At 40.9% G+C, this 144,179-nt stretch overlaps 7 protein-coding genes across 10 annotated transcripts in view; 1 reads left to right on the plus strand and 6 right to left on the minus strand.

The window, feature by feature from the left end:
• The window catches only part of slc8a2a (solute carrier family 8 member 2a), a 29,472-nt gene extending 25,664 nt beyond the window's left edge, over positions 1-3,808 (minus strand). Inside the window, exon 1 of the mRNA XM_051937152.1 lies at positions 3,661-3,808. The gene's annotated coding sequence lies outside the window, so the exon portion shown is untranslated. The remainder of the gene's footprint in view (positions 1-3,660) is intronic.
• Positions 3,809-5,182: 1,374 nt separating this feature from the next.
• On the minus strand, positions 5,183-9,794 carry nccrp1 (P1, F-box associated domain containing). The gene is made up of 6 exons (XM_022204566.2): positions 9,534-9,794; positions 8,025-8,105; positions 7,623-7,719; positions 7,312-7,407; positions 5,651-5,789; positions 5,183-5,562 (listed from the first exon to the last, which is right to left on the minus strand). The coding sequence occupies exons 1-6, from the start codon at positions 9,673-9,675 to the stop codon at positions 5,416-5,418; spliced, it is 702 nt and encodes a 233-aa protein (XP_022060258.2). The 5' UTR covers positions 9,676-9,794; the 3' UTR covers positions 5,183-5,415.
• An 11,909-nt stretch (positions 9,795-21,703) lies between these two features.
• On the plus strand, positions 21,704-25,330 carry ckma (creatine kinase, muscle a). The gene is made up of 8 exons (XM_022204553.2): positions 21,704-21,778; positions 23,035-23,242; positions 23,362-23,516; positions 23,723-23,855; positions 23,997-24,168; positions 24,300-24,423; positions 24,528-24,717; positions 24,829-25,330. The coding sequence occupies exons 2-8, from the start codon at positions 23,050-23,052 to the stop codon at positions 25,005-25,007; spliced, it is 1,146 nt and encodes a 381-aa protein (XP_022060245.1). The 5' UTR covers positions 21,704-21,778; positions 23,035-23,049; the 3' UTR covers positions 25,008-25,330.
• Positions 25,331-25,463: 133 nt separating this feature from the next.
• On the minus strand, positions 25,464-66,065 carry mark4a (MAP/microtubule affinity-regulating kinase 4a). Of its 4 annotated transcripts, none has more exons than XM_051937156.1 (18): positions 65,387-66,065; positions 62,393-62,590; positions 60,206-60,259; positions 51,725-51,773; positions 51,308-51,373; positions 44,640-44,710; positions 44,493-44,549; positions 43,727-43,963; positions 39,369-39,488; positions 39,174-39,273; positions 38,941-39,050; positions 37,260-37,446; positions 36,408-36,619; positions 34,599-34,702; positions 33,942-34,226; positions 30,661-30,738; positions 29,547-29,591; positions 25,464-29,434 (listed from the first exon to the last, which is right to left on the minus strand). In XM_051937156.1, the coding sequence occupies exons 1-18, from the start codon at positions 65,438-65,440 to the stop codon at positions 29,098-29,100; spliced, it is 2,364 nt and encodes a 787-aa protein (XP_051793116.1). In that variant the 5' UTR covers positions 65,441-66,065; the 3' UTR covers positions 25,464-29,097. The 4 variants fall into 4 exon arrangements, with proteins under 4 accessions (XP_051793116.1, XP_051793115.1, XP_022060242.2 ...); XM_051937155.1 differs by having other exon boundaries at positions 25,464-29,471; positions 30,653-30,738; XM_022204550.2 differs by having other exon boundaries at positions 29,309-29,434; positions 30,657-30,738; positions 65,387-66,064.
• Positions 66,066-86,075: 20,010 nt separating this feature from the next.
• exoc3l2a (exocyst complex component 3-like 2a) lies at positions 86,076-100,387 on the minus strand. The gene is made up of 13 exons (XM_022204554.2): positions 100,184-100,387; positions 95,628-96,169; positions 94,430-94,647; positions 93,002-93,764; positions 92,789-92,903; positions 92,603-92,713; positions 92,404-92,504; positions 92,069-92,179; positions 91,830-91,965; positions 90,440-90,562; positions 90,176-90,331; positions 88,767-88,888; positions 86,076-87,400 (listed from the first exon to the last, which is right to left on the minus strand). Exons 2-13 carry the CDS (start codon positions 96,143-96,145, stop codon positions 87,085-87,087), a joined length of 2,790 nt encoding a protein of 929 aa, XP_022060246.2. The 5' UTR covers positions 96,146-96,169; positions 100,184-100,387; the 3' UTR covers positions 86,076-87,084.
• A 5,880-nt stretch (positions 100,388-106,267) lies between these two features.
• Positions 106,268-115,540, minus strand: ppp1r14aa (protein phosphatase 1, regulatory (inhibitor) subunit 14Aa). The gene is made up of 4 exons (XM_022204555.2): positions 115,280-115,540; positions 112,849-112,929; positions 112,695-112,727; positions 106,268-107,378 (listed from the first exon to the last, which is right to left on the minus strand). Exons 1-4 carry the CDS (start codon positions 115,481-115,483, stop codon positions 107,199-107,201), a joined length of 498 nt encoding a protein of 165 aa, XP_022060247.1. The 5' UTR covers positions 115,484-115,540; the 3' UTR covers positions 106,268-107,198.
• Positions 115,541-118,050: 2,510 nt separating this feature from the next.
• Positions 118,051-123,542, minus strand: dlb (deltaB). Its single transcript, XM_022204556.2, has 7 exons — positions 123,274-123,542; positions 122,947-123,186; positions 122,732-122,789; positions 122,381-122,638; positions 120,787-121,148; positions 119,835-120,051; positions 118,051-119,649 (listed from the first exon to the last, which is right to left on the minus strand). Exons 1-7 carry the CDS (start codon positions 123,322-123,324, stop codon positions 118,934-118,936), a joined length of 1,902 nt encoding a protein of 633 aa, XP_022060248.1. The 5' UTR covers positions 123,325-123,542; the 3' UTR covers positions 118,051-118,933.
• Positions 123,543-144,179: the final 20,637 nt, after the last annotated feature.

The raw sequence follows: 144,179 nt of genomic DNA on the forward strand, positions 1-144,179 counted from the left end.
TATCCCTTAAAATCTCAGCAGTGGTTAGAGAGCTCAGTGTCTCTTTTTCTCTAATCAGTATGACTCAGAGGTAAACAGTCCATTTGACATCTGTAAGCCACTCTCATTTCTCCTCCTCAAGTCATTCTGCCTCTCTTAAAAACCTTCCACACTTCCGTTTCCTGAGACTTCTCCACGTGTACCTCACTGTAAAAGGAACAGGAGGGTGGACAGAGAGAGGCCGCATGGGGCCGGAGGTGAGGTGGACAGAAAGGGTTCGGTAGACAAGCGGCTGACAGCCAGCAGACAGCAGCTCCTGAGGTTTCCATTACCTGAGACACCCTGTCCAACCACTGGCGGCCCTGTCACCTTAGAAGGAACAGCATTCTCAACTTCAGTATAAACCCAGACAGAGACACCTGTTATGCAATATTTAGGATAGTGTCAGAAACATTAACAGCAGATACAATATACAATATACAATATACAAATACATATACTGACTCTGCAGAGCTGTATGACAACATCATATGTACAATAATTACTATTAATAACATGTTGACCCCTGGGAGCAATCTCTACTGTTTGAAATGGCATTTTTGCTCGGTGGAAAAAAATCTCTACTTCTGCTACTTATTGCCCAGTCAAAGTCAACATATTGCTTCTTATTTTTATTAACTGGTTTATATCAGTGGTGGAGCTGCCTAAAGAATGACACAAATGACAGAAATGGAAAGTCAATCAACCACAAATGTTTGCCTGTTATCCTTCACTGTGACCGCTCGAATTGAGGGCAACAATCTAGTTTAGACCTACAAAATGCTAACAAAACATGCACAGGCTGCCAGCAGGCTAGAAGACACAATAGAGCAGGGAGACAGTACAACAAAACAAACCCCCACAGGCGCTAACACTCTTCTCTCAATCGCTCACATGCGCACACACATGCACTCACACAAAGACTGGTAAATACTATACATTACAGCACATACACTGCTTTAGCCTAAAGATTTAAAAGGATTAATAAACAGGACAAAACTACCAAAACTGATAAATGTCTGTGCATGACAGCTGTCATACAAAACAGAATTGTTTCTCTGAGCCTAATGTATGTGACAGGGGGCATTTGACGCTCATTATTATTGCAGCAATATGAATCAATCACAAAATGAGGAAGGGCAATCTAATTGACTAAGGGTAAAATATATCCATCCATAAGTGCCGACTTCCCAAAATCAAAGAGATGAAAACATTTCAGTAAGAGTCTGATCATCTATACGGTTAAACTGATTGATCGTAAGGGGAATGTGATAGAAACGTGCGGTGTAGTGTGGCACTTTGTCTCGTGGCACTTACGAATGGCACGCATGTTGGTGCCTGCATACAAAGCTGCAGCGTTGGTTAACCTGAGCTGCCACATACGTGTGGGGGGGTTGCATTTCAGGATAAGTGTCAACGAGCTTTAGTGGTGGACTGCTTGGATTTAGCTCCTGAACCTCAACGCATTTTGTCTTCCTTGTGCTTAGATGTAAACAACAAAGAAACAAACAAAAAAAACAGGATGACACAATAACTGTCTTCTTTCAAAAACGATAGATAGAAAAAAAAATACTCATATTCAAGACACTAGCAGGAGGAATTAAAAAAAAATTAATTATACATAGTATTGACTCAGTAATTACAGTCTAATCAAATAACCAGCATAGAAAACTCCATAGCATAATAATAACTAGTTGGAATATCAACAAACTATCCTTTGTTGACACATATCAATATGTCTTTTGCTGTATTTTTGTGTTTAATGATCTGAAATTAGTCTAAAAGCACCTCACAAAATGAATCAATAATCAACAATCATTTTTTGCTGCTTGATTACAGTTTAATAAACAATAAAATAAGCATTTAATTAGCATAACAAAGGCTCTTTTAATTTGCTATAAAATTTAGTCTACTGCTTAGATGTTGCTGCTGTTTGTTGGTGTAATTCTCTCAAACACAGCATGCATCTATTCAGTTCCTAAAATGACCCAAAGTTCAATTCAGTTCAATTTTATTTATATAGCACCAATTACAGTCAAATTGTCTCGAGACACTTTACAGAACCCATATGGCTGAGGTAAAAGTTCATTGTAATCCACTATTCTTAAACAGCACAGATATTAAGTCAATGTAATTGATATATGACAGGGAAACAGGTGTGTACGCCACACAGGTATGCACAAGTAAAAAAAAATGGATAAAAAAAATGATCATATTGCTTTTTTGGATGCCTATCTGAAAAGTGATATAAGCGATATCATCTGCGTAATCAAATATAATGGAGCAGCACTGGGGGTGTATCTGCAGTCAACGCCTCCTGTCTCACACATCAGCAACTCTTAACAGTCCTGTGGGTAGCCAGTAATGTCCTGTGGACACAAAAGATGGGCGAGTGGAGACACTGGATGTGGTGTTACCAATCTGCTAAATGAATGACGGTTTTTCTGCCAGTTAAATGTCAGCTCCGAAGTTCAAGTCTTATTAGAAAGTGTCAGGCAGAAAGCAGGGTAATCTTTTAGAATACAATTAATTGGACTTTGAAGGTGTCCAGTAGGAACACATGGACACATCCTACACCTTCAGCTGCACAACTTTGTTTGTTTTATGGCTAGATCCCTGCTCGTGTTGTGTCTATGCTCAGTTGTGTCATCGATTTGGATAAAAGCGTCTGCTAAGTGAAATTGTAGAACTGTAGAATTGTACAACAACCAGGTAGAGCATTGTTAAGTCATCAAAAGAGTCTATGAAGTACATACACTACTGATCAAAAGATTGGTGTCACTTAGAAATGTCCTTATTTTAGAAAGAAACGCAATGAAGATAACATTAAATTAATCAGAAATACAGTCTAGACATTGCTAATGTGGTAAATGACTATTCCAGCTGGACACGGCTGATTTTTAATGGAATATCTACATAGGAGTACAGAGGAACATTTCCAGCAACCATCACTCCTGTGTTCTAATGCTGCATTGTGTTAGCTAATGGTGTTTAAGGGCTAATTCATTATTAGAAAACTCTTGTGCAATTATGTTAGCACATAGATAAAAGTGTGAGTTTTCATGGAAAACATGATATCGTCTGGGTGACCCCAAATTTTTGTACATAGTTGTGTTTTTTAAAGTGCCAACCAAATATGTGCCAGTGTTGTTTTTTTACCCTCCAAAAAAATACTCCCATGTCATTAAAACATAGTATATATTGGGCAAATTTGGAGAAGAAGTCTCTGTTTTCTCTTACTCAACAATGTAGAAGCATTTGCCATTATAACACATCTATTTTTCCTTACTTTGGCTGACCTGACACCTGTTAGGCTGCTGTATGCATTTTCTGGCAGAACCATAACTAACTAACTATTCAGGTCCGCCAAGAAGGACTTCACAGAGATTACAGCTTTAAACTAGAAGGTCCGAGTCAAGTTTAACAATATTTCTTGACAGAACAGTTGGAAATAACCCTCTTCTCTGACTGACAGCCTATCTGCTTAAACCACCATCACCATTAGTCTCCAACAGTATGGTGTTTGATGTTAGTATCAGAATTACCGGTGGGTCACGGTCATGGTTAGCCTTTAGCATTCCCACACCGGAGTTTGTCCGCCGCACCTGTCCCTCTGTCCCTCCACGTCCCTCTGGCTCTTACCTTCCGCTTTATGGCACGGCTCCACCACAGGCTGGCATCGCTTCTGGAAGTTCTGGAAGCACACGCCCGGTAAAACTATCCCGGTCTCGACACTGAGCTGAACTCACAGAGGGAACTTTTCCGTTAACTCACATTGTCGTCAACTAACGGTGGCGGGGATGCTGCGAGCTCACGCGGCGGCTGGGGTGCTGCCTTCAGGGTCCGTTCCAGAGCTCCTGTTCGGAACTCTGTGAAGTTAAATAGGGAAGCGAAAAGCGAAGTGTTTGCGGCTGGAAATAATGCCAGTTAATTAAATTGTGGTGGCCATTTATTACTGTTTTAAATCCAATATCTAACAAGCTTGTTTTCGCTCAGGCAGCAAATACAAATGGTATGTGTAGAAGTTGTTTTTGAGAGCACATGAAGGCAGCACAGGCAGGGGAAGGGAAAGTGCGCAACTGCAAAGCGGACTTGTTTTTCTGTTTTTTTCTGATGAGCGTACTGCCTCGTCTGGTCACTGCACTGGGTCAGTGGTCAGCTCAGTAGGTTCTCCCTTTGGAAGGCTGTTTTAATATATACACGTATAAATAGATGCGTAAAAATATGTAATTATTGTGAATAAATATATGTTGCAATACAAGAGAAAAGTCATCAGATTTTAATGCTGTCCTTTGGAAAAAGTGCCTTTTACTGCTTTATTTATTTATTAAAAAATAAAATTATAAAACGGCATTCATATCTCCCAGTGGGTAAATCGGTTTTGTGCCCCTCAATTTTGAAGATCCAAGTTGCTATTACAGTAAAAACTGTACTGATATTTTTTTTCTTTTAAACCTTCCAGGAGAGATGATCTCGATCACGATTAATCCTCAAACTATTTTAGACAGTACATACTGAGTTCTTAGTAAAAATGAATATACATCTGTCGTCATCAGGATCATCATCATGTCTCAGAGTGTACCAGCTGACTATTGCTGAAAGGGAACTGAAACAACTATTGCTCTTAAATTGGCACCATTTTCCCCCCTCCATATCTATTAGTTTCAACACTCTATAAATAGATTGTAACTTCCAACCATACTGGCTTAATTAATGCCAAAGAAATTGTTTATTTCTGTAGAGCATCTTAAGTTATTAATAAGAACATATTTTGGGTTGCCAAGTTATGAAAAATCCCATTGGCTTGTGTTTATCTTTGTCATTCATGCATTTGGAATGTTGTTAACCTAATCATAAATGCTGTATCTGTTAATTAGACATCAAACCTGGAGTTTATCAGTGCTTTCATTAAGTTAATGAATGTGATAATATATTTTTGTTCAAATGCAGCCATTTCCCCATATTTAATAAACAAATGATCTAACCAACCAAAGGAAGTTTTTGCAACCTGGAAACAGTAAAGTTATTCTTACTTATCTGATATGCTGATATGCTGAAATAGTTATTGTGTATCTACTGCATGTCTGCTTCATCCAGATATTGCATGTTTCCATTATTTTTCAGACAGAGGTGATACTGCTTGAAAGGAACAATCAATTCTCAATTATGTGAACTGTATTTTTTATTATTGCACCACACAGCAACCCCCAGAAGACAAGGAAGATTGGCCTTATTTGGAAAATATCTCAAAAGCTATTGCAAAAATCAACCCCAAAAAACATAGCAAAACTGGTCACTAAAAAAGATTGCACATTTGTTATGTTCTTTTCAGTTGCCAGCCTAAAGACCAAACTGGTTGGATATATTAGCAACTACACATGCACGGCAGGATTTGTCCTATGGGCTGGTTTTGAGTGGTTTCACAATCACTGAGCTGCCAGAGAACAGTGTGGGAAAGAAATTATTCAGGAAACTGTTCTTCAGTCGGTGAACGAAGTGGACATATCTAACCCCAGGTCCATAGCCAGAGAACACATGCGACACCTGCAGGCCAAAACAGACATACACAGTGAAAAGCATGGATAGGAATGGGAATGGATCACCGTACCTGTCAGGGTGCTCAGTGACTCACCTCCTTCCAGTTGTGTGAGTAAACGCTGAGGTCCTCAGTGGGGCTGACAGAGTGCTCTGAGATCACTGTGCTTTTGTCCGCACCCAGTAACTTCACATGCAGCTGGTAGATGGATTTATGCAGCTGACTTTCCTCATACCTGACAAAATAACACCAAATTTGCCATCTATTTTCTAATAACTTATATGACATTTCCTGTACAAAACATCAGGGAAATAGAACAGTGTTTAGTTACTACACTATAAATTGATTCATTCTTGTAAACCGTTAGCATAATCTGGAGATTCCTTTATTCAGATCAACTGAACATGCAGCCCAGTGCACAGTTCACTCTAATATACATGAGGAAATACGTTTATAATAACAGATCATGACATCTAGATTTTAAAAAAATAGCTAAAAAGAAATTTGTACTTTGCTTATGATTAATACCAAATAACAAGGATTTTTCTCCAGACATGGTACAGTCAAGGAAAGGCCTTTACTATCCCAGGCTGTGTCACCAGTCTGTCTATACTGATCAGCAACAACATTAAAACCACTGACAGGTGAAGTGAAAAACATTTATCATGTTCTGTTTTGCTGGGTCATGACATGAATGTGAATACTTTGACACGTAGCGCCCACCTAAACATTGTTGCAGGCCAAGCACTCTGCAGTTGGTTCAGCCTCCCCAAGCACTCTGGTTCCTCAGCAATGGCTTGAGGAACAGGACTAACAGCCCAAAGCATTGACCCTCCAAACTCTCCAAAGACTAATTTGATCAAGCATCCATGGAATGCAGTTCAATAAGCCTCATCCACAAAGAAACCCACCTCACAACCCACAAAGGACTGACCCCATGCCTGACACCACAAAACACTGTCAGAGATCCATCCATGTTCTGATGGGTCAGAGCTGGTTTGACAGCACTAAGTGGACCTATACAACACTGGTTTTAAAGTTGTGGCTGATAAGGATATCATGTCTCTGCTGTGTGACTCAGTACTACTGATATGTATGTAACCCTTGTGTTGTCCTTACCAAAAAATGTTGTTGCCTTGTCTGAAAAAGTCCAAAAATTCAGAAAAATTTCCCCAAATTTACAAAAATTTGCAAAATCTTCAGGAAGAAAATTCCTGAAAAGTTTCCCTCAAAAGTTTTATTTTTTTAAAATAAAAAATCCCCAAATTTGACAGCGAAATTCACTGGATTTTGGTAGATTTTTTTTCTGAATGTTCTTAAAAAAAATTTTATTTGTGTTTTTTTCACCAAAAAATGTTCAAAAATTTCCTAAAAATTTTTTGAAAATGTGGAAGTTTTCACTGTGAAAATATATATTTTTTCCCACATTTTTAAAACTTTAAAATGGGTCAATTTGACCGCAGGACGACAGGAGGGTTACATTTAAATCTATTTAATTATCCTAATGGTAATGGTCAATAATAGCAAACTTTTGTCTTTTCTGCAAATTAGACACAGGTTTGTCACAAATCTGTTGCAAACATGGTATTTTCTAAGGGAAATCAGAAAGCAGTCAGTACAAAGTTGTATGTTGTGAAACATGTTCTGTACATTATGTCACCTGTGTGCGTAGCAACCAAGCTGATAAGGACACAGTGACAAGAAATCACACATTGTCTGTTACAGGGGCTGAAGGGCGGGAAAGCTCGTAAACCCACCAGTCTTGGATGACTATTTCAGGCTGAAAAGCATCCAGCAGCTCGTCCCACAGTCCCTCTGCCTTCAGGTCCACAACCTGCTCCATAGTGAACCAGCTGAGGAGGAAAGAGGAGGCAAGAGTTGCATTAAGCTTACCTTTAACCTGACTATGCTGTACAAACCACCATAGCAAAGAGCCCAGAGTTCAAATCATGCTGGTTTAAACAACTGTGCAGGCCACTATGTAAATGTAATTTTAACATGTAAGTTTACTGCTAACCAATGGTGTAACCAGCTGTGTGTTTAAAGTCTGATCCTCAGTCACACCTACCTATATGTAGGCAAAGCACAGACCACAACACCTTCTGGGATGTCACTGTCATCATAGGGCAGGACTTCTATGCTCGTGGTCCAGCCGGTGAAGTCACCTAGGAATTAGGAGATTAGTTACCCTACCAGTCAAAAGTTTGGACACACTTTCTCAATCATCGGTTTTTATTTAATTATTTTACACATTTTTGAATAATACTGAGGACAGCAAAGCTATAAAAGAATAAATATGGAATTATGATGTAAATAAAAGAGTGATAATCTTCAGTATTAATCTACAATGCAGAAAATAATATAAATAAATAAAAAATATTGAGTGAGAAGGTGTGTCCAGACTTTTCACTTTTCACAAAACTTCATTCATTTTCGTAGTTTTTATTGGCTGATCTCTCTTGTCTCTCACCATCAGGCTGAAAACGTGGAGGTCCACGTGTGGGCTCTTCAGGCAGCTCGGGTTCAGGTGGAGGAACATCTTTATTCAACCCTGTGGTGAAAGAAGACAAATTACTGTTGTGTACCCTGTCATCCTAGTGTAAACATGTGGAAGCAAAGAATATATCTTCTTGACAAGAGTCACTGGGTGTGCCTCGTTTTTTTGTAAAAACACAGTAAGTATTAGTCATTTCTGCACACTGAGACAGACATAAGCCTCTAGGGAACTTGTCACTGGTGTTACAATAGCTTCCACACTTGCAATACTTAGTTGGAAAAACGACATCTTAAGTCATTAGTGACCACACCTAGCTGCTTTGCTTTAACGTCAGTGCACTTCAAATGCAGGTGTTTAAGCCTAAAATTCAGTAAAATCAATCCAGGGCCCAGATAACGAAATTTTAAACTATTCTTTTTGTGACAGATCTAATCAAATAAATGTCACCACATCTGGGGTCATTGTCTTTTTATTTCAGTCACCCATGCCAACAGTTTGGTACCTTGGAACAACTTGCCACTGAGTGTTAAAAAAAAGGAGAAACTAAGTGTGGGTTGTACCAGGATTTGTTTTTTTTTTCCCTGGTGAGACATGCTATGGTTGTGTTTTTCAAATGCAATTTTTTTAGAAACCTGACACAACAAACTAAACTTCATTTGCTTCCAATTGATCATTTGTAATCCTGAATGTTGCCTGTAACAACATTTAACAATACCAGGGTGTATTTGGGTCTTGTTTTTTTGCCTCACATTTCTCCATTAGTTATATTGCAAAAAGGTTGGTGTTTTTTTGAGGAAGTGAGTGCCTTGTTGGTAGTTGATCAAAAGAAGTTCGGACCAAGAACAGCTATCAGGATAACACACTGATTAAAAGTTAGTTATGGACTGAAATACCTTTCAATCACTAGTGAATATACACTACCGTTGAAAAGTTTGTGGTTATCCAGACAATTTCATGTTTTCCATGAAAACTCACAATTTTATTCATGTGCTAACATTATTGCACACGGGTTTTTTAATCAATTAGCCTTTCAACACCATTAGCTAACACAATGTAGCATTAGAACACAGGAGTGATGGTTGCTGGAAATGTTCCTCTGTACCCCTATGGAGATATTCCATTAAAAATCAGCTGTTTCCGATTAGAATAGTCATTTACCACATAAACAAGTTGTCAACTGTATTTATGATTCATTTAATGTTATTTTCATTGAAATAACTGCTTTTCTTTCAAATATAAGGACTTTTCCAAGACACAACTGTGAAACTATGGAAACAACTGAAACATTACTTAAAGCCAACATCTGTATTAGCACTGAACTCCAAGCCAGCTGTGGATCAATATCTCTGAACTCTGAACCTTCCTCTGGATTCAAACTGTCTCAGGATCAGAAAAACTGCCTCTAGCTCAGTAAACTGTCTCTGGATCAGTCTTGTGAGTTGTGTGGATCAGCGCTGATCGTGTTTAACAGTGATGTGCTACCGTGAGGTGCGGGGTTCTTCAGTAAGTTTCTTCCCAGCGGCCTGGCTTCGTACACGGACTTCCAATCCAGGCTGTCGGGCATCGGTGCTCCCTGCAGACTCCACTCAGCCTCACATCTCTGCTTCCACTCAGCGGCAGACATGCTGCTCAGAAATCCTGTATGAATGTCACACTGATTCAACCAGGAAGAGATTACACATTTTTATTGCAGTGTGCAGTCTGCGCCACGCCTCGACGTTGCGAAGTAAGCAAAGCAATGCTGCTCCCTCTTAAAGCCACAGTAGTTCAACAGAGTGTGCAATTCAAGCACTACTAATAGTACTAAAAATAACAACAGTATTAACCCATAGAAGTGTAAGTGGATCAAAAATGACCCCGTGTGCTCGTTTTCTTGCGATATCTTTGTGATGATTTTTTTTATCATTTCATATTCTAGCTATTCCTCAAAAAACATGTTAATGTCATTTCAATGGTATATTTAAGTTAACTTTTATACTTTTAAAGAAATTGCATTATTTGCATTAGCTCTTTATCACTGATAACATCATACAAGAGGTGATGGAGGGATGGAGAGCTGGATGAAAAGAAAATGGATGCTGACATTCTTCTATTGCTGTTCTGTGTAATATTCTTCTTTTTCAGTTTTCAAAATCTGTTACAAAGTAAAAAATAAACATATTTTATACATAAAATCATTCTTGGGTGGACAAAAATATTATACAAACAATAATGCCAATGATTACTCTCAACCAAAATGACATCAAAACATATCGATTCTTGTACAGGTTCATTGATCCACTTATGGAAAAGTGTAGGGTCCAGTCACTACTAGTGCATCTAAAGGTTCATAAAATATTATGACATAATACTTTATTTTTATTAGCAGTAATACATGTTAAGTGGAAACAATAATATAATTCGATATCAGTAAATGATAATGCAGGTTAAACGTGTGTGTGTGTGTGTGTGTGTGTGTGTGTGTGTGTGTGTGTGTGTGTGTGTGTGTGTGTGTGTGTGTGTGTGTGTGTGTGTGTGTGTGTCAAAGCGATAAATAAAACATCATGTTTTATAGTTTGAAATTCTATTTTTTAGAGTCCATTAAAACATATTCTGGTGTTTTATCTTTGTCATTTAACACCAAATATTGAAACAAATGTGTCACCTGGTGCATTATTCTTTATATTATTTATGTATCTATGCATTATTCATTCCTTTGTACACTTGAATCACATTGTTTAGTTATAATTAATCAGGGAAAAAGTCTAGAATCATATCAGCTGCAGGCTCCAGACTTCTCAGAACACACATTTGTCCCATTATCCACAGTTTTATCAGTGACCAGAGGCAGTCTATGTGCAGCACCTGTTGTTTCCTACTTAAGACCTTATATAGGCCCCTATGATCATGGTATGGTTACCTGCCTACTTACTAGAGACTCTGACCTTTGCACTGTGTCAGTACATTGACAATCCTGTATTTCAGCGCATGGTGCACAGACATGGATGAAATTTTTATGTCTTTAATGTAAAATGTGGATGTTTCTAAATGAAATATTCAGCATTTACTTAGTCAGCCTTCACTTGCTTCTATATAAGTGAGATGAATGTGTCCCTTAAAGTAGCTGAGTATTCGATGTTTGGCCTTAAAAACAGGCTTAGAGTGGGGACTATTCATATGTGTAAGGCGTATATGTGTGAAGTCTGAAGTTGACTGTGGACTGCACAGTTAAGGTCAAGTTCAAGGTTCTTGCCCTCCATGTGAGAAATTCATCTTAAACAAAGGCAAAAGCAAGCTGCACAGCAACACATAAAACAGAGCACATGCTACTAAAACGCATAAATTGCGTACGTGGCATAAAATAAATTAAAACGAAAAGCACTCAGAGAGCGCTGTATTCCGCCAAGGCTGTTCATTCCCCCATACAGCATTGTCAGAAATGCAGCATTTTCAAAATAAATGCAGCATTTTCTTTAATTAGCTTTTGGTGATCAGAAATCACGGGAACATAAAATGTGGCCATTTAATATAGATGTACCCACAAACAAAATGACTTTGCGCTGACGTAGTGTTCATTTGTTGTCATAGTTACAGTGATGCTGTGCTGCTATCTCTCAATGATACAGAAAATCCATGGATCCAGACTATAAGCTGCATCACTGCCAAAATCTAATCACTTGGTCCTTGTTGCATCGCGAGATGAACCAAATATCCACAACATCTCAGTTTAAACTCAACTTTTACTGAGGGCTTGAGCATGGCATGTTACACTCACACACATGACTGGACCACGACATGAGCATAAGGCAGACTCCCAGATAACTTCTTCTGTTTTCCTTGCATGCACTCTTGACAGCGTGGCATGATCGCCACCTAGTGGACCCTTGAGACTAACTTATCACATTAATCTATAACAAGGTAACTTAGCAGGTAAATAATGATAAATAGCAATTACCAATAAATGTCAGGATACCACAGTCCTTGTGCCATTTCTGACCTTCCCTGAAAATTTCATCCAAATCCATTATTCTGTTTTTGTGTAATGTTGTGCAAGGAGAAACAGACAGACAAACACACGCTGATTGTCACATAACTCTGCCGCATTCCATGGCGGAGTAATAATATAAAGAAAAAACCTAAAGTACATATGTATCTCTATACATACATACATACATACATACATACATCCCTATGCACATAACATTTGGCTACCTCCTTTTGGTAGCTGCATCTAACTGCTCATTAATGAGCTTGATTTAGAGACGAATAAAAGAATGTTTAAAGCTGCTGAGCCTTCTGCCTGAATTTAACAGTTCATACTCTGTGAGCAGGACATGTGATGAGTCTGAAAGAATACTGTTTTCCTGCCTGATGGTGGCCGGTGTAAAGTCTTGCGGTATGAGTGGAGCAGACCATGATCTTACTCGCCATCTTCAACAGGTTATGAATCTGAGTTTTTGATTTGACTGTCAGAGCCCCAAACCAGCAAATGATCTTGCACCTAAATATGGACTCAGTGTTTGCACAGAAAAAAATCACCACAATTTCTCTACAGACACCAAACATGCTGTTAGAATCCACAAGATGGAGACATTTGTAAAGTATCTGGTGTGGTGACACTGCATTTCACTGCCATGTGCTGTGAGAGAAGTTTCCCAAGAATGTACAACTGAGCTACAAGATACCTATAGTGGAAAGCTACTCAAATAAAGGCAGTTCATAACACAGGACTGTTGAAAAGTTCTACTCTTTGAATTGTCTTTAGGGTGGAGTTTTCAACAGTACGGTGCATCAGACAAATGGAATAATGTAATATATCAAATGAAAGGTGAGAAACAATGAAACCTAAAAAGAAACAACAACATCTGACATGAATCTATCCTGTGTTGAAATATACCTAGATCAGTCCTCAAATGTTTTGTTATTTTGCTTACAGCTGCATGAGCTTTATTATTACATTCTTACTACATTATAGTATCATTTTAAACATGTTACACTATCCTGTAGAGTCATGTTGTCTATTTAAAATAGCTAAATGACCTTTTTTCTTAACATTTTGTGAATTTAAAAGAATGACTTGGAAATCTCATTTTGCATATGCGCAAACAATGGTGGCCATGTATGTTCCTTTTTTTGAACAAAGCAAAGTATCTGTTAAATTATAAGAGTATTCACAATGCAAAACGCAGCAGTATAAATTTTGTACAAGGCTGTCAAATCATCACCAATGAAACTAAAGCATCTGGTTGAGGTACAGACATCATCAGTTATGTGAGTAAGTGGAACTGGCAGCTATCCCCTTCTAGTTGATGTTTTTTGAGTAAGCAGCTGGAAATTTACACTCTTTTTCAGTCGTGGAGTGAGTATGAGGAACTGGAATTGTATTTTATCTGTGAATTAGGCTTAGAACTGTATGCTTAGACAAGAGGGGGACAAAGAAATTATATTAAAGATTCCAGTGCTCGAGCAAGACTAAATAGTGTCACTGATGATAATGATGCTTCTGACTATATTATATTCATCCATCCATCCATTATCTATACACCGTTTAATCTTTATTAGGGTCGCTGGTAGTCTATCCCAGCTGACTTAGGGTGAAGGCAGGAGACACCCTGGACAGGCCACCACTCTATCATAGGGCTACAAAATAGAGACAAACAATCATATTCACACCTGGGGTCAATTTAGAATCATCAATAAACCTCAGCATATTTTTGGACAGTAGGAGGAAGCCGGAGATGCACAGGGAGAACAAGCAAAGTCCATGCAGAACCGGGGATCTTCTGGCTACAAGGCGAAAGTGCTAACCACCAAGACATAGTACAGCCCTATATAGTATCTGACAAAATAAATGTATTGATGTTGCTAACAGCGTATGTTTGTATGGCACAGTGTAGAGTGGAATTGAAAATCTGAGAGCACATTGAAAGAGTCTTATTTTCATGTAAGCTTGGAAATGATCAGAAAATATAAGGATTAAGAAACAAAAAAAAATGCCTTGACATGTAATGCAAAGAACAAAGCATTCAGATTCTGTGCAAATTGTATATACTGCAGTTTAAGCATACTCACAATGTGATAAAATATTTTTATGATGCACATTTGAGGGCTTGTGTAAAGACTATCCTCGCTAAGATGGTGTATTAGCTGCAAATACCAAAAAGGCAGAAGAATGTTGGACATCAGTTGAATACAGCATACTATAGCTTCAGCTTATGTTGTCTTCTGTCAGGGAGGTTAATTTGTAGTTCGGCTGCTGATGACATAAGAAGGACCCAGAGCCAGCAAGGTTTATGGTTGGCAGGGACCCAGGAAAGCTAGGTCAGCAGAGTGAGCTGCCGCAGGGCAACACACTGTATGGTAAAATGGCTCCAAAACGGATATTTATTCTTGGAGTACAAAACATCGGGGGATGTAACATATTTGAATGAAATGCCAAAGCTTTGTCATAAAAATGCAGTTGTTGGACTGAGGCCACAGGCTCTTTCAAAAGTAACACATAGAAGATAATATAACATACAAGGAGTGGTGTGTTCACAGCTGCTAAATGAAAAATGTTACTGTATGGACAGGCATGTAGGAGGTCATTTTCAATCGTCTACAGAGAGAACACTTCTCTAAGTTAACAAGTATGCACCGAGAAAAATCTGAATTATTTAGAAAAACATAGCAAACAGTTGGGCACATGCAGACTGTGACACTTCCACAACTAGTCATGTCCATATGAAGCTCACACATGTCATCTGTCCTTGTGCCCAAGTGCAGTGTGGGTATTCTGATCACTGTGTGTTAAAGGTGAACTCTGGCCTCCTGATAATTCACGAGTTAAACCACTGATACGGTGAAGTATTTAAACAAACAGTTTAACAAGGCAAGAAGGATGATGTAAACATTAGCTCTGCTCCTGGTGGGTAAAGAAGAATCCCTTCTGATAATATGACCTTTATCCCTGGTTAAAGGGGCACACCAATGATTTTACACATAAATGTCACTCTCCTCATAATCAGCTCGTGAAAACAGCTTCATCCTCTGTGGCTCTGAAGGAATTTTGTGAAGTGTGGTGGCACTATAACTCTGATGGTTGATTTCTAAGCCTGAGTGGTGTACCATGAAGTGAAATGAATGGGTTGAGGACGCATGTTGAGATTAACAGATTTCGACCAGCATCCCTTGGCTGCATCATCATTTGCAGTATATATATGAAAGATGCTGTTGAACTGCATTATTTGAAGAGTAGAATTCATTGCATTTTATTATTAATTTAAAGTTCTGTGAAGGTTCTCAATCGTCCAGGTCATCTTAAGGTGAAGGGTTTAGTTCAGGCAACTGGACTTATTCTTGTGATCTTGAAGACGTTTCACCTCTCATCCGAGCGGCTTCTTCAGTTCAAAAAGATTAATTTAAAGGATTAAATAGCTCTGCTTCTGCATAACATTGTCAGCCTTGATTGAATGTCTCACTCTACCTCATGCAACCGTGTTGTGCATATTATCAGGATAAGACAAATTCTTTTTGTTTTATTTTTTACTTTTTTCTGTCAGTAAATTTGTCCTCTTGGTCAGCAGTAACAGCTAGCTAAATATCTAACTTTTACTCCTGAGAAAAGGCTAACATTAGCATGGATTAGCAACCTTGTTACTGTGATTAGAGTAGGGTTAGCAAACAACAAATTAAACATGGAATAAAAATTGCATCACTGATGTGTAAGCTGAGCCAATCAAGTCTTTGATAGTGTATTTATTATTGATGAATATGTAGCAAAGAGAGGTTTATTTTTTCAAAAATGTTGAAGCCCTAAATGTACTCCAATTCTGGAATGGCTCATATCTATCTATCTATCTATCTATCTATCTATCTATCTATCTATCTATCTATCTATCTATCTATCTATCTATCTATCTATCTATCTATCTATCCATATATGTATGTCAGGGTAGAGACTCTACTGGAGTCTCTACCAGTAGAGACTGCGATCACAATCTCTACCAGTAGAAACTCCAATCCTACCAGTAGAGATTTGTCAGGGCTAAGGTTAGACTTTTAAGGTTAGGGTCAGGGGTCAGGGCAGGGGTCAGATTTAAAGGTCAGGGTTAGTTAAGGTTAGGGTCAGGGGTCAGGGCAGGGGTCAGATTTAAAGTTCCATTTCTACTGGTAGAATTGGAGTTTCTACTGGTAGAGATTACAATCGCAAACTCTACTGGTAGAGACTCCAATCGCAATCTCTACTGGTAGAAACTCCAACTCTACCAAATCGCAGTCTCTACCCTGACATATATATATATATATGTATATATATATATATATATATATATATATATATATATATATATATATATATAGAGAGAGAGAGAGAGAGAGAGAGAGAGAGAGAGAGAGAGAGAGAGACATACCCAAGAACATGACACTGAGCCAGGTGTAGATGTATGTTACATTGTACAGTACAGCGTAATATTTGAGGTCACATCCCATGTGCAATGATCCATAGTCACATTCTGTCCACCTGAAGCCTCAAGAATGCCAGTGCTACTAATCATTCAAATCTGTTGATACATACATGCTTAAATAAACATTGCCCTTTAGAGAGTATAGTGTTCACGTGTTTCTGTCTATGTAACCCAGCTGAGAGAGTCACACCTATTTGCTTAGCAACAGCACCTGCATGAAGAATCAGGTGGAAGAAAAATCTTAAAAATATATATTCAAAGCACACATCATAATAATTGATGAGAATTAACTTGAGTTGAACACTAAATAATGATCTAAATGTTAAAGTTTCCTTGTAACACAAAACCACAGCAGTTGAATTTTGTCATTTTTATACAAGTTCTACTACATGGAGTCCACTCTTGTAAAGTGTTCAGCCAGAGCTAGGAGACTTCTGGTCCAGACTGAGACGATAGAGAACTGACTCAATGAAATTAAATCAGGGTCCTGGGTTAGTGGGGGTTGCTGTCTGACAGGGTGGAGATGGACCTAGCAAGCCTGGTATAATTATAGCCTCCCCCTGACCACGCTCTGTACACGTGACCCTGGTGACTTGAGTTTTAATGGAGCAGGACCCACCACTAACACACCAACAAGCACTGCAACAAGCACAGCAATGCAGACCTACAAAAGAAAAATCAGCTTCCCATCAAATACAATTTATCTGGTTTTTCATCTATTTAATCATCAGTCACAATACTTATACAATAGTGCAGTGTCGGTTCTCTTTTGAGCAGTCAGGTTTTAAACTGGTCTGAAGATCAAACAAACATTCTTTTATTATCTGCATAAACACACAGCCATGTGGAAAACGAATCCTTAACAGCGAATTAGTTTAATTAACTGTTATGCTGTGAGCCTGAGCCATGTCTCCCTGCTAGTTTTCTACAGACAGGTGCTGAATTTAATGTGAGAGTTTTAAATATAGACTGCCATAAAGGGGATATTTATAGAGGCTTGCTACATCATTGTGTGTGGTTGCCAAGCACATAGTGTTACTTTTTCAATCATGAAATGGTTTCATCATGAAGGGAGCTTTAAAGTATTACTACGGTTGAAAGAGGTGTTAAAAAGATACATTTCCCTCGTTCCTGACCAATGTGACATAATTTGCACTCACTTGATACTGGGACTGTAGCACTGTCACAGCTGCAGCTTGACACTGTGCTATTCTGACGCAGGTCAGGGCAGTTGGAAGGGATTCCTTTCAAAGGGTCATGCTATATAAGTTTCAAGAAAGTGTCGTGTGAAGCTACGAACTAATGGTCACTCTCTCAAACACATTCAGAGAAGTAATACCGCTACGATTCCAGAAAAATTTCTGTCACCGTACATGCTGAAGCCAAATCATTTTACTATCTACAAAATACTTTCTCTCAAAACTATCTTAAAACTCCCACACCTGCCATAATACTATCACAATACGGTGTACCCACCCTCAGATAGCATGTGTCCAAGCTGACTATTTCTGTGGCCCGTTGGGGGTTTCAGCATCTTGGGAAGTTGAAGGAACTCTGCGGCCACCATCGGCAGAAAGCACATGCATCATATCACGAGCCTGTTGCATAACTGTTCTCGACTGCTTTTACTCAGTTGCTGCGGGTAAAATGACAGCAAGTAGTTACTCTATCTGGTGTCTGGTTTGCAGGTGTTACTACTTCTTCCCAGGAATTTAAACTTTAGACCTATTGCGAGTCTCACGCACATATATACTGTGCGGAAAAATGCAAACGTAAAGTTAAAAATGTTTGCTGTATAAGGTGAAAGGGTAAGTTGGTGCATGAAGTGATAGTAGAAACCTGCACTAATTTGGTAACCTTTGACTTGAGGACAGGCAGTAGACAGCTGGGTAACATGAGAGGTGGTTTCAGTTCAGGGCAGAGGCACCAGCAAACACTCCTTTCTCCTACATCTGCAGAATCTAGCAGGAACCAAAGCAGAAGTAAAGGGGAGAGACTGCCTCAATACAACAGGCAGATGTAGAGAACATGTTAGAAGGCTGAAGTTCTGAAGGGCAGGGCTGAAACATTTGGTAGGGCTGATCCAGACAGTTTGGAGGGGGAGGAGTGTGCTACATGTTTGGTGTACAGACAGGGGTGGTAAGATAGGGGACTGGAAAGAGCAGGTTTGAGCCAGTCAGCTGCCCGTCAGAGATGGCTGGGGCATCCCACAGGCAGAGCTGCTTGCTGGGATGGCCCCTCTTGGAACAGTGCCTGTGTTAATGATGCCCGAGGGAATTGTTAATGCACATTAAATATCTCATCTCCACACAGATTTCTGCATGTGTTGTGACAACACCGGTACATAATATTTAGATAGGAGACATTTAATTGCATCTGCCTTTTACTTTTGGTGTTCTGTTTGCTGTCATTTTTCTCTCTGTTATTATTTTCTCTCTCTCCCCTTTACCCTCACCTCAACTGGTTGAGGCAGATGGCCAACTTCCCTGAACCTAGTTCTCTTTCTGTTAAAAGAAAATTGTATCCCTAACCATTGGGAATATGCTGATTAAAGGAAATCCTTGGGTTGGTTTTGTTTTTCCCAACCAAGCATCCATCCATCCGTTTTCTGTGCACCGCTTCGTCCTCATTAGAGTCTCTTCCAGAAGACTTAGGGTGAAGGCAGGGGACACCCTGGACAGGTCACCAGTCTATCAAAGGGCTACATATAGAGACAATCACACTCACATTTACACCTACAGACATCTTAGAAATACCAATTAACCTCAGCATGTTTTCTGACCATAGGAGGAAGCCGGAGTACCCGGAGAAAACCCACGCATGCACAGGGAGAACATGCAAACCTCATGCAGAAAGATGCCGGGAAGGCCGGAACGTAAATCAGGGACTTTCTAGCTTTAAGGTGAAAGTGCTAAACACAAAGCCACTGTCCAGCCCCTCAACCAATCAATAGGTCTTTCATTTTAGTTTTAATCTAGTCAGATTAATTTGAATTTTTAATAATATTTTCCTATCCTTAATATTTAATGTAATTAAAATACTATTGCATATCATTTGCAGGGGTTTAACCATATTTAAATGGCCCTATGCAAAGTCAAATCATAATTAACACTGCAGGGTCTGCACCTCAATATTTACACTTGTTGGGTAAATTCATAGTGCTGTTCTGATTTTGGTTGTTTAAGGGCCAATTTTTTAATCCAACAAATACAAGTTAAATTCAATTGGGATGTTAGTCTGAATGATTAAAAAAAAAGCATTTGGGAAATGTATTATTAATATTCGAAATGAAATGTTCAAATTAAAATTACTAGTGCAAGAAAAAACATTCATAACTGAGGTGGAGTCTGTGACCTGAGTGAAAAATGTAGCTAGTTATCAGATGCCACATTTACTGTGCCATCCCACTGCCCCTAGGTGCTTGGTCCAGTGCAGCTTTGAAATAATCCGGCTCAGATGGACAGAAGGTCATCAGTCGAAATATCAACAAAAGCTCTGTCATAACTGCAAGCTGCACAGAACAAAACAGTTCTTCTGTGCTGCAGCTGCGCAAGAAGCAGCTATGGAGTATAAGCATTAGTAAAATAGTGTGAGACAAAGAAGGAGGTTGATGAAGCCAATGTGTAAGATGGCATCATCTTTCATCCTCAACATTCCTTCTGACAGCCAGTACTCTCATCAAAGATTCACCATCTGATAACTAGCGTGTTAATTAGAGCCTGACTAAGTCATGGCTGGATGAAGGTAGATTCTGTAGGCCAGTGGGGGTCAGCACTGATGAGTGAACACAGCAACAATATCTGCACAATCTAATCCTGTTTAGTATCTGATGTTCAGTTTGTGTTGAGCTTATTGTGAAAAACGTGGATTCAACTGTGCAGTATCTCACAAAAATATTTGGAATATAGGACATTTGGGAAGGTATATGTTTGGAGATATATTTTATTATTTTATAATTTGAAGTATCAATGTTATATTTCAATCATTTTTGGGGGTTTTTGTTGTTGTTTTTTTATTCAAAATGTATTTATTTATATTAATTCTGATGCCACTTTGGTTTCAGGAGAACACACGCAGATATGCTAGCAGCTCAGTGAAGCTGTTCTTCTTAAACATTATTGTCACCAAGCTAAGATGATCACAGTGGCAATGCTGACTAAACTAAATATAGAATGCTAGCATGTTAGTTTTAATCTATAAACACCACACATAGTACGGTAAAGACTGATAGGACTGACATTAGCTTTGCAAGTTTTTATTTATGAACCAAAGTATATGACAAATTAATCATGGAAATTCTTGGATTCTAGAGTCACAAAATAGATACAAATTTACCCTTAGAGGTGCATACAAGTGTACACCAGATCTGATGATAATCCATCTATTTTTGTTGAGACCTGTCAGTTGCAGAAGATTGCCAAGGTTATCACTGACTTCATTCTCTGTTAAACTTAAATGTTTGTATAAAAAATTGATTGAAATCCATGTAGATATTCAGATATTTTGGTCTGGACCAAAGTGGTGTACTGACCAACAGGCCTATCAACACACAGACGTTGGCATACAGCAGCAACTCCCACTAGAAAGGCAAAACTGAGCCAGAGTGAGGTCCTGAAAACAAGTGAGCCTGAAGATCCACTACTGTTGAATACAGTGCAATCGTACGTATAGAGGAAAACTGACCAACCCTGCTGCAGTTGGCAGTACTCAACAATTTATAAGCATCCAAATACTAACCATTTTGGATGAGGTTACTCTGCATCCTGAGGAAACTCTAATTACTGTCTCCTCTGGAAATCATTTATACATATACTGTAAATGAAAAGAATAGCAACTCTTTCTAATTTTCATTCCTGACACAAAGACCTCTGATCTCCACGTCATGCTTGACAAAAGTGAAGCTCAGCTCTTTTCAGTTGCTTTACCTCCCACCATCCCTCCCACCCCCAACACCACACCACCACACTTGTGACCCCCTTGTCCCCTCCCAGATACTCCCACCATGCAACTGGAGCTATGTATGGGTGACGGGTGCTGACGGGGGGTGAGGGTACAGCTGCAGTACCCGTCTTGGATGACTGAGATGCAAATGCATTCCTTTCACAAACTGTTCAGAGTATCTGTGCAGAGGCTCTGGCCAATAAGGGTGCAGCAGGCACTAAAATGGCCAAGCCAATGACTGAGGGTCTGCCTGGTATAAAAACAGGGAGCAAACACCTCTAGAGTTGGGTGACCCCTATTTTGGCTGTGGTGAACAGGATCTGATCCCAAGGATTGTTACCTCTGTTCTTGTCTGGTGTGCAGGTAAAGAAATATCACAGTGATGATTAGCTTTGTGGCATTAAAGAAGGAGCAGTCATGGAGACATGGATGGATTTGAAGCACAATCCAGACCTTTAAAATGGCTCAAATTACTCACCATGGCTGTTTTTTTCTTGCAAGGAAAAGTTTTGGACTTTAAATCTAAAATTTAATTTAAGGATAAATGCACAACAGTTCTAGTACGTCTGCATCCACATGATGCATTCTTTTTTAAAGAAGGTCCTACTTGGTATCAGATGTCACTGAATTTTCTCAGATTATTCTCAGTTAAGCAAAAATGTGCATGAAGATTATTTTTTGGCGTGCAAGTATCTGTGCTGCAGTTGAAATGGTAATTTGTACCTCTGTCCTTAATCTCTGCAAAGAGTTTTCTCATTTTGAAAGTGATTTATGTAGACAGGTGCTTCACAGTTTGATACATGTAAGTCAGATGGCCTGAAGATCCTAGACGTCCTGTACTTGGTTTTAGCCATTTAAGAACAATATTTTTTGCTTTTTGGGCTTAAATTTAATATAACAGTCGATCTAAGCAAATTGATTGCTGCATCAAAAAGGCGAAACTCTTTAGAAAACCAGTACTATTTATGACCAAAATGTTACACTACAGTTACATGATGGATCCTGTTTCATGTGATCTAACACAAGAGTCATCGCATGCGTCATTGCTTTATTATCCAAGTGATCAGCCTACCAGGGTAAAAGGAAACTAATTACAACAGGGAAACATAAATATATCCATAGATAAATGTTAGCAAAGGGATCTTGTTGGAGCAAAGTGGATGGATCCAAATGTTTGATTCTGAAGCGGCAGTGTGATACAAAGAAAGTGTAGAGTATTTTCTAAGAGCACGTGAGTGAGCACAGAATATGACCAGCCAGAGCTTCATTTATGTGTCAGAATGTAATCTGGACAACTAGAATTGCATATCAACCAAACGATTTGTTGCTGCTTGTATATGCTGAAGACATAAAGGGTATACAGTCAGAAGTGCTAAAAATACTATGCCAACAGGTGCTCCTCCCTCTACTCTATTTCAATCAGACATCTGAGCTGTTGAAAATTGAGTGACACTTGTTACCAGAATTCCTCTACTACACTACTTAAACTGCAGCTGTCTTGCAGAATATCCAGTGTCTCTCAGTGCTGAAGAGTTTTAGCAACCATTCAGATCACCATCACAGACAATGCCAGATTAGGATGAATTGTTTACTAGTCCTGTGTTTTCCTCTCTTTGCAGTGTTAGAAAGCAATCATGCCTTTCGGAAACACCCACAACAACTTCAAGCTCAACTACAAAGTTGAGGAGGAGTTCCCCGACTTGTCTAAGCACAACAACCATATGGCCAAGGCCCTGACCAAGGAGATCTATGGCAAGCTGAGAGACAAGCAGACACCCAGTGGCTACACTCTGGATGACGTCATCCAGACTGGTGTCGACAACCCCGGTGAGACCCCGAGAAACACTTCATTTTAGACAAAGAAATCTTTTTCAACATTAGCAGTACAAACACAAAACTCCCTTCATCTTCTGATTCTCTCTAACCTCTCCTGCTTGTTTTTTCAGGTCACCCCTTCATCATGACTGTTGGCTGCGTCGCTGGTGATGAGGAGTCCTACGAGGTCTTCAAGGATCTGCTGGACCCCGTCATCTCCGACCGTCATGGTGGATACAAGGCCACTGACAAGCACAAGACTGACCTTAACTTCGAGAATCTGAAGGTTTTTTTTTTTTTTTTAAACAAACAGCAGAAAGCGGCATGGTTCATAAAGTCAAACAGCTAGAATTTAGTATTGTAAGACTTTCAGATGTTGAACCAGTCACTTAGATGGCTTATTTCAATGATTTACAACTGGAGAGTCATTGGATGGTTTATCGTTTCTTTCACCATATATTCATACTCGTATCTTATTGCTTTTTTCGTCAGGGTGGCGATGACCTGGACCCCAACTACGTTCTGTCCAGCCGTGTTCGCACTGGTCGCAGCATCAAGGGATTCACCCTGCCCCCCCACAACAGCCGTGGCGAGCGCAGAATTATTGAGAAACTGTCTATTGAGGGTAAGTTAATATTAGTTTGAGAACATAAGTATACCAATTGTTGTGAGACATAACAGACCATTCACAAGCAATGCACAGTGTCTTCAGTGAATGAGAGGTGAACCCAGCAAGTCAACACTTTGATGTTCCATTTCTTTGCAGCTCTGACCAGCCTGGATGGTGAGTTCAAGGGAAAGTACTACCCCCTGAAGGCCATGACTGACGCCGAGCAGGAGCAGCTGATTGCTGATCACTTCCTGTTTGACAAGCCTGTCTCTCCCCTGCTGACCTGCGCCGGCATGGCCCGCGACTGGCCCGACGCCAGAGGCATCTGGTGAGCATGACCAACAGCTGTCAGTAGGCTGACTGTAGAAACAGATTCAAAATCCTTGGCCTAGGTTTGTCCTTTTTATTATGTTTCTGCATTTCCTGTGCTTCATTACATGTTGATCCATATCTACTTAGGCACAATGACAACAAGACCTTCCTGGTCTGGGTGAACGAGGAGGATCACCTGCGTGTCATCTCCATGCAGAAGGGCGGCGACATGAGGGAGGTCTTCAGGCGTTTCTGCACTGGCCTGCAGAGGGTACATATTGATATCATGTCAAATTAAGAATGAAATATGAAATCCAAGGCTGTGCGGACCATTGCAGGATATACCATTGATTCTCGTTCTTTCATATCTGCCAGATTGAGGAGATCTTCAAGAAGCACAACCACGGCTTCATGTGGAACGAGCATCTTGGCTACATCCTGACCTGCCCCTCCAACCTGGGTACCGGCCTGCGTGGTGGTGTCCATGTCAAGCTGCCCAAGCTGAGCACACATGCCAAGTTCGAGGAGATCCTCACCAGGCTGCGTCTGCAGAAGCGTGGCACAGGTATGCACAAGCAAATCTTTAACTTCAGGATTGGCTGGCCTGTCTAGATTTGTACAGAATTCTGAACTGGAAGGTCTTATCTGCAACTCATTCCTTGTCCTTCTTCTTCAGGTGGTGTGGACACCGCCTCTGTTGGTGGTGTGTTCGACATCTCCAACGCTGACCGTCTGGGCTCCTCCGAGGTGTACCAGGTCCAGTTGGTGGTTGATGGTGTCAAGCTGATGGTTGAGATGGAGAAGAAGCTGGAGAAGGGAGAGGCCATCGACAGCATGATCCCTGCCCAGAAGTAAAGAGGGACAATCTTCCGTTTTTCTCGTGACCATTCATGTGCAATCGAGCCAGCTAACGGGCGTGCAGAGAAAACAGCCGCTCACCTAGAGACTCTTGACTCTGCTAACCTCTTTTTCTTCCATCCAGTTTATTTTTTTCCCTTTTCACCGTCCTTTGTTTATTTGTTTTCACGTTCTCCTGTGTTGGTTGGTAACATCCTGGGATCAGCCTCCACTGAGCTGGGCTCGCCTGGCAGAAGTGGCATCACCTACTTTTTTCATGAAAAGTGATGATTATTGAAGCTGTTCATATTGCTAAATAAAAAAATTGCCCCATGAAACAACTACATGAGTTTTGTGTGTTTTGGTTGCAATATTAAAAAACACATTTTTCAAATGAAAGAACAAGGCCATGAAATATACTCACACTTATCTGTGTGTGTATCTATGAAAACGAGACACAAAATGAATAAAAAATGCCAACATCTGTGAATTTTATTCATCTTCAGCTCTTTGCTCTCCTTATATACCATAACCACTCAATCTCAGCTTACACTTTGCTTCTGAGGGGAGGAATTAAACAGTAGAACAGAGTAAAATTACTCATACAGGTCAAACTATGTGTATTCTTCAGTGTTTTTTTTTGTTTTGCATATAACATCGACTGTTTCCAAAATCTGTTTTGAAATTACAGTGCATGTTAAATACTGAGCCCCCTGGGGTTCTAATACTGTTATCATCCACCATTTAACCCAGACCAGTGACACACCCTCTCTGAGCAGGTATACAAGCATTTACGCAACACTCAGTTCAACAAAAATTCTTTTCAAGAATTTTTCACAGTAGATTCCACCTTAAGACAATGATCATCCATCTTAAACTAAGAGTGAGTTGTTTTACACAAAGTTGTTTGCTTTTATGCCCATTTTTCTTCACAAATTCCCATTTAAATGCTCAGCAAACAACCTGATTCCTATTTTCAATCAAGAGACAGTGACATAACATTTCTATGGCTTGAATGCAACCCAGGGCTTTCAACATGTCATGAAGTTATAGGGATTGGCATAAATTCAAGTTAAAATGAAACCAAACTGTAAAAATTTATTTCCAAATGTCCTTGTGCTGGATCTAAAATGGAACCTTTTTCTTCACATAATCTACATAGTGGTACATTTTATGGCATATCCAAAGACTTCTATGAACTCAGATGCCCTCTTGAGCGTACTGAACCTATCCTCTAGCAACAAGGTGGAGTGAAGTCACTGTATATCACCTGAGCCCTTCTGTTTGTTTTTGTGAATGGGGAAAGAATCTGGCGCTTCATCTAGCAATTTATGTCTACAAAACTGACTGTGTCTGCATTTCACAAAAGCTTCCAATCCTAGGTGTGCATCATGTTTCTTTTTTTTTTTCCATAAAACCCAAACTCTGAAGTCATGCAGGATTGCAGGTTGGTTTTGTTCCCCATTGTCACTGACAGAAACTGCTTTAATCTAGAATTACTTCCCTTGCTCTAGCTATAAATAAACCTTGAGCTCTAAGATATATACTATATTCATATATTTTATATGCAGCCATTGACTGACTGATATAAATCCTGTTTTTTAATGATATTATTCTAAAAAATAAATAAAGTACCTGTGCAAATATCCACAAATTGAAGTGTTTCACATTTAAGACATTGGCGCCCTCCAGTGGCTAGTTCTGGGTATTACCTATACAGGTACACTGGAAGGAGCTGATTCAAGTCAAAGCAAAGTGCATTGAGGTCTATATTACCTAATGCTAATATACACCACAATGAGAAACGTCCAGGGAGAGGACAAGGACAGACTTCTGGTGCCCATTTTGGTGTCTGCTTCTCACTTTGAAGGGGAGGGAGGCTCAAAACCAGCCTCCCCTGTTGGGCTCCATGAAATAGCACACACCAACGAGGACTGAGAAGATGTCGTACAATGTGAGAGAGTGGATGATGGCTGAGTGTCTCCCAGTGAGAAACAAAGCCAAATGCTCATTGTGACAATAGAAAAAAGTTGGTGGTACGTATGAAGGCGGCCGACAGAAAAAGGTTGGCTTCCCTGTTAAATGTAGGGAGTTGGTGGTTTCATGATGGGTGGGAATGGGATGGGGAGGTGGGGTATGTGATGGGATGGGTGGTTTAGGTCACCATGAGCAAAGCCACAACTGAGAGATAGTATTAACAGTAAATCAGCAGCCAAACAACATGATCTCTGTAGCCTACGTAAATATCACAGTACGTTATTCACTAAAAACAGGGAGGGAGAATTGAAAGCTTTCTCAGTTTTTTCTGTCTTTTTTTTTCGTTTTTTTTTACATTAAATATGTACTGTATGAAGGCGCTGGGGGTAGTTCACTGTAAAGGCAACTGGACTGACAAGAAGAAAACATCGTCCACACTGCCTTCATCGTGCCTTTCTAGATACAGAACACTCACCCCGATCCCCACAGTCATCAATAATGGACAGAGCAGTTTATATACTGTGCCACAAGAAGAAGAGGGTGGACTTTGGGAGTGTATGTTACCTCTGTGTGTGCAATGGTTAGTGTGTAATCTGAGAGGTTTTGCTGCTTGGCTGATCCACTTTTGGCGTTTCCCACCAACATACTTTGATGATAACTGAGGTGAGATCGCATGGCACGGAATAGAACCAATAGAAGAGTTGCACTGCACTGAAAATACACCAGACTTACAGTATCACTGTTATTTTGTGCTGTGGTGACTGACTGCTTTCAAGGGCAAGGTTTGCACAGCATTTGCAGCGCACTCTTGCTTTAATCACCTTGGAAATTTTCAACAGTTGAGAGCTTTGAGTTATCATGACTTTCTCGTGTATAAGTCATTGCTGCTGTCGTGTCTTCAGTACAACGCTGTTGGAGCAGGGAAAAGGATGAAACGGGGGAGGCTGTAAAACCTAAATGATTGGTTTTGCTGTCAATGACGAGCACTGACGATGAATCCAGCCAATCAGAGGGCAGCAAGTCTATTTCATTCTTCTACGGAGCCAACAAAGACAAATTGTTCAATGAAAACTACTGCATGAAAAATCATAGTCTATTATGGAAGAAAATCATTCATTTTGAATTCTGGTACAGCAAAGGTTGTAAAATGGAGCATGATATTATAGTTCCAAAACGTTCTGCAAGTCTTGTGTACACAAATAAAAAGCCGACCAATGGGTTTCTTCCTCAAAAACATTATCTACACTTGAAATTTCTGCTCTTGCCATGCAGAGAAACTAATGTGATTGGGAGTCCGGAATTCTACATGAAGTTCAGGACCTCAGTGGCTCATTTGTATCCACCACGGATTGGCCTCCTGCATTCCATACCCACCTCTGATTGGCTGTTTCAAAGGCCCATCTACCCTGCTCCCACTGACCTTAATCCAGTGCAGGCGTCACTGTTGTATGTACACGAATCAAAGCAATGCAACACTCTGTGGCTGCTTGTCTGATCACTGAGTCGCACCATCTCCACGTTTGTGCATGTTATTGTCCTCAGGTGATGAAAAGTCAGCAGGTAATCAGTGAGGGGGGAAAAATGAACAGTGTACGTAAAGGTGACATATAAAAGAACAGTTTTAAAAAAGAAAACACTGGGTGTTCAATGATGTCGGATAGACAAGAGATGCTTTTCTGCAGTGGTGAATGTGACAGTGGGTAAAAACGATGATTAGAGCAATAAATAACAAAATAAAGAGTCATTATGGCTAAAGAGTAGCAATAAAAAATATTCAACTAGATTCCATCTGATCCAGGTCCAGTGGGTGCAGCAGCTCAGTGAAGAGGTCGGCTGAGCTGGGTGGGGTGATGGGGTGGACGGGGGGGGGGGGGGGGGCTTCAGTCTGTGTGACTTTACGGATCAGGTGTGTGTGCATCAGTGTGTGTGTGTGTATGTGTGTGTGTGCAAAGGGGGGGTAGTCTTGAAAGAGACAGAAGGAAAAGTCACTTCTCTCGGGTCCAGCCCCTCGTCCCGTCTCTGCGTTTTTTGTTGTTGTTGTTGTTGTTGTTGTTGTCTTCAATTCCCTTTGCGCGCACACACATAAACACTCACACAAAAATGCACACTCCTGCGAAAACACACCCTCCGTTCAAAGTTCAAGGTCCTTAGAGATTTGGGTGGCAATGTCCCGAAAAGCTAGCGGTGCCCCCCAGAGTCGCGTGTACCGCACCCCGTTAGAAGTCTCCGAGGTGCCCGTGGAAAGATGGCACACCTCAGCCTCGAAAGCCACGCGGCCCCCTGCCACGCCATGGGTGCAGGAGAGCAGAAAGGGGCCGGCATGATGGACCTGGCAGCCACATCCGAGTGCCGCCTCCCGCAGAGCCAGTACCACCTCCGCAGGGTCCCGCCGCCCACCACCTCTCAGATCCCAGCCACGTCCGACGGGCCGGGGCTCGGACGCTTTTTGATACCCAGGTAGATGGCAACTAAGAGGGGGGGATGGGACAGAAAAACAATCAGGCACTGGAGCACACCTGCTGCTACTAGTTTCATCTATTTTCTAAGTGCTGTGGATGCAGATGGGACATGTGTACTGACCTTGTGACCGCAAATCTCCTGATTCCCTCAGATTCATTTGTGACCCTGTAGAACAAACAGGCAGAGTAAAGGGTAATCCAGCAGGGCACAGTGAGTCTTCTAACCAATCCACTATTCTCAGATGAGATGGCATTCAGCAGTGGATATTATACAGTAAGACCAAGCAAGCATCAGCAACAACAAGCACGTAATGTGCAGAACTGTGTGTCCTCACCTTACAAAAATGCACTTTACCATTTCCTCAGTTATACCTTTTAAAGCATGCACATAGACAGCGCCCTCCATAATTATTGCCACCCCTGTTTAAGATGTGTTCTTTAGCTTCTAATACATTCAGTTTTTTTTTCTAAATAATATAGGACCACAATGAAAAATAAAGAGGAAAATCCAACCTTTAATTCAAGTGCATTTATTCAGTGGGGAAAAAAATCCCACATTAAGTAATAATTCTTTTACATCAAACCATGTGTTCCATAATTATTAACACCCCTGATGTTAATACTTTGTACAACCTCCTTTTGCCAACAAAACAGCACCTAATCTTCTCCTATAATACATTTTCCACAATTTTCAGTGTGAGAGTATGCTTCTGCAATAAAAACTGAATTTATTTTAAGGTTTTCAATACATCTTAACCAGGGGTGCCAATAATTATGGAGGGCGCTGTGAATGCTGTCCTTCAACTTGTAGTCACTTCTGTGCTACACATTCCTTTTCATTCTTCCCAACAACACATGGAGTAAACATTTAATGAGTTCCACCTCCTCAACCCTCACCCTACCACAAAATAAAACCATGAGTCATTTCTTAGGGCATGTTTATGCACAGGATGGCAGAGGATTACAACACTTGTTGTAGCTACACTCTACTGACAATGACACGGATTCTGAAAGTTAAAAACAAGACTCAAAACAAATTTTCCTTGATTGCAACCATGCTTGAAACCAAGTGTGTGGGACCTAGACAGAATGAAGATGATTCACAAGGCATGCAGACAAGCAGTAAGAAAAAGTCAGGGCATTTGTGACTTGAGCAAATTCCAGTGAGACCAGGCAGACAGATAGGGCAGCACAGGCAGACGAGAAAGAAGCGAGAGACATGGGAACTTACTAACTGTTTTGATCCTTGTGGAAGAGTACAACCCGAGACTGATTTGTTTGAGCCCTGGCGCTTGGACGGGTCAAGGTTGACCCTGATGCCATGACAGGGGGAAAGCAGAACGAGATAAAGATGGAGAAAACAGGGAATACAGGGTAAGAGCAAGGGTTGAGGGGGGTGGGGTAAGACAGAATATAATTGAGTCACAGGAGAGTAAGTGGTGGAAAAGAGCGCAGCGCAGGAGCTGATTGGCAAGGATAAAGCTGAGGTTTGATAAGATTAGACATGTGTGATTATGACGACTGGGAGGGAGAGGGGAGCAGAGGATAATCCAGGGCCACAGAAGGGCTTGCCAAAAGCCTGGGTGAATAAAATGTTTTGATAAGCATGGATCCATACCCAGGCTGTGCTCAAGCTGAAATGCAGAACTCGACAACAACAATGCCACGTGACTCCATATCAAATATTTCACGTATTTGGTTTGTGACTCTTACACTTGAAACTGCAACAGCAAAGCAAATCCTAAATTGTAAAAAACACAAGTTACCAAAATGAGAAATGCAGACATCAAGGCATCCTCCCCTTCAAAAACAGCTATTGTATTGAGGAAAAAAATCCTTTAAAATCCAGGCATTACATATTCAATTAGGTTATGACATCTGTAGTTTAACCAGTTCAAAATTTTGGACCAATGATATTTCCTTTTTTGCTAAGCGTAAAATGAGGGGATTGATCTCATTTTTCTATGTTAGATTTGGAAAGAATTTTAACATGATCTAAGAGTTACTGTGATTACCAGTTTACTACTTAAATCAATGCCAACATTCAAGTCATGATTCCAGCTGGCATAGTCATGTTTTCCCTGAAAGATCCAATATGTCTGATATGGCAATAAAATGAACATAATGCCACTAAAAGCAAGCAAAGTTTAATTTCTTCTACCAAGCACTCCTGGTAAGCAGCATGCTGGGACTGAAGAAATGTAGCTAACATTTGTGTCTTTCTTTTTATGTTTTGTTAGTGTTTATTAAATTGAGACAGCTGGAAGCTCTAGTGATGTGTGAGAAGCAGCAGCAGCACAAGAAGACCGGAAGCAGATGCTGTAAAGAAAGATTTTGGTTGCAAAAGGAAACAACATCATTTACTGACCTGTACAATTAATGGAATATTAATCTTGATCACAATTTTGGCTCTCCACAGTTACATGAACACAGCTGATATTGACGTTTAAAATGCTCCACTAATATAAAAGTCTGCTTCTATAAAACAGCCCATTTAGATAAAACCCATCAGCTTCGACTTAAATCTGATTTCAAAATGCCTTATTTCACTCTTTTCAAAGTAAAATTTGGCCACACGCCTGCTTTGAAAATCTGTAAATTAACAAGAATGGAGCACAGCATGGAAGGGAAAGCAGTGCTCTGTTTATCCAAATTTAAAAATGCAATAAACATAGTGTTTTTCTAAAATCAATGAACAAGTGTAATAGCCTATCCGTGATTGTAATATTCTATCCCAATGGTATTTTTTCTATGCAAAGTCTTTCGAAGCAGAGTTTTATAAATCATCTGATAGAAATTCCTGTAATTTTACATATCCTCATATATTTGAGGGAAAAACTAAATTTTGCAAAATCAGTTCCTTCCTGTATTTCCTACCATTACTTTTCTTTCACATGACAATGCAGCATAAAGCCAAGAGGCCGCTAGCTTAGCTTAGCACAAAGACAGCAGGGAGAAGGAATCAGCTACCCAATAAAATACATTACACACTAGAATTAGTGTGTATTGTTATGTATCTTGTGTGATTATTTTGTACAAATAGAAGTTAAAAAAGTGCTACAGCTTCATATATTCTGGTAGACTAATTTTTTCCTTACAGAATGCCAGGATATCTGTTCCCCCTGCTTCAGTCTATGCTAAGCGTTGTGAGGCTACATATTTAATGCACAGACATGAGTGTGATATAGAGCCTCCTAGAAATGTGTAACATGTGCAAATACATTGTTAATTACCTCATTAATGTCAACTAAGTAGTGCAATATAAAGCTTAAGTATTAACTACAAACCATTAAATTTCAGAAACTTGATTACTTGTCTGACAAATGACATACATTGCTAGACAGGAAATAGTTAGCTAGCTTAGCATAAAGACATGGATAAATTAGCCTGACTCTGTCAAAATACAAAGAATACTCCTAACAGAAGCTCAAAAAGGTCAGTTAAACAAATCACAAACTAAAAATAGTATATTTGTTTTGTGACAAAGCAAAGGTAACAGATTTAGTATTGTACTATCTATCTGGTGACCTCTGGTGGCCTTGTTGATTTTTCAGGTTGGTTTCTGTGCAGATTTCAAAATGAGGCAACTAATGTGCTCATCATGGATAAAACTTAAAAGTGTTTTTAAAGTGTATTTTTAAATTTTGGACAGAGCCAGGACAATCTTCATGCTAAGCTAACATAACCGACTCCTGGGTCATTCATGTTTAACACACATTTATGGGAACGGTAGCAATCCTCTCATCTCAAATCATATATTGAAACCATTTTACTATAGGCATATCACAGTTCACTTTTCGCAGTCTCACTATATCATGGATTTTAAATTGTATATATGTAATTTTATACAGCCGATGTTTTGTTATATTCGCTAGATTTTTTGCGGTATAAGGGTATTTATTATTTTAATTATTTTTGTGATAAAAGCACTTGCTAACCAAAAACATTGAAAACAATCTAAAAAAAAAATAAAAAAAAAATAATTAAAACATATTGAAAGTCTCCTCCGTCTCCCGTGTGTAGATGTTGAATGCATTCTATACATGGGAGGACCCATATAGAATTTTATGCATTGTTAAAATTACGTAGGTTTAAGAGTGTAGAAAGCTTAGTATGTTTAAGAGCATAGAAAGTGTTCAAGCGTGTGGGAAAGGTTAATAACTGTGGGGAAGGTTTACAAGAGCGTGGGGAGGGTTTAAAAAACCTTAAAATATATCCAAATAATAAAATATATATAAGCTCACTGCTTCGCGGATTTTCGACTATCGCGGGAGTTTCTGGAACCTAACCCTCGTGATAGATGAGGAACCACTGTACTGTATTACATTGTTTATTATCAGTTATTGGAGAGCTTCGAGAGCAAGTAGAGGTTTAAAACAGCAAAACATTTCAATAGGAGCAGTTTTCAGTCTCTGTTTGGTTCCTTCTGATCTAGCCAAGAACTCTACAGCCACAGAAACTGGCGTGCTTTTGGTTTTCAGCCTTGTTCCTTATGTGACACGTGGTGCACTTTTACCTGCGAGTGAGTTTCGAGGTCAGCTTGGTGAAGAGGTTGGAGGTCGCCCTAGTGCGAGCATGGGGCAGCGGGCTGGCGTCATGGTGGGACAGGGTGGGTGATGTGGGTGGGGCGGAGTACACCGGGGGGCCACGATCCCTCAGCTGACCCCCATGAAAGGTGCTGCGGATTGTGGAGCCTCGGGTCAAGCGGCACCGGTCCGAAGAGGAAGAGGAGGAAGCAGCTCCAGCGCCAGAGATGCTGAGCGTGGAGGGAGACGCTGTAGGCATGCGGTGGCCCAGGGAGCTGCAGGGGAATAAACAGGGGTTCTTGTCTTACACTATGTATATGCTTTGTTTAGAATTCCCATTTTTCATTTGTTTTGTTTAAACCAAATTAGTATTCATCATTACATTAAAAAGGCCTTCTATAAAGCAGGACTGGTGTAAATACTTATTGATTTTCCACAATAGTAAATTATAATATTAGACTGACCTATATTCAAGCATTCTGTGAAGCATATTTACTGTATTTTTGTTTGTATCTTGTTGTTTTTGTTTCCACAGGTCTATATGATCGCGCTGATATGGCCTTATTAAATAGCTGGTATGTGCTTTCTATTTACGAGACATTTGTCCTGGCAAATATGAGTGGTGAAATTCTTCGACAGTGTAGTACCTGTTGTCTTTGCCGTTCTGCAGTAGAGAGTGTCTGTCAGCACCTGAGCGGTCGGTGCACACGTACGTATTCCGGCGTGTCATGGCACTCCCAGGGATGTTATTCTACAGAGAGAGGAATCATTTCAAAAGCAGATTATAGCAAAGAAAACACTCTTAAATAGTCATGTTAAGGAAGTGATAATAGTGGAACCACCAGGGGTGCAATGCAAAACTGTGATGTGCATCTAAATCTGTGTTTACTTTAGAAAGATCAGTGTTTGGATTTGCACTGCAAGTGCACAAGATTATCTTTAAAGTCATAGCCTACTGTGCTTCATTTTCAATGTTACCCTGTTTTGTTTTGTTTTTACGAAATGTAACAACTCATACCTAAATGTATATTTTAAATTGCACACAAACAGGACCATATTCTGCCAAGTACCACCATTGATCATAGTAATAAAGCAATATTTGTTTGACAAAATAAGAAAAAAGAAGTCCAGTGAAGTTGACAACAAATAAGCAGTTCAATTAACGATCAAGAGGAAATAAACAGAGGAACCAGAACTGCAGGTTATAAAGTAGGAAAACACAAGCCAGAGGTGCATTATTAAAAAAAAACTTGCAGTAAGGTATATAAAGTAAGGAGGAACAGATCAATGTTAAGAATCTCTGAAGTAAGATAAAAGGAAGTTTTTGCACATTGTTTCATGAGACAGGTGCGTAGGAGAGGGACGAGCATTTGTAAAAGCTTCAAACAGACTCCTGCACACTTGCAAAACTTGCAAAAATACATTTATCTGTGATGTGTTTGTGCTCGACCTCCTTCAGGGAAATGGTTGTCACACAGAGATCCTAAATAAGGAGTGTCTGTGACTTCACAACCAATCACACTTTCCGCTTTTAATAAATTCCAGAAAAATTATCAACATCTATTGAATGACATCTATTTTCAGTGTCATAATGGAAGGTAGTGTTTAGTATCAATCGTCATTATACCCCAAAATTGTTTACATTAAAGAGGGAGAATGCTATAAACTGAATGTCAAATTGCATTCATCAAAGACATACACACCTCCAAATGTTAAACCATGTGCAGGAGTGGGTTTGAAACTTTCAGAAAATAGTCTGTCAGATCATTGTGCATGCATGTCTGTCTTTTTGCTCATATTGTCACTGATCAGCATCAAGAAAGGTTCTGCTGTTTTGGCTACTGACAGTTGTTTTAATATATATCCAACATTATAAATGCAACTTTTGTGCAAAAAATTAATATAAAAATGCATCTTAAAAGAGCATTCCCTATTTCAATGACAGAAGTATTGCACAAATTGTGACCAAGGTGTCAAAAATGAATACTGTTTAATGAGGTTATCCCTCACATTGTGATTTCATTGGCACCTCAGCTTCTTCATCGTCTGACCCACAGATGGGGAAATTGAATTTGTACAATCAGCTGAATTTGTGTAATCTTTAATAAAATAAAACACTTTCATAATTTATGATAATTGTTTATCTGAAGTTATTCAGATGTTTTTCAAAATTAGTTTTTGAGTATTTATCCTTGACTTTCATAAGATTGCACAGTGAGTTTCACTAATTACATTGAATACGATCCCTGCGTGTTTCAGTTTAACTAGTCAGGCTACCATCATACTGCTTCAAAGAAGCTGTATGACATTAGTGGAAAATTTTATTAGAGGCAACGCTGAAAACACTGCAAAAAGTATTATTATGCAGTATCCAGTTAGTTCTCCTCTGCTGAGAGGCCCTGGAAGTGTGGAGAGCTACCTTTCCCTGCTTGAGAAGACAATGATGCGTTACTTACCGTGGTGGCAGTCATGTCTTTGCGGCGGTCTGGGATCTCAGATTTGTTAGGGTTATTGGCACTGCTGACCATTGGGCTGGAGGGGGGGAGGCTGTGGCTCCCCATAACACTACAGCTGGCCTTACGTGAGGGCATTCGTCCCTCACGCAGCTCCCGGTCGCCTGTGCTGGTCGGGCTCCGCTTGGGGTGCATGACGGGCATGGAAGGCCCGCCTTTGTTGTGGAGGACAGCAGAGCACAGACACACAAGGACTCATATAAGGAATATTCTGTAGATACAGTGGATTATGGAAAGCAGAGCTTATACACACAACTAATCCCAGCACTTTCTGATAACGTGACTTTCAGGGGCCCTATAAGCATATAGTGTGAATAACTGCAAATGTAGTATTCCATTAGAGAAGAACCATGAGGCCAGAAATAACAAGTACTTCCATTATTCTGCCTGGCAATTATTGTCTGTACTGTATTTTATTACTAATCAATTGATTGTACAGTGTGTCAAATGTTTAAAATCAGTGAAAAATCTCTATTTCTTGAAAGCAAGTTGACATCTGAGCAATGCCTGAAATCCACAGCAACTAATGAAACTGTTGAAACTATCAAAGGTATATTTTTACATTTGCTAAGCCGATAAAAGACCATTTGTGGCACTTTTGCTTTAAAAATTGACTCTATGTATTAATTAGAAATGAAAATTCTGACAGAAGTACTATTTAGTGTCTGCATTCCTGAGAAACAAACAAACTAACATGTATATAACGACAATCAGCGGGGGTCCAACAGTGGGGTGGTCAGTGGTTCCAGGTATCATAGATGTAGGACTAAGACCTAAGTTAGAGAAGAGACTCACAGAAGTCGCTGTGTCGCCGCTGCCTGTGGTAGGTGGAGGCACTGCGCTGGGTCTTGCTATGCGAGGAGGAAGTGGAGGATGAGGAGGAGCCAGTGGCTGAGGAGTGCTTGTTGGTCCCGTTGGTGATGGGGCTGGGTCGTACCCTCGCCAGGGACAAGCTACTAGCAGTGCGGGCCTCACTGCCTTCCTATATTGTCCAGGTGGTTTTGGACAGAAAAGTGTTACAAAGTGTTGAGCCAGTAGTGTGTTTGAAAAATCAGGTATCATTTAGAGAGGGATGAAAGGGTGGAGATGAAGATGGTATTGCTCTTAGTCTTAGAAACAGAAATGGAGTTGGGTATCAATCCTCAATACTTTCAGATAGAGATATGAACATAGCATTTAGCACTGAAAACTGCGATAAGTTGGTACCAACTCTTTGTTTATTGATTCTTCAACCAGACATGCTATTTTTATCCTGCCAAGCTTTGTTTCCAAAATATTACTAAAATAACCAACTGATGCATTTGATGAATGTAGCTATTGTGCTGTCTTAAGTGTTTCCTCTCAGGCACCTAAACCTCCTGACTAAACCCATTTATCCTAGCCAAGTACTTTCACGATATCTACTATCTACACTGCCATTCAAAAAAAATGGGGTCACTTAGAAATGTCCTTATTTTTGAAAGGAAAGGATTTTTTTCAACGAAGATAACATTAAATTAATTATTAATACAGTGTAGACATTGCTAATGTGGTAAATGACTATACTAGCTGGAAACCGCTGATTTTTAATGGAATATCTACATAGGTATACAGAGGAACATTTCCAGCAACCATCACTCCTGTGTTCTAATGCTACATTGTGTTAGCTAATGGTGTTGAAAGGCTAATAGATGATTAGAAAACCCTTTTGCAATTATGCTATCTTATGAATAAAGGTGTGAGTTTTCATGGAAAACATGAAATTGCCTGTTTGTCCCCAGTCTTTTGAACGGAAGTGCATGCACTATAAACGCTGATAGAGCAGAAGAGAATGTGCAAGAGGTTCCCATAGCTGTAGACGATCCAGCCTGCCATTGGTTTTGCAAAGACATGTTAAAGTTCAAGTTAGAAAAATGATTTAATAAAATTACTTAAGTCAAACAGTTTAGAAAGCATTTTATCAAACTTAATCTAGCGATATCAAAACCATGATGATGGGATACTATAGAGATTATAAAAAATATCTGCTTAGTGCCAAACATAAACAACGGTCATTATTTTCATTGAACTGTTCTCATACAGTAGACTGCTTGTACAGGTGGCAGACCAGGCAAATGTTGGCCACTGGGGTCCAAAACAAGGACTCCCCATTAACTGCTTTCTTTTGGCTCATCCTTAGTGTAGGATCACCACTCCCTTCTTGTGCAGACCTGAGCCTCTCATTTAATAAAAAATTAAAAAAAAAAACAACAACAAATTTTTCCATAGCAATTCACCTGAGAGAAAGAGATAGAACTGCAATGGATGGATGCAAAGTGTGATGGTCAGGCTCTAAGGGTGAACCCAACTCTACTTTTGTATTTTTTTTTTACATGTACAAATAATAACCAAGGAAAAGGCCAGTCTGGTATGTCACTCACTATAAATTGCTCTGGTAAGATAGTCTGTGAATATGCCTAAATGTAAAATAAATACACAGCAGATCAACAGAACTCACATCGCCTTTGCGGCCCAGTAGTAGGTAGGTGGCGGTGACTTCATTGTATTTCTGATTGAGCAGAGAGTCTTTGATTTCCTCTGGAGTGAAGCCCATCCCAACCATTACCTCTGAGAAACACAAACAACCAACGATGAAACTTAAGGGAACAGACAGCAGTGCATGACATCTTGTATCCCGACTACATTGACCAGACTCAGTTCTGCCAGCAGCTGGTGTAGCAGTGATCTCACCTATGCGAGCTGGATCACTGTAGTCCTCAACAGGTTCTATATGGGGCTTCAGATCCTCTCCCTCATACCCTGAATTTATCCATTTGTCCTTCATGACTTGCTGCAGAAACAGGAACACAGGAAAGCCTCAAAGTTTTAGTTTCACAGGAGATAAGTTCTGCCTTGGCTACATTTTCTGTGTTATGTGTTGCTTACCTCAAGGGTGCAGCGTTTGGCGGGATTGAGCACCAGAAATCGGCGAAGGATCCCCTCACAGTCTGTGGACATGTAGAAGGGCACACGGTACTTTCCCCTTAGCACACGCTCCCTCAGCTCCTGTTGGGTGCATCGATCACATGGTACAGATAAAAGGTAAGCCAACGCTCAAGTGAGGAATTGGTTACAAAAAATGTATTTTAAAAACATATCAAAAAGAACTCTGACATGCATCAACAGTGATAGTTTATTAATGTGCAGGACCACAAATCTAGTACACATGAGCAGATTTCACACTGATCTGGAGTTCACTGATGAATCCATACTGGTGTAATAATCTGTTTCATAAAAATACAAATCTCCGACATCCTTCACTGCAAGCAGTATGTTGAGGTGCATTTAAAAATGAGTGGGGTTAAATACACATTTGTCTCAACCCTCTGGTAGAGCTCTAGGGGGCCATTCATTGCCATCTGCTGGATTTTGGTTAAAAATACTATTTTTAGTTGTTTTTTAGCAGCAGGTCTCACTACAGGGTGCAAAAACCTTACAGAGCACAAACAAAGAGAAGACTGAGGATGATGCCTTAATGCTACTATTTTTCAATGTGGGTGATATCTACTGAGACAAACCTGCATGAACAAAAGGTGAAGCCACACCAATCGTGTCCTCTTCTCTCCTGTCAGTATGCATGAGGACATATGGGATCCCTCAAGTCCCATGTTTTTCATCAGGAGACACATACAATACATACTGTAACTGCATGCTGTTCCACAACCATACACAGTGAGCTATTTTTTGATCACTAAAACTAGCTGATGCAGACTCAAACATATGTTAATTTAAACTCAGCTGTCCTGCATCTCTTTTTGATTGCATTCATTTATCATTATGATAAATTAAAAAACAAGAAAAGCACTCAGAGAGTGCAGTACTCCGCCAAGACTGCTCAGTCACTGAAAGATTTCTGACGGATGAAATCTTGAAAAAATTTGCGGTCCGCAACGGTCGATTTGGAGTACGATCACAATCTTGTGATCATCAACACAAAGCTGATGTAGTGTTAACTTGCTGTCATAGTCACAGTGATGTTGTGCCGCTATCTTGCAATGATACAGAAATCCTTAACAAATCCATGGATCGAGACTATAATCTACATCCCTGCCAAAATCTAATCACTTTTGGTCCCTGTGTCATTTCTGAGCTTCCCTGAAAATGTTTTGAGTAATGTTGCTGACAGACAGACAGACAAACCAACGCTGATCATCACAAAACTCTGCCGTGTTCCTTGGTGGGGTAATTATCAACCTTACATCAATACTGAGTGTGATACACCTAAAATCACAAACTGCAACAGATAAAATAATACAGCAGAAAGAAATGTAGGTATTCTCTGGTGTCTGTTATGTGTTAAATCGCTGGAAAATAATTTAGAATGCAACAGTTTACAACTCAGCAAATAACTTGCGCTTGCTCTGTACAATCAAGAATTGTTGTTTTTCATTCCAGCATATTGTATTTATGACTTACAAAATGTCCTCATTAGCTTTGTTTGGAAGCCTGATTTACAAATTGGCTAAGCTAAAGGTAGGTATATATGTACGAGTGTATGTTAGCAAATAACAAAATATTATTGTACACAAATGCCAATGGTGTGTTTAAATGAGCCTGGTGTAACCCTTTAAAGCGATAATAAACTATTTTTCATTAAATGACTATGTAATATGAAAGGGCTGTTTGTTGTCACGAACACAAAGAGAACTAAGCTACTGTGCAGTTCCCCTCACCTTTATAGCATTTTTCAGCTCAGTTTTTCGGTTTTGTGGCCGGCAACTTTATCATTTTTAATTAATTCTCTTAACTCCCATCAAAGTTACTTTTCTACAAAAAAATGCAGTTATTTTCAGAAAAGAAGCTTTGGTAATCCGGTGGGTCACCAACTGTCCAGCAAAAAATGGAAACAGAAAAAAGTTAGCAGCTAACCAATGAACATGGTGGCACAGAACACAAACTAAATGAATGCTAATGTTGCTACATATGTGTGATCGGCAAATGTTTCCTAAGAAGATTGGTAACACGTTCACCATATTTAACTTCTAGGGTTCTGATTTACACCAATTTTGTGCTAGTAGGCTTTTTAGGTTGTTATGAATTTATGTAAAAGGTTACATATTTATGCAAACAATATCAGCCAATTTATCAATATCACAATTTTTCTACTCTCAAAAGTCAGCATAGGACATAAAAATCTATCATATAATAGGCTGTATTAGAAAAGTACTTTAACATGGGTGTCCCTGTAGCTCAACAGGTTGAGTGGGCGCCCCATAAACAGGGGCTATAGTCCCCGGCACGGCAGTCATGGGTTTGAGTCCGACCGATGGCCATTTACGGCAAGTCTTTCCCCCACTCTTCTCCCCATGTTCCTCTCTCTCCACTAGGCACTATCATAAAGGCAAAAGGCCAAAAAATACTTTAAAAAAGAAAAGTATTTTAGTGAATAATAAAAATGCAGGAGAGAGTAACGTTGACAAAAAATAATTGTACATGATTACAATCATAAAGCCAGTCCTCCAATATATCTCTCCATCCCTGGATTTGACTCAGACTTTATGCACAGACTTTTGTATCTGCCTCCTGGGCCAGCTGGGCCTTGCAGAAATTCTATCACCCACTGTTACTGAAACCTGAACTCATCACATAATCTAAGGTGACATTTCAATCTTTAAATGCATGGGTCGTTTTTCAAACATTGTTAGGCAGCTTGTATTGTCAGAGACCCAAATTTTATAAAAGGCAATGAAAACCAAGTATTAAAACCATATTGCTTGTAATCTTTCCAGAGCATAGTATTAACAACAAGAAGGGCTCAGAGAGATCAGTCCTCCGCCAAGGCTGCTCAGCTGTATCATTTCCAACTGATGAAATGTTTCATAAAAATAAAAAAAATCACCCTGCGCTAAGCACAGGTGTGTACAGATACCAAATCAGATGACCTAAATATGTAGCGGGTGGCGGGAGCTGAAGGGGACTCAGAAACACCCCCACAATTTAATCAATTGTTCGGTCATTTCTGTTGGATAAGTCCTGGCAAGGCTGCAGCGGTTGATCTATAGTAGAATCACAATCATGTGATCGCCAGCAGGCAGCTGACGTAGCGTTCACTTGTTGTCATAGTCACAGTGATGTTGTGCCGCTATCTTGCAATGATACAGAAATCTTTAACAATCCATGGATCCAGACTATAAGCCACATCACTGCGAAAATCGAATCCCTTGGTCCTTGTGTCATTTCTGACCTTCCCTGAAAATTACATCCAAATCCATTTGTCTGTTTTTGAGTAAAGTTGCTAACGGACGGAAAAACGTACGTCAATCGTCACATAACTCTGCCGTGCTCCTTGACAGAATAATAACTAATACATTGCAGTTTTTGTCATTCCAGTTGTAAAGAACGTCTATAATCACTCATAGATGTCACAAAAATATGGTTGTTTTCAATATTTGTTGGTGATGACTGATGCATTTCATAGTTCTAATGTCACATGTTGCACACAGTCGCTCTAATTTCTCATAGATTGACGCCTGCAACACCATGCTCAATCACACAGTAATCACTCATCTTAGTCACATACTGTGGTCATTGTAGTATTGGGGTAACACATTACAAAGTAACAAATTACTGTAAACATTTGTCTGTAATGTAGCAATTACTGATACTAAATTTAATAATGCCATTACAGTTGCTGATCACTAAATATATTTTAAGGCAGTAAAGCCTTCTGCTAGTGCTACCTCGATTGTCTTGAACATGCAGCTGAGTCCTGTTCCAAACCACTGGCTGTATATAAAGATGGATGAACCCTCCCTGACATCAGTCATAAGCCTTAATTCAATATAAACAAGTTTGTTATACAAAAAAAATCACCTTCCTACAGTTGTGGATACTACACAAAACGCACGCTGCTCCACTGCCTTGCGGTCCAGGATTAATGGAAAGATGAGGCTTTTCCAACGGGTTTCCAACTAAAGTATTTCTGATTCTGGACAAACTAAAGACTTTCAGACTATTCATCACCTTTTGGAAGTCCTGGTACCTGTTTCCTTTTCTCAAGCTGTGGCCACAGTAGATGAAGATCAATGTTTGCCAGGGTTGGACACTACTTTTCTTGGGACGCTAATGGATGTATTTTGATTCATCTAACATGCCGCCTGTCATAAAGCCTTTCTTCCTAAATCACATGCTTGTTGGAAAATATGCATTTAAATATATAAAAATTCATTACTGTAACCCCTGGAGGGAAAATCCTGTCTGAGTGTCCCCATACAGACTGTAAGGCCCTGCTGTCATCCACTTGCCTTCAGGTTCTGCCCATCAAAGGGCAGCGAGCCGCTGACCAGTGTGTACAGGATGACTCCCAGACTCCACACATCCACCTCAGGCCCATCATACTTCTTTCCCTGGAAAAGCTCAGGCGCAGCGTAGGGCGGCGAGCCACAGAACGTGTCCAGCTTGTTGCCCAGCGTGAACTCGTTGCTGAAGCCGAAGTCGGCGATCTTGATGTTGGCGTCAGCATCCAACAGAAGATTCTCCGCCTGAATCAGATATACATTGATGCAGAGGAAGAGGCAGAAATTGACAGTGGGAGAGAGGGAGGGAGAGCAGGAATGGGAGAGACAATACATTGGGAAGAGAAGGGGGGCGGCAGAGAAAAATTGTGGGATGAGGGAGCAGAAAGAGGAATGAGAAAATAGGAGGACACAGAAACGTGAGCTGTGTGAAGAAAAGAGAGCGCAAACGAGAGACAGATGGGGAGGGGGGTGTTGTGCTTGCGTGTTGTCCAACAACACAGATACTGGACATGAGTCATACTGTATATATGTCACTGTGTGTTTAGGCTCAGACTCACTCCTACCCTTCCAGATTGTCAAAAAAACAGCCTCTTCACTCATCAGCGCGATTAAAATGCCAAAGGACCATTTTCACGGACACAGATTAAGACTAGTCCCAGATTATAACTTTCAGTTCAGTGTAATCTGTTACAGAAAGAAATTTGCTAGTCTTGGACTAGCCTTAATCCCCCACTGCTGGAAGGTGCCCAAAACATCCTCTCAGCTTTCTCACCTTCAAATCTCTGTGGACAATGTTCTTCGTGTGGCAGTAGTGGACAGCGGAAACAATCTGTGAACATGAGGACAGACAAACCTGAAGCATTGACAAGGAAATGGGAGGATAGGTGCAATGTGGGCATCAAAGGTAAAGCATTCAAACCTGTCGAAATTTGGCTCTGGCTTCAACCTCCTTCATTCTCCCATGAGACACGAGGTAGTCAAACACTTCACCTGTGAGTGAGCACATCAGTCAGGTAATGCAGCCAGAGGCATCATACTATTAGTTGATTAAATATTGCTGATACGCATAATCAATTTGAATCACATCAATTCAGTTATTAATATTTGATAAGGTGCAAGTGCTTTCAGGGTGCCAACATCAATTTTATTGCCCTTAATGGGAAATCTGTTGTAATTACACGAAACACAGAATGCACACAGACTTAAAGGAATAGTTTGACATTTTGCAAAAAGCACTTCCTTAACAAGAGTTAGATGAAAAGATCAATGCTACTCTCATTCTGTCTACTCAAAATGATGCTGCGGAAAGCTTACCAGTATGAAGACTGGACACAGGGTAGAGCAGCTAGCTCTTTCCTAATGAAAACCTCTAAAGCTCTCCATTGTATACCTCATATATGTCATAACTGATGCAATCTTACAGCCCACAACCACTTACAAAAAAGCCTTGGACTTCATTATAACGAAGAAAGCCTTCCTTGGAGAACTGAGTGCATAGGTTTATGACATTTTAAGACCTGCAAATACCCTGAATAAGCCCCGTTAGGTCAAGAGAAGATGAAGTTGCACAGCTTCCTTTCAATTAAACAATTGGATATAACATCATCTGTGGTAAAACTTTGTTAGCTTGACTAAAGCCAGGCTAGCTGCTATAAGAGCTCTGTGTTTATGTGAAACTGGGCTAACCAAAAGAGTGGTGAAGTCCTTGTAAATTTACCAGCAAGAAAGAAAATATGCATATTTCACAAAATTAAAGTAACATATCATAAAAGTATGCTGTTAAAGAAATGACTAAAAGACAGAATGTCCAGTCTCTTTTTAACCACTTAAAATATTTCTGTGCAAATGCTTAGATGCTACTTTTTTTCCCCCAAACAATTACGTTTGGGCATCTGCTATGTTATGAACTTTGTAGACAGACACTGCATTTTGGTCTTGAAGGCATTTGGGAACAGTTACAACCTCTGAATATTTCCTTATGGTGTTTTTTTCAGACTACACGCAATATGTTCCTGAAGGAAAGTCACATTTGAAACTGTGCCTGTGACTTTCTCCAAGGTCACAGTAAGCAAATGATATGGTCTGGGCAAGAACACAGAAAAAAGGGATTGGTGACAAGAAACTGACACAAATAGAAACATAAATGAGACTAATGGAAGCAGAAAGGAAAAAACAACATTAAAGAAACCAGAGCAATATGCAGGCAATTCTCCTGAAACTGTATTCAATATTAAAACAGCAGCAACATTACTGGATAGGTGCTGCTCTGTAATATATGTTGGGGTTCTTGACAGCAGGATGCCTGTTGGTAAGGCTTCACAATCATCTTTAATTTAAAGATTTTCTCTTTCACATTGGGAGAAAAAATGCTCCATCAATATTTCATCATGACTGGACATCACATGTTCTACTAAACTACTAATCTACTAAAGCACATGAGGGCTCAGTGACATCTGTGCATTTCAACGACCCCCACTGATCCTCACAACGACCATCGTTGAGTAGTCAGATGAATGTTGGTATTGGTCATTGGAATAATAGCCCTGGACACACCTCACAGAGGTTTAAAAGCTGAGGCAACACCAACCACCACCAGAACTGAAGAAGGCTCTTGGATGAGAGGTGAAACGTCTTCAAAGAACTTTCTTAAAGTCTAGTGGATTGATTTGAACTACTTTGGATGGCTAGCTATAACTAGCTTCTAATTTCTCAAATAACTCTAGGACAGGGCAGTCACTGTGTGGCCCAGCAATGCTGCTTGTGTTCTCCAGGACTGTTTCGAGTGCACAGACTGGCAGGTCTTCAAGGAGGCAGCAATATATGGAGGTGAGGTGGACCTGGAGGAGTACACCAACTCAGTCCTAGGCTTCATCTCCAAGTGTGCTGATGACATCAAGACCACCAGGACTATATCCACCTACCGCAATGACAAGCCATGGCTGAATGCAGAGGTGAGAGCCCTTATGAAGGCCAGGGATGCTGCATTCAGGGCAGGTGAGGAAACAGCACTGAGAGCAGCAAGGAGAGCTCTAGTAGCTGGCATCAAGAAGGCCAAGGCCACATATGGGCAGAGAATCCAGGGTCACTTCTCATCCAGTGACCCCAGAAGAATGTGGAAAGGCATAAGGTGCATCACTGACTATGACCTCAGAGATGCACAATGCCCCATGGATCCAACCCTCCCAGACAGACTCAATAAATTCTACGCCCGCTTTGACGATCCCAACACACCCCCCTGCTCCAGACTCACCTCCTCTCCAGATGACACGCCCCTTATTGTGACCCAAGGAGATGTGACAAGGACACTCCTAAAGGATCAATCCCCACAAAGCTGCAGGCCCTGACAACATCTCAGGACGAGTACTGAGGGACTGTGCACATCAACTCTCTGAGGTACTAACAGACATCTTCAAGACCTCACTTCAGGTAGCATCCATTCCCGCTTGTCTGAAGGCTGCCACTATCATACCGGTCCCCAAGTCTTCCAAAGTGACGGGCTTGAATGACTATCGGCCTGTAGCCCTCACACCGATAGTCATGAAGTGCTTTGAGAGGCTAGTGATGGCCCACATCAAAAGTTCCATCGACGCCACTTTGGACCCCCACCAGTACGCCTACAAGAAAAACTGCTCCACTGATGATGCCATCTCTTCAGTGGTGTTGCAAAACATCCGAGCTGCCATATAGTGAAGTTCACGGACGACACAGCAGTGGTGGGATGCATCACAAACAACGATGAGTCCCACTACAGAGAGGAGGTCGAATTGCTGGTTGGCTGGTGCAGAGACAACCACCTCTGCATCAACGTTAAGAAGACCAAGGAGATGGTGGTGGATTTCTGCAGAGCCAGACGTCCCCCCAGTCCCCTGCACATCGACGGCGCTGACGTGGAGGTGGTCTCCACCTACAGATACCTGGGAGTACACCTGTCTGAGGACCTCACCTGGAGCCACAACACCTCCCAGCTGATTAAGAAGGCCCACCAGCGCCTCTACTTCCTCAGGAAGGTGCGGTGTGCCGGTCTGGGAGGCCCAGTCCTGAAGAGCTTCTACTGAGGGGCGGTGGAGAGCATCCTCAGCACTGGCATCACTGTGTTGCATGGCAGCTGCACGGCCGCAGAAAGGAAGGCTCTGCAGAGTGTGGTGAAAGCGGCTCAGAGGACTGTAGGAGGCAGTCTACCCACCACCACTGACATTTACACAAACAGATGCAGGAGGAGGGCCACCTCCATCCTGAAGGACCTCACCCACCCTGCACACAAACACTTCAACCTTCCCCCTTCAGGGAGAAGGTTGCGCAGCATCCGGACCACAACCACAAGACTGAGAAACAGCTTCTTCCCTGAAGCTGTCAGGCTGTTGAACAGGTCGCTGTAGACTCAGTTTTCATATCATCACCACCTCTCCCTGCAAATATACATGCATGCACACATCCCCCCAGACACACACAAGCATACACACATGCATACACACATGCACACATACATGCTCACACGCAAACAAGCACACACATTCATACACACACTGCACTACTGCACTAGGCTCTTTATTTATTTACCTACTAAATATTGCACAAACTGTTGGTTCACTGCACATATATTTATGTTGCAGGTTTGTAAATACTGTATATATTAGTGTGTCTCTTTATACTTATATTGTCTTTATGAAAATGTTTTTATATTGTTTTGATGGCTGAAACTGGGACCAGGGTCCAATTTCGTATTGTTTCATGTGCAAATGTGGAATCATATGACAATAAAGAACCTTTTGACCTTTTGACCTTGACCTTAAAGGACAGTAGCACTTTGAGTGTTTGAAGGACAATCCATAAAAAAATAAAAGCAAACTCTATGCAAGAATTTAATTTTAGGTTAACAAGCTCAAAAATGCCAAACCAACCATAGCCAGGTACCCAACTGTCCACAACTCCACCATTTGTCTTTTAAGAAATCATTTCAGACATTTCTGGATGGATATATCTGGCAACATGATAAATTCCCCAAAAATGTCCACAAATTTCGCACAACCCTTCAGACAGAGTGGGACAATGTTCCACAAGCAGCATCGGCAACCTCATTAACTCTATTCATCACAGATGCATTGTAGGTACGTGATACAAATGGTGGACATGTGAAATTTGTGATTTCTGGTCTGTGATCCTACTCTTGATTTTCCCAACATTATTTCCAATATAGTCACACTTGATTTTTTCAAAGCAATGCATTCTGTTGGAGAAAAGTCTTGAGTTGGAACAACAAATACTTATTACCCTACATTAAAAAGAATGGATAGATTTTAATAAATATATGCTGCCTTTACATATTTTTCCTTTTTTTAAAGATTCACTTGTTTTAAAAAATTAGGCTTTAAGAGCATCCCTTAAACAGAAATACATGTGTGCTGCAGACTAATTTTCCTTCATAAGACCAAATGGTATCCCAACATCTTATGTCGGCTGTAAAAATTTTGTCATATCTACCTTTTTTTTTAAATTTTTTTAAATGCTCTAAAAATGTTGTTGCATTTGACTACGGTAGTGTGGTCAAAATAACCACTGAAACTCGTGAAAGGATTTTCTTATTTTCAGATAGTATGTATAAAAAAGGAATCATTTTTGACTTTATGAGTTTGTATTAAACAGTCAAATCCAAATCAACTGACACCAATCTGAGATGAGTACAGCCTGACTTCTAACACTATACATGATTAAATCACTCCTAAATGGTAGTCATTAGTAAAGTTTTTATTAAATTCCCCAACTGCAGAAGAAACAAAGGAACACACCTGTAACATAATCATTTATATATATATACTGTAAATATAAGGCTGGTCTTATAGGCTGTCTTGTTCTGCTAAGCTAACCTCCTGCTGGTTCTCATTTTTTTTATTTTGAATACAGTCAATCCTCTTTTTTGTATTTTACATAAGGAGGAAAGAATACTCCCATAAACAAATCATTTTTCTTTTTATTGTTGTTGCTGTGTTTGTTTGCTTTTTACAATTTAACCTGAACATCAAAAATTAAGAACTAGCTCAGCAGATTGTTAGCTAACCTTAGCAATAAAATGGAGCAAGCTTGGCTCAGCCCTGAAGTAACAAAACTTACCGGCCTACCAACTGGTTACATTGTTGAAATAATAATAATGTACTGTAGTGTACATAATTCTCTATTTTTAAAAATTAAAAGAGAGAAATCTTTGAACAAAGTCATGCTAGCCGTTTACCTTTGCTTCCATTTTGTTATTCTGAGTTAAGCTAACTGTGAGCTGTCTCTGGCTTTAAATTTTGCATACAGAGGTGAGAGTAGTATCAGTCTTCTCTGCCAAACCTAAAATGTTAAAATATTCCTTTATGGAGGAAAGAATATATCCTCAAACAAGCCAGGGTTTTTGCAATTTTACCCCAAAGATACAGAGTTTCCTGAACACCCAAATGGAGGAACCAGACTAGCAGACAGCTAGCTAGCTAAGCTATGCATAAAAGAGAGCTAGCTGGATTGTGTTCAGTGGCAATAAAACCTAGCTACACGGCACTTGTTATATCCTGGAATAACCAGTTTTTTGTACATGTGTAGTATATATAATGTTCTAATAATAAAATGTAAAGACAAAAACTTGACAGAGCCAGGATAATTGTTTCCCTTTGCTTCCAGTTTGTTATGCTAAACTAACCAATTTTACATACAAGAGTTCTTCTTCAATTCTTGGTAAAATGTCAAACTATCCTTTCAGCTGTTCTTCAGATATGGAGGAAAGATTATCCCCTTAAAACAAACTTTTTTTGTGCAATTTTAAATCTCAGATACTTGCTAATGGATGCATTAAAAAGTGTCAGCCCACAATCTTCTTGCCAGTTCTTTCTGGTGCCCACTCAGCACTGTTGCCAACTCCTCAGTAAGGAAAGTCGCTGTTGGCTGTCCTAAAAGTCGCTAGAAGTCGCTAAATGACATCATCGCCTAATTTGCATATTTCCCAGTTTGCATGTAATTGTAATCAACGTTGTAGGAGAGAGGAATAACGTTGTGAAAGAGACCAAAAAGTGAATATGAAACACCCAAAATATGTTTTTGTACTACAGGCTAAATGCTGTGGTTTATTTTAGCATGACAGTGAAGAAACATTTTCGTTTATATGGCTCCATAAGTCTGGATGGGATCTGTAGTGACTGCGCATGCGCGATTCATCTGTCGTCTGGCCGCGGAGTAATGTGGGTCTCCCCCTCCGCTCACTGAAACTGCTGTGGGGTTACTGGACTGACAGCCTGTGCTCTGGGAGGGGGAGAAGCTCACAGCAGCACCTGCTGCTTGTTGAAAACAGTAACTGCAGAATGAGCCGAGCTTTCCTATCAGAGTCTCCAAAACGGCAGAAAAAGTCGCTAGATTTGTCGCTAGTCGCTTTTGACCAAAAAAAGTCACTAGGAGCTTTGAAAAGTCGCTAGGAGCTTTGAAAAGTCGCTAAATTTAGCGAGAAAGTCGCTAAGTTGGCAACACTGCCACTCAGGGTATTGCAGTGAAAAATTCCATAACCCTATGGATGTTGTGTACATTTGCACCTCATCATAGAATTTCCTGGACAGCAGATGTACCCACCTCCACTAGCGTACTCCATGATTAGGTAAAGGGTCTTATCCGTCTCAATCACCTCGAACAGCTGCACTGTAGTTCAAAACAGAATCAGATTATAATCAAACAGATATAAACAAATCCTGCTCACATTACAAATAATAGCATAGCCGTCTGCCTGGTTGTGTTAATACAGACGAGTCCACCACTAATGCTATGGGGGGGTTTTGATTCATGTGACTTTCAGCTTTAGAAAATCCAACCTCATGACCTCTATATGAAGACTGAGATGCCGTTCAGTCAAAGCTCTAAAGCTTATTCAAAGCATTATAGTTCCGTCTGGTTAGACACATGCAGGCAATCACACACATACACACGCATGGATGCCCATTCAGACACGCAAACATAAGCACAGTAGTGTTTGTAGATATGTACGTTCCTTACCTATGTTAGGGTGATTTAAGCCTTTCATTATTCGTACCTCCCGGAAAAGCTGAAAGAAAAAAAAACAGAATTTTAAAGTCAGGAAAAATAAACCTTTTGTTTCAGCCACTGCCTTTGAGTGATTGTCACTCTACATTCGTGATGAAGGAATTTTGATAGATTTTTTCTGTATTCATTTTGTTTAGGGAATGAAATATAATTACTTTACAGAGATCCTTGAGAGCTGGGATGAGAGTTCTCAGCATTTTCTGGTTCTGGGTTTTCAAGTCCCAGAATTTTCATGAGAGCTGTCAGGACGTCAGGCTAATATGAGTACGGTATACATTAGTATTTTCTTTCTCAAGCTTATGATTTTAAGCTAATGGCCCTTGGTTTGAACAGTTAAACTGAAGTATCAATGGTAGTAAAATGGAGTTTCCATCCAACTGCAGTGTCCCTGGTTTGATTCCAGACAGGGACATTTGTTTCTTGACATATCCTTTCTTTCACTCAACATTTCCTGCATTCCTCTTCAGTTTAAACTGTCCAATAAAGGAGAAATATTCCCCCCAAAAATCTGTTGTATAAATGTGTTTTACACCTCTGGAGAGCTATTTTTAAGCTGGAAACGTGGAGGATGAAAGACTTGGACATTCACAAACCATAAAGGAATCGTGAGTACAGTGTACTACAGGCCAATTCATAGTTTCAGCATGAGCAATGTGGAATTTGAAAATAGACAGCAGACATGTGGAGCAATTCTCTTCACACTACAATAGGTCCATGTCAGACTACTACACAGATGGTCGCATCGCCTCTCATATTTAACACAGGAAAACACACGGGGCCCCTGTGGATGTTCCTGAAAGGTTGTGACTTTGTCTTTTTGACAGGATATTGCACCAGATTACAGACTGGGCTGTAGGACCATGTCAATGACTGTTTCTGAGGTGTTCTGAGCACAGTAGATGGCCACCAAACAGGAACTTCCTATTGTACTTGGGCACTGTTGATGGATAGCATGTACAAAGGTTAATCAAAAAGTTAAAAGCCTTTAAAAATGAAAAACAGCACTAGATTTAAATTTGGCCACCATAGTATGGTGCTCACAGACTTTTAGAAATGCTTGTAGCACTCCCTGGTACTCCTGTTAGGTGAACGTGTAAAGCACCTTCTACACTGACTGCCGAATTGAGAAAACCCTCAAAATTGAATTTCATTTTGGGGACGAGAAAGATGTCACAGAAAGCCATATCCAGTGAGTAAGGTGGGTGGGGAGCAAGGACTGTATTGTTGTGGCCAAAAAACCTGTGTGTAATCGCTGTGCTGTGAGTGGGCACAAAGTGCACTGGAGTAAGCATATGCCATCATGCCACAGTTCAGGTCATTTGTGCAGAATGTTCTCCTGTTACGGTAGTAGGATGCTATGCCTCGACAGTCCGACCCTGGAGGATTTATTCTAGTGTACCATCATGAAGAATGCTGAAGAAGACAACAAGCATGCTCCTGGTGTCCTCTTAGGGAAACACTTTGTCTGGTTTTGGAAACTGTAAGCTGTGAAAAGTGCCATGTCTTCTCTCAGCATCCTCTCATTATTAGTGATTATCCTCAAAATGAATGTATTCTCGCCTGGCTGCCTACTGACACAGAATATGACCTTTTCCTCTATGCTCCAGTGTGAGTTTAATGGAGAAATCGCATAAGTGCACCTACGAGTGGTCAAAAAAACATCTGTAACACAGGCCCTACTGCTGTTGGCAAGGAATCCTGCAGTCCCCTGAGTAATGGCTGTTACTGCTCGTACATGCTGCAAGTGTAAGATCAGGACGCATTCTCTGCATGGATGATAGTGAATCTCCTCGCATAGTCTCTCCTCAAAACAAACATTTGCTTAGCTGTGAGCAGTCTGTGTGGACACAGATTGTGGGCTACATGTGGACGTAGACTTGGGTAGATGACAACATTTCATGCACTAGATGAAAAATCTTGTGCCAGTCCCAGACTTCATGAATCACTGGAGCAACCTACTAAAACATAAGTCACACAATTTCATGAAAATACACAATTGAGCCTTTTTATATGTGTACACAACAGTGGGGTAGGACAGGTTGGATCCTTAGCCTACCACGGGGAAATTGGACAAACCCGCCCACCACAGTCTGGGGTAGCACCTTTGGCAAGTGCTAGTAACCCCTAGCCACCCTGCCAGGGTTATGGCAATAGGGTGGGCAGAGCTCTCTGAGCCTTGGTTGGCAATCTGCCTAGTGATGGTGTCACGATAAAAATACTGGTTGGTGGGAACCTAAAAACACAAACGTCAGTGACGAGTGGCGACGCCTGACGGCCGGCAGCCCCGGCAGCCATGAAACCTTCACAATACATCTCGCGACCGACGCGATCGGCGTCTTCCTCTCCTTTGCGCCAAGTGCCCTCCGTAGATTTCGACTCCTGTGAAGTTGCGTCCTTAAACCATTGTCCCCGGAGGGGCGTGGCAGATGGGAGGTCCACAAGGCGTATCTTCTCACCCAAAAAGGCTGTTAACATTTCAACGTTTAACATTCGGTCTTTGAATTCCCCTAACGATTGGAAAAAAATGGAACTTGTTGGGTCCTGTGAACTGTTTAACATCGGCGTTTTGGTTATCCAAGAGCATCGACAAAATGCCATTAGCGACTTCAGCGGTGCCACTCTATTGTATGAAAAACTCGGAAAAGGTTGGCAATTGGTCCTCTCACTGGCCGTCAGGAACACCGTTGGCGCTTCACAAGGAGGTGTGGGCTTCATTCTCAATGACAAAGCACGCAAGACTCAGGCCCAGATAGTATCAAGTCGCATCTGTGCGCTAGAGTTCCAAGGGAACCCGAAAATCACAATTCTCTCATGCTACAGCCCCACCAACATGTCTCCTCCCTCTGAATTAGAATAATTTTATAACGATCTTGAATGATTTATAGACACTGTCCCTCCTCACAACTTCCTTATCATCTGCGGCGATTTCAATGCAAGGTTAGGAAAAGACAACTTCCCTTTTGCAGTAGCGGATTCTACCAACAGGAATGGACAGGCTCTTTCGAACTTGATGGCCGACCACGATCTATTGTCGTGTGCGACCAGTTTCCAAAAAAGACGTGCCAAGAAGATCACCTTTCTTCCACTGCATACAGAAATTGGCCATATATTGGTCCGGAGGAAATGGAAAAGCAGCTTAAAAGACACAGGTTCCTTCTCAAACCCGGATGTCAACTTAGATCACAAAATGCTGTCCGCGAAAATTCAGCTTTGTTTTTGCTGTACTCCGGCATCTTCCTCAAGACCTCTCAAAAGGCAGTGGTCCTTGCTCTTAGAAGGAAAACAACAACAACTTAGAGCCGATTTCGAGCACACCTTTTGGAATCGTTATGCAGCCCTTGCTATTCTTCAAGACGACCCAGAGACGGATAACTACAGCACCCTTGTTCAGGCGGCCCAAGAGGCAAGCGTGTCCGTACTTCCGCCTGTTCGGCGCAGAAATCGCCGAGTTCCATGGAACGATGCAGATGTTCAAGAGCTCAGGAAGGAAAAGCAACAAGTCAGGACCAAATCTGCTAAACAAACCCTCAGCAATAAGCTGCAAGACCTATACGCCAAAAAGGTCACTGAACACATCGAGGAACAGTGTAAAATTGTTGAAACAGCACACCCAGCAGCCGAATACAAAGTTGCATGGAACGCTGTCAACGAGATCTCTGGGAATAGGAAACCCAACCCTCCTCGAATCAAAGGTGGTAATCCGCAGGAAAGGAAAGCGCGATGGCTGGCCCACTTCCAAACGTTACTCAATGTTCAACTTTCTAGTCAGAATTCTAGTCAACCTGATTTCAACCCTGTAACAGTTTCCGATCTCTTACCCATTTCCACCGACCCGATCACCTTAGAAGAGCTTAATCCTGCACTCCAAAAGATCAAGATCAAGGCCCCAGGTGGCGATGAAATTCCAGCGGAATTTTTCAAATCTGGAATTGCCTCTGTTCAACTTCTCAACATTATGAACCTCGCGTTTGAAACAGGCACTGCACCACAAGAATAGGCCAAGAGTGTCATTATTCCCATTCCAAAACAAGGCGACCTTACTGACCCTATAAATTATAGAGGCATCAGCTTGACTTCCTTGGCCGCCAAGATGTACAATCGAATCCTCATTGACCGTGTTAAACCCCATGTCGATCCAATTCTAAGGAGAAACCAGAATGGTTTCCGACAAGGAAGAAGTACTCTCGAACAAATACTCTGCCTTTGCAGGCTGATCGAAGGGGCTCAACGTGGTGACCGGCGACTAATCTCCATCTTCGTCGACTTTAAAAAGGCATTCGACAGTGTCGATCGCACCCGCATGTTTGCCATCCTGATTACGTACGGAATACCCCCCCAAGGTAGCAACTGCCCTGAAGTCGCTCTACCATGTCACTCAAGCCATTGTCCGCACCACAGACGGGGAGACAGACTTCTTCGATATCACAACTGGTGTATTGCAAGGCGACACTGCAGCACCCTATTTATCATCGTCCTCGATTACGCCTTGCGTATTGCTTTCCGTGATCCGAAACTTGGTTTTGAAGTGCAACCACGTAAGTCATCGAGACACCCCGCCATCCATGTCACTGATCTCGACTTCGCAGATGACATTGCCATTGTCACGGAAGAAGTGTTGCACGCTCAAGAACTCCTACAAGCAGTCGAAGATGCTGCCGCCGAGGTGGGCTTAAACATCAGCTCTAAAAAGACAAAGGTGCTTGTCTGCGGCCAAATTCTATCATTCAGTCTCACTCTCCGTGATGGCTCGCCCATCGAATCTGTTCTGGACTTTAAATATCTTGGTTCATGGATCAGAACAAGTGACAAGGACATCAGCGTTAGGAAGGCGCTTGCTACAAAGGCTTGCAAGAAGCTAACAAATGTCTGGAAGTCCCCATTGCCAATCGAACACAGGTTTCGACTGTTCCGGGCCACGGTCGAACCCGTGCTACTTTATGGGTGCGAAACATGGACGGTCAACCAGGAGATGCTAAACCGTCTCAACGGCTCCTATACCCGCCTGCTTCGAATAGTGCACAACGTGGACTGGACAGCGCACGTCCGAAATTCTTACATCTATGGCAACGACTTAATACCGCCGTTGGCCAAAACCATTGCCAAGAGGACGTTGAAATTCGCTGGCCACGCATTCCGCGCAAAAGAACAGCTAATCTCAGATCTTCTACTATTTGAACCTAGGCCAACATTAAAAAAGCTCTCCTACCTCAAAACTCTTTGTTTGCACACCGGCGCAATAAAGGAGGAGCTTGCTGGCCTCATGTCGGACCGGGATGGCTGGAGGACATTGGTGGCACGTTTGACTCATAAGTCGGCACGATGATATATATACATGAAGCCCATACATTTTGCTGGAACTTCAATTTCCTCATGAAAGCTGATGTTTAATCATCGTCAATCATTTTTAAAGTTTATGAGTCAAACATGAGATGGACTTAATGATTGACTCCTGATAGTTTTTTGTGTGTGTCATTTTTAAACTTCCCACAAACAATGCTATATTTCCTTGGCTAATAGAAAAGTATTCTTTAAATATACCACCTCAGAGATTACTAAAGGAAGCCTATATTAAAGACTCAAAGCTTGATTGTATAATTAGCATACAGTCGTGTCTTCATTCCCCACTTGTGTGAAATGAATTGTGCTCTTCACTTTAACAAAGAACAGTACAAGCAGACAAATTTATACTTATAATCACTTTGAGAATTTGTGAAAACCACCTAATAAAAAAAAAGCCGACAAAATATGGCCCACACAAATGTGACAAATCTGCAACCAAAATCAGACCAACTTCCACTCTGTCTAGCTTTTCTCCCTGCATGAGATATGTCTACTCTGGGGGATATATTTGTACATTTCTGTCAGAGCAGTGCAGGGGATTAAATTTGAGCCAGCTCCCCTCGTTTCATGTACATAACAGTACACTACCTCAACACAACAAAAGGCCGCTGAAAACCAGCGACTCTCCTCCATGTCGTCAACGCAAAACAAAAAAAAAAGATGGTGCGATAAGCTCCTCGATCCTCTTTTCTCAACCCTCCAAGCCCTCTCCCCTTTCCGATGTGTCTCCCTCCATTCCCTCCTCCTTCATTCAATTCCTCCAGCAGCCTTCTCCTCTAGCAGTGCCCCAACGTCACTGTTGCCATAGCGACCCAGGTATTAAGCCCGGGCTCTTTCCCAGCTTCTCCAGCTGTGCTCGATGGAATCTTGGGATACGTAGTGCTAAAGCGTCTCATCATCCAGGCCATCCCATTAATTCCCTGCTCGTCACAGCAGGGCTGAGCGGGTCAGATCCGTCAAAACAATGAACAATCCGCCGGCAACATGTTCGACCTCGGTCACCGTAAACGACCGCAAATAAATAGCAGGCCTACGACAGGATCGGATGCACATGCTCAGTGACAGAAGGGTTCCTGTTGCAATTCCTGCTGATAATTAAAATCTAGCAGATGGAAACAAACTGCATTAAAATGTGAGTTTCAGCTTGGAAGTTCACAACTGAAAAATGACATAAGTTGTTTTGAGGTTTCAGACCTTCTTTATGGATGTTTTTGATTTTCTCATCTGTGATTTCACTCCCCTTCCCTTTCCTTCTCCCCTCTTTTACCCACCCTTGTACAATACATCACTCTCTTTCCTTCTCCCCTCTACATACATTACTGTCCAGATTATGCTAATACAGGCTCTTTCATGTCTTCAGGATTTTCTTTAGTCCACGGGTATGTAAAGAAGTCCGCTATCATCACTGGCCAATTGTGGAATATTATCCAATCAGCGACCAATCCGCCACTCTCGTCTCAATCCTGTCCTAAGTGTTGCACCATTGTCTCCAACAGCAGCCAGTCCAGTCCAAGAAAAGCACCAGGCAAGAAGAAGGGATCACATACATGTTCCTGGAAAACTAGTTATACTCTACCTAGGCAAGATGAAGAAAATACAGTTTCTGTCATCATTTAAGTGGCAGAAATATGATGAGCAAAGTATCAGGATTACAAGAAGCCTGTGATCAAAAGGGCAAAAGAAAACATTGAGAACTTGCATTTCTGCACTAAAGCCTTTATAATAATTCAAGGTCACTGCTGTTGCTGCACTGGAAACACAGAGAAGAAGATTAGTTGCAAAAAATGAAGTCAACCACTGTTTGTTCTGAGCAAATCTTTCAGGACATTTTGGAAGTCTTTCACCAATAAAGCAAGCCTCTACATAGTAGATATGTGACATAACTGAGGGGAGACCTGAGGTGAGACTTAAATTCTGCATTTCACCTCGTGTGAGGAAAAACTAGTGACACACAAACATCTTCCAGTCATTTCATCCCTGATTTGATCCTTTTAGTCTGTTCACTTCTTGCCCACAGGCAGAGGAGCTTGTATAGGCCAAGGGAGGTGGAAAGAGACAAGAGAGAGAGGAGGAGCCTTCCAGCTAAATGCCGTTGACACATTGGCCCATATGTGCATATAAGCAACACTGCAGGATGCCTTCACGTGTTCTCTTTCTAAGCTTTCATTCCCATTTACTCTTCCAAGTCATAGTTCTTTACATGACCGTGTGTGATCCAGCTGAATGAGGCATGCATGACAGAGGAGAAAAGCTTTTGATTGATATCACTGGAGGATAAAATCGAGATGTCCAAGACTGCGATCAACCCATGGTCAAATCGTCTTAATGTCAGCCATGTTGGGTCTGGATATCCAGGCCAGGTTTCCTGCTCCAGATGTCTATGAGTCCTGCTCCTGAATCTGAGTCAAGTGTCCACTGTTCAGCCTGTCCCTCACCTCCATGCACAACAAACTTCCAGTGTCCACATTTCAGGCTCGAAACCCAACATGCTAACCAGGAGGAAACAGAAACCAGGCCACCAAAGAACCTCCCTGTGCCACATACCTGACAGACACCCCTCTAAGAGAAACAGTGACCAAAACAAACACGCACGACCTCTAAACTGCTGCACAATCATCGCAGTCTTCTTAGCTATCCACAGAAACGTGTGTTCAGGGGAGACAAATTAGGAACATATAAACACACACACACGCAAAAAAAGAAGAAAGCACGGGTTGGATGACCATGGTTCCAAGATGAGTCAGCCCCCTCTCAGGGCAGCGATTAGCTCAGAGAGAGACGAGAGATGATCTCTGGAGCAGAGGTCTCCTCTCACTCCCATCCAATCCCTAGCACCTGCCAAACAGCATCACATCCCATGAGCCCTCTCTCCATCAGCTGCTCTCTCATCCCTGCCCCTTCTCAGGAGAGAAACAGATGAGGACAAACCTGAGCGTATTTATGTATTCCGTATTTCTGTACATATTTTGTTGAATTCCCCCAAAAAACTGTCCATTTTTGCTCCTGCTTACAAAGGTTGAAAGGCTGATAGTATCAGACATACATGCAATAAAATGAATAAACAACCCATTAGTATAAAGAAGAAAAGCTCACCTTTTGTAGGCTGGTTGGATTCAGCTGAGTTTTGTCAATGATTTTTATTGCAACCTGTAAGAGACATTAAGGTATTTTTGATGAGGAAAAGCAAACATACCACGTTTAGCATTAACATCTGCTTCATGACCCGCTCCCTTACATGGTGCTCAAAAGCCATTCCTACAGATCTATATTTAAGAATCCTTTCTCAGCATCTCAACAAGGTAAAGTACAATTCCAATGAGAGTATTAGGATCATCTACTAAAGCAAGTACATAGAGATTGAGACCACTCTCAAAGATCCCTTACCATGAAAACCACATTTTTTACCTATTCTAGGCGCATTGTAAGACACATGATGCCTGGACATGTGTACCTTAAAACTGTACTGGACTAACAACGGTTTTAAAAAACATGGAATCGGACTTTTGAAGGTTTAATACGTTGCAAACCTATAGAATCAATCCTGTCAACTTGCAAGGTGGTGCCGTCTGTATCTTCATTCTTTTTCAGAATTGGTTTCTAGTTCTGACATGCATAAATGAATTACTCCAATATCACAACTTGTCTCTATGTGGCATAGAGTAGTTTCTAAATGTCTGATTAGAGTCATAGGTGTGAAGATTGAGGTGGGGACCAGTTTGCATAAGCTCAAATCTGGGCATACTAAAGGAGGGAAAGTTCTAGAGTTACATCGAAGCCATTCTAAGGCATGAAGGCATTCTTATTATGGAAAAAAATCTACATATATACACGACTCTTCACAAGTTTGGGGCCACCCAGGCAATTTAATGTTTCCCAAGAAAACTCATGCTTTTATTCATGTGCTAACATAATTTAACAAGGGTTTTCTAATCATCAATTAGCCTTTCAACATGAGATAACACAATGTCGCATTAGAACACAGGAGTGATGGTTGCTGGAAATGTTCCTCTGTACTCCGATGTAGATATTTCATTAAAAAGGACTGCAGATGAAAATTAGCTTAAAGTTAACTCTGGTGCAACACATCAAATGGCAACATTTATATTTAATATTGTACATGGTCCCTTTCTAAATAAACTGATTAACAATAATAATAATTTACCACATTAACAATTTTTAGACTGTATTTCTGACTAATTTAATGTTATCTTCATTGAAAGAAAACTGCTTTTCTTTCAAAAATATGGATGTTTCTAAGTGACCCCAAACTTTTGAATAGTAGTGTACATGTACATATATTATTCTGATGAACAGAGACAAGTTTTTAGGGGTTTAATCAATGCCAGGACTGGAACTTGAGCATTTACTTCAACAAGCTGTAGTCAAGTGCATTCGCGTGGTTTTAATCCCCACTGACACGAGCTGGCGCAGCTAACCCCGTCTGTAATGACAGTTCTCTGCCAATCTTTGACGAAGAAACATCTGTTTCCAAGTGTTGTAGGTATCATAAGGACATGGCCTAAATATACATCCTAAGACTAACTAACATAGTACACAAACCCCTGCTCTGCATCATATCCATTATGTGCAACATTTTTAACCCAAGCATCTTTTTATAAAAGTTTTTTTACGTTATAACCATGTTTATATTATAACAGCTAATAACTCAGTGTCCTCTTTTAATAATAGCATATATAATATTGGTTTCTGTGTTATGATTAGTCTCTATATTGGTAATAATACAGTAATAAACTTACAAAAGAGGTCATATAGTTTATTCAAGCATCCCAAATATTGCTTGAATTTGCTTATTTGATGTATGAAACTTCATTTGTCACAAATATACTCATTAGTTACAATATGAAGAATAAATCCCTTATTAATGGGGCTTTTTTTTATAAATGTTACGATGATTTAGTATTCAGAAATTGTATTTTGTTGTTTGTAACTGAACGATGGTGTGAAATAATTTCTCTTGAAAATAAAGTTCCCCCGATTCCCTAAAGTGTGTTGACAGAAGAGAAGACAAGTTATTACACGAGAAATGCATTATATGTCTCCAAAACTGGACAGAGACATCTAGAAAAAGGTTAAATTAAGAGATGAGATAAGATCTGCTTCTCCAAAGATATATTTAAAAGATGGCGATGATGAAGATCTAATACTGGACAGAATCACCTCTTAAGGACACCAGCAACATCAGGTGAGCACTACCTTTCTCTCAATCATCTACTCATTCTCATCCTCCCACCCTGGGTCTCTGCTACTCCTGAAACTTACCTCCCTGCCCGTCAGGATGTGGCGGGCCAGCTTGACCTTGGCAAAGTTTCCCTTGCCAATGGTCTTGAGCAGGCGGTAGTTGCCGATGTGTGGCTGCTCATCGGAGCAGGAGGCGATGGAGTTCCTGCACCGGGCACCCAGTGAGCGGCTGGACTGGCTGGTGGTCTTGTCTGAGCGGCTGGCCCCCAGTGACACATGCTGAAAGAAAATGAAGGGGAGGGGTTAAAGAGAGGAGAAAGAACAGGGGTCACTATCTGTGCCAACACCAGCAACACACAGCACTGCAGCAGCAGACTAGCAGAGGACCTCCAGGACTGTCTGCACCCTCGGAGCACTGATGGTCTCCAGAAGCAAAATGATCTCAGCGAGCTGGTCGTGAACTCTGTTCAGCAAACAATATGAAGATACTCTCCTGCTTGTAGGCAGACACTAAACTGTTTCGCACACTGCTGTGGAGTCACTGCCAAGCCACTGGTTTCACACATGATCACAACATGAACAAGTAACTGAACGGTGCAGGAGGTCATTCCTCCCCACAGCAATACGACTTTTCAGTACGTCTGTGTCTAGCAGATCACAAAAGGACTTTATCACTTTACATGCTGAAGAAAACATGTGACATACTGGACACTTTACATCCTAAACATTATATCTGCAAACTCACCTGCACCTATCTATGTTATTTGCACATCTAAGCACATTCTCATTTGCACATTTCTGTATCACTCTTGTATATTCTGTTGATGTTTTCTATATTATATTTCCATATCTTTATCTCATTTTATTTTACCTTCACTTCATACCATACCCTGATAGTCTGTGCTGTCTTATTGTTGACCCCTCTACTGAATATCCATGCTGGTGTAACAACTGAATTTCCCTCCAATAACGTCAATCTAAGTCTAACTCAACCAACAAACAACCGGCAGCCTGGCTTTACATATATATATTCTGCTGGTACGCTAACAAAGTGACATGTCGGTGCTCCAATCATATCACCAAATGTTTGGTTCATCAAGACAGAAAGAAGCAATGCTGAGCGGAGCTGCATGTGTCTGCATGCCCCTCATTTCTGGATTAGCAGCTGTTGTCCAGCACATGAACACTCAGAACATATTGTCCATTTTGGGTTCAGAATCATCTTCTTTAAACCGAAAAATGTCTTCATGCAGCACGACAGAGAATCAAGGTAAAAATACTGCTGCTGCAACGTGTGGTAGCCCTGAAGCTTTCACAGCCCTGTAGACAGTTAGCTACTCCAGTCTGGACCCCAGTGCTTCAGAGCATTGTCTTGCACCACTGATAGAGGCCCAAGCTTGAGTCACAGATAATTTTCAGCAGGGAAGCGGAGCAGAAAAGAAAGGCAAGACAACAGTGTGCATTTTCACAAACAAAGCTTGATGTATTACAGTATGAAGCAGCTTCTTGTCATGTGACAAACCAGGGAAAGACACCGAGGAGGGAAGATGGAGAATAGATGGCAGGGAGTGGGGGTAAACACAGGGCAGTGCCAGGAGACAGAGAAGCCGGAATATGTGCTAGGAAAGGGGCAAACAAGAAGGAGTCTCCCAGAGAACGGCATGTAGGAGGAAAGAGTAAAAAAAAAAAAGGGAGCAGATGCCGGCACAGTGGTCCCTGGCCGGTCCCAGGCCCTGAAGCATCACACTTCCATCCCCCCCAGCATGTCATCTTGCTCTCAGCTTCACACACACACATACTAACACAACCATGCAGCCTAAAAGCCCCACCTTCAGACACTCCCTCCTCTCCATGCTTCCATTCCTGTTCCCACACCGCACCTAGGGCCAGTTTGGACCCTCTCTACACCACCTGCACCACCAACCGTCCCAACCGACAGCACTGGAGGGCACACACAGCGGGCAGCCTTAATCCACCGACTGTACGCTTTTGCACATCAAGCCAAGCCTCACCTGTGCCAACATGGCAAGACAACATTTCATCCACTCAACTCACTCATCTGTCTTCATCGCTTAATTGTAGGGCGATGACAGCAGATCGAGATCCATTCTAATGGAGGGAACAGATCTGCATTCACAATCAATCATGCACCTCGTAAACTCACACACACACACACACACACACACACACACACACACACACACACACACACACACACACACACACACATCTAGTGGCTTAACCATCCTTCTGTGCTGAAAGCTCTGCTAACAAACAGATGGGGGGAGGTCTTGCCAGAAGTGTTTAGGGCAGTGAAATGACATAATGCAACGTCAATCAGTCATGTCACCATTTTGATATCATAGATAGATAGATAGACAGATAGATAGATAGATAGATAGATAGAATCTACATATGCAAAAGCTGCTATTCTGTCCTAGCTTGTGTCTGTTCTGCAGGCCGCTACTGTTTTCCACTGTACTGAATGTATGGCGCTGTCTGACACCCACTGGCTCTGGGGTTGGGCGCTTTGTAGGCTGCGCAGCAATGGACTGCACATCATTTTACGCAGTAATCCCCTCGCTTCATACCAACAAGCCAGATAACTCTCCATACATTTGTTCTGGCCTCCTGTGCTCGTCCCACCCATGCAATTTCTGGGCAAATACACACACACACACAGAAGCAGCAGCAGCAGCAGCAGGAGTATAATGTGACATCACTATCTCTCCACAGCCTTATAATAAGAGGTGACGGCTGGTTTTCTGCGCATATCCGCTGAGCGTTATCGTATGCGGATGGACTCATTCCGGGCTGTTTGCCTGCCATCAGCTCTTTCCCTGCGCAGACACTCAAGGTTAGCATTTCTACAGAGCCTAAATGTCCATCCAACCTCACCTCCACAGCCCCTTCGTTTAAAGAGGGGGGGCTCATCCATGACCCCCCCTTGTCTGCACTGTGAATTAAACCAGAGAATGCCAGAGGCCACACATATGAGGAGATCTTTGTTCAGGGATGCACGATTCATCATTTGCATGCACACAAACACAGGCTATGGGCTGTAATTGCACTTACATGGTCTCCAGTACTCCTGTCGTTTCCAGACGGTAATGCAGATCGAGAAGACATGTTGTTTTCTTTCTCCTCGTTCCCTGAGTAAGAATCACGGTGCGTTAGCGCGGAGGATATTCACAGGCTCCACAGACGGAATAACATCCGCAGATGCGACCCACCGTCCCAAATCAATCTGCCTCTTCTCCAACCGGCCGAGCCGCGGTCGAGAGGAGACCTCTGCCTATCATGGCAGCGATGGATATGTGGAAGGGGGGGTGTCCTCAAACAAGCTGCATGTTCCACCATGCACTTTGCAAAAAAAAAAGAAAAAAAAAACCACAGCCGATCAGCGATGCAGCGAATGCAATGCAATGCAAATCCCGAGCATCGAATAAGTGCTAAAATGCGGTGATGTTTGGCCAGAGCCCAGCGTCTCTGTGGCGACTCTCCACCCCCTGCCTCATTTCGCCACACAAAACAAACACGGCTCCTTCTTCTGAATGTGTGTCATCTCGGTTTGTCATAATACCGACCGACAGAATCTTTCCCTTGAACCCCGCGACGCCAATGCAACCCTGCAGCAGCTCGCAGGAAAACACGGCTTGCGGTGCAGCGGGGGGAAAAGGCCGAAATGTTCAGAAATCGGTATTCCCGGTCGGTGAGATGCGCAGCGGCGTCAGGTCACAAACAACACGACGAGACGAGGACATCCGAGCGGAGGTTTGGAAGTAAAAGCCTGGATGGAGAGCACATCTAAAGCCTGACTGCAGGAAGAAACGGTTCTTTATATGTGGATAGAAAATTGGTTTAAAAAGCAATTTTACTTTAAAACGCAATTTTAGAGCTAAATTACTTTACTGTAATATTAGAGCTAAGCTAATTTAGCTCTAATGTTATCCAGAATTAGATGACATTTTACACCCCACTCATCAATTTTCAAATAATCCACGTACAAAATACTAAAACATGCAGTTATTGTGTAAATTTACTTGTCCTGAGACCAAATCTTTGAAATATAGGAGAAAATAATATTTTAAAGTATTTTTTAAAAATACCAAATAATAAGAGAAAATCGTCATTTTTCTCATGTCCCATCCCAATGATGACCAACTTAAATCTCAAATAAAACAGTTAAAATTCAATTAAATCTCTCTTTTTTGTATTATTTTTTCATTGATGTCTCTTGTAATTGTGGGAACTTTTTTTTCAATCAACATAATATTTTAAATAATAATTATTGTGCATGGAACGTGTGTCCAACCTACTTTTCATCTTTTTTTCAGCAGTAACAGCTAGCTAAATATCTAGCTTCTACTCCTGAGAAAAAGCTAACATTAGCATGGATTTGCAACCCTGTTACTGTGATTAGAGTAGGGTTAGCAAACAACAACTAAAACATGGAATATAAATGGTACCATTGATGTGTAAGCTGAGCCAATCAAGGCTTTGATAGTTTATTACCTCATATTGATGAATATGTAGCAGAAAATTGTAAAAGAGAGGGTTTATTTTTCAAAAATGTTGAAGCCCAAATGTCCTCCAATTGTGCAATGACCCATATATCACTGTCTTTTCTTATTTATTTTTACTCAGTTTTAAAAGTGGTAACAATAAGAAGAATTAAAAATAATAATATTAAGAGACATATTCTATTGCAAGATAAGATGAGACACACTTCACCGTTTAATTTCTATAATAATACTCCTTACTTACAGGGAGGAACACCAGCATCCCATCACTCAAAGAGGAATTAGACAGCAACAGATGGTCTCTACCCCAGTTCCTATATTATTTTGGAAACCAAATCTCTCAGCTTCCTGTCTTTGCTGTCTGATCATTTTGAACTTGACGCAACTGAGATGCGCCACATCAGAGATGCTGACAGGTCCAGCACAACACAACCCACTGCCGGTTTTAACAGCGTAGATTTTTTGCGTAAATTAGCATAAACTCTCCAAAGATGGCTGAAGTACAAAGCTTCACCATCCAAACCTCTGATTCATGAAGCAGTCCTCTGCTTTCTGTGAAGACTTTCTGGGCATCAGGGGTGGTGTAGCAGGGGCCTGCACAGGGAGAGGGGTTGTGTCTGCTGTTGGGTGCCAAGGCTCTTCTCCCAGTTAGAGCAAATCATTTGAAAAGGCAGACATCACTTCAATAAAGCCTTAAACCGTTTGTTTAAGTCCAGTCGATTCATCTTTGATTTCACTGAGTGGCCAGAAAGAATTAGATGTAACAAATATTGTTCATCCAACTCACTGAAAAGTGCATGTGCATGTACAATACAGAGTAAAAATAATGGTGCTACATCATCTACTCTTGTTCAGCCCCTCATTGATGATACTTTTAGGAGGTGCATCCTTTCTAACGGCCTGCTTTGACTTCACAACTCATCACAGAGGCTGGCAGAGGGAGGAGAGGTGCATCACCATATGTGCTGCTGTGATGGAGTGGGGTGGGAGTGGTTGGTCCCCACTGGCTTTGTGATGCATGGCACATCACATCCTCACAATATATGTGCAGAATGTATTGGAGATTTGTGCACAGACACTGTGTCGGTTCGTCAGGTCCTGTTGTATCAGCAGGACACATCTGAGCGCTTCCACACGACTGTCTGTAGTCATCACACAGTCAGTCAGTTTGTCTCTTGTGCTGTGCATTAGGAGCATCCCGTTTTAACATCCGGCTGTGGGGTCGGAAAGGGTTTCCTGGACTGCAGGGACATTTCCCCTCTGCTTCCTTCACCTCTGCTCCTTTGTTTCTTATCAGTGAAGATATGTACATGACTGATAAATCCTCCACGACAGCGTCTCTGTCCAAATTTTGCCTTCGTTCTTTTCAAAGGACAAAGGTTACTGTTGAAGGTGAAATGCCTGAAATGCTCTTTAACCTACTTTTTTAAAAACATAATGTGTCTCATTAGAAAACCTACACTTCCCATCCATAACTACAAAACCTAGGGCTCATTTTCACAGACCCTCCAATGACGAGGCTGTGATCCTCATAATAATGGGTTGTTCTACTAGACAAGTCCCTGCATGGCCCTCTCCAGACTTCCTTCAGTGTAGGAGTCAACAGAACCAGTAATTCAGCCTGCTTTGTTCTCACAGTGCAATCCCACTTTCTGCTCTCCTCTATAGGGGCCTCTTCTAACCTGACCTCCAACTAACACCACCTCTCCAACTTTCAAAACCTCAACCAGGACCTGAAGATTAGCTTCAGGTGTTCTGTGTTGTTTAACTACACATCTAGAAGAGAATGTCCACAACAACCACCACCACTTTGTTGCTCTGTTTGGGTCCCAGTGAGCTGGTGATTTGAGAGATCATAGGAGACAATTCCTCCCCCTTTGACAGCAAAATGTATTTATCTTTGGTCATCTGCCATCCCACTAGATCTGTGCCTTGGTTGGTGGTGAAGGAACAGTTAGGGGATCCAACTGGGCCATCACCCGCTAAATCAGCTACTGGTCCCAGCCACCCAGTTTTATCTGGCACTGCAGTCACTAAGCTTGTTAGAAACTAACTACAAAATATATGGCCACAAAATATTGTTTGGTCAGTGATTAAAATTGGGGAATGCTTCAAATGTAGCACAAACCAATCCCAAACTACACTGTGAAAAATAGTGCTAACTGGAAACTAAAATAGTTGTTTGCAGACCTTAAAGATATTTAAAAGTTCTTTAAAGAGCCAACTCTTCAAATGGTTCTTAGAGCCATTATTAGGACATTTTTGAATTAATTTTTAACAAAATAGTGCAAATGTAAGATTTTTTTGAAAAAGATGTCTGGGTGTTTTATGATAATATTATTATAATATGTTTCAGATTTTGGATTCTGGACTGTTCTGGTCTGGACTATTACAAGATACCTGCTTGGATTTGGGAAACTGCTACAGACATTCTCATTGTGTTTTTATTTATTATAAACCAAATGAGGACATCTGCAGATTTATCAATGACAGCTCAAGTTAAGGAGCTGTATAAAGTACATGAAGACCAAAAGGTTCTTTAGTTGGTCATAGTGCTTTCAAGCATTTGAAGAAACAGTCAGAAACCAATATGTTCATGACAGTGAAAGATGGTGTTGTTGGTTTATCATCAGGTAGCCTTGCTAGCCCAGAATAATCAAAACTAAGTTTGTTATTGAGGATTCCCAGATTAGTTATTTAGACATTAATTTCGAGAATGTATCAGTGATGCTGCCGCTATTAGCCGTCTCCTTGTAAGTTATAAGTCTGTCATCCAAAGTTTTGATCCACTGTCTCTTCACTTCTAATATTTGCATTTGCAGTGATGTTATCTGAAAATACAAAAGTGAAATCTTGAAACAAGTTTAAATTGTCTGTTGGCAACTTTTGTGAACTAAATAGTTAAGAAAAAACAAGGCTAAGTGTCTTCAACCACACTACCATCTCTGTGATGCTGTATTTGGACATAGCCCTTTTAAGTGCCAATGCAAGCATGCTAACATGCTCACAGTGACAATGCTAACACGCTGATGATTAGTCAGTCTTTATGATGTATACCATTTTAGTTTAGCATGCCAATATGCTAACATTGGTCAGTCAACAATAAATACCAAGGACCGCTGAGGATGGTGGGATATCCGTTAGGTTTGCAACGTTAAACAAAATTAAATTATCACAAGTCTGCATCAAATTTCATTGACATATTTCACCCTGGGTTGCACAGTGACTTGGTGGTTAGCGCTTACATCTTTCAGCTAGATCAACGGGTTCGTGTCCCTACCTTCCCAGGATCTTTCTGCATGGAGTTTGCATGTTCTCCTTGAGCATGTGTGGATTTTGTCTGGGTTCTCTGGCTTCCTCCCACAGTCCAAAAACATGCTCAGGGTAATTGGTGACTCTAAATTGTCTGTAGGTGTGTAGACTGGTGACTTGTCCAGGGTGTCCCCTGCCTTCACCCTAAGTCAGCTGGGATAGACTCCAGCACCCTCAAGACAGGTGTACAGGTAACGGATGGATAATATATCCAACACCACCAATGGCAACCTCATGGAGACACTGTAGGAAGAGTCAGTGATCATAAAAGTCATTAGGAGGCAACCCCAGGTCACTTGCAACATTCCCCACAATGACCCAGTATATCCAAGGTTTTAAATGATCAAGGTTATCTATACAGAATGTTTGACATATTTCTATCACATCATGGAATATATGGATGTATCACCCAACTCACACACAAATCACTAAGTCATGGTTGAGGCTCACAACACCGGCTGAACAGCATGATGGATCAATGGGTTCTGTAAGCAGCAAATGCAACAGAAAGAAAAATTTAATGCAGAGTCTAATTTGTTTTTTTCCCCTTCTTTGTTAAGGGGCACATTTTCTACTCAGCACACATGCTTTGCAGCATCCAAAACTAGTCGAAAGATGAATGCCTACCTCTTTAAGTGGTGCATACATAATGGATGGATGGTTTTGTTACCATTTACATCAAACTATGACATACGGAAATTCTAAGAGGCTGAGCCAAAATCAGGGCCATCCATTCATCCATTTGTCTGTCTATCAATCCATCCATCCATCCATCTATCCATCCATACATTGTTTTACAAACTTTATTATGCAGAGGTTCTGGGGGTGCTGGAGCCTATCCCAGCTGACACAGAGTGAAAAGCATGGCACACCCTGACAGATCACCAGGCCATCAAAGGGCTAGACATGTGACCATTGAAGAAATAGCAGACAGAACTTAGATTCTGTTCAAATATTTTCCACAGAGGTACTTCTGTCATATAAATTGATGACTTTCTGTTTGTAAAACACTGATGTGTTTGAATTTTGGGTTACTGTATATGTGGTCAGAGGACTTACTGTGCAAACACATTATATCTGATCAGATTTTTGAGAGCCAAAGTATCTTCTTTAAATGTATTTTTATTTTTAATTGTGTTTTTGCATGTTAATTCCATGCATTTCTTGCTTATATTAAAGCACTTAGATAGCCTTTGCATTTAGGAGGAGAAATAATGTTCACTTTAGTTTTTCGGATGTGATGCTTCACAAGAGCCACCAGAGGGAGACAATGTGTAAGTAATTATTATTATAATTGTCAAGCCTGGTGAAAGAAAAACAAAACAAACAAGAATACACTTCCAATTAACCCTGGCTAATCATATCACAGATACATCTGAGATTTCATATGTGTCATGAAATGTTAGTCACTTATCATTTGTAGGGTTTTTTTGGAATCATATTGGTATAAGATTTAAAGTCATCTACAAATGTTCTTCTATCTGTGCTGCTTCCCTAGATTAGACACAACATGCATTTTAGCAAATAATAAAATTAACTCATTATTATGCTAAACCTGTGCTAGTCTCTAGATTCCACCACCAAGCCTCCTTTTTAACACCAAGTGCCTGCAGGGTAGTTTCAGCCGGGCATGTGCCCCACTGCCCTTTAGCTGGGTTTGTCATGATCCACCCTGTCAGAGCCTATGACCTGTTGTGTAACAGAATAAAAACATGGGCCGCTCACACAGATTCACTGATGAGCGAAATAAAGATCAGTAGGTTCAGGAGTCAAGGGGCAAACAGGGTGATTATTAAGTGTGAGAGGGCAAGTTTGCAGCACGTACTGTCAGCATGGGGGCAGTGAGGACGTGGAGTCATTAGACTCCAACTTTAACTCTGCACTGATGAGAAATGGCGGAGGTGGGGTGAGGAGGGTCACGAAGAGGTGAGAGAGGCTGCTGTGGCCTCATGTTCTAGTTTTTGTTGTTGAAAGCTTTTAAATCCTTTTAGCTTATCCGGACTGCAAGAAGAATACAGATAGATTGGTGCTAGTTCCTCTCTGTCGTCTCTCTGCAGCCAAAAAGGTAATAAACTACTAAATCATATTTTACATTGAAATGATTGCTTATATGAAGATGTTTATCAAGATCACATTTTTCACAGTTTTCATACTCTTTTGAGGCTGTAGTTGTGATTTTTTTTTTACCAGAGCTTATAATGAGAAAATTTGTGAGCAAAGAAAAAGACACATTTTTAAACAACTTACAGCTACATAAGAGACATTTTAACCCATCAGCTGTATATTTATTTGACAAAACATCAGTTAATGCAGTCAGTAACAAATTCACAAATCTGGGGCCAAAAAAACATTTATGCTTAGAACCACTGAACAGAATTTTGCAAAATAACAAGTTTCTATATACAAATATAACCAAAACTGTAAACTAGAGAGCACATAACAGGCCATATAACAGTGATTTAGTGGCACTGATTCAATTGAAACTTTTTTCTCAGTTATAACTCTACCAGATTTTGTGCAACAGAAATGAAGCACAACAATCCTGCATCTATTTTATTCACAGTTTAGGCAGCGTCTTCACTGAATATGACATGGTTTGCAAACATCTAAAGATGGTGGCGGGCTGTGTTGTAGTAACAGATGCTGGCTGATACTGGTCTACAAACATCAAGGGTGGAAGTTGTTAGGCCATACCTACAAAGGGGTTGCAGTTGGTTGATGATCATCATCACAGAAGAAGATCACTCAAATCAAAACTAAATTAAAAAGCAAGACTAAAAGTTAATCTTACATGCTTCCTAATATAATGATTCATAGATAGTAGGCTATTGTTTTTTTATGCCTGATAATACATGTTTGTGAGTCATTCCAAAATTGAAGGACATTTTACATTCCACCCATCACATTTCAAATAATCCAGGTACAAAATATTAACATGTAGTTGTTGTGTAAATGTACTTGTCCTGAGATTAAATCTAAAAACAACAAGGAGAAAAGAATGTTTGAAATCAAATGTCCTTTTTTCAGTATTGTTTTTTTCATTGATGTCTCTTGTAATTGTGGGAACATTTTTTTTAAATCAACAGAATATTTTAATTAATAATTATTATGAATGGAATTTGTGTCCCACAACATGCGCCCTACCCTGTTAGCATAGCCTGTGATCAGGATAAGACAAATTCTTTTTACTTTCTTCTTTTTACATCAGTGACTTTGTCCTCTTGGTCAGCAGTAACAGCTAGCTAAATACTACTACTACTAGCTAGCTTCTACTCCTGAGAAAAAGCTAACATTAGCATGGATTAGCAACCCTGTTACTGTGATTAGAGTAGGGTTAGCAAACAACAATTAAAACATGGAATAAAAATGGTACCATTGATGTCTACACTGAGCCAATCAAGCCTTTGATAGTTTATTGGCTATTATTGATGAATATGTATCAGAAAATTGTAAAAGAAAAGGTTTATTTTTCAAAACGCTAAAGCTCAAATGTCCTCCAATTCTGGAATGACCCATGTACATTTAGGGGTAGAAGCTACCTAAAGCACATTTGCTCAAGAATTTTATTTCAGCACAGTTTAATGTTACTTGATTTTATATGTGCAGAATGGCAGCAGTTAGTACTCTGGTTTAACAGCATAAAGGTTCTGTGTTTAAACCTGCTGGTGGACTGGACTCTTTCTGTGTGGAGTTTGAATGTTCTCCCTGTGCCTGCATGAGTTTTCCAGCTTCCTCTGCAGCCCGATCTCACGGGGATTCGTGAAACTGTCACGAAATCGTGTTGGTGCGCACGAAACCGAAACTAAAACTTACGTGACAGTTTCACGAATCCCCGTGAGACCGGTTTGTCCTCTGACAGTCCAGAGATGTGCATGGGGGTTTATTGGTGATTCTAAATTAATGCATTGAGCATGAATGGTTGTTTGTCTCTTTGTGTTGGCCCTGTGATGGACTGGTGACCTTCTGCTCTACGTCTCCAGCCCCCTGTGACCCTCCACAGGATGAAGCGGGTATAGCTAATAGATGGATTGATAGACGTACTTCTCTTGATACTTTTGCTCCACCTATTGTACTTTTGACTCCAGTACTACTATTTACAGCAGCTGAAGATTTTACGCATCTTAGACACAATCAGTTATTGTCCTCACATATATATTTCATGTACTGCAGATTTCTGAAATTTGGTGATAACACAGCAGTTATCTGCAGTAAAAATGAGTAAATGATGGGTTGTGTGATGTGTGACAGCTCAGACTGCACCAATGGTAGCCCGTAAAGTCATTTCGAGTGGTTTTCTTGAGTCCATTTAGCAAATTTTAAAAGATCTGGTACTCGTCTTCAGCCTAGGGGTTAGAAACCTCCGGCTTTTAAAAGAAGTAAATGTACCCAACACTATTTAAAGCGCCACCACTTTATCTAACTGCTGCTGACACATTAGAGCATTAGTAATAATAATTTAAGTTCTAATGTATTCTTCAGCATCAAACTTGCTGTTTCTTTTTGTACTTTTTTGATGATTATGCTTCTTTTCCTTTCTTTTTAATGCACTTTAATAGCTGTTTGAATGATAAGTAGTATTCATTTTTAAGTTTGTGAGAATTTAATTCATTCCACAATTTTAACATATTGCTAAATAAAGGGTAGCTATACTCATTGGAAGCTTGCTTGGCATCTGCAATAGAATCTACCATCAGTGGTATGACACAAAACGCTCAGTGTCATTCATTTCCTCTTGCAAACAATAAATTTGTTCATCTTGTCTTAAATTGTTCGTGTTTAAAGTTTAATATTCACCAGAATTCAGCTTAATGACAGGTGGTATTGCTGGAATTGAACACAGTGAATGTTTTATGCTGTTTGTTGGCACAATGAGGGAGCAGAGTGGAAACATCGCAGACTGCAATAAACCAAGTACAGCGAGTCTCTGGCTCCCTGTGGGTTCTGGTGCACAGGTCACGCTTGTGTTTACCCTTTCTTTCACCTCCCTCTGATATCAGATAAGCTCTCTTTTGGGGTCTATTGGGGTGAGTTTACACTAAATTCTAACTCAGATTTGGTTTTCCTGCAACACCTCTTCCTGATGGGGTACAGGACACAACCTTGCTTACGTAAATAAGCTGGGGGAGAAGGCATGAGGAGCCAAAGGTGAGACCCTGTTGCCATATTTCACAAGAGCAACCATTGTTTAGCTTCAGACTTATTCCTTGCCATGCAAAATAGTTTCCGTTCTTGCAAATGGCCTGAGCCAACAAATTTGTTGTTAGCGTAGGAGCAGACAACTTACTGGCAGGTACGGTGGATGAGGACAAAGCAAAGCGGGGGAGACTTCTTCATGAACACCGGAGCTGCTTCTAGTTGAACAAACAGTGTGTCACCTTTGTTCAGACACACCGGAGGACACAAATATGTTGTCATCAGAAAAATATTTCAGGATATTTTCAAATGAAAATGACTGACTCATCCAATGGAGTGACTTGTGGCTGTAATGCAGAACAGAACAGACACCAGAACACAAACATTTTAACGCCTAACATTTAATAGCACGTATCAACTATCAGCGGATGTCATCCTTTTCTTTAGGTGCTGTCATGACCGTGTTTGTATTTTGGGTTACAACAACAGAAATTACTCCCAAAGAGTAAAGGTGAGGCCGCTAGGACTGGCCATGGACTTCCCTCACAAGTACACAGCCTTCAAGGATGTCCGTTTGTCCACCCTGTTTTCCATGAAAAGATCTGACAGCATGGTCACTCACTGTCATCCCCACTCTCCTTTCTTTCTTTTTTTGCCTCTCATCTATTTTTAACCTCATGTTTATGTCAAGGCTTTGTGAGGAGAATGGAGCACTCCATCACCACCAACAAGCACAACTGAATCTGTCATTCTGCAAAGCAACAGGAAAATTAGATTTTCTTAAGCATTGTTTCAGTTTTGTTTTCAGAGAAAAACAACAAGAATCTGCTGCATGGTTTGATCGTATGAGCCCTTTATGAGCGTCCTGGACCTCACATGCACGTGTACTTTAACAAGTAATTATTACATGTAACTAATTTTATGATTCCAGATATAAAAAAAAACCCAGAGACTCCACCGTCATGCCAATGGCTCTATGAAAATGAAAACAGCACTAGTTAAATGCTAATGTCAGAAGTTAGCATGCTTACAATGGCAATGCTATATCCTCAAGTGTGGTATTACGTTTATTATGTTTACTACTGCTTGCGTAGTACAATAGCATACATTTGTTTATTAATGCCATTCAAGGCTGATGTAATTAGTTTAGATTTAAGCATTTCATTTCAATTCACTTTAGTTCAATTAATGTAAAAGTGATTCATTTGAATTTAATTACAACAAATACCATAAAGCACAGACACATTACAGCAGCTAAATGTCAGCAGCCAACCCTAATAGTAGTTAGTGAAAGTTCTGCATTATTAATGTTAATTAAGTAAAAATATGTAAATTTTGTCTTCAAGTCTTTATAGTAAAAATGCTCAATGTAAAAATGTCGGCTTTTAAATTAGATAGTGGTGTAATTTTGCTCTTGAAACTATGGTATATTCCATGATGCTGATGCTTAAAGTTGGTTACAGGAAAAACCTGAACCAACCAGAAGACTCTAGATTGCGACAGCTGATATGAATGCAAAATTGATGCAAAATATTCAGTTCATAAATTAACTGGAAAATAAAGCTATCAGATATGCGCTGTTAAAAAAGGAAAACTGCATTTCTTCTCTGAGATTATGTGGAGCAAAATATTGTGTAAAAAGAAAAGACTCACATAAAGCACAAGTAGCCCAGATTTGTCCTTAAGTACCTTACATGAATAAAATCTACTTTGTTACATTCTACCAATAGGAGTATAAAACTAATGTGCCAGGAAGAACAAGGTCTATAAGACAGTTGGTAAAAAAACATTATGTGAGGTGTTTTATCCTGGATACCAGTGACCCACAGTGTTGCTGCTTTTAATGATTTAATTATTCTGACAAAATGAAGGGACATCAAAATGATTGCACTGCCCTCCCTGGCTCTTAACAGTGAAATGTAATAAAGAGTGTCAGCTTTGCTTTCAGGGAGGGCTGGTGATGGTCACACGCATGCACTAAATAATAAGATATTTGGCTGCAAGACTAAAATATGTATTAATCTCATAAAGTGTTGACACCCCTTCCATGGAGTTAAACAATGAGAATAAATGCAGACAAAAAAAAAAGATTGCATTTCACCATGAGACAGACTTTAATGTCTGCATTCACTGTCATTGCAACCATACAATAATTTTTGAAATATTTCTTACAAAATCACAACTATATTCCTGGTGGTGGCAGGGAGGAAACGGCAGGTTACCACTGAAGTCACTTACTGTACATTCAAAGCCAAGAACTGTAAATGTATGTAAATCCAGAAGTTGCCAACACATTTCACCAAAAGACAAAATAGATGACTGCTAGTGAACCTAAATGAAGGCATGTGCAAACTTTTATCAGAATCCATCCATGACAGGCGTCTGGACAGATCAACATAACCTCCCCTACAGCCAGGCTGACAGTAGACATCAGATTCAATGGGATGATTCACCTGTTTGTGTTAAGATCATCACCATCTGCAGGTCAGGAGGTTTTCCATCTTCTTATTTACTGCTGTATCACTCCTTGATTGGCATTAATGCTGAGTGTCCTGCTGTAAGGCGGCCAGGTCTGAGAGGCCAGGGGATGTGCTTGCATAAATACAGACAATCAAGACCAACAAAGCCTCCCCCTGTTTCTTTCTCACTATTATATAGACGTCAAAATAGTTTAAACAAAGGAAAACAAATAAGTCCACAGGTTGGGATGTTTACAGTGTAGGTGGCTTCAGGCCAGCGCAGACCTGAGCTAAATATTTATATCCATGCATCCACCCAGAATAACTTTCAGCACAAATCAAATGTATCATCAGTGAAAGGAGCAAATTCCAATGCATGTACAAGTTTCTTTGACGCATTTTAAGACAAATGCTTTCAGATATGGTCAAAGTTTATTTTAGATAGAGTCCCTGTTTTGAACAAAGGTGAACTTCCTCAACTCTGCCTGCTTGTGGCCAAGGCCTAAGAGTGATGATTTAATGTGACCACTGATAACGAAACAAACAGGTTGCCGTGTCTGCTCAACCTGATCTGGAAAAGAGCGGGCACATGGAGGCAAGGCCCTGCACCTCCTCGGCGCTAAATAAAGATCCACTTGATGGATATGCCTGGATAACATAAATCAGGATATCCCATCAGGAGTGACGAAGCGCACCATTGTTTTGGTTCAAGTGGGCAGCCATCCTGACAGACAGTGTATACTGGACATGGGAGAGGACAGGAGGTTCTCTCTATTGAATCTTGCCCTGATGGGTCATGTCAGAAGAGGTTGTTTGTATGAGGTTACACAATGTGTTGGCTGACGGGGCTCCACATTCCACGTGAGGATGGATTAGATGCTTCATAATACTACCTGTCCAATGATAGCAACCAAATGCTGCCTGTAGGTTTGTTGCTTGATTTGGACTGAAAACTACTTGTATTTTGATGATTTTTTTCTACAAATACATGGACATGGTACAGGATCATGCAGCACTCATGGGAAACCATAGAAGAATATATGGATGAATTCCAAATCTACCAGAACAATTTCAGATCAAACATCATGTTTGACTGTGAATTAATTCACTCTTTAGATGCTAAATTGATCAAAGACAGTCAAAAGCTCCTAACAACTATCTACACTGAGCCCACTCTGAGGAACATTTGTTGGCAACAAGTCGTTCCATCCAAGACTACTCACTGTTTTCCTCCAATTTGGCTCTACAGACTGACGAATTTGCTCAACTGAGAGGGATCACTAGATCTTAAAAGTCTCTTGTGGAGGGTTACCCTGTTCAGTGAATTCACCGCACATCCAACAAGGCCAGAGGGATATCTAGAGAATCTTTCAAGAAGTAGTGTCACACAGAAATCATTCATGTCTACTCACTACTAGTTAACCACGCCTGACGTACACGTCAGCGGGGTTACTGCATTTGCTTCGGTATGTGGGTGGGTGGCTGGGTAAGTGTGTATGTATGTATGTGGGTGTGTGTGTGTATGTCCGGTCAGATATCTCTGCAAGTGCTGAAGTCAGGACGATCAAACTTGGCACTGACGATCGGTCTAAGGTCCCCAGCTCACTTGTGAAGTTAGAGGTCAGCAGACCAAGTAGGAAGGGATATACGTAGGATGATCAAAATTGAAAGCTACATGTGTGACGGTAGGGGCTGCACAGTGGCAGCCAGTAGATGGCGTGGTTCTGCCATCTACTGAGGGCTTGTCTAGTTTTTCATCTGTGTTCGGTGATGTACAGCCTATAGCTTTAAAATGTTTGTATATTAATTATGTGCTGAAAAAGTTGGAAATTTGATCAGACATCTATTGGTGTTTGCAAGTAAAAGAAGGAAATATCCCAACCTCATCCCAATATCCACGATTACCTAAATTCTCCTTGTCATAGAGTTAATTTTAAAGGGAATGCTTGCATTTGTCTCTCAAAAAACAAAAAATAAATAAAAACTAAAAAACCACAAGCAGCAAAGGACTTTAAAAACTTAACATTTACTTATACATGTAATACGTCCTGAAATAAACAAATTTTGCTGGAACACACGTGTTAATAAAAATCTGCAAGCACTACAGATTGTAGTAGCTACAGTTTTGACTTGTCACCTGTAGCCTGAATTTAAAGTGTTAACACATGCTTGAAATGGCCTCTGTTTCACGAGATCAAAGGCTCTGAGTATTCTTTACATAATTAAATATTTTCAATAAATATCAATGGAACCAAGTGCAAAAAAAAAATAAATAGAAGCAGTGCAGTGAGCTCCTACAACAAAAATGAGAGACCCTTTCAGGTGTGTTCAATTAAGATGTTTAAGCCACTTGAAAGCTTCCACTGGCTGCAGAGTGCATGAAAGATTCAATTTTAAGTGCATGTTTATTACATCTAAAAGCTCTTCACATTATGTCAGAAAATCAACTTCAGTCATGAGTCAGTAAAGTCTTCTTCTTTTGTTGAAGCTGCTGAGTTACAGAAGGCAGTCTCTTCCAAAATAAACTAAGCAGGTGTTTGTGAAACTTATTTCAGGGTCCATTTGTTTTTTCCCTTTTTGGCTTTAGTTCCTGAAGGAACTCTTTTGAAAACTCACCTGTTTGTGCAGTCAAGGATGCCGTGACTCCTCAAAGTTAAGCGTTTTCTGCAGAAAACATCACATTCTTGAGATATGGTGTTGGACAGGCAAATCCAGAAGACATGCAATACACCAGCAAGGGCATTGTAAAAAGTAATCACTTAATTCTGTTGTTTCCTGTATTTAAAAGGAAGCCGTTTGTCAAAGTGTACTTACACATATCATGTTTTGCATCTGCAACAGCAAATGTGTAAAGGGTCGCCTATTTATCTGCAGCAAATTCAGAAAACTGTTTTGTGACTTTATGGATGTTTAAGCATCTATTTAATATCTTTGATGTGTGTAAACATCCAATAAAATGGTCCTTTTACAGGTGTGTGACCAAAAGTAAACCAGGTTTTACTGTTTTTTTCCAGCCTGACACCCTTTTGTTCAAACTGATAGCTGATTTAAAGACTTTAAGATCAGACAACATTTCAGTAAACAGGAGACATTGGTTCAGACTGAGTTATCAAGATAGATTTAGGGAGGAAAGAAAACACTGGAGCACCTGTCTAGACTAAGCAACCCTGGTGCTCAGACCTGACCTGAAACGTGTGCCCCTTTGAGCCACAACACAATCTCTTGAGTACTTTGAGATACACAGAGCACTGCACAGAAAACAGAAAAGAGTGGAACCACGAAAAGTGCATGACAGTGTGAACAAAGACAGGGCACGGCTTGCTTCCGAAAACAAACAGCGAATACAGCCAGATGGATTTTCCATTGCAGAGCTGTGTTAATGAGAGGAAGCAGGGGAGTGCTTCCCAGGGATTGCATTGTGATACTGTGCACCGTTCCACCTTCAACAGCTTGATCGAGGGAAACCTCCAAGAGCTTGGCCCTCAGTCCTACCTGCTCTTCTCAGTCAGAGATGGTAATCCCCGCCTGGGATACTTGGAAATCGGCCGTCCAGCATCCGCCTTCAGCCTGCTATATGAAAGGATGTCTGATAATACTCTTAGATATACATATGACTCAGAAGTCACATTGCCAAGCTTAACATTCACTTGATGCCAACTTCACTTAACTTTCTTCCTGTTCTGTCCCACAAATTCGTGGAACATTAAAAATACAAACAAGTGCACAGTGCAGTCAGAGGTCAGAGATATTTGAGATCTATTGTTGGAAGCATGTAAACATCTTCATGACATATTTCAAGAACTCAGACTTTTTTAGACATATATGAGCTTTTGTTGTGGTGCAGTTACAAGTCTGCGTACTGATCTTACCGAGTCATAAATCAAGCACATGTCAATAGGTGGAAGGTGCTGCACCTCTCACCAGCTGGCCATCACGGATGCCAAAAAACTTGGAGTAAAGATAAACAGGCAGTTCATTGTTTATTTTCTACTTGCATTGGAATATTTTACCTGATGACATACTGTCAACGCTATATTTAGTCTAACATCTTGTCATTAATTGTATATAAGGGACAGAATGATGTGTGCAGATTTACTTTTCACATTTATCTGCTGAGAGGAAAGTTTCTCTAGCCTCACCTTAAATTGAAATTAAAGAGCATATCTACAAATAGACATCACAGCTGGTTTGAAAGTCAGTTGAGGTTTACTATGCACCATAAACAAGTGGACTTCAAAGAAAAGTTGGAAATGAACATTACTTGAATATTCATCCATTCTGGAACCCTCAGTAAGGGAGAAGAAGTAGATTAATGCTTTACAAAGAGAAAGTGAAGGGTTTATAGTGTAAAGGCTCTTAGCAAACTTGTGGTATACAGAATAAAGTTTACATTGATGGCTGATTGTTAATTATTATAGACCATATGGAAAATTTTACACACTGCACTCTAATAAGCAACTTAATAATTCATTAAAAACATTCATACTTTGGCATTTGACTTGACTTTTTAAATCCTGTGCTGCTCTCTGCTGTTTTTTTTTTGTTTTTTTTTTTTAAATTTCCACCTAAAAATTTAAATTCTGTGAATAATCTCTGGATCAGAAACACTCTGGAGTGAATTTTCACTTCTCTTTATTTATTTATTTTTTGCTACTTTGCTTTTTACTAATTGTTACGATCCAACCTCTAGGGGTTGGCTGGATGCAACAAAAAAACAGATGTTATTGGTTGAGGTGAAGGAATTTATTACTCAGTGGCAAAGGAACATAAAAGTGACAAAAATGAACATAAGACTGGTGGGTGTTGCTAAATCAAAGAACATAATATAACAAAATGAAGGCTAACAGAGTTTCCCAAACTTATCCAAACCCAAAACAAAGCAACTAAACTCCTTAGCCAAACTTAAATACATCAGCAACACCCACCACCAGTAACAAAAACTAATACAATTGTGCAAAAACAAACTAAACAAAACTGGTGCCTCACACTCACTGGTTACACAGTTCACAAAGACAACAAATGGCTTCTTCACTAAGCCCACAGTGTCTACAGACCAAAGTGGTCTGCCGTACTCACCAACCCAACCACACGTACCTACAGACCAAAAATCATCAAAACACAAACAAAAGATCACACACTGAGAGGCACCAGGGCAGAATGGTCACAAATACCAGCCGCACAGACCAAGGCCATGGTGGCAGATATATACACTCTACAGGTGTAGTAATGATTGGTCAGATTGGTTAGGAGGAGGGGAGCTGGAGGGTGGCCCAATCAGAGATGTCAGAAGGCGGGGAGAACAAGGCTGCAGTGCAGGTCGTCAACTCCTGACTGGAATGGCTGCCAGCTGGGGTTCCTGGAGAGACTCTGGAAACAGCCACAGCTGAACCCACACATGCAATTTTCTCACACAAAGGCCCAACAGATAAACACCCAGAAACCGAACAGCACACTAATACTGGTGGCCGTAACCCTAATCAAAACTGAAAGTTAGACAATAAGCACAGCTTTTTACGGCTTTTTACAATCAGTCAGTGATAATTGGTTTATTAATTAATTTATTAAGTACAGCACTGCTACAGCCATGTTAGTAAGAGCAGTAGCAGACAGCTCTACATTCAACATGCCACAATCTGAAACCTTCCAAAACTGGCAGCGGTTGTGTTTTTCTATCAGATACAACCTGGTCTAGGTACAGGCAGGGAAGGAAGACGTAAAAGGTGCTAAACCACAACAATGGCTTGAATTCCAGTCAAAATGTGCAGAGACAGCAGTTCCTGCTACTCTGTTATGCTCGGCTAGTTAGTTTATAGCAGGACTACATTATGTGGTGTTACCTTTATTTATACTATGATTTAAGGTTCAATTGTTTCCTGGTCAGATGTGGTTGAAAAAATTACATTTTTAAGGCACTGACTGAGTTTTCAAAATTGAGTTTTCAAATTTTAGGAAACAGGAAAAAAGTGTGGCTAAGTTACCTTTTAAATTAAGATAGCTAAGGCTAACAGCTAGTCAGAGTGCAATCCTTGCAGTTTGATTTTTATCTCTATTGCATCTATCCATCCATTAGCTCTACTTGCAGAGGGTTGCAGGCCCTTTGAGGGTGAAACACCTTAAAAAATACCCTTAAACTTGTAACTTTGACTCCACTCACCACCTTCAAGCTTAAACTCCAACAGATTGTCGTTGACTGTTGCTCACACACACTTTCCTATACCTCATGCACACTTTTTTTTTAACTCACATGTATATGCTTCCATGCTTCTTACTTGTAGACCTGTTTACTTTTGTTCTATGTTACATATATATCTTTTTGTGTCTGTATTTTACATGTGTATTTGTTCCTGCTGATGCCTCTTGGCCAGGTCATGTTTACAAATGAGATCCAGTTCTCAAACATTTTTACCTGGGAAAATAAAGGTCAAATGAAATAAATTAATTGCTGACACTGGCGGGAGTTACACCCTGGATAAATTGTAAGTCCATCACAGAGACAGATAAACATTACCATCATAATTCATCAAACACTGCACACACTACCATCCAAAAGTTTGGGTCTCTTAAAAATGTCTTTATTTTTGAAAGAAAATTATTTTTTCAATGAAAATAACATTGAATTAATCAGAAATACAGTCTAAACATTTTTAATGTGGTAAATGACTATTCTAACTGGAAGCTAGCTGATATTTAATGGAATATCTCCATAGGGCTACAGAGGAATATTTCCATCAACCATCACTCCTGTGTTCTAATGCTACATTCTGTTAGCTAATGGTGTTGAAAGGCTAATTGATGATTAGAAAACCCTTGTGCAATTATGTTAGCACATGAATAAAAATGTGAGTTTTCATGGAATTCAATGAAATTGCCTGGGTGATCTCAAAGTTTTGAACAGTAGTGTATGTCCAGACAAAACCCATCCAGGAGGCACATGGAGAACATGTGAACTTCATACAGAAAGGCCTCAGGAACCAGCAGGTTTCAAACTTTCTGTCTGTGAGGTGAGAGTGCTAACCACTGCAATGCAACCCCATGTTTGATGTATTTCTTGTGATATTTTGATGCTGTTTCCCTCAATATGCAATTTTTTACTTTCAAAGTCTTTTTCAAAGTGAAAGATTATAATCATACCTCAATTTGGTTAAATCTACTATAAAGCAGCTACGTACATTTTGCCTGTGTAGATGAACACAACTTTTTCTGTCAAAAAATCACAGACACAAACTCAATCAAGGCTCTATATTTAGATTTTTTTTTTATCTTAAAGCATGTCTGGATGGACTTTTACCTGTTGTTCTATGATTATCAGTGGATGGACGCTACAATAAGTCAAACTTATCAGTGATAAGAACAATTACTTTTGTTTCTTTTCATGATCAGGTATGAAAATGAATGATTATAATATAATGCAGCTAGATTATGTTTGAATGTCAATTAGCTTGCAGCAGATGAACAAAGGATAGGAATTAAATCCAAGATGCAGACTTGCTGGATCGTCCATATTTGCTGAGAAACCTGTGACCAAACTTTGCCACACTGACCTCACTGCTCTATGATGATGATTAGATGCTCAAACATTAATGAAATTCCACCACCTTCATATAAACATATCACAGCATGTCCATCAACTGGAAAATCCCACAAGTTCACAACGAACCTCGTGAGTTATTTTAACATTTTAAAGCAGCCAGCCAGACATTCACATTCAGATACAGACCCTCTGACTGGGAGGGGTCAGCGTGCAGAATGACCCCTGCTGAGGCTGCCCGACTTTGTTTGGAGAAGCCCACGAGCAGCTCAGACATGAAAAAGCTCGGCGGCTGCAGCAGAGGGGAAGTTCCCTCCTAGTGCATAACGTAAACTTGGCTCCAATAAAAGCATCCGTTGGCACCTCAGTGGACAACAGGAAATCTATGTTTATCAAAAAACATCCCGTTGTTGGCCTCGGGGTGCATGACCCCTCTTGTTGTGCGGCGTCATATAGTAGCTGTGTGGAGCCCCATATTAAAAGATCTGTTTACTGGATAAAGCTGCCGTATCCTTAAGACATACAACAAAGGCATAAAGTATGTGTGTATATGTACTGGCTGCATACATCGTGCGTCAATCGGCCTGGCCTGTTCGTCAAAGTGCCTCTTGGTATGTATTGTTTAACATGGCGGTAGACAAAGTGTCTGACACTCCCATGTTCAGGGGTCACAGCACCTAAACTTAGAAGTTGGAAGAGACATAGAATGTCCTCTCTAAGAGTTGGCCACAATATCTAGAAAAACATTATTTTTTTTCACCTGAAGCACAAAACTTAGTATTTAGACCTGCAATGACAAAACTACTGAGCTTGTTTAGTCTACCCAGTCAATGGGTTTTTAATGTGTTTCCAGCAACAGATCCATTTCTTTCACAGTGACAGTTCAACACGTTTACATTTCCATACACTCCTCACGGGCAGTACTGTGCAAAGGTTTTAGGCACTAAAAGTAACGTGAGGGTGCTTTCAAAAATGATCCAAGTAATAGACTTTATATATGAGTTCACTCCATACAACGTGCAGTGAAGACAAAAACACAGTTTGCCTTTAAAACAGCACCACTTCTCATCAGTACACTTGCACACAAATGTTGTTGCTCCAGGTATCTTGGAAAATAGTAGGATTCAGTCTGTCTCAGTGTCCTGTGTCTCTTTATGTAATATCAGACTGACCCCATGATGTTGCGATTGGAGCTCTATGAAGGTCAGATCATCTGCTGCAGGACTCCTTGTTGTTCTTTTGGCTGCAGATGCTTCTTTATGGCTCTGCTGAAGAATGAATCTGGGGCCAGTGAGATGCCTCCCTGACAGTACTGTGTGGTGGACTGGAATCTAAAGTGCCTGTAACTTTTGCACAGTACTGTACATATGCTCTATATACCAGAGAATGGGTATATATAATTGGGTAAATATAAGTTGAACAGCAAACGTTATAGATCATATTGCATTGCATTTGCTAGCTGTTGTTCCTGCAATGACATGTAGGAATCAAAGGCTAAAAATACTGAACAAGTTACATTTTGAGGATATTTTATACCACTGGTTTACTTCTGTAGATGTGTAGATCAACTTTAAAATACTATAAGTCATGGTGAGCTATTACAACATGTGGTCTGATTCACATTTCTATTAAAATGGACACATGGAGATGGAGAAATGTCAGTGAGCATGTACAGTACGAGCAGTACCTGAGGTCAAGTTTTTTTAAGTGGCTGCTAGCAACATTTGGTACAATCAGTTTTTGGTCAAGGTGCATGTACATCTCATCACAGTCTTCACAGTATGTCTGTGACTGCTCTCCTAACAGCAACACCAACATCTAGTCTTCTCTGTGAAGTTTATTTGTTCCCTCCACATTTTCAGCAGGTTGAGCCTTTGCATTTCTGGCACTTGCCCTGCGGTTTTGCCTCAGCCGGTGCTCTGAAAACCAGTTGGAGACGGTCATGGCGAGGCGAAGGAAGCCCAGACTGATGCAGTGCACCTCTGAGGTGATGGGGATGTCAGAAAAGAGGGCATGGTCCCGGCACATGAGAGCACTGCTGCACTCAAAGTCTTTAACGATGTTGAGGATCTCCTGCCGCTCTGCCTGCCGCATCATCCCTCGTACGTTCAGCAGGGTGGAGACGTGTTTCTTCCTGTGGGGAGGAAGGATGCAGAGGGAGGTAGGGGGTAGACGGGTGTTAATGGAAATTGGGTCTGTTTGGTGTCGCGAAAAAGCTGTCATGACTCTGAGTAACATCTCTGAATCACTACATCTGTTCCTGACAAGGAACACAAAATGTAGTCTGACTGTCTAATCTTACACATTTGAAAAGAGTTTAAGAAGCAGGAAACAGGAAAGATATTAAGTATTAGTAAAGCATATACTAATGCTACAAATCTGCTAAAATTAGAGCTTGAATGAAACACCAGCCTTCTGATGCAGCTTGAGGAAAATCGTCAGTACACGTCACTTGTGCTTATGACAAGTCAATCTTTGAACCCTTGATTCATTGTTTAGTCAGGTTGTGGAAAATCCCTTTGACTTAAATTTAAACTGTATTTGTTAGATTTTTTAATACTCATAGATTCATCCCTTTCCAATAACACATGATGAAGTATTAATGCTATAAACCTGCAACTATCTTCTGGATTAGTTAGTGTTGCAAGGGTGAAGACAAAACAAGTCTTACATCAATTATTTTTTTAACAATCTGAGGACCCAAATGTCATTCTTAATGATAGCTTTCCACAAAACATGACTGAACGATATAGTGAACAGTTGGCATTGAGATTAATGACTGAAATAATAAAGATAGATCCAGGTTGGAAAGACTGATATGCCACACATGTGTAGGCATGGTCACATGTGCCTCCACTCAAGAAAGGTCGACAGCCTTTGATCTCCGAAAATACCAGCAGGGGATGCCATACGGTAAACAAAAGGGGGGAGTTAAGCAGTGAGTTAGCATGTCTCCAGGTCTGAACTATTATGTTTTCTCTCCTCTTCCACACCTCTTGCTCTTTGATTTAAAATGTGGCACCAGTCTGTCTCCTGCAGGGTGGCAGGAACTGGAAGTATTCGGCAGCAGCTTCCCGTCTGCTCCTTAGAGGGTTATGCGTCACATACGGAGGTACACGTAGGTTGCCAACCGTCACCTGAGTCTTTCTGTGCACAAACAGGCTGGGACACCCCCCCCCCCCCCCCCGCCCCCCAAAGTCTCTCTGCCTCATCCATTCTCAAAACAGCCTCGCACTGCTCTCCAAAAATAGCAAAGTTAATGTAGATATGTTTCCGCGCTCCTTTTCCTTGTTTTGATCCATTGTAACAAAAAAACCATCCATAGTCTCACATTTTCTCATTCTGGCTCAGCGCCAAAAGCAACACAGTGAATGTGTAGCAGTAAGTAGAACAGAATATTGGGCCTTTGGGGAACCAGTGCAGAAAATATCTGTTTTCATAGATGCTTCCTGGTTGCAGCACTAACATTTCTCCACTGTTAGCTTGTGAAAAACTCTCACCGTATATCTGGAAACTCTTTCACCAGGACAGCCACCTCCATCTGGATGGAAGGAGTGTCCTCCAGTAGGATGATGTCAGCTAGGTGGCAGATGATGCTGTCCAACCAGGATGAGCTTGATTCCTGAAGCAGAGAAGACAAAGGTTCATTATCATGTAGCAACAAGGAGCCACTTTGTTTCACTAAATGCATGGTCCATTAGCTATTTATGACTGTTCATCTACATGGCATCTTCGTTCCATTTGTTGTTTGTACCAGCTTTATACCGACAAGGGTCTGTATCTATCTCAGGTGATACTGGACGAATGGGAGGCTACACCCTGGACAGATGAGCAGTCCATCATAGGACCAACTCAGAGAGATAGGAACACACCTACGCTCACAAAATCCTAACTGTGAGAGAAACCCATGCAGGAATAGGGAGAACATTCAAATGCCACATGGAAAGAACCCAGCCGACCAGCAGGATCAGAAACGTTTTGCTGTGAGGTGACAGTGCTAACTGCACTGCACCATCTTGCTGACACCCACATTGCATCTTCTTCAGACTAAATGTGTTTTTCCTTCGAGCCATGACATCCGGACCAGCGGACAATCAGGCCTTCAGAGGAAACACAGATTAATGCCTCTAAAGTCCGGAGGACAAACATTTAGGTGATTCACTATGTGAATAACAAATCTCCACCTCTGCTTTCCTAGTTCTTGTTTTTCCTTCAAACGCTCAGGAAAAAGAAAGCAGAATTCTTTGGCTTGGCATTCACTAAAAATAACGACGTCTTTTTTAGACAGCCATTAAAAACTCATCCTCCCCCTGCCCCCAAGTTCCCAGTTTCCACAGACACTTGTTCCCGCTCCTCGGCGAAAAGTGCGATCAAGGCCATCCCAGAGGTACATCAAAGCTGACCAGCTGACAGGAACGGGAAGCTCCCTCTGAACACAGCAGCTTCCTGTTGTCAGCCGAGGTGACGGACACTTGTTTGAACTTGCACACAGAAAGAGGGCAAATGCCACACTGTCAGGCCTAGTTGTTTTACACCCTCTTCCCCTTTTTGGCAAGTGCTAACGTAAGCCCGGTTCATCCATCTCCATCTCACTGACGGCAGCCATTTTTCAGAGCTCACTCCTGTATCAACACTGTCTGAGTTATTCTTGACCTAGGAAGTTCCAGGGTCACTCTCCATTCACAGCCACCAGACTTTGCATTCCCCTTGCCAGCTCTGCTCTGCATTTTTGAGATTCAGCAGTTTAGACTTATTTATTGCCTCTGCTCCCCGGAAAAGCAACTTTTTGGTCTGTCTTAGATGCTGTGGATTTCGTTCTCCTTCTCAAGGTGCTTTTGCCACACTAAACACTGAGCGTCTTTTGCAGGCTAAGTAAATATGACATTTTGTGTTTGAAAACCAAACTCACCAGATCTTTAAAGAGTCCTTTCAGCTGCTTGGCCTCATCCTGCAGGCGGAAAGCCATCCTCTTCCTCATCTTAGAGGATGTGCAAATGACCCGTCCCTTCATGATGGCGCGGACATATTCCACCAGGACCCGCCGATGCACCTCACCTACCAGCGTCTGTCAGTCAGAACAGCAACCAATCAGCCACATGTGACATTCAGTCAATAATTGTACACTGTTTAAACATGGCAACCCCTACCTCTGTTAAATCAAACAGCTTTTTACCTGATATGGTGGAGAGTCCATCCTTCTGAACTTCTTGAAGTGTTGTTTAATGCTGGCTTCAATTGCCTCAAAGGCCTCAGTGTTGTTCAACCACTTTCTCTTTATCAGTTTGTCAAAGAAAGGCTGGAATGACAACAAAACACATTCAAGCAAACTTAAGTGTAATCTTTATATGAGCAATAATGTTTTTTTCCTACTTCATACTTCTGCACGTTAGAGATAAATATTGTGCTTTTTACTGAAATACATCTAAATGAATTACTTGCTGGTTTGCAGTCTGTGATTTTACACATAAAGCAAACGATCATCTGATGAAATAAGATTCAGCTTAATGTAAGGAAAACATAGACACAGCTCGTTGTTCTGCAAATTTAGAGCTTCCTTTATCATTTTTTATAATTTTGTTATGTTGCACTAGTACTTTATTTTAATGCATGATTTTTTGTTTCTGTTCATTTTTTGGAGCTACCCTAATATATATCTTTACAACTTTATGAGTAATGAAGTATTTTAACATTGTAGGATTGTCACAGTTAGTTAATTAACAGATCTGACTACTTCTTATCAAACTGCTGATACAGAGGGCAATAAGTGAGACATACAAAAGAAGATTACTGAACATTAAAGGAAAATTATTAATAAATCTTCAAATATGGGCTGCACAGTGGACTGCTGGTTAACATTTTCCCCGGTTTGCGTCCTGGACTTCCCTTGATCTTTCTGCATGGAGTTTACATGTTCTCCCTGTGCATGTGTGGGTTTTCTGTGGGTTCTCTGGCTTCCTCCCACAGTCCAAAAACATGCTCAGGTTAACTGGTAACTCTGAATTGTCCGTAGGTGTGAATATGACTGTGATTGTTTGTCTCTATATGTAGCCCTGTGATAGACTGATGACCTGTTCAGGGTGTCCCCAGCCTTTGCCCTAACTCAGCTGGGATAGACTCCAGCCCCCCTGCGATCATAATGAGGATTAACCGGTGTACAGATGACGGATAGAAGGATAGATCTTCAGCTATTTAACCTAGCATTGTAATATTGAACAATCTAGCACAGTGCAAGTGTACTGCATTTCAGAGACCTTCCAGAATATTGTACTTTTATTAGAATTATAGGCTTTTCAAGTCAATAAATCTCTGAAAGTTTACATCTTAAATGTATCCCTACAGTAGCCTTAAACAATTTAATTGCATCTACATTATGGTTGTGAACATTTTTTTTTACCACAGTTCTCTGCTGTGACCAGAGGTTGTGAACTGTTGTGAGGTTGTTTGCAATTTTAAATTTGAAGTACAGTCACAAAAAATGGCAGATTTTTCGATCGTGGTGGGTATCTTGATGAAGGGAAACACACCTTAAGGACTGAGATGCAACTTGCCAGTGCTTTACTCACCCTGATGTGCTCAAACAGCCTGTCAGTCAGAACCCTCACTGACTGGTTGATGATCCTGTCCAATGAGGAGTCGGCTCTTTGCGCCGGCTCCTCGCTGCCTTGTGGGTCACACTGCCTGCAGCGCTCCACAAAGGATCTGCCGGTTACACAGCAAATATGAAGTGACACTTTGAACTTCCTTACTGCAAACCTTCAAAAAAAGGTTCAAATGAGTAATGTTGCCATTATTGTTTATCTACCTGAGAGGAGGGCAGCAATTGACCAGAGCTATGGTCCTGGAAACATATCCGTCCCCTCGGTCACCAAATTCTGCCTGAGTATCATGAAACATCTCCACCTTCCTCTGGAAACTGGACACATGGAGGTTTTATGTGAACTTTCTGAAAGCTAATACAATCAACGTAGTAAAGGCACTGTCTCGTAAACACACTGAAGTTTGCACTAACTTTGTTGAACTATTTTGGCTTTTTATTGCAAATCACACAACTGAAATCAGATTTTGACCGCTCTACTTGTTCATATCACATTATTCAAGGTATGATAAAAATAGATAGTACCACCTGCATGCACTCACCTGTAAAGAAAATCAGCCAATCCAATGAGACTACAGCGAGCCACTCTTGCTCCTAGAAACTGGTTGACAGATGTGGATCTGTCCAAATCCACCTTCAGTCTCTGGAATTGTGAAAGATGAGCAATGAGACAGCTGTATCACTGCAGAAGAAATTCACTAAAACCACAGAAGACGTCTCCAGGTGGTTACAACACTGTACCTGGATGACTGAGCGCGCTAGGTGTGACTGATACTCCTCTATGTGCAGAGTCTGGGCCCATCGCCTCTCTTCTTCATCCAGAACCTGGATCAGCTCTGTCGTCACCTTATCCTGATAATTGCAGCATGAAATTAAAATGCTATCCATTTTTTTAAAGGAAGAACAAGTAAAAAGTCAGTGTCTCACCCTGACTATACTGATACAGTCTTGTTCCAGCCGGTCCACCGTGTCTTGAGCAAGAATGGGATCCAGTGTGGCGTAGTTGATGGGTGTCATGGTGCCAATGGTTCCTAGGACGTCCCTGTTGAAAAATGACAAGTGATAAGTGAAAAATAGTGACATAAGTTTGATATGTCATTATTGCTTTGGAGGATCCAAAACATGACTGTCATAACCAACCTATTGTAAATGTTGTAGAACCAGTCCAGTAGTGAGTAGACATCCGTGATCTGCAGTGGGCCGCTGGTAATGGTTCGGAGACGTTTGGTCACAGCTCGATGGTAACTTTCCACATACACCTGGAAGGCAGCAAACTCCTCTGGGTAAATGGATACAGCATTCCTCTTTGCTGCATCCAGGTCATCCACCATGCGACTCCTGAGGCGCTCCAGATATGATGCCAGCTGGCCTGCCTGGGTGTCCACCTGATGCGGCAGGCTCCAGTCCGCAGCCTCGGCCACCGCCTCCCGCCACTTCATCTTCAGTCGTCGGGGGCGCTGGCTGGGCTGGATTTGGAGGACTTCTCTCTCTGGCTTAGTCTCCTCTCTCAGGGCCCAGGCTGCATCAGCATGTTCTTCCTGTTGGATAACCAGCACCACCAGACCAAGGTTGGGACCAGCGCTGGGCTGGCGGAGGGACTCCCGCACTACATCCCACATCTCCTTCTTCAGGGCTTCATACAGCAGCTCCACATCTTTAGCCTTCCTCCGGCTTGAGTCCAGCGTTGCATTGGAGCTGAGGGACTCATCTAAGGACAGTGGTGACAAAGGGATCATGCCGGGTGGAGGGCTGGGGCACAGGGTAGGAGTAAGGGAGGGAGAGAGGGAGGGAGAGGTTGTGGTTGGCAGGAGAGACAGCAGCTCACACTCTCGCTCCAGCTCCTGAATGTGTGTGTCAGCCAGGAGAAGATCCCTGTGGTTGACCAACTGTAGGATCTCCAGAACTGTGGGAAGCAAGAAGACAAATGGAAGGTGATGGTTATTTGCAGCACAATGCTAAGAACTTCAGTTAAAAAACACAACTGGACTTCTTGATGGCTTCTTTTGTACAGTTTTTGGATGAGAGGTGAAAACTCTGAAAATCCTAAAGATCCAGAAGGAGTAGTGTAGTTGCTTTTTGCCGAGGCTCATATCATAACTATGGCGTAGATGAAACTATACAGATTTATTTGCAACAGTCACAAGATTGAGGATTCAGCCACAAATGGCGAAGAGCTTATCTTTTTATGGTCAGTGAGTAGTTGTGTATGTGCCAAAATTGGGCTGTCTGTTGCTCGTTCTACGCATTCTTCTGTTCTCGGCCAGGTTCCCTGTGGAGTCTGCCAACAGTAGCTTGGTTGAACTTCTATCTAGAGGAATCTGGGGTAGGAGGAAGTGCAGTCATTTCCTGGTCTCACAGTCTGCTCGTGAGCGAACCCAGTGACTCAGGGATCTGGGGAGCTCTGAGTCTCGTCAGAGAGTTGTCGAGGACTTAGAGGAAGTACTGTTGAAGCTGGACCAGGAAGAGCAAAGTTCTCTAAAATAATGAAATGCTTCATACATGTCTTCGAGGTTATTTGAGAAGTAAATATCAGTGTTTTCTTACACCTGATCTTTCCTTGCTTATTACCTGAGAGGGGCTCTCTCTTTTTGACCACAGGGTCCTCCTCCACCATTTCCTCTTCAGCCTCTTGGGATGCCTTGTCTGACATGGATTCTCTCTTCAGTTTGCCCAGACTGACCATCCTGAGGAAGGACGACCGCCTGGAAGCGTCCGACTCGCTGACTGCGCTCAGGTCCCCACAGGGCAGGCTCTCTCTGCGCTCCTCCTTACGTCGACCTGGGAAGCTGCACAGCATCCACAGCAGCAACAAAGAACATAAATGACTGCTGCTAGGACCAGAATAAATATTCTTAGGTTTTATTTCTACTGTAGAAGCAGCTATGTTTGGAATGCAACATATTTACACATCTGCGGAACTGTGCTGCGCCACAGAATGACCACTTCAGCTAAAAATAGTCCCATTCAGTGAGCACAGCAAGTACACAACATGTCACAGAAAAACAAAAGAGGTTCCGTAGATCAACAAGTTACTATGGCATGTTACATAACTCCTCAGGAAATAAGCACACTATATGCTATTCTATTACCGACCAGCAAACGCAACAAGGGATTTTCTGTTTTCACCTTCTCCTCGGGGACTCAGAGGCTACTTTGTCTGACGTAGCAGTTAAAAAATATATATTTTTAAGTTTTTCCCATCATTTTGTTTCACTTGATTATCCATCAATCAAGTGATGAATGGATGTAGGAAAACTCCAAGAAAGAATTTCCATAGCAATACTGTTTTATAAGAATAAAACTTCATTTTTTTAATGCAATTTCATGTTTTCCATCAAAAGTCGCACTTTTATTCATGTGCTAACATAATTCCACAAGGGTTTTCTAATCATCAGTTAGCCTCTCAGCACCATTAGCTAACACAATGTAGCATTAGAACACAGGAGTGATGGTTGCTGGAAATGTTCCTCTGTACCCCTATGGAGATATTCCATTAAAAATCAGTCATTTCCAGCTAGAATAGTCATTTACCACAATGTCTAGATCACATTTCTGATTAATTTAATATTATCTTTATTGAAAAAATGCTTTTCTTTCAAAAATCAGGACATTTCTAGGTGACCCCAGACTTGTGAATAGTAGTGTACATTACAGAGACACTGTCTTATCAAAATGTTTTTTTCTATCCATTTTTTTCAAATTTCAGTGAGACACAACAGCTGTAATATCTAAGACTGCAGTTTTCCTCCTCCCCATCCCTCCTCACCGGAGCAGGGTCATAATTCCTTCCGAGCTCCTGCGCAGTCCTTTCTTTTTCTCCTTCTCTGCTGGGAGTGTGTTTGAGTCTCCAGGGTTGTAATGTGGAGCGTTGTTCCCCCACACACGTCCCGTTATGCGGAACCCCTTCCCTAGTTTTCCACAGATCCGCTCCAGGGTCCCCCTGAGCGGCTTCCCTTTAGCGTTTCCTGCCCCGTGTCTCTCTGCGTTCACCTCATTTTCCTCCTCTTCTCCATCACGAGAGGACCTGAGCTGGAGGTTGCCCCTGATCTCTCCCATGATGAGGCCCCTGTCACCTCCGTTTATCTCATCCTCATCCAGGTCCACATCCTCAAAGGGGTTTAGGTTCCTGTTCAGGTCCTTCAGGCCATTCAACTCTTTCAGGTCATTGAGATCATTTAAGTCTCTGAGGTCTAAGTCCAGCCGGGGCAGAATCAGTTCACCGTTTACTCTGGGGAACTCATGGCAGCTCTTGGATCTTCCTGGGAGCTTCTTCAGGATAGGCATGATTGTAGCTGATACTTTAACGAACTGTAAAACAAGGACAATGCGTAAGATATAGCCAAAGTGTCCAACCAAACAACAGCCATACATCTAAAACATAGTAAACGTATTAAATCAGTTTAAGAATTAATACATTTTTTTTTACTTTTACTCACAGTCTTACAGAATCTTAAAGGGTTGGGTAAAACAAAAACCATAGAAATGTCATCTGCCAATACTGATACCACACACAAAAATCCTCCATATCTTTTAAAATCCTATAGCGTGACTGTAAATTGAACTCATGAACTGTTGAAAACTGCTTTTCTGCAGCTCCATCAGCCATCAGACAGTTTATGTAACTGGAATCAGAAACATCCTTTCACATGCTGGTTATGTAATGCCCTTCACTTAGCAAATAGGAAATATGCATTGTAAATATTGCTGTGTTAACACTTGCTAAACTACAGCCTAATATAAATATTATGCCATGAAGAGAAAAACAATTGTGTTGACCTGCAATCTGTGATAATAAGCAGCACATGAGTGGCAGGAGGACTTATCTCTCTTTAAATGTAGGACTTTTTTCTTGACATTTTGCAGTGGGATGGAAGCAAAATCATCTGGTTTTGCAGGCCCCTCAATAAAATGCAATGATTCTATAACAGTCCTAAATCAAAGGTTTATCTGTCTCTAAGCAATTTTTTTTACATTATAGGAAAAAAGGCAGAGGGACTTGTCCATTATTTTTGTCTTTTAAATGAGTGACTTACCTAAAAGAATATATCTGATTAATAAATGTGTAACATAACAAAGACTCAGAATAAAAACTTAAATACGTTTTTCATTTTCCTTAAGATGTCAAATTGTCATTGGTATCTTCCAGCCTTATCATTATTTTCATGCAAATTTTCCAACTCCAAACCATATAAATTTGAATGCTGAATCTGATTGAACCATTTTCAGGTGATTTGTGTTTGCTTGTTGTGGGAAAGTGTTGCCTAAAGTGACTAACACCTTCTAACAAGGTGTGCATAATTATTCTGAAGCTTTATTTGTCCACGTTAAATGGCAAAACTTACAATGACAAGTCAAAAATGAGTAAAATATTCTTCAGATGGATGCAAGAAATATAACTAAAGCCCGCTAAGGCATTATCACATTTTGTTAGTCAACAGGGTTCAATAGGAAAAGGTTTGCATTCAACCACACTGAATAAAATCCACACATTGAAGCATCAAGATTGGGACAAGAAATTCCTGAAGACTCTTAAAAAAAAAAAAAAGACTGATGGACATAAAATGAGAGTGAATTTTCATGGAGCTGATGGATGGACCCATTAATGGACAGATGCCACTTTGAGTGAGACATCGGCAAAGTGGAGGAGGGATACTAGTTTCACTTCTAGTCCATCTGTACTGGAATGTGCTGCTAAGATTAAGGATAAGCTTTTTGGACCTGTTCAGGCTGATTTGGACAACTTTAAACCTACTACTACCGTTTTTGGAAGCTAATTTCTTCAATCAGCAGTACAGGGAGAAATCCTATATGCATGATCTTTATGTAGCACAATGCATTACTCCAGTGTAAGGTTCAAGACCTCAAAGATGGCCGAATAATGACCTGGCCCCCTCCTTCACCTGGCTTAAAACCCACTGGAAGCTTGTGGGCTGGTCTAAAACTGGAGGGACAATAGTACACATTTTGAAAAAACATTTGGGAGGCTTTGGCTGTTGCTTCAGTCAAAGCTGATAATGGATAGATCAAGTCATTCCTTGATGCATGGCAGTTATTAAAAAGCAGGATGGTTATAATGATCACAGGATATTTTTGACCAAAAATTTCTTAGAATAGTTATTTTATGTTGCGATTTTGTTACACTTACTCTGAAAGATTAAAACAAACATGTCAGTTAGGAAAAATACTGTTGCATTTTATATATCCCCCAATTTCCCTTTGTAGGATAGGATTATTTATTTCAAGATCACTGCTCCCATGCTCTCCATTGCAAAGTTCAGTCAAAGCTAATATGCAACAGCAGCAGCCATATGAGTGAGTCAAATCTAATCGTTTTACTGTAGTTTTTTTCCCCTCTGTGTTATTATCTTCCATCACAGCTCAGCAAGGAAACACTGTCAAGGAGAACAGAAAATAATAAGTCTGACCTAAAAAAGACGATAAGTCTCACATCAGCTTCAAAGATACCTCATCATACATATTGCACATAGAAGAACTGCAAGTTTTTTCCTCTCTCACCTACACTAGAGCCCTGACCGGAAGGGAACAGTATGAGTGGAAGGAGAAAAACATTATGGTCAGTTTTTAGTCCCGTCTAGTCACATTAGACATGTGAGCGTTGCTGTGAAACTTTTTTTGTTCGTAATCAAACATCCTGTAGTGTTTCATCCATCCATCCATCTATTCTCTATACACCGCTTAATCCTCACTAGGATCGTCAGGGGCTTGAGTCTATCCCAGTTGACTTAGGTTGAAGGCAGGGGACATCCTGGACAGATCACCAGTCTATCCCAGGGCCAAACATAGAGACAAACAATCACACTCGCATTCACACTTTTAGAGTTACCAATTAACCTCAGGATGCCGGAGTAAATTAACCTCAGGAAGTCGGAGTACCCAGAGAAAACCCATCCATGCGCAGGGAGAACATGCAAACTCCGTGCGGAAAGATACCCGGGAAGGACACAAACCGGGGATCTTCTAGCAGCAAGGGGAAAGTGCTAAACACCAAGTCACACATTCAAACCTAATTTATGCTTCTGTTTTTACTTCATACATTCTGAGATAATCGGATGCAAGAGCTAAACCTTGAGAAATAAATATGAAACATAAATGTCCCCTACAGGTATGGATGTAGGGGACATATGGAGGCATCATGAAAGTTACCATCCATATATACAGTATGTACATTCTAAAGCAAAATACAAAGATATGCTCATGACTGCCTTTCTGATACTAACTTTAAGCTGTCAACATCCATTTTCTTTGCAGATAGATTCCTCTCTCAGCTCTGGATTTATGTTTGCACACCTGAAAGCTTCTTTGTTTAACCTCTCAGTCCTCTGCTGCTGTCAGCTAAGCAGCCTCGCTCTGGTTAGTGGGAATAAACGAGTGATACAGGAGCGACTTTTATGGATACAAAGTGTTGACTCTCTGGTTGAGCTGACTTTTGTATTGTAATCATGTAGACAATGAATGCCTTAACACATGATCAAATTATAATGTGGAGGTGGATATATGTCCATAACCAATAAAGGAGTAATAAAATGGTAGTGGGTACGAAGCCATAAAAGAACTTTGGTGTGAATCATTTTGGTGTGAAGCACCATAGTTCTTGACATTTTTGGTTTAAACTGTGGTTCTTTCTCTGGTGTAAATGTGGCTGCTGGAAGAACAAACTGTGCAGGAGATTTAGGGGAAAAAATCATCTATGAAATTACTCCAGCAGACATCTTATGTTAAAAAATTTTTACATTCTCCCCATTCCTCCCAGCTTTTATGCTTTTGTCTCATACTCCTGTAATTTTCTTTAGTTTTTCTGTGTCTGAAGTCTAGTCTTAATGCTGTTTTCTTTACTGCTCATCAGAAAGCTCACAAGAGGGGAGGACAGGAAAACCATTGCAAAAGGTTGTAAAGGAGCATTTGGAAAGAACAATAGGTGAGAGAAGAAAGCATCTTTCATTGAGGTCAGATATCATTTAAAGATGAAACTAAAGTCAAAACACAATGGGAACATTCCCCTTAAAATATAAGTTTTCATATTTAAAACATTAAGAACATATGATTTTCTCTGTTACAAGATGTATCACTGGACAACACAAACAGGCCAGCAGGGTTTTTTAAAGAGCTTTTTCAGTTTGTATAAATATAACAAACCGCTTTGCACCAAGTTCTGTTTGCCAGAGCTAATATAGAAAAATAAAAAAGTATCTAAATACAACACCTTCAACAGCAAAATATGAAGAGACGTATTTATCATCAGGAACAAATCTGTTCTCTCAGACAAACATGAAAGCATCAGTGAAAGCAGAGAAGGAGACTTACCTGATGACAATGCCGTGCTGTGTTTCAGTACAATGTCATCCTGGAGTGTGCTGGCTGTGTGAGCTGCCTGGCCGTGGAGTGTGTGCATGTGTGTGTGAGAGAGAGAGACTGATGAGTGTGAGAGTGTGTCTGAAAGCACTCGGTGACTCAAGAGAGCAATGTGGCTGCCTGTGGTTTCCTGATGGGTTCTATTGTGGTGGAAGGTGATATGTTTTCCTGAGGAAAGGCAAGTCCCGTCCTTTCTACCCCTCCTACACCACAGACCCTCCACTCCACCACCGTCCACCCCCCGCCCGCACCCAGGGGACCCCTCTAATTACACTAATTGCATTAAATGTACAATGAAGGACAGAACATTCTCCTGCAGAGTTTAAAGTTGTTTTCGTCTCTTCAGGCTCTCTCTGAGTTTGTGCGACTGATTTCTGTCGAAACAGAAAATGACCTGTGAGGATGATTCAGTGTCAACAGCCTTGAGTTGAAATTCCTTTCTTCCACCATCAGCGGTGTAATTTTCCTCAGCGGAAGACTTTAAGTAGACCGATCCGGACAATCAACACTCCTGCCGCTATACTCTCTCTGCTTTGCTGCAAAACTCCAAGGACAGTGCAGCCATGACATGTTTGTAATGTCACAGAACGAACATAACAGCAGGACAAAGCAACTGAAGGATATACTGTAGGACAGGGGATGTGTGTGCATCAGAGGTGTACTGTACAGTTTGAAAAAGATACTCAAGCACAGCAACATGTGAACAAACTGCTGTAAGACACACATGTTTGAACATTTCCCAAGCCTGTCTATTGACTGTGGCTCCCCCCTGCCACCCTGCGTGCAATGTGGTGAAGGACAAGAGGTGGTGCTCTGCCTGTAGCACAACAAACTGCACTGATCAGTCGCTCAGCTGATTTCTACCAGTGCATGTCATTGTGTGTTGTGTCTAACTGGCTTCTATAAATTCCTCTATCTACAGTTCTTCCCTTGAATGTCATGCAGCCAAACCTGTCTTACAATATGACGTGCAGCCGCATTCCTCCATTTCTCTCCTTAACCAGCAATATACTCAAGGCTTCAGTCTTTTCCACACAGGCTCACTAGTTTATGAGGTGCACTTGTACAATCCAACATAATTTTGTACCATTAAAATTCTAAGCTTTATGCTTAAGCTTTTAATCTTATGAATCAATTTACCAATGACTAACCCACGCAGCTAATAAATGATTAAAGCTGATCACCGTCTGAAGGTTGAAAGGATTTGATTATGATATATTCATCTAACACCAACAGTCTCTTGAATTGGGTTATTTGAGCAGCAAGCATGCGAGTGTAAAATAAGTGAACTTATTAGTGCTCTCTGGTGGACAAGCTGCATAAATGGAGACATTGCAAACAACCTCAAACACATCTTTGATATTTCTTGATAATTATCAACCAAGGCGATACTGATATACTGATCTGTCTGCACTTGAGCAGCTGATAGAACATTTATTATATGCTTAAGACACATCACTGTGAGGGATCTGCTATTGCCTGATTGCATTAGGGATATATGAGTTGTAGTTCTTATTCTACAGCGCTGAGTAATGTAGCGAGCTCACATTAACCATAAACTATTTTCTAAAATGCTGAACCGTTAAAGACAACAGTTAGCTTAGCTTAGCATAAAGACTGGAATAGCCAGCCGTCTTTTGTTGAAAGGTAACTCAGTCTGTCTATCAACAGCTCAAAACCTCACTAATCAACCTGTCGTATCTCCTGTGTTTAACCCAGCGGTGTCAAACTCATTTTAATTTACAAGCCGCTGTCAGCCCAATTTAATCTCAAATGGGCTGGACCAGTAAAATCAGAGCATTCCCCCACTCTTCCAAGGCCAAAAAACCAAGAAAACCAAAAATGTTTTGGCCCGTGGACCTTATGTTTGACACCCCTGGTTTAACCAGTCAAATATATAAATGTAATTGTGGTGGTGGTTTTATGGATGGTTACTTGCCAGACCATTTCTTGGCGTGGACCAGTGACTGCATTCAGCTCTGCTCACAAAATGATGTTCCCCCACAACAACATTCTCAGTTATATTATGAGACAACGTATTTTCTCCTTGATTACATTTGTTTGTGGTTTATCAGAAATAAATTTCAATGCTGTATATCTTTGTCATTTTTTTTGTTTGTTTTACTGTACTCCATGTGGCCTTTATTCCTCCAACCAACATGGACTTTGTGGCTCTTTCAAGCTGGATGCATTTCTTACTTTATCAAAGTTTCACCTATTTGTGGAGAAAATATGTCTTTAAAAACATATATGACAATACAGTTAAGTTCTACAGGAACGTGATTTTTGTGAGACTAGTGTCTCCTCGCATCGTAGCTCCTCCCAGTGAGGTGTGAGAGGTAAGATACACCTGTGTTTCCTGACTCTAAGCTTCATGTTTGTATAAAGCAACACATCTGAAAGCTCTTTAGAGACAAAAATGGACAAAACCAGGAACTAATGCAGGAAACACGCCTGAAGATACTGATTCTCAGCTGGGAAGAATACATCTGCTGTCAGATAGCCAAGAAGTGCAGAAGCAGTCCTTCAGCTGTTGGATACACTCTGCAGAAATACAGACGAACCAACATCTTGGAAGACAAACCAAGATCTGTGGACGTCCATGGGTTTCTTCAGCAAGACATGGCTGCATCCTGATCAGCGTGTGCAGGAAAAACCACCTAATGACATCACAGGAGCTTCAGCAGCAGTGGTCAAACCAAACTGGTGTCCAGTGTTCCACCTGTACTGTCAGCCCGGTCTCACGGGGATTCGTGAAACTGTCACGTCAGTTTTTGTTTCGGTTTCGTGCGCACCAACACGATGTCGTCATGTTTTTCGTGCCGCTCACCACGAGCGAAACCCGCTGTGGTAATCACATCTGAAAGTGGTTTATACCGGCGGATTCATGACGATTTAAGCTGTCCATCGGCGTTTGCGGCCGCGGCTGCGGCCGCCATTGCGGCTGCCAGACATCTGGCCGCAGCGGCGGCCGCGGCGGCGGCCGCAAACGCCAATGGACAGCTTAAATCGTCATGAATCCGCCGGTATAAACCACTTTCAGATGTGATTACCACAGCGGGTTTCGCACGAAAAACATGACGACATCGTGTTGGTGCGCACGAAACCGAAACAAAAACTGACGTGACAGTTTCACAAATCCCCGTGAGACCGTGTTGGTACTGTACATGGGCGACTTTTAGATCATGGCTTAAACAACATGAAGATCCTTCACGATGGTGAAAAGGGACAATTTCTGGGTCCCTTTGTGCTTCAGTAATAGATGTTAATACTTCTTCCACCACTGATACTGGATGACACAAACCCAAAGTTGATATTTTAGTGTACTGTTGTTCTTTTCAGATAACCCACACAGTGTTGATCCCTGCTGGCCTGGAAAACAACACATAAAACAATGCATCGACAATTAAGGAAAACATTTTATTAGCAATTTCTGCAGAGAGCTGATATATCTCTTCAGAATCAACGTTTAGTTAACGTACTAACATAACTGAAAATGTAGCAACAACACAACTCAAAAACAGACGGGATGAATGACAGTGACACGTCATTGAAAAGTGTAAGTAATGCAACAGGATTACTTCCAGTGTTACATCATGCTGGTAGGATCAATCTCCCTTAATCATGACAATAAATAACCATCTTGATTTAACTGATGTTAAATAAGTCACACAGGTATGTGCATCTGATAGCAGTGTTGTCTAAAACTCATGCTGATGTGCTCAGTGGAAAGTGGAACAAACAACAACTCAGTTCAGTTCAGTGGTAGAGTCAGACGATGAGGTTTTTAATGTAGAATCCATCCTTGGATATTATTTCAGGATAAAGAGCTCAAAAATCCCTTTTGTTAATCCTACTTTTCTTCATATTCATTCATCCAGAAACTGCTCTACATGGACAGAGTGACAAAAACACTGAGAGTAAAAATGTGAGAATAACAAATGTTTCCAGTCTCGTTAAAGCGAGAATCCCACGTTTTGTGTTGTAAATAAATGTTTGCTGGTATTTTGGATGCTGTGAGTCAATGAATTAGATATTTTCATGATTTTCTCTTGTAGTATTACTAGGAGAAGAACATGCCATTTCCTTAACTCCAGACAGGAGAAGAGGAGAATGTGATTCTTCCTCATGTCTTATGCTTGGTCAATTATCCATCCAAGAGATACATCACAAATAGTTGGTTTTATGAAGTGTTTAAAGGAAAAGTACATCATTTTGAGAAATATTCTTATTTGCTCTCAGTGACTTACTGTAGATCAGACAAGCTAAACATAGGATAAAGATTGGAAATAGAGGAAATAGAGGTTAGTGATCTGTACAATGGCAGCAGTAAAACTCACTAATCAACTTGAATACATGTGAACTAAAACGACATGCATGTACATTATGCAGATTTACACACGTGGACAAAATTGTTGGTACCCCTCAGTTAAAGAAGGAAAAACCCACAATTCTCACTGAAATCACTTGAAACTCACAAAAGTAACAATAAATAAAAATTTATTGAAAATTAAATAATCAAAAACAGCCATTACTTTTGAATTGTTGATTAACATAATTATTTTAAAAAACAAACTAATGAAACAGGCCTGGACAAAAATGATGGTACCTCTATAAAAGATTGAAAACTATTTGACCAGAGTGACATGATTAACTCAGGTGTGTCATTTAATTGACATCACAGGTGTTTCCAAACTCATAATCAGTCAGTCTGCCTATTTAAAGGGAGACAAGTAGTCACCCTGCTGTTTGGTGAAAAGGTGTGTACCACACTGAACATGGACAACAGAAAGCGAAGGAGAGAATTGTCCCAGGACATCCGAAAAAAAATTATAGACAAACATCTTAAAGGTAAAGGCTATAAGACCATCTCTAAACAGCTTGAAGTTCCTGTGACAACGGTGGCTCATATTATTCAGAAGTTCAAGACCCACGGGACAGTAGCCAACCTCCCTGGACGTGGCCGCAAGAGGAAAATTGATGACAAATTGAAGAGACGGATCGTTGGAATTGTATCCAAAGAGCCCAGAGCAACCTCCAAAGAAATTAAAGGTGAACTCCAAGGCCAAGGTACATCAGTGTCAGATCGCACCATTCGTCATTGTTTGAGCCAAAGTGGACTTCATGGGAGACGACCAAGGAGGACACCACTGCTGAAAAAAACTCATAAAAAAGCGAGACTGGAATTTGCAAAAATGCATGTTGACAAGCCACAAAGCTTCTGGGAGAATGTCCTTTGGACAGATGAGACCAAACTGGAGCTTTGTGGTAAGGCACATCAACTCTATGTTCATAGACTCAAAAACCAAGCATACAAAGAAAAGAACACTGTCCCTACGGTGAAACATGGAGGAGGCTCAGTAATGTTTTGGGGCTGCGTTGCTGCATCTGGCACAGGGTGTCTTGAAAGTGTGCAAGGTACGATGAAATCTGAAGACTATCAAGGCATTCTGGAGAGAAATGTGCTGCCAAGTGTCAGAAAGCTTGGTCTCAGTCGCAGGTCATGGGTCTTCCAACAGGACAACGATCCAAAACACACAGCCAAAAACACCCAAGAATGGCTGAGAGAAAAGCGTTGGACTATTCTAAAGTGGCCTTCTATGAGCCCAGATCTGAATCCCATTGAACATATGTGGAAGGAGCTGAAACATGCCATTTGGAGAAGACACCCATCAAACCTGAGACAACTGGAGCTGTTTGCTCATGAGGAGTGGGCCAAAATACCTGTTGACAGCTGCAGAACGCTCATTGACAAATACAGAAATCGTTTAATTGCAGTGATTGCCTCAAAAGGTTGTGCAACAAAATATTAAGTTATGGGTACCATCATTTTTGTCCAGCCCTATTTCATTAGTTTGTTTTTTTAAATAATTATGTTAATCAACAATTCAAAAGTGATGGCTGATTTTGATTATTTAATTTTCAATAAATTTTTATTTATTGTTACTTTTGTGAGTTTCAAGTGATTTCAGTGAGAATTGTGGGTTTTTCCTTCTTTAACTGAGGGGTACCAACAATTTTGTCCACGTGTGTAACCTGCCGACAGATGTGTACCTAAAACCCTACTGAATTTAAACAAGTCTACACAGGCATAGTTAAAGTTCAGTCAGGTGGTTTGCTGCAGCCATTGGCTGATTGTGTTGTGCTACGAAGTTGCAAAGTTTAACTTCAGCCCTTTTTACATTTGTCAGGGCATCAGCACTTGGAAAGCACAAACATCATCTGTGGCTGATTCTCTCTCTGATGAATATGTCTCTGCACAGTGTGGATCTAAATGTTCCTTTGCTTCACAGACACTGTATGTGGCCACCTTGATGTCTCACATTCAGGATGTGACTGTTCATCATTTTTTTGCTGTACACTGACACAATTAAACATCCCTTTTGATGATTTTTAAATAAAGTTAACCCAAAGTGTTCACATGTAATATATTTGGTGTCATTTATGGGTCCTACAGACTATGGATTTTACAGATTTTTCTACTGGATGATAAAGGGGGGCATCTGAAGGAGTTGATATGTATAAACATGTTATGCCTCCTTTGTTTAATTATAAACTGAAGTGTATGAATGACATGTTATGGTTTTATAGCAGGATATATGTGAGGCTATTTCTTTGTCTTTATCAGTGACTTCCTGGAATCTTGTCACCATTCTAAGGTTGCCAGACAACCAGTAGAGACTCCACATGGTAATTAATATTAATTAGTAAGCTTCAGACATGCTGGTGGATGGATTTTGTGGCTTTTGGACAGAGCCAGGCTAGTTAGTTCCCAATTTCTGTCTTCATGCTAGGCCTGCTGTAGCTTAATATTAGACAGTTATAGGAGTGGGACTGATCTAAGTCTCTGCAAAGAGCAGTTCATATGGTATATCTAATCCTTCACTGATTTTTGCCTTTCATCATCCAACATAACCGACAATTTGTATTTTGATATCAAACAGTTGGTGTGTGTGCTCATGGGTCATCAGAGTGGCTGGTTTTGGCCTTGTTTGTGCTGGAAGTGCTGCTGATGTGGGTTGTTGAAGTGGTAGGGCTCATGGCGATAGTGGCTGTGGCAGATGACCGGATGCTCGATGCCTTCGCTCTGCAGCTCGTCCTGTTTCTGAACTCCATCAAGCTTCGCCACCAGCTCTTTGATGAACATCTGAGGATGAACACAGCAGCCAGACTGTCACAGAGAAGCCACGAGGCCTTTCACATTGATCAGTACAACTACCATTTTAAAGGGTTTTTCTCTCCACAATGCATGTTTTCAGTGTGACTGATGACTCCCAATAGTCAATATCTATGCTGAATTTGACATATAGCAGTAAAGGACAAGTCTTACAATACTTTAGATTTTTAACAAATCACATAAAATAGAAAAAATTATAACATTTTACAGTTTTTATCCTTTAAATGTAGCATCAATGATTCCATTCCATTGCCAAATTCAGTGAACATTTCTTCACGGCCTGTTATGTGTGATTTTTTTTATTGCGACAAACACACTCAGTGACTCAAACATACAACACTATTCCAGTGTGCCCTGTTTTAGGGTGTTTATTTCAGTTTATATTAAGCTCCTTAGTTATAAAGTATATCAATTTGCTTCATTTTTTTCTGTGATAAAATAGACGTGCATGCATGTTTCTGTTTGTGCTGAACAGTTTATTGTGCAGCCTTTGGTTTGGTATAAGATGTCCTCAGTTCAGTATGTCCAGTGAGCCAGACAATTACTTTCAGTCTATTCATCTTCACACTCTGAGCACAGAAAGTCCACCCAGACTGTTTTGGCAATGCCTACGGGAAAGCTAACGCATGCGCACTAGCTTGGGCTAGCCACATTCACTAAGCCCAATGTAGTGTGCCTAATGTTGGCATCTGAATGGCAAACTTGAGTGAGAGGCAAGAGTGAGAGAGAAAGAAAAAGTTTTGTACTTGTCTGCATGCTTTTGTTTACCCTGTGCTGCCGAAAATGAATCGAACTGTGACCTAGCTGATGCAGTGAGGAGCTTCTCATTTATAAAACAACCATGTTGGATGGCACATCCTGTGCTTGTGGAAAGGATGTTAGTTTGTTTCAGAAGGGTCAATTATTGGCCTGCATAAAGCAAAGAAAATAAGTAAGGAGATTGCTGAAACTACTTAAAATCATCAATATAAGTTCTTGGTATAAAATGAATGCAACTCTGGACAGAAATAAATGCTGTGACATTGCAGAAGGTTATCGAAATGATGTGTGTTGTTCTCAAAGCTAAAAGTGGTCCAACGAAATATTAGAGTGTGTGGCTTTTTTTTTTTTTTTTGGATGGGCAGTGTATTATAAAACACCTTCAATCTAGCACACACAAAGTGTATTTTCCATTTAATATGGAGAATGAATGAACAACAACTAGTTGGGAGCTTTGAGGAAATGAGTGCCATTTTTGTGAATCTTAATTATTTCACAGTTGATAAATACTTCATAGTGAAGCATAAAGGATCTGAATCCATTATTAAAATAACAACCAATGAATTCAACACCCAAGCATACAGCCCTCAGCAAAAAATAAAAAAATAAACAGAGAGCATCAATCTGAAGTAAAAAATGAAAGTGGAGTGAAAACAAATAGTGCCAAATAACTGCAGTGTTTAGTCATTTTTCCACACATTTGTACTTGAGGATTTTCAGTGTTCTTAAGCCCATAAATGGAAGAAGTCCTTGAAGAGGGGCAGGGTCCCCAGAGGACAAAATCAAGGCGCCCATGGAGGAAGTTCCCACTTAGTCTGCTGTTTTGTGTTGTTGTATAAACGAGCTACTGTTAACAAAGTCAGCAGAGTGTAGTCTGGATGCACATGCGAGATGATAATACATTTTTAAAAATCAAAGCTGCTTGACCTCTTCCACTGCCTTTGGTCTATTATGGTGAAATCTGAGCTCTACAGCCTGATAAGAAACACAGCACCCAGATGTGTTATGGCAACAGAATGAGCAGCGGCGGACAAAACAAGCCGACTGTCCACAGCTGCTTGACTTTAATTGTCTTCAAGCTGTCAGTAGTAATGTAGTTCATTTTAGTCTTGGCTGTTGATGATATGTTTTTTCACAATTAATCCACACAGTAAAATATTAAATGACACAGGGATACAGAGAGCTTCCTCCCACAGTCCAAAAATATGCTGAGGTTAATTGATAACTCTAAATTGCCCGTAGGCGTGAATGTGAGTGTGATTGTTTGTCTGTGTATGTAGCACTGTGACAGACTGGCGACCTGTCCAGGGTGTCCCCTGCTTTCGCCTGAGTCAGCTGGGATAGGCTCCAGCACCCCCCGCGACCCTAGTGAGGATAAAGCGGTGTGTAGAGAATGGATGGATACAGAGAGCTGCTTTCTAAGTCTTTTTTAAAGCACTGAAAAGTCCACAAATCTTAATGACTGAGCTGTTTGTTCAAGTCCTCCAGAATTCATTACAAAATCTTTCTCATTTATCAGTGCATTCATGGCAATGCTCCGGAATACCTTAAAGAACTCATCTGTCATCAAACATCAAAAACAAACCTCCACACCAATAACTGTCACCTCCTCCACCTGCCCAGAACCAAACTCCAGAGCCTTCACCTCAGCCGCCCCTCACATCTGGAACTCCCTCCCTGAGCACCTGAGAGCTCCACAGACAGTGGATGTTTTCAAAAAAAGGCCTAAATATCTTTCTTTTTTTAACAAACTTTTAATTAATTGTGTCCCTGGATGTTTCTATTTTTTATTGTTATTTTTATCTGATTGCTCTGCTTTTACTATATGACTGTTTTGTTTCTATTTGTTTTATATCTTCAATGTAGCACTTTGAGATTTTGCCTAAATGAAAAGTGCATAACAAATAAAATACTTTATTATTAATAATACTATTTTATTATTAGGTCAGTACAAGTCTTCAAGCAGAAATGCAACATATTGCTGTGATTATTTGCAGGTGAGTATTAAAGAACTGGTTCAAAGTATTTATGTCTGACATATACAGTAAGAATACTCACACAGCCACATCAGCACTGTAACAGCTTTTGCTTGCTGTAATTATTCCTCATCTTTATGCTGGCTATTTAGAGAGCCCTTTAGAATGAGTTTCCAGCGCAAGTGATGATGGACAAAAGTCCTCAATCCTCATTTTGCACAAAAATATCATCCAAAATATGATCTAAACTACCGTTGAAAAGTTTGGGGTCACCCGGACAATTTCATATTTTCCATGAAAACTCACACTTTTATTCATATGCTAACATAATTGCACAAGGGTTTTCTAATCATCAATTAGCCTTTTAATACCATTAGCTAACACAATGTAGCATTAGAACACAGGAGTGATGGTTGCTGGAAATGTTCCTCTGAACCCCTATGTAGATATTCCATTAAAAATTGACCATTTTCATCTAGAACAGCTATTTATCACATTGTGTAGACTGTATTTCTGATTCATTTGTTATCCTTTTTGAAAAAACTGCTTTTCTTTTTTTAAAAAAAAGGACATTTCTAAGTGACCCCAAACTTTTGGACGGTAGTGTATGTGTTACTATCCACTCACAGCTAAACTGTGAAAGAGTTACCCCCTTCATTTGAAAAACAAGAGCCTAATTCACATGTACATGGCTATTTTTAAGCAGGACTTTAAAAAAAACTCTAAAAAAAAATCATTCCACATTTTTGTGGAATTCACTGCAAAAACACTATTAAAGTGCCATCAAGAGCATGCTGGTCTGAGAAATAACTAACCCTGAAGCTGTGTTTGCCAACCAGACGCCTGAAAAAATCACTCCAGGAAGCCAAAAACACAGTGCTTCCCTGTTTATATATCAGCTCTGCAAACAAAGTTTCTGAGTACCTCCACCTTGAAGGCAGTTTTCCAGAAAGTCAGCTTTCACTGACCTAAAGGTATCACTATTTTTAAAATACCCATGCATGTGTAGGCAGGGCCTTGAACTGCTGAAGCCTTGATCTGCGAATTATGTTTATCTAAAATAAATTTTAGAATAGATTTCTGCAAAACAAGGACTGTGGGTTTTGTCTCTTATCAATGTCACTGAAAACATACCAGGAAGGAATCCTTTATATAAACAGGAGGCGAAAACTGTTTAAATACACATGCAGCCATGTAAATATGCTTTAAAAACAGACTAAAATGTATCCTTCATTGATGTTCCACGTCAAAGTCTAATAACCAAATCTAAATTAGAAAAGCAGCAGCTACACTGACCCTCCCTGCTCTTTTGCCTGTGTTTGCATCTCTGAGCAGGCCGCTGTGAGGCCAGCCTTTGGGTCCAGAAAGAAGACTCATTGTTTCTCCAACGAAATGAAAAGAAAAAAGTCAGAGAGCACAGAAAGCGATTGTTGAGGCATGTGGACGGACAGTGGGCTGAGAGGTCAGACGCTGCAGCTTCAGTTTAGCTCTGTGCGTTTGTGTGCATGAAGGAAAACATTTGCATAGGTAATATATGCATCATCAGTCAGTGACTGGGAATGTACCTTTCAAGTTTAAACATACCCCTGGCTAGCAAGGGACTGGGGAAAATAGGAGATCTTTACAACATGCAAAAGGTGCTGAAGACATTTGGAGAAATAGCTAATAAATTTTACATACCTCGTAATCACTTTTTTAGATACCTGCAGTTGAGAAATGTTATCAAAATGCGCCAAAATCAAATGTTATGCATCCTAGAAATGTCTATCACAGAAAAACTAATGAATATGAGTTGTTTAGGGAAGGGTTTCATTTCAAAAATGTATAAATGCCTGATAGATGGAAGTACAGAAACATATGCAGGATGGCTGATGCCATGGAGGGAGGACCTACAGGAAGACATCTCAATAAAAAAGGGGGAGAAGGCATGTACTAAAGTACAACTGAGAACTACTAACACCTGCCTGAGGCTACTGCAGCACAGCTGGTTGATCCGAACGTATTTAACTAAACTTAACAGACATCATAGCACTATACCTGATACTTGTATTAAGTGTGAGAAGGAGAAAGGACATTTTTCCACTGTATTTGGCAATGTACGGAAAAACAAAAATTCTGTCGAGAAGTGAAACAGTTTATTCAAAATATTTTACAAATTCAAGTACCCTTAGTCAGCTGCTAATTTGGGGATCATTCGAAGATTGACCAAGAGCAAGCAGGTGGTTGTCTGAGTTATCTTCAACCCTCCCCTTAGAGAAAATTACCTATAAAATAAAACACTAACAAGATCATTTTCATCAGATATGGAAGCCCTTCATTTACTAGGTTTCAAGAACAGATTTGTCATTTGTGATAGAATAATCTGGGGACAAGTAAACAGTTGACCTCTGCAGTACCCAATAGGGTGGAAATGGGCTTTTATTCCCTTTTTTCCAAAACAGTGAACTGAAACGGACCAGAACTCACTAACTTGATCACCAACCAAGAATTGGATAATTTGTTATGTTGTGAAAACAATGAAAAGAATGATTAAAAATCCACAACAACATACCTCTGTGCTGTTACTGCACTTTCGAAGAAGCTCCTGTTCATAAAACAAACAGAAATTGTAACAAGTCAGTCCCAATCGTTGATTTATCCGTCACCATGCTGCCACTAACAGTTGAATGGTACTAAAAGATGAAGCATGTAACAGATCACTGTACCTGTAACCTTTTGACTCGCTCCTCATCGTTAGGCAGGTCGATCAAATCATCGATGTTCACTTCTTCTGGCATGTCACCCTCCTAAAGTCAACACACAAATGATGAAAGCGCACATTCAACATTCATGAGCCACTGCATAAGACGTGGGCTTGGTGGTTAACATGTTCGTCTTGCAGCTAGAAGATCCCGGGTTCATGTCTCTGCCTTCCCGGGATCTTCCTGCATGGCGTTTGCACGTCCTCCTTGTGCATGCGTGGATTTTCTCCGGCTTCCTTTCACAGTCCAAAAGCATGGACTGTAACTGGTAACTCTAAATTGTTCATAGGTGTGAATGCGAGTGTGATTGTTTGTCTGCATATGTAGCCCTGTAGTCCAGAGTGTCCCCTGTCTTCACTCTAAGTCAGCTGGGATAGACTCCAGCCCCCTGCGACCCTGATGAGGATTAAGCAGATAATGGATGGATGGATGGTCCCTGTAGCTAATTTTCTTGTTGTGCAGCTGTGACATTTTATGTACAACATGCTTAAGTTGTATTAGAACTTACAGTAATGTAAAATTAAGGGCATGGCTGCTGTGAGTGACAGGTGGGGGTCATGTGACAGTCTGTGACTCCATCAGCTCCATCATGTTGCATTGGACTAGATGGGAGTCGGGAGGAGTCCGGCCATGCCAAGATGGCTGCAGCTGAAGAAATTGAGCTACAAAACTGCTGCTCAGGAAACCTTCAGGTGGAGGGTTTGTCCATCTTTTTAAAGAGTTACTGGCAGTAGGTCATCCTCTACATATTTCACTCATTCACACTTGTGCCAGGTACGTGGACCACTGTCCTAGATGTACTTGGACGTCTGCAAATGGGTCTGTGCAGATGCTTGTGGACTTGGAGAAATGTCAAAATTTACATTGCGCAAAAAAAATCATGGATAGGGAAAGTGTGATACTGGCCTGAGGCTCACAGGAATGTCATTCAACAAGTGAAAGTCTGACCTGATAACTGCACCCGAGAAAAGGCAGTACAGTAATCATGCAAGACAAATTATGCAGCAATCCATCTCTTCTTTAAATTGTTGAAATATGGTAATAAAATTAAAAATGTGAAGTACGCAGTGCAGTGAGAGGAAAAGTAAAAGGACCACTGAAGTCTCTATGGGCCATCCTCTGCTGGTCATACATTTCTGTTCAAGATTTGGCAGTCCATCTGATCTATAAATTACTGCAAGTGAATGTACTTGCAAAACTAAAAAACTTAGTTTTTTCTTTTCTTTTGTAGGACATGGAGATATTCTGAATGTGTGATCTGTCTATTTGAACAGCCAGTCAAATAAAATGAGATTACCTCACACTTTTAGCAAACATTTCCAGCTCTAAGCAGCTGATAGCTTTTATACTCAGTCTGCACACACTGCATGACCATCAGCTGCATGTTTAAGCTTCAGAGACTGAATAGTCAAAATGTTCACATAACACTGTAACAGTGGCCTGTTCTGCGTGAACAAACAGCCATTGTAGCAGCTGAGTGAAAGGACAGTCCAGCAACCCGTTCACACCACTGCACTGCCAGCGTGATGGGGCCGTGGACAAATACAGGACTGCAGCTCTACCGGCCACCAGCTTAAACTACACACAGCTGCTTCCTACCTACAATAACAATAATAAAGTCTAATATCTGTGGATGTGTGCTTAATGATCTGATGAAACATAATGACAATGTATGAGCAGTCACGTTGTCATCATTTTACAACAAAACTGATTCAACTGACCATTTGCCCCTTCAGTAATGCATAAATGTGGGTGTGAATATGCTGGCTCAGAGAAAAACTATGTTGTGTTTGGTCCTTCCTCTTTCCACAGCTGTCTTATCGCTGTAATCATCTGAATTCCATTTTCTTATAATCAACAAACTTGGCTTTCACAACACAAATCCTGGCCATGAATACGATCCTCCTCCTCACAGATCTCCACCTCCTGGCCTCGGCAGCCAGATGCACAGTGTTTACCTCAGCCTGGGACTCACAACAGCATTCTCCCTCCTCTTTTTTCCCTCATATTTCACCCTTCTCCCAGTTCCACGCTGCCCATGTAAGGCAGAAAGCCCCAAGACAGATACAGATCTATGAGAAGGGGACAGCAGTGGACCTCACGTCCACAGGATGCTTGGCCTTGTAAGGAGAAGCAGTCTGCCCCACCTCTGTTCTAAACACCCTCATCTATCACTGGAGGTCTGGAGATGAGCCTGGAGCAATCTGAGAGTCCTGACACAATATTCAAGTCCAAATACTTTCACTCCACATCTCAAGCTTTCTGCTTCATTTTTCCCTCAAAAAGTAAACACATTTCTGAAGCCCTTTAGACAGGCTGCTTTATGAGGAGAAGATCCAGTGTGTTGGAAGCAGCCACAGCAGTGTGTTCGTGGCTGTGGGACTCATCCACCCACCTGTCCCGCGTACAGCCGGTCCAGACTGTCTTCGATCCACTTCTCCACGTCCAGCCGCCGCTGTAGCTCCTTCCTGTTGTACTTCACGGTGACCCGGGCATGTCTCTTCGGGATGTTACACCCCAGGTCCTCAAACGGCCCCAGATCTGATGCATGGACCTCTGCACTCTCCTCGAGCGTCGTCCCGGTCCGGTCTGCTGCCATTTGTGCTGCGGACTGGTCGGACTGGTTTGTCGTGTCAGTTCAGTGAGGAGGAGAGAGGAGCTGGGAGGCGGCCAGACACGCACTGCTGCTTTAACTCCTGGCTCATGTATTTACACAACTCCTATACAAATACTCCCAAACTGCTTATATGTCTGAAATCGCAGTATGCACATACATTCAAAGTCACCCACTCCCCCAACTGCAACAGCTGTTTAAAAAAGAGAAAAGGATTCTACACTGTAAAACATCATAAAGGAACTGGGTTAAATCAGCTTATATTTTCTAGTTTACTTAACCCTCCTGTTGTCCTCATTTACAGGCATCAAAAAATATTGATTCCTTGTCTGAAAAAAAAAATCAAAAATTCTGCCAAAAAATTCCCAAAATTTCTGAAAATTTGCGAAATCTTCAGGAAGAAAATTCCAATAATTCCTTAAAAGTTTCTCTTAAAAGTTTTACTTTTAAAAAATCCCCCAAATTTGTCAAGAAAATTCTTGTAAAGATTTTTTAAAAATGAGTAAATATCTTCCCAAAAAAATCCTAAAAATATCTAAAATGATTGCGTATATATCAGTAAAACTTCTAATATTTTCTTTAAGAACATTTGGAAAAAATTAAACCAAAATACAGTGAATGTCACTGGATTTAGGTAGATTTTTTTGTGAATGTTCTTAAGAACCATTTTTAATATTTCTTTTTTTTCCACCAAAAAATATTCAAAAATCTCCCAAAAATTTTGAAAATGTAGACATCAGAAGTTTCACTGAGACAATTTTATTTTTCCACATTTTCAAATTTTAATATGGGTCAAATTTTTTTTTTTTTACAAATTTCTAACTAAACATGCCTGTTTTTTCTTACCACTTTATAATTTTAAAGCCAAAGTTATTTAATAAATTAAAAATAATGAGTTGAATGACTAAACAACTATTATTCTTTTACAATTATCTGCTACATATTCATCAGTAATAATAATAAACTGTCAAAGGCTTGATTGGCTCAGCTTACATAAAAAATGCCCTCCAGTTGTAGAATGGCCCATAAGCAGAGTCCCGAAGATGCATTGTTAAAGAGATAAAACTCCCCAGAGACTTTTGGTCATTTCCTTTCATCATAATCAGAACATTTTCAACCATGACGAAGGTTAACACTGAATTCAGTCCTTTGATGGGGAGCAGCTTCACGTGGTGTAGCTGAGACTGTAAATTGTCAATGTTTATTGACGCAACTCCTTAAATCTATAAAATGTAAAAGGAAAGTGAGCACGTCTGCAACCACAGCCTGTGTGATTTGTTGCTTCAACTTAATATTTTAAGTTTATTGAACTAGTTTTCTCATGTTCAGTTAATTTCATACTGTCACAACTCATAAGATGACCTTTGTGCAGTTAGCTTACACTTTTGAGGGCAACAGAGGAACTCGCTTTTTCTAAGTTGACTGAAGTGTGGTTGATTTTTCAGTTGCAATCTGCTCATGTCAAAGGTCACAACTGTTTTTGAAAAGAACATCTGCTCATGTCGACAGCCAGCTGCTGTCAGATTCAGGAAAACAAGCTCAGATCTATAACAGCCTTCTACCCACTGTTCAGTTTGCTTTAAGATGTGTGTTTAGATGTCTTATTATTATTTCTGCCTTCCTCCGTATTGTTCTGAAATAAAGTCGATATTTCACCTTTGTTTGATAATATCCCATATTTTTTATTTTCATTTTTCTTTCTAAGTAAATTTGCATGAACTTACACTACCATACGAAAGTTTGGGGTCTTCCAGACAATTCCATGTTTTCCATGAAAACTCCCACTTTTATTCATGTGCTAACATAACTGCACAAGGGTTTTCTGATCACCAATTAGCTTTTCAACACCATTATCGAACACAATGTAGCATTAGAACACAGGAGTGATGGTTGCTGGAAATGTTCCTCTGTACCCCTATGAAGATATTCCATTAAGAATCATCCGTTTCCAGCTAGAATAGTCATTTAGCACATTAACAATGTCTTCACTGCATTTCTGATTCATTTAACGTTATCTTCTTCTTCTTCTTCTTCTTCTTCTTTCAAAAATAGGACATTTCTAAATGACCTCAAACTTTGGAACAGTAGTGTAAATACACACATTTGTTCTATTACATCTCCCACACAGTCTCAGTTGGGAGAAACAGCCTTTACAAAGCCTGAAGGTGTATTTTGGCTCACTGTCCTCCTGAAAAACTAATAATGATCCCACAAAGCTCAAACCAGATGGGATGGCATCTTGCTCCCCCCACACATCACTGTTCCTCGTCCATGCTTCACTATGGGAACCACACACGCAGAAACCATCCATTCACCTTCTGTGTCTCACAGAGGCTTGGAAGATGGAACAATAAACCCACATTTATTCTCATCAGACCAAGCCCAGATGTTATTGTATGCTGTTTTCTAATGTGTTGGGTCAATTTCATGTTTGATAAAACTACTAAAATGCTTGATCCCTACATTCAGATTACCAGATTAACAAAATATCCAGACTATATATTACCTATACCACCATATGACACTTCATGGAGCAGGACTCAAATCCGGAATTACATCGAAGCAAATTTTTTATTGCTATTTATTTTATTTCACATCACAACCACAACATGATGAACTTAAATAATATGGATGAAAACATAACACAAACTTTGGCATAAACACAAAATGGCACATGAAAGAGCAACAACATCAGTAGTATAATATATATATATTTCATAAATTACAGTAAAGGCTGACTTTGTGTGATAAAGCACTTTTTTTTCATATCCCTGCACATTACATCTTTGGGATATTTCACACAGCCCATGAAACATCCAGATACAACCTCAGGCATGGGTCTTCATTCAGCATCATATAAATATATCTCTACATCTGTGACAATCAAAAGTGGAGCCATAAACACACGTTTTCAAATAAATAAATAATAGAAAGAATTAAAAAAAATGATGGTACGCACAATAAGGAAATAATGGCCAAAGGAAGATTGAAAAGCAAAACAAAAATCCTGTGTGTGTAAAAAGAAAGAAAAAAGAAACAAAGTGAACATATTAAAGATAATAATCCAATAGAACATAGTTTAGGGCAGGTTTTCCCAAATGTGGTCAGAGTATTGTGTCTTCCTGTATTTGGTTTGTGATGTAGGTCCTATGAACAGTGAATCATATTATTTGTCTCTTTGGGTCTTAAACATGGAAGAGCTTTGCCCCATATACATTTTCAGTAATCTTTGTAAATCATCTTCACCTTAATAGTTCATTTGTCAGAATCTTGCCTTTACTCTGACACTTTTAACGGTTTATTACCTTCAGCCTGGCCATGAGTGGTTTTCAGCTCATGGATTTTGCGCTGCTCCTCACTGTGCATGAAGAGAGAGGAGCAACAAGTGCTAATGAATTTCTTCCCCTGTTTGAACATCCATGTTTTCTCCCTGGTTCATCTCAGCCCTGCTCCAGAGCCCAGGCCGCCCTCGTCCCTCCACATGAAGTCCTGACGCTCCCCTCTGGCCAGGCTGCTCTCCACGGGGTTGTGCCTGTAACCAGACCTGCCGTCCGGGCAGAGGGAGAGGCTGAGGCGAGCCGTGCTGTTGCTGATCTTGAACAAGCCGTTGGGACCGAGGAAAGCTTCTCGCTCATTTCCTCCCAGATTGTTGACTGTCTCCAAGTCGTTATAAACCGCGATGTCGCTCAGCTGCTTCCTTCCCTGCATTCTCCTCCTCCTCCTCAGGAAGAGAATACCAGCCACCAGAACCATCACCAGGATAGCCAGAATGCAGGAGATGGTGACGGTGGTGGAAGTAGGCTGGGAGGCCTGGCGCAAAGCCGGCTTGAAACTGGGTTGTAGCGTAAACTCACAGCTAGGACCCATGAAGCCTTTTGGGCACTGACATACAGGCCCGGTGAAGTGGGTGAAGCAAGTGCCACCGTTCTGGCATGGACGGGCGCCACAGGCATCTGAGCGCACGCTGCAGTTCTTGCCAGTGTAGCCCAGAGTGCAGGAGCAGGTGTAGTCATTCACACCATCTTGGCAGGTTCCGGCATTCTGGCAGGGACTGGAGGCGCAATCATCAATGTTGACCTGACAGTTGGCACCAGTGAATCCTGCCTGACAGCGGCACAAGATGCTCTGGCCAAGGTCCAGACACTCGCCACCTGCAGAAGGGAGAAATACTCTGTTCAGCATCCAATAAATCAGGGGTGGTCAGTCGATTAAAGAAGGAGTGTTAATTGGTTTGCTGCAAGTGCATCCATGCAGGAGTGCTGACACTAACACCTATTCACTGCTGATTTGCTCTTCAGCCACAAGATGTCACCAGAGGCTTCTCCTGCCCACTCACCGTTCAGACAGGGCCTGTTGCTGCAGCGGTCCAGCTTCTTCTCACAGTTAGAGCCGGTGTAGCTGGAAGGGCAGCGGCAGGTGTAACCTCCAGTCATAGTCTCAACACAGGTGCCGCCGTTGAAGCAGGGACCGTCGGCGCACGTCATGGCAATGATCTCGCAGTTCTTACCATAGAATCCCTGAGGGCAGGTGCATGAGTAGTCGTTCTCCAGGTCCTGAGAGAGGAAGAAAATGCTTCACGTTAGAGAGGAAAGAGCTAGAAACAGAGATTGTAATTTTCAGCATGCACTGTGTAAAATCTAGAGTAGACGAAGACCAGAAGTCAGACACACCACCATGTCTTAGTACTAATGTGTTTGCATTGTAAGACTCATGCTGTAGATGCCTGTTTCTGCTGCTACAAGCGCAATAGATGTTTCTTAAACCCCTAGCACAACTGTATCAGCTCAGATATCGCTACTGTTCGAACACTTTACCGCTCAAAAGTTCGGGCTCACTTAGAAATGTCCTTATTTTTGAAAGAAAAGCATTTTTTTTCAGTGAAAATAACATTACATTAATCAGAAATACAACCTAGACATTGTTAATGTGGTAAATGACTATTCTAGCTGGAAACGGATGATTTTTAATGGAATATCTACATAGGGGGTACAGAGGAACATTTCCAGCAACCATCACTCCTGTGTTCTAATGCTACATTGTGTTAGCTAATGGTGTTGAAAGGCTAATTGGTGATTAGAAAACCCTTGTGCAATTATGTTAGCACATGAATAAAAGTGAGTTTTCATGGAAAATACGAAATTGCCTGGGTGACCCCAAACTTTTGAACAGTAGTGTAAATTTTCCTGCATAGAATCAGTTGAGTTGATGTTGTCTTATCTGTGATGATCTTTGTTGCACTTCTTAGTGCACCTTCAAACTGAACAGATGTCATTACAGCATATACTCACATTGCAACTGCCTCCATTCTTGCAGGGGTTGCTGTCGCACTCATTGGTTTCCAGTTCGCAGTTGGTGCCTCCGAAGCCGGGTCGGCAGGTGCAGGTGTAGCTGCCCTGGCCTGTGTTGGTGCAGGTCGCACCGTTGGCACAGGGCTTGTGGTTGGTGCAGTAGTTGAGGTCCTGGTCACAGAAGAGGCCCCCCCAGCCCTCCTGACAATTGCACTGCCACGGCTGGCTGCATGTCCCGTGGAGGCAGCCTGGGTAGCGGACGCATTCATTGCAGGAGGGGCCCTGCCAACCCATGCGACACGTACAGCCCCCTGGGGCCTCGCAGTAGCCGTGCCTCTCACTGCAGTCCGCCGAGCAGATGGCTGGAGAGGAGAGGAGGGTGTGTGATTACAATGGGCACGCCTTCTCATGCATCTCACACATACGCACACACATACACACACACACACACACATACATACAGGCCCCCAGTCTGACCCCAGCCCTTTTCCAGACTTCACTGTTGGTTAAGTATTAAGCCAAGCAGCTGGTAGGCACACTGCCGGAGAAAAATGCTTTCTTTTATCTCCTTACCATTGTACACACCACACACACACACACGCGCACACACACACACACACACACACACACACACACACACACACACACACACACACACACACACACACACACACAGATCACCTTGAAAAATGAGTGTGTCTCACGGAGGCCTCAGCTCTTTCTCTCATTGTAAGAGAACAAAAGGCAGATGGAACACCACAGACTGTCTTACTAAAGACTCAAACACGACGCTACAGGACATCCCCCAGATAAAAGAAATTCTCTGCACACTCTGAGAAGCTCCCTGTTCACAGTTTTTACAGGAGACCAAACATCAACTTAGAGCTTAGTACAGTAAAGACAGTTTAAAGCCATGCCTTTACCAAACTTGAGTCAGATTTGTAAATTGATGGAAAGAGAAAAGTTGTTCTTTGGAAAACTGTGTTCATTAATGTCCCATTGTAGTGATTTCACTTCAACATTATCTCACTTCTACAAATTCCCTCAGTTTCTTTACTTCATCCAATGTGCGCTTGTATGTTTTTCTGTTAAACGTTGACCATACACTGCTTTGCATTGTGAAAGAAAAATCATGAGCACAGACTCTCTTTGGAAAAACAGCAAACAAAGAAGGCATTCATTTATGCATTTTCTACAATTATTAAGACGTTTTTGTTTTAAAGTTTTGATTCTGTTTTATACTCTGTGCATTAATCTGCCAGCTTTCTTTTTATCAAATGTAATTGTTCAATGGTTTAATTTTTCCTCTTTTAAACTACTTTGCATCTGTTATTATTAAACTAGATACACGGTACTACATATTCACTAAATAACTATGAAACCTCTTTTGATAACACAGGATATTATACATTTACATATAATTCTATCATAGCTTCCATTAATAAATCTAAAAAGGGTAGAAGACTCAAGTGTTCTGTCCAAAGAAATTAAACTTTCTCCCTCCACAGGTAAGTCACTGAACTGCACCCAAAAAAAGTTCTGGATTTCAGTGTTTAGCTCAAAGGCACCTCAGTAATTATTCTCATAGACTTACGCTCAGAGCAGTAGTTTCCCTTCCATCCCTCCAGGCAGATGCGGTTGCCCTCCTCGTCGCAGGTGTAGTGGCCCAGCGTGTCGTCCCTCGGCCTGCAGTAGTCAGCGCAGCCATCTCCAAAGTAGTACTCGTCGCAGAAGACGTGATAGGAGTAGCGCAGCTCGCTCTGTTCGCCAAAGTGCACGTCCTGGGACCAGTCTTCTCCGATAGCAAGTCTCCTCCTGGTCGCCAGACGGCTTACGAGGTTGTTTTGGTTGTCTGTAGATGGGAGGAAAGTTGAAGCAAATAGCATCTGCGTGTGCCACATTGAAACAGTGCATATTATGACTTATGATTACAATATCAACCTACCTGTGTATTCAGTCGGAGATTCCGCGTTCCAGGCTTCAATGATCAACGAAAATGTTCCCTATAACAGAAAAAAGCGCGTTCAGTGCCTGGCAAGTGCAGCAACAGTGATGCGTAATCACGCGGATATTTTACGCACTGTTCTACCTCAGATAAATGACATGTTAAAGCCACTGGAACCCTGTTAGCGTTTTGTGTAACTATGATTCTGAATTTACCGGCCACTTGAAGTGGAAAGGCACTCTGATGGGTGCGCTGCTGGAGATGGAGGTGTGATCGGCTCTGATGACGTTGGTTTGTCCGGTGCCAAAGGTGCAAGGCGGCTCTGCGGAGATCACATCCTCCGGGTGTTTCAGGCAAATTCTGAAAAATATATGACAATCCCTGTGTCTTCTACAGATGCGCTGCGCCGTGTGGAATGAATGAATCTTCAGCTCAAACACACCAGAGGACACAACCTGTAGAGGGAAAAGCATGATGTCACTTATCAAGAGCGTAAAGACAACTTAAGGATGCTATTTTTGCACAAATAGAAGACTACTCACTACGTGTACGAGGGCCAAAGCTAAGAGGTATCTAAGGTGTAGATTTGCCATTTCTTCTTGAAGTTTGCTCTCCAATCCTAAACGGATATCCTCATTCGCCGTGTGCGATAATATTCCCAAAAATACACTACGGAAAAAAACCTTAAAGTGTCGAGGAAAGTCTCTCAAAAACGTTTCATCACTCTGAAGTCTATGATCCTTTTGGGGTCTCCTAAATCCTCCTGATAGCCTTCTCCTGCGTCCTATTATTGGCACTCCGCTTGTTTGGGTTCTGGTGCGTAAAGGCGCAGACAGATTTTATACCCACCGGTGCTGCGCGTCACTGGCAAAGAGGTGGAGCCGGAGCAGACCTCAGGGGAGCAGCCTGACACGCGGGGCCTGCCTGGGGATTTAGACAACCCACATTACATCTGGACAAAGTTCTTAGGAATATGCATAAGAAGCTGGCGTAATGCAGCATATGTGTTTGGCATCACTGCACAAATGCAAAAATGCAAACTGAGATCTGGACCAGATTGAAAAGGTTTTATTGAGTTTAAGTTTTAGTGGTGTCATGTAAAAGACTTCTTTTTGAGAAGCATAGATTGAAGTGAGGTTTCCTTCTAGACTGAAACAATAAAAACATGTTTCCAAAGAAATATTGGGTGAACTATTTCACCAGTGGGATTTGTGATTTTTTTTTGTCAATCTATGAACGTGCCACAACATTCACTAACGAAGGCCTCCTGCATTCCATCAAGCACAGACTGTCCTCATCCAACGCTGTGGTAGATCATTGTTTAGAAAGTGTTTTTCACTTTACTCTGCCTCAACAAAGATCAGAGGGAAGCAGGGAAGAATAGCATATAGCCCTTCTTTCTTTACATCCAACATTATAATTGCTCCGACGCGTGTGAGGTGACAAAGAGTGGGCAGGTCCCGGATAAGACCTTATTGTGCGTCTAGCGGTTATTCAGGCCTCCTCCGTTGGTCCTGAAGAAGGCTTGGGCGGAGGGGGGGCTTTTGTGTGTGTGTGTGTGTGTGTGTGTGTGTGTGTGTGTGTGTGTGTGTGTGTGTGTGTGTGTGTGTGTGTGTGTCCTGGAGAGTTTGCACTATCATGTTCCCTTTGTCTGGACCTCATGCGAACAGCTGTATGGTAATCAACGGCACATGGTCGACCGTGCAGGGCTCCCAACCCGGCTATTGTCTCCCGAAGCGTCTACTCCCAGTACACACACACACAAGCCACTAACCCCTTATTGATTTAGGAAGAACCCTGGTCGGGTCCAGCACCTGTCGCTGGCAGGGATGTGATGGAGGGTAAACACACCCAAACTCTGATATTTATTCAGAAAAGCTGATCCCAGCTTCAGCACTGACTGTTATTACGCACTTTAATGGAACAATAAGCAGCTCAAAGTTAAAGCATTTAAAATAAATTAACGATTTACTGGCTATTTGGTTATGTATCTGGAGGTGAGTTAACTCCTTTCTCCAAACTCCCATGCGATGGGCAAAATATCCCTACATGATTTAAAGCTGTTTGTCTGAGTGGAGCAGCAACCAGTCACTACAAAGGGCAAAGAATTTTGAACAAACTGACATTAAAGAAGTCAAAGATTTCTCCAGATCTCCTGCTACATTGCCCCACTCCAGATATGGAGTGTGTATGTGGGGGTGGGGACCTATTCATATTAAAATGAGAGCAGGGGACGCGTGCCTGAAGTGGCCCCCTGTATATCCTGGCACGCTTCCCTGCAGAACATCAGGGACAATGCAGGGAGGAAACACACACAATGGAGAGTATAAGATGGCTGGAGTGTTGCAGTCTTGTAGTTCTTCGAGCTTTTAGTCCACATGCCAAACTCGCAAACTGAAAGTAAACTGAACTTTAATGTGCTGCCATTCAAATGCAGAGAGCAAAGTGAAGGAGGGTGTGTGGTGTATTGGAAGTCAAACTGTGGAATGAATACAGACCGTAGCCTTAGTTGTAAATAAAAATCATAATACACTGTTTAAAAAAAAGAAGTTATTTTCACGGTAGCATTACAGCAGCTGTAGTTGCCAGAATGCTCCCCTGAAACTTGAAAATTTACATGAAAATACCTACCATATGTAAGAACGTTTGTGTAACCTATTAAAAATATTACAGCATTTTTCCATTATCAGCACAACAGTTAATCTATTTAACAACAAATATATGTATTTTTACCTATGATATGCTCTAGCTGTCATAAATATTAAAGCATATGTCCATTATCAACACAAAAGTACATCAGTTTGACCGGTACAAACTGTGATTTTTACATGGAATAAATCAGCACAACAATATGTACATGTATTCTTTTGAGAAATAAATGCAAAAATTACAGTACTGATTTGCATTTTTCCATTGAATATCTGTGCTTTATGGTGATTCGGTGTTATCTAAACGATATTAAAATGCTTTAGAGTTTACAGATTTTTACTGTCCTGGTTTGACAGTTTTTCACTGTAACATTTACAAACATTATAAAATGCAGATTCAAGGCAGAAAAGTTCAACTAAGGTGTTGACTGCTTACACTGCCACTCAAAAGTTTGGGGTTTCACCCACACAATTTCAGGTTTTCCATGAAAACACACTTCTATTTACGTGCTAACATAATTGCACTAATCATTAATTATCCTTTCAACACCATTAGCTAGCACATTGTAACATTAGAACACAGGAGTGATGGTTGCTGGAAATATTCCTCTGTACTCCTATGGAGATATTCCAGTAAAAATCAGTTGTTTCCAGCTAGAATAGTCATTTACCACATTAACAATGTCTAGACTGTATGTCTATTTTATTTAATGTTATCTTCATTGCTTTTCTTTCAAAAATAAGGACATTTCTAAGTGACCCTAAACTTTTGAACAGTATAGTGTACTTCACTAATGATGTGTCTTCTAGCATATAAAATATCTTTGAATGTGCTTTACTGACCTGCTCATGAATTTTACAACTTGCTTTATATATTATTATGGCTGCTCTCAGTCTAAGCACCATGACTGATGTTTTCCTCACCCACACATCCTAAATTATCCTAATAATAAATATATATTTATTCCAATGAATCTCACATGAGAAAAGGAAAATAGAACTTGAACAGAGGAGAAAAAATGAGACCACTGCCATTTCACTCCTAAAAATGTCTAAACAATATTTCTTTTACCAGCATGAAAAAAATCTCTCCTTTTCATGAAAAAACAGGTGTTAGAAGTCTTTTTTTTTACAGTCCCTAACCAATCACACCAAATTTGAAGTTTCACTGCTTACTTATTATTTTTTGGTGTTTGCATTATAAATGATTTATCTGATAAAACATTTTGACACTTGTGACTGCAAACTTTAGAGTGTGTCTATAACACCTGTTCCTATACATCATATCATGCTTCCATCTAACAATCCTCATGCCACACATATGAGCCATACATTATCTTGTGTTCCACTCTTCTGTGAGACAGAAGTGCTCATGATAAATGTGCACTGCAACCATCTACAGTATCTGCTGATCTCTGTGTGGAGGAGGATGCTCGTGTCTTTGTGTTCGGGGAGCAGATGGACAGTGAACCCTCTGTGCTGTTGTCATCTGTATTACTTGCAGGAGTGTGACATGAGCGTGCCACGGGGCATGGGAACCAAAGAGGAGTCAAGTCAACCCCCCTGTCTCCGGACCTCCCATTAGCTGAAGTGGCCGGCATCTGCCTCATCTACAGGCCTGCAGCAGCTTGGAGATCCTTCTCCCTAAGGACACTGCAAATCTGACCCGTGCAGGCCCTCGGGGGAGAAGTCGGCCTGTTGTGGCCACTTCTGCAGCCCAGGCCTGCTGTCTGACTGCAGGACAATAGGAGGTGTGGAATGGGTGTCTGGTGGGCTGCGACATTCTGCTTGTGTGTGTGTGAGTGTGCACATGCAGCCTCAAATTTATGCATATCATTTGACTGATTGGTTGATCTCATTAGGATGCTCAAGCACTGTTGGGTACCAGAAAATGCGCAGAGCCCTGCCACATCCCCACTGAGCAAATTTATGGGTTGATTCAAAGGAGTGTGACATGGCAGGAGGTGCATTATGAGGCAAATCACTGGCTCACAATGACACTGGTAGATATACTGTATCTCATGACTTTTCCTTGCTGCACAGGTCATGAATCAGTGTTTCAAAGTCGTTTAGGCCATTTACTTCCTGTCTCTTTGAGCTATTAGTCCATTCTAAGGGAATCTAAATTTCCTTTAGTCCTCAGCACGGCTGGTTCAGGACAGCTGGCATCGAGTTACTGTACTTTTCTTCACTGTGCATTGTACCAGGATGTGAAATCCACATTTTTAATCATTTGTGGTCTGTTACTTCCTTTTTCCCCAGGCCATCTGTTTATTTTTTTCACTCCGAAGTCTACCTTGTTCCTTATTGTCACAACACATACACAATCTTTAGTTCTTTCCATTAGTTCATTAATTTACAGGTCTTAGGATTATTCAAGCCAAGTCAATTTTCCCACAGGTGATATTTAAAAATGGAACCAAACGAATTGCAGAGAGATTGAATATATACTGAACAAAACCACAAACACAACATGTAAATGGTCTTTTTTTTCTCGCTATTGTTATTGAGTACAAAAGGGGTAACTGCAGCCAGTTTTGAATAAAAGGTTTTCAAGCTTTTTCACTGGTGAAAAATTCTTGACCACTGAATTATCCACAGTCTGGTCAGGTGTAATTTTCAGGGACAATGATGACATAGCGGGGCCAGCACACAGACCAAAGACCACTTTAAGATGCAGTTTTATTTAAATGACACAATGCCACAGATGACAGGAGAAAGCGGAGAAGGGACTTGCTGGATGCTGGATGTTAGTTAGGGCTTTGGTCGGGCACTTGAATGTCCACAACTCCACCATTTGTAGTCTGAGAAATCCTTTCAGACAGCTCTGGATGTGTGTATGACAAGGTGAGCCTGTCAACAAAAATGTCTGTCAACTTAGCCAAGTCAGTTTAGCCAAGGGACAATGTTCCTCAAGCAGCATCGACAACCTCACTGACTCTGTGTGCTGTTTACTGATTTATGATTTCTGGTCTGTGTTCTCACTTTCCATCAGCCCATTATTATTTCCATTAGCCCATTATTATTTCCATTATACTCGTACCTGTGTGATTTCATGGCATCCATTCTTTCATAGAGATGCTGTGTGTTAGAACAATAAAGACTTATTTGTTTAACAGAATGTATAGATAAAAATAATATTGCACACACTACCATTGAAGAGTTTGGGGTCACGTAGAAATGTCCTTATTTTTGAAAGAAAAGCAACATTTTTCAATGAAGATAACACAATGTATCAGAACTACAGTCTAGACTCCACTCTTATGACGGCCCACTGGCAGGTACAAACACTATTCCAATTTACACATTTACTACACAAAATAAGAAAACTACTTTGACATACATGTAAAACACAACATATTTACAGCATTTTTATGTTTTTCCAACAAAGCTGTAAACATTTATCCTAAATGCTATTAACTGCAAGTGTCCACATTGGGTTAGTGCAGAAGTATTGGCCAATAGTGATGATGCTGATACCATCATGGATCCCCACACCACCCCCATGAAACACTGCATGCATTTTACATGCACTTATTTAATTCTTAATCTAGTTACCCTGTATTTATTTAGATGTATTTCGTCGAAAGTAATCAGCCAGTCCTCCTAATTTCTGATGAGCTCATATCCCAATCATTGCAACTATTCCATTGTACAGCAGCAATATTTCAGTGAGAAACCAGCATTTACTTTTAGCAGCGTCGCCTCCTTCTCCTGTGTTTGTAATGCTGGTATGTTTGGTACTGGAAACATGCAGTCCAAATGAGGCTGGGTTCAGGAGTGTCAGTACAATGAACTTCAAGCATTTTAAATTTGTAGCTACTTATGGTGGAGCTAAATTTAAAGCAGTTCTGGCAGGCCTTTCATAATAACATTGTATCATATGACAATGTGATGGCATTTCTACTTTGTAAGGGGGTCTTCTACACAGACTTATCAGTTGGATCCACAGCTCTCCTGTTTTATGGAGCTTTATAATGACTTTCAGCTCACTGCTTCACTGTACGATCACTGTTCTGGTTCAGTCACACCACCACAAGTTTTTTTGTTTTTTTTAACCACTCCAGGAAGCTGTTTTCGCAGAAAAAAAAAAGCAGCAGATAGGTACAGTTAGAAAAATAACTGGCAAATACAGTGCAGTATTTAGAAGCTAAAGGACCACTTTTTACCCTCAGGAAATGAAAATACTGACCACCAAAAGGCAGGCACCAAATGAACGGCAGAAGGCCAGTATGCAGACAAAAAAAATGTTAAAGGGACTCCAGAGAATTGTAATATTCTGAAGGAACTGTTAGTTAACAAAAATGACTTAATAAGCACCAGCTTAATTACCACACAGTCTGCATTTTCCCTCATCAGTCCATGCCTCTCCCCAAACAACAATTTACTGATTTTAAACTAAAGTAGGTCATCAGTATGTTTGGGAAACACTCTGTAACCTGCATTCAGTGGTATAAAATTTGTGAGAGAATATGATCTGAGGGTGGCAGACAGGTAACACAACTGGCTTTATGTTTTGTTTTGTTTTTTGAATAATTATTATTACTAAAGCTGTGTTCGAGCAGCAAAAACCTTCTGCATGGACTAGGAACCTCTGGAGATTCTCAGTATCTGTCCACCACAGAGGGAGTACATGTTTTACTACACTTAACGTTTTTAATTTCTTTGTGCACTGATAGCATTTTATTTCAGCCACTAATTAAAAGCTGTACAGATTGTTTATTATTCATTAGGCTTTGGCAGAGTTGCACAAGACAACGTGGACAAACAACAATTTACAGATATTTTCACATGTCAGTGGAGTAATTTATCTAATACTCATATGTCTTTAGACCACAGTGGAAATGCAGACGAGTAATTTATCTAATACTCATATGTCTTTAGACCACAGTGGAAATGCAGACGAGTAATTTATCTAATACTCATATGTCTTTAGACCACAGTGGAAATGCAGACGAGTAATTTATCTAATACTCATATGTCTTTAGACCACAGTGGAAATGCAGACAACCAAAGGTCTGAGGGAACCCTAAAACACACACCAAGAATCAGAAGATTCATGTCCAGGCAGAGCAAAGACAAATTAGTCTCATACTTGCACTTTCCCCCACAACATTCTGTGATGAATTCAGCACTTCAGAAAACTGCTGCTGGAGTCCCAACAAAAAACAGGAGAAAGGAACATTTCACAGCAGTTCTCTGGTCCATGTGTTGGCAAGGGCTAGCAGTGTTTCAAAGAGGGTCTTTATACCCAAAGCAGCATTTAGTAACTAACAAAGGATATTTGATGTCTTCTAATTTTGACCACCATTAAAACATCTATTTTTTCTTTGATTAAGCCTCAAGTACTCATAATGACACAAGTTACTCTCCTATCCTACGTCTATGTCCCCGTTCTGAATTGTTCAGTTCTGTTTCTTTGTATTTTAAACATTCTGAAGAACTTTAAAATGCGTTAGAATAGAATAACTTGCTTTAACTGTTACAAGCTGATCATATGTTTTGTATGTAACATCTTAACATAAAAATAACTGCCTTATAGCTGCTACATTATAGTCTGAAATACTTTGAATGATGCTCAGATTGTTATGTAATATAGTATATAATATAGTTACAGGTGTCTTATTGGGGACGTCACAGTTGATGTACAAATCCATCTTCTTCGACATGCTGTCTGTATGACATTAAGCAGGAACTTGTAAATGTAATTCTACAACGAAGGAGGAAAAATTATTGCCTTAACATATGGAACAAACAAATCTCTGCTTGTGAGTCACCAATCAAGTCACAAATCCTCCTGAAAACAACTAATATGATGAGGTAAACAGAAACCGAACTCTTTGGCTTAGCAGCAGATGCATAATTACTCTTTTGTTGTGGCACAAAAGAAGCTACGATAATTATTTAATCCCATCCAAGCTGAGCGGCGGATCTGCCTTCCTTCAATCCCACCTTTCCAGACTCTGTCCTGCAGCAGCCTCAGTGGCAGATGGGAGATGAAAGAGGGAGCTGGGAGGAACAAGGGATGAGAACAGGTGGGGGTGAAAACAGAAGAAAAGGGAAGGGCACCAGGGTCAATAGAAAGGGGGAGGTAACTTACATATAGGCTTGCTGAGGGACAAATCGATGGATAGATTTTTTTCCCCTTTTCATTGTGTCTCTTGAAATCCACGTCTTTTCACCAGATGTCAACCAACTCTGTGGAAACGTGACAAATTTCGATAGGGTGAGATTTGGAGAAAGAGTAAGATCGAAGCAATATATAATAACTGTAAGGGTTTTCGTGACAACTATTTCTTTAGTCAAGTGTTTCTCTTATTTGCTACAATGTCTAGTCAAATATAGAATGTGTTTGAAGCCAGTTGGTAATATTGAATGACATTTTATTTGGGTTAGAAACGATTCTTTGAGCTTTAACGTTTGTTCTGTGGATGCATCGTTACATTCAGTTGCTTAAATGCAGCACGTCATGTGGAACAGTACAGAGAAACGCAACCTATGAAGGTATTTAACAACAGAATTAAATCAGGTGCAGATTTAGTAAAAATATTCACTGTGCAACCAACAGACAGATATATTTCACCGTAAAGAGAGGAGAGGGGGGATTAGAATCAAGGAGAATACAGTTTTATAGGCACTGAAAGTGAATAATGCCTTTTCAGAAGGGCTTAAGTCTCAGGTTTAAGGGCTCCATAAAGAACTGAAGGTAAAAGACCCGCTCACAATGTGAATACAGCTGCCTATTCAGGACCCCAACCCCCCAGCCAGACATAATAATGCTGCCCCCTGCCTTTCAGCTATGGAGCAAACCCCAGCAGACTGCTGGACCCCTCCTCCTACCCTCCCTGCTGCGGCATGCCGGCCCAACCCTGGCAGCTGTTTAACTAACTGAGGCAGAAGGGTCTGTAAGGGAACAATGCAATTCGACTTAACTATCCCCTTTCTCTCTCTCTCTGTGTGTGTGTGTGTGTGTGTGTGTGTGTGTGTGTGTGTGTGTGTGTGTGTGTGTGTGTGTGTGTGTGTGTGTGTGTGTGTGTGTGTGTGTGTGTGTGTGTGTGTGTGTGTCTATACTGGTGGGGACTTGGACCTGACTCCACGCTATCTCGGTGGGGACTCGCGGGGAAACAGTTTTCTTGGCCATGTTGTTGTTACTGAAAAAAGTAAAAGTGCAAAAAGTTTCTTTAGGGTTAGGCATTGTTTTGGTGTTGGTTAAGGTTAGGGTTAGGGGTTACATATGAATGGGAGTCAATGGTAAGTCCCCATGGGAATAGCAGAACCAGACATGTGTGTGGCTGTGTGTGTTAGCGGTGTGTGCTAGTGGTGTGTGTCTGTGTGTTACTGGTGTGTGTCTGTGTGTGTTAACGGTGTGTGTCTGTGTGTGTTAGAGGTGTGTATGTGTAGATATATATGTACATACCCAGGGTGGGAGGGAAAGATTTTCTTGTTTTTATTTAATTGTTTTACAATGTTTTAATGTAGTGAAGCACTTTGTGGTGTGATTTCATTGGATGAAAAGTGCTATACAAATAAAGATTGATTGAATGATTGACATGAAGGACAGCTTCTTGGCTGGACTTAATGACTTTAACTCCTAAAGCTGTCAGATCAGCTCTTTAAACCCTAACACTACTGTTCTAAACGTGTGTGTCTGTCTTTAACATGCTGACATAGGGGCCGTTTACACAAGGACGCTTGCAGGTAAAAACATCAATATTTCAACAAAACACCCTATCGTTTATACGAGGACGGCGTTTTGGGGGCTTAAAAACGCAAAAATTTGAAACCGGCCTCCAGAGTGGAAAAGTTGAAAACTCTCCACCGTCTAAACAGCAAAACGCAAAACTTTGCCGAGATCTGACCACGTCGAGTACGCTATTAGGTCACATACGTGCGCTGGTGCTTTGGTTTGCCGGCTGGTACAAGGAAGTAAACAAAGATGTGTGATTATTTCCATCCTTCGTACCTTCAAGCAACTCTGGCAGCTCTATGTACACTACAGGAGTCGTACCAACAAACGTGCAGAATCTATACAGATTCCATTCGTGACCATTTACCGCGGCGGAGATCCGAAAAGGGAGATAGTACGCATGCGTGTAGACATGGTGGAGTTTTATCACAGCGCCACCCAGCTGCCTGGCATGCATATCCAATCGAATTCCACACACTATAGAGTCACCGTATATACGCAGATTTCCTTCAAAACCGCTCGTCTAAACGTGAAATGACAAGACGCCACTTTTGCGTTTCTGTTAAGACGGTCCTCGTATAAACGTAGCAATAGTGACAGTGTTTTCACCCAAAGTACAGAATTATATCTCCATCAGCGCTGGTTTGTCTGTCTGTTACAAACATTATTCAGAAACAGACCAACAGATTTGGATGAAATTTTCAGTGAAGCTCAGAAATGGCACGAGGACCACCTGATCAGATTTTATCAGTGATGCAGCTTATAGTCTGGATCCATGAATTAATTATAGATCTCTGTGTCATTGCCAGATAGTAGCACAGCGTCACTGTTACCATGACAACAAGTGGACACTAGAATAGAATAGAATAGAATAGAATAGCCACTTTATTGTCAAACAGAACATACACTCGTTGGTGCACATTAAAGGCTGAAATTTTGGTGCAATAAGCTCTCCATCGGACTGATACAGACAAACATTTTCTAAATAAAAACAATTTCAATATATATATGTAAACAACTATATAAATATTTTTATAAATATATACACACCAGTAAACATACACACTGTCACGGGCGAGGGGGTTGACCAAAAACAGACTGAGATAGAAACCGATTTATTTAACAGAAACTGACCACAGACTGAACTAATTTGATTACATGCCGCTGATGACACTAGTTTGTTCTGTTGTGGGGACAATTTGGAAAAACTTTTGGATGAAGTAGGTGATGAGCTAAAGAAACTAATTGAAGAGTTGGTTTGACTCAAATAAATTAACATTAAATTTAGCCAAAACAAAATTTATACTATTTGGAAACCGTCCGACCTGCTCAACCAAAAAACTTATGACAAATGATGTAGAGATCGAAAGAGTATCTGAAATCAAATTTCTTGGTGTTATAATAGATGAGAAACTGAGCTGGAAATCACACATTAACTACACCAAAGGAAAAATAGCAAAGTCAGTGGCAATTTTACATAAAGTCAAATATTTCCTAAATAAATCTTCATTGTACATTTTGTACTGCTCCTTCATACTCCCGTACATGAATTACTGTGTGGAGGTTTGGGGGAACACATACAAAACAAACACACAGCCAATATTTATCCTACAGAAAAGAGCAATAAGAATTATGAACAAATCCACCTACAGAGAACCAACAAACCAACTCTTCATCAAATTTAATATATTAAAATTTAAGGATCTGGTCAACTATAAAACAATCCAAGTTATACATCCAAGTGTTAACCATCTTCTCCTGCCCCATGGTCCTGAGCAGGATATTTGCTCTCCTTCCGGCCAAATTAAGCTTTTGCATCAGACCTTCAGTACAGAACACTTCCCTGGTCCAAGAAGGCATAGGTGAGGATAATCTTGTTGCCTTTCTTTGCCTTAACTTGAACTGGAACAATAGGAAGCTTGCAGTCAGCCTCACCAGCCCCTGTAAGCCCACTGGAAACCAGCATGGCATCTACTGACACTTGAACGCCTCTCTCAGCCTGTTCTGTGGTGGCTGCACTGTCCTTATGAGCACAGTAGGGTGTGTTCGGCCACACTTGGCACACGCAACCTTCCTTTTGCAAGTTTTGCTGATGTGCCCTATGCATAAACAGCAAAAACAAGCCCCCTTTTCCTTCAGGAAGTCAATTTTCTCCTTGTGTGCCATTTTCGCCAACCATGCACACACATCTAGTATGTGTCCTCCAGTGCAGCAGAGACAGGATTTCTTAAATGGTGGTTTTGTGTCTTGGTTCACGGATTGGGCTGGCCTCTACGCTTGATTCACGGCTGTAGCAAAGCTGGCTCCCTTAAAGCTGGAGCGTGGCTGAGGTCTGGATTTGGTTTGTTTGCCTGATGGAGCTGTGTCCTGGATGTTTCCAAAAACAGGGTCTGTCAATATTTTCACTCGTTTTTCCACAAAATATGCAATGTCAATAAACCGTGCTCTTCTGCTATACTTTTCCTGCAGGTCACATGCATGACTCCTCCAGCAATCTCTGAGCTTGTATGGAAGTTTTTTTATGTCCAACATGTTTGTAGGCGTGTCAAGATCATTTAAATACTGAACATCCTCCATTGCATTGCAGCATCCACGCAGGAAGAGGCTGTACTGTTTTAATAGTGGGCCATGACAGGGCTCTCTCCATGTAAGCTGAAGCCACCTTCTGCTCGTTTCCATAATGCTCTTTCAGTAGAGCCTTTGCCTTTACATATCCTCTGTTCGACTCAATGTGCTGACAGCTCCTCACCAACTCTTTAGCGTGCCCTGTGGTGTATTGCTCAAGGAAGTAGAGTCTGTCACAGTTGCTACTAGTGTTTCGCTCAAGCTTTAATGAAGGAGTGGCATTTGAGTGGATTCCCATCAAAAATGGGAATTTCCCTTTTTGGAAGTGCTGAGAGGCATTTTTGTTGCATTAGGAGCGTTGTGATTTCATTTTGTTTTCTCATTATGTCCATTATGCAGTGTCATGCTGTGATTCAATATTTTTATCCAAAGCATTTTCATGCTGTGTCAGATTGGTGACAGGGTCTTCAGGCGCCATTAAATAACGCTGAAGCATGTAAGGGGGACCTGGAGGTGGTTTCTTGCCAGGTAAGTGGGTGGTTTTAGGCTTCACAGCTGGCTGTACATTTTCAGTGTCATTGTATTTTTGTTCAATGGGCTGTGAACGAATAAACTCTGGGGCATTGATGTTTAGGTTTTGTTTTGAATGAGCCTTGTTATAGTATGAGTTCATCCCATCTGAAATCTTTGACTTTGATTTATTGCCAACACTGCTTCGTGATTTTATAACACTGAGTTTTGCCAATTCTTCAGCAATCTCACTCTCCAGCAAAAGGTTTTCTCTCCTTTTACGCAATTTTAACGCTTCTTCTTCCCATGCAAATTGTTCTTTCCTTTTTCTTAAGTTTAATTCATCTTCTTCCAATGCATGCTTTTCCTTTAATGTGTTTTGTTTTGCTGTCAAAATTGCAATATTTCTTTCAGTGTTTAAGCAAGCGTGAGGCTGAAGAAAATGAATGAAGTGAGTGTGATTTCTTGCTTGCATTTGAGATGCTGTCACAAGGCTGAAGTTCTTCTTGGGGGTCGTGTACAGCGAGTACAGGTGCTGCAGTGTCACCAGCAGGCACATCATTGTCCTTCACAACAGGAGCTTGTTCTTCGTGGTTGCTTTTATCTGATAATTGTACTGAAATATTTGTTTTCAGTTGTCTTTCATTTAAGTTTTGTTGTAAATTTTCAGGTATCCATTTTTTCACTTGTTCCTTGACTGCATCACTGTAACCCATAATGCTGGAAAACCATTCCTTTTGTTTCTCATTTTCCTCCTCAGGAAGTAGCGGCACTAATTCTTTGTGCACTTCAGTAGCCTTTTTACACAGTGTAATCAATTCATCCAGTTGCAAAGGGATATCAGGTGCATTTTCTTTTGATTTCATTTGCGGGATAGGCGCCTTTATTTTATTCACAACACTTTTGCGCTCATGTTGGAGCTGCTCAATCTTATTTTGCAAAGCTTTGGCCGTCAGTTTTATTTCTCTTTTTTCAGTTTCCATGTTTGCACATTCAACAACAGTGTTTATTTGACTCAGTTCGTTTAGATTTTGTTTTGTGCTGAGCAACACAATCTGATTTCATCAAGTGCGCATTCAGAATCCATTCATGACATTGCGTTTGTAAGTTATCCAAAACGTTCATTAAAATTCATCCATAGATATTGCATTTAAATTTGTTGATAAAGCAGATTCGATCCAAACAGTTCAACAACTAGTAGGCCTTGAGACAACACCAGCCGCCACATATTCATGCCACAAAGTCCCGACGTCACTATCAAAGAATGCGCGTATCAACTGTGCCACCATCAATGCACTATTACAACCAGCGTGGCCATTCATTCAATACATCGTCCTCTTCAGACACAATGCGTCGCAATCAGAGCGGATTCCTCAATCCACATATCAACAGGTTTAGGCCTACCTGTTCCCAGGTGAATGGACAGCATGGTGTATGTTGCGCTTAGCTGGAGCTCCTTTGTTCTCAGTTGCTGCTGTGTGGTGACTCGGCGCTTTGGCGCTTGTGTGCGGCCTGGTGATTTTCATTCAGTGCCTTTTTTGTTGACAAAATGTTGTGGCTTCCCCTTACCAAGCCTCGTAGCCACTGAAAGTGTGAGGTCGGGTCCTGGGTTCGTACATTTGCGACGCGCAAGAAGTTTTATAGACACAAATACGCTCAGATCCTCAGATACGTTTTGGTGCATTTATTGCAAGACAAAAGGACAGAGCTATCAGAGCGCAGCAGTATGAACAACATGACATGAAACCATATAACTAAACTGTAAAAAATGAGTATGAAAAAATGAGACGTGGTCAACAAAAAATACGGCTATGCCTGACCCTGACTCTCCCTCTGCGCCATAGGTAAGTGCGCACCTTTATGCACAACCTTCTACACGTGCACACGCCCACTCTAAGTGAAGCACCGCCTCTGCAACACATACACACACTCAAACAGACAGTGCACCTCACTCTGTCTCCTACAGCAGCGATTAGTAGAAAGATTAGCTCAACTGAAACGACTGATGCTAAACTTTTATTGAACTGTTTATGGGTCTGAATGAGCTTAAGAGGAAGGATAACAGTGAACTGTAATGATGGACAGATCAAAGGAATGCAGAGATGAGTAACTGAACGAGTGGATAAATGGTTCAAATAGGTACCTATAGGTATGAGACCTGGTGTTTATTCTTACTTCAGCAATCTGTCTGAGGATTTTTATCTATGACCATTCATGAAAAAGGATGTTAAAACACATATTTTATCTGTAGCACGGCAAAAACAAGGCAACACACTGGGTTTGACTCGGTTTTACCAGCTTCTTTAACTCAGGACCTCTCATTCACAGTTTGTTTCATCTGACTTCCCAGCAAACTGAAATCTGTTCCTGAGGTGCATGTAAAATGCTTTCTTCTGTCCCTGCTCCCTCAAACCTTCCTTCAGTTCTCTGTCCTGCTGTTTGTATAGACAACTGTTAACTTACCTTGTCAGTCAATCCATGACAACTATTCCACAAATGTCTGCGTTACATGGAAACTAATGTCTGCTAAAGCTACAGTACGCAGAAATCTAGATTTTGTAACGGCCACAGTCAGAGGTCATGCTTAGGTAAATGGGTGATTGTAAATGAGCTTATATGGCTGTAACATATGACTGAGGACCTGTCCAACATCTTTCACCCTAAGTCAGATGGGACAGGCTTCACAGGATAATGGGACGTATCAGAACTTGTACCCAACTTTACAAGTCACTGAAAACATAAACTCTAAATAAACAATGATGTCAAACTGGTTTTCAGAACAATGCTGTCCTGATATGAACATGAGCTCCACACAGGCTCTGGTTCACAGCTGAACTCCTAGTTAGTGCAGGTACAAGTTTATTTGTTAGAATGAAGTTCATCCTGAACTCTGAACACAGTGGTAAGGAGGCCTGTAAGGGTCAGGAGAGGAAGGCAACCTCTATGTGCTCAGTGTGACATAAAACAATACCATCAGTGGATAAACAAGTTGTAAAAATTACAGCCACCAGAGCTTTCTGTGTAAAAACACTCCATTAAATATTTAGGATCATACAACAATAAACTAATTTATCTCTTAGGTAAAAAACATCTTTACCTTTGTAGGTTAAACTACAGTATTGTTACCAAAAAGCAGACGGTCCAGTCTGTGAGACAGGAGAGTATTGTGACAGACAGAAATCAGCTCCATGCTGGGACTGATAAAAGACAGCATAAATCATCTACAATGTGGCATCAGACTGGATGGGAAAGAAGTGGAAGAGGGAAAGGAGGGTGTAGCTGACAGTTTGACAAGTCACTTTCAGGTCCTTGCCACCTCTGAACAATAAGAGCAAAAAGGCCTTTCAACATGCAAAGTGAGCTTTATCAGATGCAGGCTGCAGGTTAACATGAAAATAAAGCATGAGCACAGACTGATAGCAGGCTGATGAATACTTAACATACTCTCTACATCAACACAGACACACACAGAAGGCATACGAGCAGCCAAACATACATAAAATACATGTGAACGTGCGTGCTAGCGTGTTTGTGAGAGTTCTACGAGCAGAAAGTGACTGAAAATGTTTGACAGTGGCCCATCACTGCATTATCTCCTCCAGCAGGCTTCCACATCATTACACACACTCACACACTCTGATCCGTGTGTGAGAATGAGCAATGGAACACAGTATGACTGAGGCTTGAAATTACCTTTTCAGATTGCCAGCCAATACAGCCAGCAGATTTTATGTGATCATTCTCTCAGAATTCCCACAAGATGGAATGAAACCGCTTTAGCTCCACACAATGCTGAACCACTGGAGAGAAGGAAACAACATCTGTGTTCTTAGAATCTCTAAAGGAGAGCAGATTTAAAGCAGTGAGGCCAAGCAACAGTCAGATCATCTTACTGGGAAAGTCAACATACTCAGAGACTTTCTTACGTTTGTTTTATCAGTCTGAGTGTTGTTGATGCTGATGACAACATTTTCAACAACTCTTCCTAAATAATTCAATCTTACAGCACAATATCTGCATAATTTGGCTGAAGTCCTGACAGGGAGGAGACCGTAACTAATGCTAATATAAATACCTCAGTGTTGGTCTGTGTGTGTCCAGGGCTATATTTATTAATCAATCTAACAACACAATGTGTGGCATAAATATTCATCTTGGTGTAATTCTCATGTAGACACAGCTGTGTTCACATGTTCCTGCAGTAGTACTATTGGTCACATGGTCTCAACATGAGACCCTCTATGGAGTGTTTTTCAGAATCACAGCTCTTGCAGCGCATGGTCTTGTCCACCAGGCGGCAGAACATGCTTTGCAGAGCACATGCTGTATAGCTGGGATCTCCTTAGTAAAAGATCTGACTCAGGTTGGTGGTACTTTCTACAGACTGATTTCATGGAGATAAAGGCCTGGTTTAGTTTGGTGACATGTCAGTCAAAGGTGTGTGTAAAAAAAAACATACATTTCAGTTTCAGTAGATACTGACTTGATGGCAATGCAGGCATGTGCAGAAATGTATCTTAAAACATGCTCAGATCTCCATCAAAGGAGCAATTTTGAACAAACTAAAGATATAATTTGCACTGTAACTTCCTGTCCTGTGGATCCATCTCCTTGTTTGGGGTTTAGGAGCAAACATCTTCTGTACTTTTAGGATTCAATTTAAAACTTTCCCTTTAATATAATCCATACAAGGGTTGCACAGTGGTCAGTGGTTAGTTCTGTCACCTCACAGCTAGACGATCCCCGGTTCGTGTCCCGGCCTTCCTGGGATTTTCTTGCATGGAGTCTCCATGTTCTCCTGTACATGTGTGGCTTTTCTCCAGGTTCTCCAGCTTCCTCCCATAGTCCACAAATATGCTGAGGTTATCTGGTGATTCTAAACTGTCTGTAGGTGTGAATGTGAGTGTGATTGTTTGTCTCTATGTGTAACCCTGTGACAGACTGTTACCTGTGATAGACTGTTACCTGTCCAGGTGAACCTCTGATAGACTGTTACCTGTCCAGGTGAAGCTGTGATAGGCTGTTACCTGTCCAGGTGAAGCTGTGATAGACTGTTACCTGTCCAGGTGAACGTTCACCCTCAGTCAGCTGGGATAGACTCCGCCCCCCATGACCCTGATGAGGATTAGGCAGTGTATAGATGATACCCCTATGGAGATATTCCATTAAAAATCAGCCGTTTGCAGCTACAATAGTCATTTATCATATTAACAATGTCTACACTGGATTTATCATTCATTTCATGTTATCTTTGTTGAAAAAAATGCTTTTCTTTCAGAAATAAGGATATTTCTAATTGACCCCAAATTTTAGAACAGTACTGTAATTAAAATTGACTAACTGTATGAACTAAACAAAACAAGAAGCATCTGCTGACGTGAACCATGAATGGCAGAAAAAAGATCATAATATGGTAGAGTTTAAATACAGATGACTGATTATTGTGCCACTGTGTGTATGAATGTACGTCACACACTGCGGGCTGCGGGACACCTGAACTTCCCTCTGGGGATTAATAAAGTATCTCTGTCTTTATCAGTGGCGACTGGTGGTGAAATTTGTTGGGTGAGCTAACAAATGCATAATACCGATTAAATGGTTAACACAGCTGCAAAAGCAATATCATCTATGATACACACAGTTATATCAATTACAGGTACACTATACTTTTTTAGTGCTCTACATCAACAATCTGTCTCACTCACTCACTCTCTCATTCTCTCTCTCTCTCTCTCTCTCACACACACACACACACACACACACACATGTACAGATCATATATGTCCAACATAGCTCAACCTGCAAACATCCCATCGGTTAGAATGTTTCAGTGCGAAGTTATATTCTCAGTAATTTAACCCTGACAAAGCCATGTTTCTGGACAAGTACATATACTAAAACATATACTAAAACCACCTAATCCATAAAAACATCGATCAAGTCTTGCGAGGTCGCATTGTCGTAGACGTTCGTCATATTGAATTTCGGCCGGTACGCGGCCCCGATAAGAGCTTCATAATTGCGGCTTCGTTATAACGGCTCATACGGCTTTATCGTTTGAAATAAGCAAATTTGGGGCCAATGTTTATATCTTACCAAACATATGGGTGTGTGCATATTTTATTTTAATTAGCAGAGATGGGAACTTGGACTCAAGACTCGGACTCGACTCGGGACTCGACTGTCTTGACTCAGGACTCGACTTGGGACTCGACTGTCTTGACTCAGGACTCGACTCGGGACTTGAGTGCAAAGACTTGAGACTCGACGTGCAAAACAAAGACTTGGTCCCACCTCTGTTAATTAGCAATCATAAACAAGTCACACGTGTTGAGCCGAGAATGTTCGGTTTCGGCTGTGTGTACGAGTAAGCAGGAACTGAGTATACTCGGTCCCGGCTTTTTAAGGGTTAATATAAGAACACACATTAGTGTATCTGTAGTCAGCAGTACCTGCAATTTGTCTGACGAGGCGTTTTTCACTCTGAACATATTTATCTTTTTATTATTCGGCTTTATCTAATCTATTCAGATTTTTTTAAAGCCCAGCCTCATATTTAAGTCTTTCCTTGAAACAATAATACTCTTTTCTGATCAGTATTAAAGTTCTGTGTGTTCATGACGACTGACTACCAGCTCTGATGATGACCATGACCGGATGTCTAAGTGTTTAGTTCATACACACCACTGTTCAAAAGTTTGGGCTCATCCAGACAATTCCATGTTTTCCATGAAAACTCCCACTTTTATCCATGTGGTAACATAACTTCACAAAGGTTTTTTAATCATCAATGAGCCTTTGAACACCATTAGCTAACACAATGTAGCATTAGAACACAGGAGTGATGGTTGCTGGAAATGTTCCTCTGTACCCCTACGGAGATATTCCATTAAAAATCATCCGTTTCCAGCTACAATAGTCATTTACCACATTAACTATTCTTACACTGGATTCATCATTCACTTAATGTTATCTGTCAGTGGGGGAAAAAATGCTTTTATTTCAACAATAAAGACATTTCTGAGTGACCCAGACTTCTAAACGGTGGTGTGAGCGTAATCCTAGTGTTGGTCCACCCTCTGTACATCTTCGTTCTGTTGTCCTCTCCTGAAACTAGAGGCCTTTTTCAGACCTGTGATTGTGAAACTGAGGCTGTGCACAGAATTACTCCTTCTGCAGTCCACGGTCAGTTCTTTGGTCCTGTAATGTTTAAGTCCTCGTGGTTCTCTTTGCATCTCCCTGCTGACTGACTTGTTGTCCGTGGTTGGTCCACCATCGTGAGCTTCAGAGCTTTTATTCAGTCATATCTGGAGCAGCGTGGACTGAAGACAAAGCTCCATAGGACTCTAGTGCTCAGAGTCACAGTGGAAGAGAAGTTGTTGTCCAGCTGAACTGACTGAGTCCAGTTGAGCTGAAAGAGAGGCTTGAGGGGAATCAAGGCTGTGTAGTTTGTTGACCAGCTTGGAGGAACAAACAGTTATGAAAGCAGAGCTGGAAACTACAAACAGTGACTTCAAGTATTGCAGGTGTTGCAGGTCAACTTAGCCAAAAGGACAGAGGCAATTCAGAGATGTTGGACAGAAAGCTTTGACTCAGGAACAGCATCATCTGTTCTGAGGCCCTTGGGGATAACTGTAGATGAACACTGGAGCCAAATGCTAACCACAGGTTCTCAGCAGACAGCTATGCCATCAGGGCCATCAACCTTCTGTGGCCTTTAGATCAGTGAGATATAGAGGCTGTTCTCCTGAAGGACACAGTTTTGGAGGCTGTTGTTTTGGTAAAACTGGGCATAGACACTGTTCTTTACTGGCTGGGGAGTTGATTACTGATTGAATTCCCCAGCAAGATCCAGTGAAGGTCAGACTTTTAAAAGTTCTTCTGTGCAGCTTGTTTCAGACTCTAGCTTTGCTGATGTTTCTATTCAGGTTACCACAAGATGACAGCAGTCATCAAAGGCTCATGGATTGAATATATTTCATTTTATTGTCAGGAGTAATGCTGTCAGTCTTTGCTGATGCTAGCACATGCTAACGCT

This window comes from Acanthochromis polyacanthus, chromosome 17 (genome assembly GCF_021347895.1).
Source record: "Acanthochromis polyacanthus isolate Apoly-LR-REF ecotype Palm Island chromosome 17, KAUST_Apoly_ChrSc, whole genome shotgun sequence".
Classification (NCBI taxonomy): Eukaryota; Metazoa; Chordata; class Actinopteri; family Pomacentridae; genus Acanthochromis; species Acanthochromis polyacanthus.

Excerpts from the sequence above, each read along its gene's own strand:
- nccrp1 (XM_022204566.2), bottom strand. The coding sequence starts at position 9,675 with ATGTCTGCCGCTGAGTGGAAGCAGAGATGTGAGGCTGAGTGGAGTCTG. Across the intron at positions 8,106-9,533 it reads GAAGAACCCCGCACCTCACG|GGTTGAATAAAGATGTTCCT; the intron begins GTAGCACATCAC and ends CTTTCACCACAG. Across the intron at positions 5,563-5,650 it reads ACTCACACAACTGGAAGGAG|GTGTCGCATGTGTTCTCTGG; the intron begins GTGAGTCACTGA and ends TTTGGCCTGCAG.
- ckma (XM_022204553.2), top strand. The coding sequence starts at position 23,050 with ATGCCTTTCGGAAACACCCACAACAACTTCAAGCTCAACTACAAAGTT. Across the intron at positions 23,243-23,361 it reads GACTGGTGTCGACAACCCCG|GTCACCCCTTCATCATGACT; the intron begins GTGAGACCCCGA and ends TTGTTTTTTCAG. Across the intron at positions 23,517-23,722 it reads TTAACTTCGAGAATCTGAAG|GGTGGCGATGACCTGGACCC; the intron begins GTTTTTTTTTTT and ends TTTTTTCGTCAG.
- mark4a (XM_051937155.1), bottom strand. The coding sequence starts at position 65,440 with ATGTCTTCTCGATCTGCATTACCGTCTGGAAACGACAGGAGTACTGGA. Across the intron at positions 30,739-33,941 it reads ACCTCGAAACTCACTCGCAG|GGTCAACCTTGACCCGTCCA; the intron begins GTAAAAGTGCAC and ends TCATGGCATCAG. Across the intron at positions 29,592-30,652 it reads AGGATCAAAACAGTTAGTAA|GGTCACAAATGAATCTGAGG; the intron begins GTTCCCATGTCT and ends TTTGTTCTACAG.
- exoc3l2a (XM_022204554.2), bottom strand. The coding sequence starts at position 96,145 with ATGCCTATCCTGAAGAAGCTCCCAGGAAGATCCAAGAGCTGCCATGAG. Across the intron at positions 92,904-93,001 it reads TTCTACAACATTTACAATAG|GGACGTCCTAGGAACCATTG; the intron begins GTTGGTTATGAC and ends ATTTTTCAACAG. Across the intron at positions 92,180-92,403 it reads TTGGCTGATTTTCTTTACAG|TTTCCAGAGGAAGGTGGAGA; the intron begins GTGAGTGCATGC and ends CCATGTGTCCAG.
- ppp1r14aa (XM_022204555.2), bottom strand. The coding sequence starts at position 115,483 with ATGGCAGCAGACCGGACCGGGACGACGCTCGAGGAGAGTGCAGAGGTC. Across the intron at positions 112,930-115,279 it reads ACCGGCTGTACGCGGGACAG|GAGGGTGACATGCCAGAAGA; the intron begins GTGGGTGGATGA and ends TGTTGACTTTAG. Across the intron at positions 112,728-112,848 it reads AGCGAGTCAAAAGGTTACAG|GAGCTTCTTCGAAAGTGCAG; the intron begins GTACAGTGATCT and ends TTTTATGAACAG.
- dlb (XM_022204556.2), bottom strand. The coding sequence starts at position 123,324 with ATGGCAAATCTACACCTTAGATACCTCTTAGCTTTGGCCCTCGTACAC. Across the intron at positions 123,187-123,273 it reads CTTTGGCCCTCGTACACGTA|GTTGTGTCCTCTGGTGTGTT; the intron begins GTGAGTAGTCTT and ends TTCCCTCTACAG. Across the intron at positions 122,639-122,731 it reads ATCTCCGACTGAATACACAG|ACAACCAAAACAACCTCGTA; the intron begins GTAGGTTGATAT and ends TCCCATCTACAG.